The sequence below is a fragment of the Polypterus senegalus genome, chromosome 18 (genome assembly GCF_016835505.1).
Source record: "Polypterus senegalus isolate Bchr_013 chromosome 18, ASM1683550v1, whole genome shotgun sequence".
In the NCBI taxonomy this organism is placed as follows: Eukaryota; Metazoa; Chordata; class Cladistia; order Polypteriformes; family Polypteridae; genus Polypterus; species Polypterus senegalus.
The window spans coordinates 74,762,493-74,890,167 of NC_053171.1; the positions used below are offsets into that span (position 1 = coordinate 74,762,493).

At 38.4% G+C, this 127,675-nt stretch overlaps 2 protein-coding genes across 4 annotated transcripts; both read left to right on the forward strand.

Annotated features, from left to right (window-relative positions):
- Positions 1-16,809: 16,809 nt before the first annotated feature.
- On the forward strand, positions 16,810-38,218 carry kcnj14 (potassium inwardly rectifying channel subfamily J member 14). 2 transcript variants are annotated; one of them, XM_039741903.1, is made up of 4 exons: positions 16,810-16,882; positions 27,130-28,939; positions 35,366-35,683; positions 35,817-38,218. In XM_039741903.1, exons 2-4 carry the CDS (start codon positions 28,133-28,135, stop codon positions 36,072-36,074), a joined length of 1,383 nt encoding a protein of 460 aa, XP_039597837.1. In that variant the 5' UTR covers positions 16,810-16,882; positions 27,130-28,132; the 3' UTR covers positions 36,075-38,218. The 2 variants fall into 2 exon arrangements, with proteins under 2 accessions (XP_039597837.1, XP_039597836.1); XM_039741902.1 differs by having other exon boundaries at positions 16,824-16,862.
- A 24,879-nt stretch (positions 38,219-63,097) lies between these two features.
- cyth2 (cytohesin 2) lies at positions 63,098-114,641 on the forward strand. 2 transcript variants are annotated; one of them, XM_039741885.1, is made up of 13 exons: positions 63,098-63,254; positions 80,589-80,739; positions 82,961-83,027; positions 87,420-87,538; positions 93,581-93,661; positions 93,850-93,962; positions 95,990-96,138; positions 96,297-96,408; positions 97,120-97,196; positions 107,234-107,305; positions 107,979-108,133; positions 113,968-114,110; positions 114,144-114,641. In XM_039741885.1, the coding sequence occupies exons 1-12, from the start codon at positions 63,236-63,238 to the stop codon at positions 114,053-114,055; spliced, it is 1,203 nt and encodes a 400-aa protein (XP_039597819.1). In that variant the 5' UTR covers positions 63,098-63,235; the 3' UTR covers positions 114,056-114,110; positions 114,144-114,641. The 2 variants fall into 2 exon arrangements, with proteins under 2 accessions (XP_039597819.1, XP_039597818.1); XM_039741884.1 differs by having other exon boundaries at positions 63,101-63,254; positions 96,297-96,409; positions 97,118-97,196; positions 113,968-114,086; positions 114,120-114,640.
- The last annotated feature ends 13,034 nt before the right edge of the window (positions 114,642-127,675 follow it).

Genomic DNA, 127,675 nt, shown 5'->3' on the forward strand with positions numbered 1-127,675 from the left:
TGACATGTGCCTGACTCGACTGGTTCAATACAAGATGGGCTGTCACATTCTGGACCATCTGCAGCGGCTTGATAGGATATGCGGGTACTCCTGCCAGAAGAAAGTTGTAGTAGTTCAAACGCAACAAGATCCAAAGTCTGGACCAGAAGTTGTGCTGCGCACTCTGTCAGGTAAGGTCTGATCTTGCAGATTTTGCACAGTGTGAAAATGCGTGAACGAGAAACAGTACAAATGTAGTCAGAAAAAGATCATCAATCACCACCCTAAGGTGGTGTACTGACTTGGCAAGTGTAAGCGACAGTGAGACAACCTGTACAGAGACTGGAAGTTGAACAAACTGGCTGGCCGGGATCACAAGAAGGTCAGTTTTTGCCAGGTTGAGCTGTAGATGGTGGTCCTTCATCCAGGTTGAGATACTGTATCAGTAGGACAAGCAGAGACTCTAGTTGATACTGTATTGTCCTCTGGAGGGAATGACAGTTACAGCTGTGTACCATCCACATGCCACTGATAAGAGAAACCATGGGATTGGAGCCCAGAAAGGTGGTGTGTGTTCATGTCTGGTGTACCTTTGATAACTGTAGGATCTGCCTGAGATGTAGGACTCAGACCATCTGAGAGTAGTCCCAGTGATGCCAGAGTCAGAGAGGGTGGCAAGTGGTATGTCATCTTTGACTGTGTCAAAAGCAGTGGAGAGTTCTAGCAGGATCACGACCAATGACATGTTAATAGTTCTAGCAAGTCTTAACTGATTGACCAGCTTTAGGCTACCATCCTTAAGAAAGGTGAGCCATCTCCCCAGTCAGAGGTCATGTGCACTCTGGAGCAAGATTTCTGCAACAACCTCTCTGTATTTTGCTGCATTCATTCTTCTCTCAATTCTTACCAGTCTTCCTACCCTTGCCACTGAGAAGAATCCCTAGAGCTGATGGTGCCACCACCAGGCTTCACTTGAAAGATGGTATTAGGCACGTGATAAGCAGTAGCTAATCATCAAAAGACAGAGTGCTTGGAGGTCTGACGAAGAGTTCAGTTTTTGTCTCATCAGACCAGAGAATCTTTATCCTCATGTTCTCAGAGTCCCCTAAAATGTCACATGCCTTTTACTCAAGTCTTTCATCTAGCTGCTCTAACATAAATACCTGGTGGATGGAGTGTTGATGAGACGGTCATCCATCTCACGCTATATTGAGGAAAACCCACAGAGACACGGAGTGAATGTACACACTCCACATGGACAGTGACTGTGCAAGACACAAATCAATTTCAGCAGACTGCCCAGAGAGCCGCCCATATAAAAGCATATAAGCATATATAAGCATATAAAAGCATGCAGAACACGCAAACACCCCAGAGAGCATGACTGGGCATAGGGTTTGATCCCACAATACCAGATACATGGAACAGCAATGCGTACCACTACAAAATAGTGCCACCCCTGACCACCAATCTGGCTTTTAATTGTCACACTTCCAGACTTATCAAGCCTACAAACATCACAAAATGGAGGTAATGATTCATGTGCAAAGTCCTATAAACCAGTTTAGACCCTGTCACATGAATAGATCAAAGACATCGAAAAAGGTTTGGGGCAGCTACCTGTATATTGTGCCTTGCTACAAAAGGGTAATTAATATTGAGATGTTTACAGGTCTTAGTCCAAAACAGAACTGACTTAAAGGCTGTAAATATGGCAGCTTTAAGGGCCGTTACAGGAAGTGATGTCATCGGGGCCGGAACCGGAAGTGACGTCGTCCATGGAGCCAGAACCAAAAGTGACATCATCCATGGGGCCGGAACCGTGCAGGATTTCCTGCGGATGGTCTGTAGAGGATTGATAGAGAAAGTCAGTGCAGCTCGCCACCCCCTGGTCTGCCATGGAACTACCATTATTCAGGCCCTATAGCTGCCTCCCAATCGCATGTGTGTGACAACCCTTATTTCTCTGTTATAGTTCCAGTAGAGACTATATTTTTTCCTGAGTGTATATGTGTCTTTTCTATTACTTCCTTTGAAGATTGTTTATGCATGTATGACGTGATATGTGCAATTAAGATATTCATATCCTAGCTGATAGCATTTTATACAGCCTTTGTAATTGAATATTCCTTTGTAAAAGAAAAAGATCTTAGTGTTCTGCTATCATTTATTGCATGCTGACTAGCACTTTGCCCAGGGATGGTTTGTGTCTTAAATTCTGATGCTGCCAGGGTAGATACTCACAACCTAAAACATGGACTGATTAGGTTTAGAAAATGCATGGATTTCTAGAAAGAACTGGGTGGCTTAACTGTAACATTCTTCTGTCTAAGTTCCTTTAATCAACAGTAGATGGCAGCAGCCATCAATGTCTGTTTAGTTGGTAGGCAGAAAGCTCAAGCTGAGAGTTCATGGTCACTGGGAATCTCCTGTCTACTCTTTACTCATTTACACTTTGCATTCAGTGTAGCCATAAAATCTAGACCATTTATTATTTAAATTCCACAGAGGTTTTAAATAATATATTAGCTGCATCATACTATATGTCAGAAAAGCTGGATGTTATAACTGGACCAAACTGCCAGATCCATCGATTAGTGGAATATTTCCTGAAGGCGAAAAGGGAGGAGGGCTACTGAAAAGAAAAAAATGAATGGGAAGTGAAACTCAACAAAATGACAAACAATAGCGAAGAAGTACATGGACACAGTTGACCCGTGAAGCTATGCAGAAGAAGAAGAAGAAATTAAAGGTGACTGAAAAAGAAAGGTAAGACTAGTCCACCTCCAAAGGAATCAGGACGGGGATGGGATGAGCAGAAGGGGTGATGCCTTTCTCTCATACTCATTTGATTTTACTATGTCCAGTTGTAAGGGACCACTGAAGAGTACATGAGGTGTGTTTACCAAGGCATTCATGTCTTATGAATTGCAAGAGTATTGAAAAGAAGAAATTAAAGGAGTGAAGGGAGATAACGTGTTCATTTACATAGCAGCATGTTGACTGGGCACAGACTGGTCAGGTTTGGGTGAATCATCACCTGCCGTTTATTCTGTCCAGAGAACACGTGTGTGTACAGGTCTGCGATGGGCAAGGTAGAGTAAGTGATCCGATTAGATTTATGAGAAAGAGACAGGGAGAGAGAGAGACTAGAGAGATTATCTTTACATAGTACCAACAGCCTGGATCAATTGTTGTAATCCCTTCATAATTTTAAACATTTCAGTCATGTCAGTTCTTATTCTCTGTTCACTTAAATTGACATGGCTTAAACTCCCTTGAGTTGTACCCTACACACGGTGTCATATAACCACAGTTTGATTAAAATAGAAGAAAACTGTAAATTAAAACAACATCCCAAGTGACTACATAAGAAATAAGATTAGGAGACATTGGACGGAAAAAATCAGTTAATAAACATTTAGAATGAGGAGTGAGGAGGGAGTGCATGAGATAGTGAGAGAGAGAGAAAGAGAACGAGCGAGAGAGAGAGAGAGAGAGGGGAAGGGAGAGAAGCAGACAGACACACACACACACACACACGCACAATCCTACACACGCACACACACACAGGTCACTGGGACTGACTGATCGCCTCAAAGAGAAAGGTAAGCCGTCCACTTTTATCGGGACGCTGATATTATCACTTAAAGTGACAAACTTCCCAATCATATCCCTAATTATTCTGTGAACTTGCTTACTGATAGAGGCCTTATTTATTTTTCTATCTTTGGTAAAAGGCTTTATTGTAGTATGAATACATGGATTAAAGAAATGCAAAGGTGCCTAAAGGAAATACTGGGGAGTTGCTCTTTCAGCTCACTGCAGCTTTGACTTTTTTGGGATTTTTCAATCCAGTTGTGGTTGTTGTCTGTCAGACAGGAAGGCTTTTTTAATTACTGGATTCTTTGAAGGCAGCAAGGAGGAGCAGTGTTGCCCCCTTACAGTCTTTGCACTTCACTTGGTTATGATTTTTGGGAGCTTTTATGCCTTTTTCTGCGCTTCTTCAGTGTTCTCATCAGTGTACAAACTTGAATTGGAGTGTCGCCGATGTGAGGTTCTGTGTGCGAGTGCTCAGAAGTGGACTAGTGTCCCGTCCCCACTTGTACTTGTTGATGATCGGACAGACTATGGATTCCTACATTTTTAAACTAGAAAAGTGGAAGAGAAATTGTTGAATGGTGATTTGGTTATTTCTGGCTGTTTCTCTGCTATTTTTTTTACCACCGTTGGCTTTTATTAATATTAATGTTAGCTTGTTACCTTGTATATTATATAAGTCATATTCTAAATATATAAATTGCACTTTATAAATGGCTGAACCAAAAGGGGCTTTGGGTATTAATTTGAGGCAGATATTGGCATATACTCTATAACCTCACTTAAATGATTTTTCATGTGATATTAACTAGATTTAAAAAAACTCAGCATCTTCAGATTTGTTTGTGTTTTATAATACTAAAAAAGGACACTGAATTAGAAAAGCTACTGCTCAACTATTAATAATATTCACCTCCAATTGGCACTGCAGCAGGAAGCCTTATGAAATTATACAGCTGAAAGACTGTTAACATCAATAAAGTTAAGAAGAAGGAAATGCAGGCGCTTAGGAGCATTGCCAGGTTTATGCCATCCCTGCATAAAAAGATCAGGATGGCATAAAATATATGAAAATCCTTGGGAGCCATTGTACCATCCAAGTTGGTAAAAAATGAAGGTAGCGACAGAAGGGTGAATAAGCTTCCATCCATCACTTAACCTGCTTAAACCAGTTCAGAGCGGAAGAAGGTTGAAGTTTATCACCGCAACGTTGAACACAAGGCCAGACGGGGTGCCAGTAATCTATAATGTAACATCATGCTAGTTCAGACAAGTCAATTCATCTTTTTGTACGGTACATGTTGTACACTTTGAGCTCTCATGTCTGTACACGGTACAATAATGAGACAAAACCACAAAGTAAGGTAGGAGAATAACATTAAACACCACTACACATGTAATACGCCAGACATCACCACGAAATCTCTAGATTGGCAGTGTAGTGTCGTTCATCAAGCATCAAAAACAAAATGAATGCAATCAAATACATAAGAAGCGAAAAGTGTTAACCCTTCAAAACAGATGACTGGCTGGAAAACTAGAGCACTCTCACTGCCGAGTCATCTTATGACGCATTAAATAGCTTACATTGAATTAACAATTAACTAATAGGATGTTAACTGATGTGCCATTTTATGGTAAGACATATGCCATAATGAAAAAAGAATTTGCCACCTGATTGTTAAATTGAATGAGAAGGGTCGCAACATATGGGAGAGAGATTTGCAAGGCTAGGGGCGTTTATTTCTGCTATGAAACGTAAACCCAGGCTTCACAAAGATTGCAGGCGTACTTTTCCTACTAAACAATTGCTATTTATTTCTTTCATCTTTAAAAAAAGCTCTGTTTTGGAATGGAAAGGCCTAGAAACCCTAAGCCTCACTTGCACTGCAGTCAAAAACACTGCTTTTGGTGACAATGTCCTTCAAATGAGGCTCCACAAAACACTGAAAAATGAAATAAACATAACAAAATCAGGCTATTCTGCCCAACAAAGCCTATTTATGTAATTAGTCCAATTCTGAAGGTCCCTAAAATAAATCTTACTCTTCACCCCCACTAAATTCCAAGTGTCTGTTGTTCTCTGTGTGAAAAAAAACTGTCTAACATTTGTGTGAAATCTGCCATTAACAAGTGTCCAATTGTGTGCCAACTGTGTTAGTAACAGCTCGGATCCATTGTTGTAATTCCCTTCATAATTTTAAATATTTCAATCATGTCAATTCTTATTCTCTGTTCACTTAAATTGACATGGCGTAACCTCCCTTGAGTTGTACTCTACACATCGTGCCATATAACCTAACCTCTACTAGCTTTCCTACAGGGTTCTGTTCACTGTCTAGATGTTGTGTAGATAGTGACAAGCCCAGTATGACTCCTAGGGAGGGTAACCAGATGTCACGTTCTCATGCATCGTATCCCAGAATTTAATAAAATGCACCATTTTTCACCGGCCTGTCATGTAATAACTGCGCACGAAACTCCAAGGGGATACTTCATCCACAGCTCTTTGATTTTAATATACATTTTTGTAATGTGTGGGAAACATCCCCCATGGAAATAATCTATGTCTACTATACTCATTGGGTTAATGAGTTCTGGCCAGATTTGGGACTATGAAAATCTACTCAGCCTACTCCTGGGTCATTCTCATAAGAGATACTTTCAAGTTTGAAACCTGCCATTGCGTGTTCAAAAGTAATATTTTTACTTCCTAACTCTAATGCCTTACATTTACAGTGCATCAGGAAAGTATTCACAGCGCATCACTTTTTCCACATTTTGTTATGTTACGGCCTTATTCCAAAATGGATTAAATTCATTTTTTTCCTCAGAATTCTACACACAACACTCCATAATGACAACGTGAAAAAAGTTTACTTGAGGTTTTTGCAAATTTATTAAAAATAAAAAAACTGAGAAAGCACATGTACATAAGTATTCACAGCCTTTGCCATGAAGCTCAAAATTGAGCTCAGGTGCATCCTGTTTCCCCGATCATCCTTGAGATGTTTCTGCAGCTTCATTGGAGTCCACCTGTGGTAAATTCAGTTGATTGGACATGATTTGGAAAGGCACACACCTGTCTATATAAGGTCCAACAGTTGACAGTTCATGTCAGAGTACAAACCAAGCATGAAGTCAAAGGAATTGTCATAAGACCTCCGAGACAGGATTGTCTCGAGGCACAAATCTGGGGAAGGTTACAGAAAAATTTCTGCTGCTTTGAAGGTCCCAATGAGCACAGTGGCCTCCATCATCCGTAAGTGGAAGAAGTTTGAAACCACCAGGACTCTATCTAGAGCTGGCCGGCCATCTAAACTGAGCGATCAGGGGAGAAGGGCCTAGTCAGGGAGGTGACCAAGAACCCAATGGTCACTCTGTCTGAGCTCCAGAGGTCCTCTATGAAGAGAGGAAAACCTTCCAGAAGGACAACCATCTCTGCAGCAATCCACCAATCAGGCCTGTATGGTAGAGTGGCCAGATGTAAGCCACTCCTTAGTAAAAGGCACATGGCAGCCCGCCTGGAGTTTGCCAAAAGGCACCTGAAGGACTCTCAGACCATGAGAAAGAAAATTCTCTGGACTGATGAGACAAAGATTGAACTCTTTGGTGTGAATGCCAGGCGTCACGTTTGGAGGAAACCAGGCACCACTCATCACCAGGCCAATACCATCCCTACAGTGAAGCATGGTGGTGGAAGCATCATGCTGTGGGGATGTTTTTCAGTGGCAGGAACTGGGAGACTAGTCAGGATAAAGGGAAAGATGACTGCAGCAATGTACAGAGACATCCTGGATGAAAACCTGCTCCAGAGCGCTCTTGACCTCAGACTGGGGCAACGGTTCATCTTTCAGCAGGACAACGACCCTAAGCACACAGCCAAGATATCAAAGGGGTGGCTTCAGGACAACTCTGTGAATGTCCTTGAGTGGCCCAGCCAGAGCCCAGACTTGAATCTGATTGAACATCTCTGGAGAGATCTTAAAATGGCTGTGCACCGACGCTTCTCATCCAACCTGATGGAGCTTGAGAGATACTGCAAAAAGGAATGGGCAAAACTGGCCAAGGATAGGTGTGCCAAGCTTGTTGCATCATATTCAAAAAGACTTGAAGCTGTAATTGCTGCCAAAGGTGCATCGACAAAGTATTGAGCAAAGGCTGTGAATACTTACGTACATGTGATTTCTCAGTTTTTTTAATTTTAATAAATTTGCAAAACCTCAAGTAAACTTTTTCACATTGTCATTATGGGGTGTTGTGTGTAGAATTCTGAGAAAAAAAATGAATTTAATTCATTTTGGAATAAGGCTGTAACATAACAAAATGTGGAAAAAGTGATGCGCTGTGAATAATTTCTGGATGCACTGTATTTGTATTAAATTTAGTCTGCTCAAGCCTGTCATGTTTAGTATCATCTGCAAACATAGGCAATATGCTAAGTATATCCTTAGCAGGATTATTTAAATATATTAAAAAGAGCAACAATCCTCACGTAGGTAAAATAAGCCTATCAAACTGATTACCAAGATTACCAGCTACTCTAACCAGAACCACAAAACAAAGACAACACTCCGGGGGCAATGCAAGCAGAGGGGGTGTTTAGTGAGGGATGGGGTTCCACTGTAACTCAACATTTGGATGCAATCATGAAATGCAAATGGAGCGAGAGAACCAATCAATGGTGAAGTCTTAAAAAGGTTTTGGCTGCTTTGTGATACATTAAGTTTGGCTGCTCCTTAGCATTTCATAGGAAAATGGCAATTGTAATGTAAATTGTAATTCCCTTTGAGTCTGGGAAAAGTGTAATCTTTGTATACTTGTCTTGGCTTGACTGTCAAGAAAGGAGCCTTAAAAGCTTTTACCTTCCTACCATATCCTTGGTACAGTGTATGGGCACTTGTAGGTGACGGGATCCCCTACTCCCTCATAATCTTCTTGTTAAAAGTCCTGAATTTCTTTCATTGTATGAGAGGTGCTGTACAGTATGCAACAAAACATTCTGAAACCAAATTCTGGGTCATGGGGGTCCAGAGAATATCCACGCTGTCAGGGGTGGGCTTTGTCCTTGCCTTCAACTCTTCCTTTTGTCCGCACTTGTCCCTGGCGCCTCCTCTTTGTATTTTTTGCTATGCAATGTCAATCATGCTTCAATCACGTGATGGGAGGGTGCTATAAATAAAAGTGTGTGTGTGGGGGGGTACCTGGTGGACTTTGTACTGGTGTTGTACTCGTAGTGACTTTGTGAAAGTCTTTAGTTTAGTTTCTTTGGATATTTTTGTATGTTTAAGTAATTTGGTTTGGTTTATGTTTTTGATACCTTTACCAGTGTACCCACCACACAACTTCAGCATGATTGTATAGGAACAGGCCCTGACAAGAGGAGCAGGAGGTGGACTCCTGACAATGGCAAAAGTGGATGCAGTGCCAAAAACAACCCTGGACATGGTGTCCACTCACACTCACAATTGAAATGGTCAATTAACCCAGTGGTTCTCAACCTGTGGGGCGGGCCCCCCTAGGGGGGTGCTAAGTAACAAAAAGGGGGCGCGAAGTTGTGAAAAAAAGAAAACAAGAATCAAAAATATGAAAAAAAACATCTGTTGAAACCAAAACAAATTAACTTAAACTAGATTCTGATACTAGAACAATAAACATAGAGTTAGATAAATGATGATAAAAGTTAAGTAGGTATAATAAAATATGCATCTACATTTCAAAAAATGTTAGGGGGGGCGCGATTAAAACTGTTATGAAAACTCGGGTCGCAAATACTTAAAGGTTGAGAAACATTGAATTGACCCTGGGGATATGAGGTAAAAACTGGGGTATCCGGTGAAAAACCCATGCAGACATGGGAAGAATATTTAAACTTGAACCGTGGACACTACAGTAGATCCTTGATGTCTATTATTGGAGGTATTTGGTGAAAACAGAATATTCACAAGTTATTTGGTCTCAAATGTCTTGGTTAACTCAAAGGCACTTCTTACATGATACCTACACTTGACAGCAGTACGTGAAAAAGACATGTGACTATCAGAACTCCAGTATACTGCGGGACTGACAAAAGGACGTTTTAATGTGGACAGTTAAGAACAAAATAAGATGTCCGAGGATCACCGTTCTTCAAGGAGCGATGTTTGTACTTGTTAGTCTTAAACAAAGAAACAGCACATTCGGTGCGTCATCAAGCCAGACTGACCTTCCTCCTTGCTCGTTTGCATGAACTCATCAAGTTCAGTAAAAGTTAAAGAACATGCACATTTTACATGAATCACGGCACACGAGAGTGGCCGGCACAGTTTCAGCCTGCAGCTTCAATGGTGTCTACCTAAGCCCATCTGGCCACCCCTGTTGTCCACTCGTGTCTTGTCAGACAATTCCCATTCTAACCTCACATCACCTCAAGAGGTCTGACTTGTGAACACATTTAGAGACAGAAGCATAAAAACACCTCTGTGTTCACCCTCCCCCATTTACACAGAGTTTTAGAGGAGGGAGTGAAAGGTGCCAATAGATTGTGAGTTATAATTAACAAGCTCTTGAACTGAGGTTAGATTAGGATGGAAGTGTTGAGGGGTGACGGCTCATACACACCTCATTTAAACAAGCAAATATGAATGGTAAAAAAAAAACAGAGTTACAAACCCAGGGCCTGGGAGACAGGCCAGCCTCAGTGCTAGGATCAATAATGGAATTGATTGGTTACTGTTGCGTGCGGAGAGCATATCTGTTTATATGTGATGACTCTATAGCCATCATATGATAGCTGAGGGAGGTTTGGGCTGAAGGAGGGGGATTATGGCCACTTGCTTTCGAGCATCACAGGTCTGGATAAAGCCTGCTTAAATTTCTAAATGATCAATTGACCTGGGAAGCATGTTGGTACAATGGTAGTGCTGTAGCTCCAGAGAATTAAAGCATATCCCAGCCTGTTAGCTTGGACTCTGCAAGAGTTCCCTGTGTTCCTGATGGATTTCTCCAGGTCCAAAAATGTACTTTATCCCAAAGTGATGGAGTATACCCTGGGATGAACCTGCATCCTGTCTGGGTTTGATTGCAGTTCTACTTGGTACAGCTAGAAAGATTCCTTACCCACCACAGCCCTGAATTAGAATAAGCCAATTCAGAAAATGAATCAAAACTGATAAATATCTGTTATATATGGTGGTATAATGCTGAACATTACAAATTTGCTATTAGTAGTATCCTTACTCTGAAACAAACTGTTAAACCGAGGACAGTATTTCTAAAAAAAAACATCCTTATTAAGAGGCAAGGATATATGATGGTTCAAAGTGGTAGCCCATCATTCAGTACAGGCTTAACCTTGCCAGGAGCCCATCAGCAAAGTCCGTGCTGGCACAGACCAAAGACTGCTGTTGTGTCCTGGAGTCAAATGACAGCTGTGCATCAGAGTCATAATCCTTGCACATGGACTAGAACAACGAGGACACTTTTTAATTTCAGAGTCAGCCCCCCCTTCAGCCCGTCCCATTTTCTGCCTGTCTGCAGTCGTTACATAAGCCCTTTCCACCCACCCGCTCTTCTTGCATGTTTTGCTTTTCCTTCCATTTCTATTTCTACTCATTGAATTGTTCCCTTTAACCTGGGCCTACCGATTTCACATGACGGGCTTGGGATATTAAGATGTTATATAGAATGGATTAAGGATTTGTGGAGGTAAATATGATCTCAATGTCATCTGTAATCTCTAGATAAACCGGCCTCCTATCCCTAATGCATCCAGAACATGCGCTGGATTTCCTGTATCTTACTTTAACTCTGCTGCTTGGTGAGCAAGTCATGTTAGCTTAAGAAACATTCTGCTGCCTCCCATCTCTAACTGCTCCATTTTCTACTTTTCTGGCAATGACTGAGCTAAGCCTTGATGCCATCAGAGAGCTGCATTTCCACACCTTAACTTACTTAAGTCTTAATGAATTAGAACTGAATGGCTTTGAAATACAAACACAAATAACCAAGAAATTCAGTTTGTGAATTATTGATCACATAAGAACAAGTTTTTTATCTCAATAAAAATTTAATTATAACTCTACGGAAACCTTCAGTAGCCGTTGTCTAAAATGAGAGAATGGGAAAACTTTGATTTAATATAATTTGGATGATGGAATGGTGAAGGGCGATTGTAAAAGGCTTCTGTTATTTTTCTGTCTGTGTGTTTTTTGCTTTGCGCCCTACACCCACCATAACCTATCGTCTATCACGGAGGAGTGAAAAATTTGTAAAAAATTAAAATCTCTGGTTTTTCAATGAACCTCATCATTTTAGGGTCCCCTAATACCGAAAACATTGAAAACTCGATGATGGGTGTGTGTCTGTCTGTGTGTCACAGTTTCTTGAGGACTATCTAGAGCTAAAATGGCTGAACTGAAAAAATACCAAACTCGAAATGCAAACCTGTTATGAGATGACGATGTGCTGATTAGTTTTTGAGCCAAATCGTGCAGGAGAAAGGGGCACTCTAGAGGAACCCTCATATACCGTATTTCTGTAATTAATTGGGAATTCTTCTTGTCCATTGCTGCCGTAATGACCTATTTTATGATCAGGGAGATCAGCATAATTGCTGAATTGTTATAGAATAGTTCGGGTAACTTGGTTCCTGGGGTGCAAAGCCTACTGACTCCCACATCCAAATTTTTCTTTTCATTTTTTAGATTATTATATGACATCCTTCTTTCTACTCTTGAAGCTTCAGGATGTAGGAAGAGTTAGTCCTGGATGGCAGGAGATGCTGCAAACATTACGTACGTTGCATTTAAATCCTTTCATTCTTCTCCATGCCTAAATTATTTATCGGATTCCATCCTCTCTGAGAATACTCCATCAATTAGGGTTTTGCTGTTGTAAGAAACTTACTAAACATGAACTGCTTTTGAGTGCTTTCATTCTCGGAATGATAACAAGTCTCCAAGATTAAGAGACGCCTTCTGTTGAAAGAACTTTGATGAGCTGAATCTGCACTGTCAAGGTGCAGCTATGTAAAGGAGGAAGCCGAGCATGCAGATCTCTATCAATAAGATATTCATTCAGAGAAATACAATGGTCAAAGCATTGATATTTTACACTACTGATCCAAATAATTAAGTTCAGTAGAGTTTCATATCTTTATATATAATATGCTACCATGGCTGTCCGTTTGTCTGTCCAGGATTTTAAATCACCTGTAGCTCGCAAACCGTTTGACCTATTGGCCTAAAATGTGGTACACACATACTACATGATGGCTGCTATCTGCTTTCGGGGTGATGATTGACCTCCAAGGTTATTCCTCTTTTTATTTGTATTTTATTTTATTGTAGAATCAACTCTCAGCAGCAGCCAGCAGGGTGGCCGTGCAGTGCATACATAAGGGTGCCGTTCTCATCCCTACCACCTTCGCCGTTACTTCCACTACCTCTTCATATCTTAAATCATTCTTGAGGCAGATTGAAGACTTAAGTGCCAGCTGAAGTGAAAAATGAAGGAAAATGTACTAAGTAATCGCAACACAAATACTGACTTAATCAGTTTTAACGTGAAAAGATGCCGACAAAAGAAGAGAAGATACGGGCCGCTAGGGTGGAGAAAAGAAGAGCTGCTCAGGAAGCAGCAAGCGCATCAACCTCTGAGCAAACGAATGTTAAATGTTCAGAGAAAGAGGATGAAAACTAGGAATGCTCAAGTGAAGTGTATTCACTGCACGTTATTGTGCAGTGCACTGTTACTGGTTTCAGATTATTAGCTTAGCAAGAGCTAGCTTTATCAAAATTAAGACATTGAATGTTTTTGTCAGGTACACACCTGTAGTTCATGTAGACAGAAAATGCAGCGCTTGTAGCACATGTTCACATCACTGACCCTCCTGGAAGAAAACTCGAGCTGGGGGGCTGGACCATGGTGCATCACTTCACACAACACAGCCGGCAGCACAAATGCAGATCCCAGAAATTCAACTGTGAGGCAGACATGCTTAAAAGTAAAATGTTTTATTTAAACAAGTCAGTAATCCAAAAAGCAAAATCCAAAATACAGCCCAGAGGTGAAACACAGAAATGTGATGTGTCCTGTGTTTTTTCTTTGCTGAAGATTCAGTTTTGATTAATTTCTGTACAGATACATTTCACATTTACAGTAGGTCTGTATTTTTAACGTTATTCTGGCAATGCCATTTTGCATTCTGTTTTTTTGTACGAACGTCAAGAGATTAGGGACTCTCAAGGCACTCGGAGTTCACTCCAGAATCCGTAAGATCTAAAGTCCTACTTTGGGGTTACAGCTTGGTATTGGCTGGTGTGACAGATAGGGGGTGCTGTCGTCCCCTTGAACCCTCAGACTAGACGTCAGACACCAGATAAAAGTCCAAATATAATTTTTATTAAGACAAATCAGTGCACAAAGCACCCTCCACTCCACTGTTCTCATAAATAAACACAATAATCAATAAACAATCACAATCCTCCACTCCCAGACGTGTTGCCACCCTGCCACCCTGCCACCCAGCTCAGCTCATCGTCTGGGATCTCCAACAGTCTTTCATAGTCGGTGACCCGAAAGTGCTTCCGAACCCTCAGTCCATGTGACTTCCTAACACTTCCGGGTCGGATCAAAAGTCTTCTTTTCATCCCGGAAGTACGTCATTTCTCCTGTTGCTGTGACTAAGATGTACTTCCGGGTTATAGGGCACGTAAGAGTCTCTGGGCCTCCCTGCAGCGTCCTCTGTTGGCCCCCAAGGTATCCAGCAGGGCTATAAAGGAAAACTCCAATGTCCATGATTCTCTGCTGGCATTCGGGGCACCTCCATGCTGCAGAGAGGGCGCCACCTGGTGGCCTGGGGGTATTGGCCGGGATGACTGGCCCGCCATAGTCCACACTGGTCATTCATGCACTTTAAAAACCTTATCAGAATATTTTTCTGGTGTCCATCTATATATGTGAGAGCATAAAGAATGCTGTTCTTGCTTGTGAAGTTTGCAGCAGGGCCCAGAATGTTACTGGGAATTCTTCTGGTTTGTTACAACCTACTCCTACACCTTCTATCAGAATCAGAATCAGAATCAGAAAAACTTTACTAATCCCGAAGGAAATTACTTATGTTACAACTTAACAACAGACAAGGGACATGCTACACTAAGAGCAAGTATAAAGTAATCATGTAAATATGAATAAAGTATAACAAATGTAAGCATAAAACTAGAGTGCAGAGGGTTGCACCTTAAGTTAATATTGCACATTCTGAGAACAAATAAGGTTATTCTCATGTGAAGAGAAGACAATTTATTGCACAAGAACAAATAGTATGTTGCACTTTTCAAGTACTTGAAAAATGTACCTGGATATCCAATAAAGAAAGAAGGTGATAGCTTAAAGTGTGGGTGAGTGACCGGAAAAGGAGTTATAGAGTCTGAGGTTCACCAACAAAAGCGCGATAGACATATGCACCCAACAAAACTGCTAACTGGTTTTCGACAAATGCACACCGACAAAATCGTGAGAGAGGCCAAGAGAGTGGGACGCGTACGTGTGCATTATGTACACATTATGTGCTAGGTTATAATTGTTATAACTGCTGATGGCATGCCGCGAACAAATAACTTAGTCGAGGGTTGGCATAACGCGTCGTATACAAAGTGGAACCAGCAGTCAGGCAGCCAGCAAGTCTAAATACGCTCAACTATCAAGACGTCTTGCTGCAATTCTTCCTACATATGCAGGGCGTGATCTTAAGGAATATCTGCGTGCCGTGCTGATGGCATGCCGCGTCTCATAATATTGACTTCTAAAATAAACATTATTATACTGTATATGCTTTAAACTAGTAATTCATATTTATTGAAGCTTTAGTGATTTTGTCGGCGTGATTTTGTCTGCGCGATTTTGTCAGCGTGATTTTGACGCCACGTTTTAATCGCCGCTATTTTGTCGCCGCTAATATGTCTATCGCGCAAATGTCGGGTCACAGAGTCGGATGGCTGTGGGGAGGAAGAATTTTCTGTGACGTTCAGTGGAGCACTTGATGCTAGTCAGTCTGCTGCTGAAAACGCTCCTCTTTTCAATCCACAACACTATGAAGTGGGTGATTAGCATTTTCAATAATAGACCAAAGCCTAGACAACATTCTCTGATCTGCCACAGTTTCCAAGCTGTCCAGTTTCTCTCCTACCACAGAGGAAGCCTTCTAAATTAGTTTGATTAGTCTCCTGACTAATGTCTGCCACTTTCATGCTGCTACCCCAGCATGCCACAGCGAAGAAAAAGGCACTGGCAACCACACTGTCATAGGACATCCGCAACATAGTGCTGCTGACTCTAAAATATCTTCTAAACTAGAGGAAATAGCTGTTTTCATTACTGATGTATAATCTTTGCATGGTTGTACTACAATTTTAGTCATAGTTGACTATCTTTCTAAAGCAACTCACTTTTTCTTCTGCACAAGAATTGGTCAAAATGTTTATGAAGTATTGTTTCAGATGACATGGAATTTCCATATCCCTTATATCTGATTATGATCTACAATTTGTGTCTCAGCTTTGGAGATATTTTTGTAATAAGGTTAGAGAGAGAGAGAGAGGAGCTGGGAGCTTGAACTGATCCAATGCGTTTCCGCAACCACCACATGACGATTAGTTTGGGGTTCTACTAATCCTTCTTCACTCTACCACCGCCTAAGTCATGTTTAAACAGAAAGGGCGAACCAAAATTTAGGAAAGTATTTAGGGCAGTGGTTCTCAACCTGTGGGGCGGGCCCCCCTAGGGGGGCGTGAAGTAACAAAAAGGAGGGCGTGAAGATGTGAAAAAAAGAAAACAAGAATCAAAAATATGAAAACAACATCGGTTGAAACCAAAACAAATTAACTTAAACTACATTCTGATACTAGAACAATAAATTTAGAGTTAGATAAATGTCGATAAAAGTTAAGTAGGTATAATAAAATTTGCTTCTACATTTCAAAAAAATGTTAGGGGGGGCGCGATTAAAACTGTTATGAAAGCTCAGGTCGCAAATACTTAAAGGTTGAGAAACGCTGATTTAGGGTGTTATAGTATTTGGAAGAATCAAACTGTTTGACCTATTGACCTGAAATTAGATTTTTATTCCTCTTTTTATTATTTTATTTTATTGTAGAATCAACTCTCAGCAGCAGCCAGCAGGGCCAACGAAAGAAGAGAAGAAGAGGGCGGCTAGGGTGGAGAATGGAAGAGCTGCTCAGGAAGCAGCAAGGGCATCTACCTCTGAGCAAATGAATGCCAAACATACAGAGAAAGAGAAAACTGTAAGTTTAGCGTATCCACAGTAAGTTATCGTGCAGTACGCCGTTACTGGTTTCTGATATTTTAAAATGTCTTATTGAAAAACATTGGCGAATATGAGAACTTAACTTTCTTAAAACAGAGGACATTCTGTGCAACCTCAATCAGGAGTAGTTCACTGTCTCAAATGCACCTTGAGGCAGGTCACTTCAACTTGTGTATTTTCCTCTTTCACTCCTCTGACAGCCACTCCTGATGGCCAAACAGATCTCTGGTACAAGTTAGTCAAATGTCAGGAGAGGTGTCTGCACACGCATTCGGCTTCTTCCTCAGTCCACTCTTCCTGCTACTTAAGGTAGGTTAGCTATAAGAGTAACAACAAACAAAAAAGCACATATCTAGAAATTAATATAAAAGGAAGGGCATTATGTAAGTGTCGCACTGTCAGCATTGAATGAAATAATATGTTACACTAACACAAATTCACAGCTGCATTATCTGCAGACTATAATATGTGACAGATTAAGGGTATGCTCGCACCCTTGCACCCTCAGACACCACGTCAGACACCAGGTAAAAGTCCAATAATGATATTTATTATAACAATAATGTGCACAAAGCACCCTCCACTCCCAAATACTCCAATAACAATAAATAATAACAAATCCTCCAATCTCCCAGACGCTTAGCCACCCTGCCTCCCAACTCAGCTCGTCTGTCTGGGATCTCCCAGAGTCCTTTATACTCCTTGACCCGGAAGTGTTTGTCCCTCAGTCCATGTGACTTTCTATCACTTCCGGGTCAGGTAAAAAAAACTTCTCTTTTCTTCATCCCGGAAGCACGTCATTTCTTCTGTCCATGTGAGTGGGACGTACTTCCAGAGTGTAGGGAAAATAGTCCCTGGACCTCCTGGCGGCCCCCATGGTATCCAGCAGGGCTGTGCATTTAAAGACCACTGTCCATAATTCCCTGCTGGCATTTGGGGCACCTCTACACTGCAAGGAGGGCTCCATCTGGCGGCCTGGAGGTATTGGCCGGGGTACATGGCCGGCCATATCTTACAAACAATTCAATATTTTCTGACACTGTACTTTCTCTGTATGTCTCCAGACCTGCTCCCTGCCCTGGTCTGAGCAGCCAACAATCTTAGCTTGAACTTCAACAAAGATTTGATCATTCTATTGAGCAAAGCTTATAAAAAGTTGTGGCTAAGCGATTTGAAGTACTGTACAACTCGTCTCAGACCTCCTACAACCAGCAATTAACAATAGGACATCAATCAATGGCATTTGTACATCTACTGAGCCACAAGAATCCTATTTGGCTTACATTATTAGCTACAGTACATGATATTGTAAACTACTGCTAAAAAGCACATATGTAATGTAGTCTACAAATGCACGATCATTGATGCAAAAATAATTAATAAATGAAAATGTGATAATTCACTCTTGGATGAAGTAAATACAAGCATCTTGAAAGCTCCAACTTTCACATAAGTTAACGTAGTCCATGAGCGCACCTGAATGTTTTACCATACATACATTTTCCAGTTTACTTGGTTTTGTTTTGGCTTCGTATTGCTAATAACTGACCTCAGCCCATTATTTGACAACATTTCAGCCTTCAATTTCATTCTTTCTGAGCTCCTTGCCGTTTTCAGTCTCTTTCCACCTTGTAGACATTTTCTCTTCTTAGGCACTTGACTACAGTATCCCCCTTCATTTACAAACACCTTGCTTGGAAAGTGAATCTTAACAAGAAGTGGCAAAAGATGCACTCAAACAGTTCCGACAATATCATGGCAAAAAACAAAATCTATATACAGGCAACAAAGTAAAAAATATATATATATTTAAACATCGGCCTATTTGCTAGATAAAACTCAATGTCCAAAATCAGACCATGAGCCAAGAATACCAAATCACTAGACCAAGAGGAGGAATAGGAAGTAGCTGCAGCAAATAGAAAAATACAAATGCTTGAGCTAAGCCACTAAGCCAGACTGCCTTTTTACTGCCCCCTGATCATGTGAATGCTGCCCAATAAACGTTGGCAAACAACACATCCAGAAAGGTGGGGTCTGCAGAAAAAAAGCAGGTAAATAGAGAGGCCCAAGATGGAGTTTCAGTTGCTTAATCACAGTGTGGATACTCGGTTAGCTGCTTTATTGTTGTACTCTGAGTTAGACCCTGTCCACTGTAGTACAGGGTGGTCCAGATCTAATTATGCAGATCCAGATCGTCTGGATGACTTTGATTTATGTGGGGACGATTCCAGTTCTGCGCGAAGACGATTCTTCATGTCGTCAGTTCGCACACTTCTCGATGGTCTGGGATTTTTCGGGTAATTTTCTATGTAATAAACTTAATAAGTTATAGTGTAATGAAAATTGCATAATTAGATCTGGACCACCCTACACATTTTCATTTAATAGTGTTTATATTTTTACCATTTTTTGTCCACATTACCTGGCGTTTTCGACTAATGAAAACAAATACTTCTGAAAATTCTGTCCCGAGATGAAGACTTTTGAAATCATCTGCAAGGCATTTTAATGTGGATATGTGAAGAACACAAAAAATTCTGAAAACACAGACTCCATTACACTCTGGTTAGTTTGTGCTTACTTTCCTGATTGGATCCTGCTCATTACAACATCTCATTCCATGACTGGTCATATTTCAGGAAAGGAAAGCATATTCCAGAATGGTGGGTACAGAAGAGTTGCTTTCTATGGAGCTTGTGTTGCTTACCTGTATGCATCTAAATCATGCTTTGTGTGATTTTTAGAAATCGTGATCAAGCGACTACTCACACTGCATGATTGATTTGGCAGTTTTATATGTTCGGTCCGATTGACAGGCCACAACATGGGTGCTCAGACTATACATGTGTGATGTATACTCAATGCAGTCGCTGCACGATTCATTTTGGGAAATTTGATGCCAACATCAGAGAATCGTCTCATGAGACTGCTCACACTACAAGATAGCCAACTGAAACTTCTGACAGAACAGAAATTCATCTGGTCATGTGACAGCCCAATCGTGACAGGCAATCGGGCATTCCAACCACTCTTATACTGCACATGAAACAACAGCCGACCAAGCTGAAATTAACCCTGACCCAGAGAATCAGTAGGTGACTACAAATTGGGCTTAAAATTGTGGCACGATCACACTGTGTAGGCCTAGTCTAAGACAGCTCTGCTATGTCATAATTACGTTATAAATGGTTTAGGTTGTTTCAGTATGGATGAAAATGTATAGTATGAATAGAGATTGTTTTCATTTAAAAATGCTATTTTTACATGAAAACATAATAATATGGATGTAGAGTTAGTTATGATTTTTTATTTGCCTTATGCTACAAGAAGAAAGTAATTCTTACATGTTTATTTTTTTCCTCTGTAAAGCAAGCAAACACATGACATGTACAGTGGTGTGAAAAACTATTTGCCCCCTTCCTGATTTCTTATTCTTTTGCATGTTTGTCACACAAAATGTTTATGATCATCAAACAAATTTAACCATTAGTCAAATATAACACAAGTAAACACAAAATGCAGTTTTTAAATGATGCTTTTTATTATTTAGGGAGAAAAAAAAAAACCCAAACCTACATCGATCTTGGGTGCTGCAACAGGTCAATGACCCAAAACACACCAGCAAATCCACCTCTGAATGGCTGAAGAAAAACAAAATGAAGACTTTGGAGTGGCCTAGTCAAAGTCCTGACCTGAATCCAATTGAGATGCTATGGCATGACCTTAAAAAGGCGGTTCATGCTAGAAAACCTTCAAATAAAGCTGAATTACAACAATTCTGCAAAGATGAGTGGGCCAAAATTCCTCCAGAGCGCTGTAAAAGACTCATTGCAAGTTATCGCAACGCTTGATTGCAGTTATTGCTGCTAAGGGTGGCCCAACCAGTTATTAGGTTCAGGGGGCAATTACTTTTCACACAGGGCCATGTAGGTTTGGATTTTTTTTTCTCCCTAAATAATAAAAACCATCATTTAAAAAGTGCATTTTGTGTTTACCTGTGTTATATTTGACTAATGGTTAAATGTGTTTGATGATCAGAAACATTTTGTGTGACAAACATGCAAAAGAATAAGAAATCAGGAAGGGGGCAAATAGTTTCTCACACCACTGTAATAGCTTATATTATATATAATATACAATGATTGTTTAAAATATAAATCATATAAGATGTAATTGTTCTAAGGCTATACTTGATGAAGAGCACTATATAAAAATAAACTGAACTGAATATCCTGTATAACACTCGCTCCACCACAATAATTAACTATAGGATAAAATGTATGTTACAGAGCACACTACCTATTTAGAAATATAATATGGTTAAATAACCTACAATGGACTGTCCAGGGTGTCTAGTGCTGCCAGGATAGACTTGGACCCTGCATTGCATTAAATGAGTTTGAGAATGTTGTTATGTTAAAAATAATGATAAAAATATTAAATACTTATGGACAAATATACATAAACATGCACAATAGCGCATGTTATAGAGTGACCAAAAGACAGATATGTACTGTATGTGTATTTCAACCAGCATGGAATAAGTCTATGAAAATAGTTCAGAATAAGAAAGAATCAGGACCTTAGCGTGTTGTGAAACACAAAAGATATTATAAAATAAACCTCTCTGTGCCCAGCATGCACTCCGTTTTTAATAAGCTCTTTTAGAAGCTCTCGGTCATGTTGTTTCATAAAAAGCCCTCATATGGAATTTGTCTCATGGCCTGGTGGTACCAACGAATGACTCTGATAGATTCCAGCCCCAGGTTTGGGTGCACTTTTGATATCATGTAAAAAATTAAATTCCATTCTATTTCTGACTGAGCCAGAACACTTCTGAGAGCTGAAACAAGATTCCTGATGTCTTAAACTTGTAAAGCTCACCTACTGTAACGACGTCTCCACTTCTGGTCAAAAACTTACATCACTCAGAAGACCTTCTGAACATTCACGCAGCTAACAGTACAAATCGTATACTGCTTTTACTCTTATCACATTCATTTTCTGGCATCTTTTGCCAGTGACTCAAAGATACATTCATTTTATAAGTGACGTCTCCTGAATGAACCCTTTATGATTTTTTAAATACTTTGCTATAATTTAGCTTTTGTTATGCAGTGTTTACAACTGCTGCTTCACAGTTCCAGGGTCCTGGGTTCAAAATCCTGCATGTTTTCTGTGTGGTGTCTGCAGCGTTTTCCTGTGCCTGTAAGGAGTTTAACCCTATCAAAGATGTACTGGTTAGGTTAACTAGGGATTCCAAAAATGTGTGGTTGTGTGGCTGGGTGGATGAGTGGGCCCGATGAGTTTATGGGTGCCTTGTCCAGAGCTGATTCCTAACTTGTGTACGGTGTTGATACGATAGATGTTTATCCAGCAACACTGAAGCAGATTTGAGAATGTGGTGTTGTGTTACAATTTATCCTAGGCTTTGGCCATCCTCAACCACAAACTGGATTAACTGGTTTTGAAGGTTGATGAATATATTAATACCATCTGCTTTCCATCCATCCAGTATCCAACCCACTATATCCTAACTACAGGGTCATGGGGGTCTGCTGGAGCCAATCCCAGCCAATACAGGGCGCAAGGCAGGAAACAAACCCCAGGCAGGGTGCCCGCCTACCACAGGGCACACACACACACACACGGCACAATTTAGGATCGCCAATGCCCCTAACCTGCATGTCTTTGGACTGTGGGAGGAAACCCACGCAGACACTGGGAGAACATGCAAACTCCATGCAGGGAGGACCCGGGAAGCCAACCTGGGTCTCCTAACTGCGAGGCAGCAGCGCTACCCACTGTGCCACCGTGATGCACACCGTCTGCTTTAAAATCAGAAATTATATTTTAGATATATACACAGTACACGATTGTTCTACAGTGGCCTTGGAACACAGACTAAAGAAGCTTCATCCACTTCTTAAAATATTCCCTGTTCTGGGGATGGTTTATTGCTGCAGATAACTACAACAGCTAGAAACCTTTGCCTTGTCAACATTTTAGATTTTCTATCAGGTTGTGAATGTAGTAGTACGGCAATGTGTTGCAGTTCTCCCAAACTGATATCTTCTCCACAAAGATATCAGGGTTCACTTCTGTCTTATGGCAACCAGTTTGATGTGGCAAAAAGAAAAAGAGCATCAGCTGCATCTGTTGAGGTGAGGTCAACTGCAGAATCTGATACGTGATTGGAATGATAGCTCCAGCCTCTATGAAGTTATCAGGGTCTGCATCTTTCTTATTACAAACTGATTGAGAAGGAGACATGGCTGAGGAGCATGCAGCAAATTGCAGAAGGCAATTACATGATAGCAAGAGACAGAAAAACAGCTCTGGAATCATCTGCACGTCAAGCACATGTGGCGCAGTGATCTGCTTTTACTTGGGCACTACTGCTGCTCAAACTTTCATCTTGGGAAAATGGAGATCCATGTGTTTTCCTGTTTAACATTTAAAAATGTATTAATAATTGCTTAAGAAATCTGCTTTGTCTCCATGTATACACCAAATGTCTGAACCTGCGATTCCTCTGGTACTGAGCAGGATTGCTATTATGACAACTATCGTCACATTTAGGAGGGATTCTGACTTAGAGGTGTTCAGTCATAATCCCACAGATGGTAGCTTCACACCATTGGCTCCTCAGCGAAGCACATAAGCTAGGGATCTGTGCCAGCAATTGGAAAGTTGCCGGTTTGAATCCTGTGAACACCAGAAGTGACTCTACTCCATTGGGCCCTTGATCAAGGCCCTTAACCCGCAATTGCTTTGTCCTGGGTATGACGTTAACCTGCATCCAGATCTGCAAGCAGGTCCTCTAACTTACAGGGACAACTTGAGGGTTGGTGGCAGGGTTGGCACCCCAGCCACCATAAAAAAAACCTCACATTGCCCCAGTGTGGTCCTGAGTTGTCACTGAGGGGCACTCGGGTCCCAATCCAGGAGGTTTGTCGTGTGGTGCTCCAAACCTCTCTCTCTCTCTTCGTGTATAGTACTGAAGTAAAACAAATTAACTTGAGGTTTTGTCTGGAAATAAACATTTAAAAACATTCAAGGTAAATGGTGTTCAAACATATAAGAGTGATAACTGAAGATTCCATGTAAGAAGACACCCTATTAGAAAACAGGCATACACAGCTTACAAAAAGTATGCCCATCAATAATGCCTTTTTTGTATATATAGGGGTACTATATAGAATCTTAAGGCAATCGTTTTGCTTATGATTTGCCAATAAGAAACACATCAAAGTGAAAATAAAATGTAACATATTGACAGTGATAAACCTAGAGGACTGCACACCTAAACAGGCTCTGGCGCAGCAATTGTTCATGTATAATTTAGCACAGCATTCTCTAACCTGCTTAATCCAACTGAAGGTGGCAGGGACTGTATCCTATGACAGAGTGGCATCATGGCACTTTGGAGAGGGTACCACTTCATCATAAGGTCCACACGTACATTAGGAATCGACAGTCAGCCTTACCTGCATGTCACTGGGACGTGAAGGGGAAACTGGTGTATCTTCAGAAAAAACTCTTGCAAGCACAGGGAGAAGAGGCAAACTCCACATAGAAACTGACAACACATGGGATGTGAACACCCAATTACCTTTTTAAGTCTTGGAATGAATTAAGTTAACACTATGAGACTCTTCAATTCCACCCGGGGGAGTAAATGCTAACATTACTCAAAGTTATTGTCTGCTTTTACCTCCATTTTTATTACTATTTAATTTAATATTGTTTTTTGTATCAGTATACTGCTGCTGGATTATGTGAATTTCCCCTTGGGATTAATAAAGTATCTATCTATCTATCCAGTCTGTTATATATTGTACCTTATCTATCTATCTATCTATCTATCTATCTATCTATCTATCTATCTATCTATCTATCTATCTATCTATCTATCTATCTATCTATCTATCTACCTATTTAAATGGAGTTCACCTGTAGAGCCTCCCATGTATCTCCCATCTCTTACTGGAAAATGCCACTAGTAAAGACGCTAACAAAGACTAAACCTAATGGAAAAAGACACTTCATCATTTACTTTCCACTCTTCCTGGTCAGGACCACAGTAACAATTTAAAAGAAAATCTGGAATAAGGTTAATTGAAAGCATCAACTACATGGCAAACCTGTGATGAATTGTAGATGGTCATTAGTCATGGAAGACAATCAGAGGTATTTAGGAACTCGGAAGGAATTATTCATCTATGGTTAAAATTCCATTTTTACATTTCCATTATAAGTTAATAAACCCACAGGATCAAAGGCTGAACAAGACAGATATGTCAATTCACACTTTCCATGATCTGCACTCATTTTGATGTTTTTCTGGTTGATTGCACTAATTCAGAGATCTGTCCATGCAGCACCAAATTTTTATATCCATGTGGTCTCCATCCTCCTTGATTGAGCATGTGCTACAAATGACAAGACACAAAACGAAAGGTGAAATCTCAAACATGAAAACTACACAGCAACTGTAATCTAAAAGAACAGCAATGCATTTTGTGTATGCGTGTGCAAAACTCACGCCCGCTGAAGGACATGGGATCCCTTTCTACCTATGCAAGTATTCCACATTCCTGCCTGATGCAAACCCAAAAAATAAAAAGAACTGGGAAATATACTCAGCAACATATTTCAACAATAATGTTTTAAAAATCCAAATAACTTTACAGATCTTCATTGTAAAGGGTTTAAACAATGTTTTCCATGCATGTTCAATTAACCATAATCAATTAATTAACATGCACCTGTGGAATGGTCATTAAGACCTTAACAGCTTACAGAAAGTAGGCATTTAAGGTCACAGTTCTAAAAACGCAGGACACTAAAGAGACTTGTCTACCGACTGTGAAAAACACCCAAAGAAAGATGCCCAGGGTCCCTGCTCATCTGCGTGAACGTGCATTAGGCATGAGGACTGCTGATGTGGCTAGGGCAATAAATTGCCATGTCCGCACTGTGAGACGCCTAAGACAGCGCTACAGGGAGACAGGAAGGACAGCTGATCATCCTCGCAGTGGAAGACCACGTGTAACAACACCTGCACAGGATCGGTACATCCGAATATCACACCTGCGTGACAGGTACAAGATGGCCACAACAACTGCCCGAGTCACACCAGGAACACACAATCCCTCCATCAGTGCTCAGACTGTCCGCAATAGGCTGAGAGAGGCTGGACTGAGGGCTTGTAGGCCTGTTGTAAGGCAGGTCCTTACCAGACATCACCAGCAACAACGCCGCCTATGGGCACAAACCCACCTTCGCTGGACCAGACAGGAGTGGCAAAAAGTGCTCTTCACTGATGAGTCACGGTTTTGTCTCACCAGGGGTGATGGACGGATTTGTGTTTATCGTCGAAGGAATTGAGCACGTCTGGGACCTGTTGGATCGCAGGGTGAGGGCTAGGGCCATTCCCCCCAGAAATGTCCAGGATCTTGCAGGTGCCTTGGTGGAAGAGTGGGGTAACATCTCACAGCAAGAACTGACAAATCTGGTCCAGTCCATGAGGAGGAGATGCACTGCAGTACTTCAAGCAGCTGGTGGCCACACCAGATACTGACTGGTACTTTTGATTTTGAGCCTCCCTTCATTCAGGGACACATTGTGAAACATTTTTAGTTTATGTCTTATGGTGTTGACTCTTTTAGTGTTCATACAAATATTTACACATTAAGTTTACTGAAAGTAAAAATAGTTGAAAGTCAGAAGATGTTTCTTTTTTTGCTGAGTATATATCTGATATCAGAAAAATAGTTAGGGTGGGGTGGCATGGTGGCGCAGTGGTGGCACTGCTGCCTTGCAGTTAGGAGAGCTCGGTTCGCTTCCTGGGTCCTCCCTGCGTGGAGTTTGCATGTTCTCCCCGTGTCTGCGTGGGTTTCCTCTCACAGTCCAAAGACATGCAGCTTAGGTGCATTGGCGATCCTGACTTGTCCCTAGTGTGTGCTTGGTGTGTGGGTGTGTGTGCCCTGCGGTGGGCTGGCGCCCTGCCCGGGGTTTGTTTCCTGCCTTGTTGGCTGGGATTGGCTCCAGCAGACCCCCATGACTGTGTGTTAGGATATAGCGGGTTGGATAATGGATGGATGGATAGTTAGGGTGTGAAAATTAACCATTCCCTTACCCCTCAGACAAATTGTATAAGTCCAGTAGTTTTGTCCTTGTTATCGTTACTTTTTCTTGCTGACTCTGACTGTCTTTCTTTTTTTATTTTCTCCTAGGATGAGGTGGCCGTTGGATTATAAAACTCCCTAAAAACAGGAGTGGTGGAGCAGAGCACACTTATCTGAAGCTCACAAAAGCAATGTGAAAGTAAAAAAATGTCACCATCTGATAAGAAGGGTGAAGATGGAGTAATAATGTGATACACTATATGGGAAAAAAGCTCTGCTTTCACTTCAGAATTTGTATCAGTTGAAAATATGTGCGATGCATGCATGATGCATGTTATAAGTAAGAACTAAAAAACACACCCACACACAAATACATATATTAGATATATATAAAGAGACAGAAAAAGAAAGAGAGAAAAATAGTACATAGAATCATAGAACAATCAGCATCTGAACAAAAGGAAATCATTCGCCGAAAACAGCAAAAAGAAAAAACAAAAGGTCTGTCATGTCTCAATTTTGAATGAAATAAAACTTGAACTACAATGCACTTTTACTTCTCGCTGGTTTGTTTTTGAGTTTGGAACAAGATGAAAATTTCATGTATTGCAAGATACTTTGTGAGAATAAAACAAAATATCTTCAGTGTTTTGTTCGTATGGTAAAAAGACATTAGTAATCAAAGGTGTCTCAAAGGTGCCATTGAAACACTTTCTGTGGAAAGAAGACTGAAGAAGAAGCTGATCTGATCTGCCATCTTTCTTTTCTAAACTATCCAGCATCCTCTCTCATGTGCCGCCTTTCACAGATTCAATGTAATGGGAAAGACAGAGCCAGGATACTTTGAGAAAAACCATAGTCCATGTTTCAGTTAGTGGTCCCACTTTTTGAATTTTTTGTGGTCTCTGGAGGTTGGCAGCATACAAATAAACAAAATGGAAAAGAGTCAGGAAGTGGAGACTGGTAACTGAAAAAAGAAATTTTCATGTGACAAGAATAAAGACACAACAGAGGCTATAAAGAAGCCAAGTATAACAAAAATAAAGGTCTTGTGCATAACAGTAAGTGACCCATCCTGACATAATATCACATTTTCGGAAGTCTCCCAGCCATGGGTGCTGCCAGAGTCAAAAGACGTTTCAGTGCAGTAGTGGACACTCCGCTTGATGAAGAGGAGGTAATGAAGCTGGCACAGAGTGCAGCAGAAGCTGGGGGAGGGACTAGCACACCAAGCAGCCCGCCTCCTCGCAATGGGAAAGCCATTTCACAAGAAAATGGGGGGCTACACAGCACAAGCAGTAGCCAGAGCAGTTCAGGCGGGGAACAGAAGCGCCATCGCCGGAGGAACCGCTTCGTGGGCAAGGATGGGCGCTGCAACGTCACCTTTGTCAACATGAGTGAACGGAGCCAGCGTTACCTGACCGATCTGTTCACAACCTGTGTGGACATTCGTTGGCGGTGGATGTTTGTGGTCTTCTCATTGTCCTTCTTGCTCTCCTGGCTTTTATTTGGATTTACATTCTGGCTTATAGCATCTACACATGGTGATCTTGCTCCCCCTGCCATTGGAGCACCTGAACCATGCTTTCTCCAGGTCAACAGCTTTATGGCGGCCTTTCTTTTCTCTCTGGAGACTCAGACGTCTATAGGTTATGGATTTCGAAGTGTGACAGAAGCCTGCCCCTTGGCAGTGCTTGCTGTTGTTCTACAGTGCATTGTTGGTTGCATCATTGATGCCTTCATCATTGGAGCAGTTATGGCAAAAATTGCCAAGCCAAAGAAACGGAATGAGACACTGGTATTCTCAGAGAATGCAGTAGTGGCACTTCGGGATGGAAAACTGTGCATGATGTGGCGTGTTGGCAACCTACGCAAGAGCCACTTGGTGGAGGCCCATGTCCGAGCCCAGCTGCTCAAGGTAACATGTCTCCCTCTCTTTCTCTTTCTCCTTGTTTCAGTCTGTCTGTCCATTATCAGTAGATGTGCCTCAGAGGAGACCTACTCAGCTCAGTTAGAAACCTCCCTACCAAGAGAGTTTCCATTGACAGTTGTGATAAAACACAGTTTCCCTTTTAAAGTAATGGAAAATTGATCCAAAGTATCCTACCATCTATTTAAGTAATAATAGCTATACTTTTATTCTTTGGCTTGTACCGTGACCTAGAAAGACACAACATTAGGTAAGCTTCTAAGGCAGAATTAATCCACCCAGAGATTGTGGGCGCCTACGTGTGTCTGAGCGAAATGGAAGATTTCTTATGGACATCTGCTCAAATCACACTCAACAAAGATCATCTTTAATCAGTCACTCCTCTGTGCTTTGAAAGGCTTTACACTTATTGGGGATTAATTTGTGTTCAGCTTTATAAGGAGATGCAGATAAAAAACACCAAACTGAAAAATGAAAATAAACAGGGAGCAGAGATTCATCAGAAAAGAATCAGCTCTAAATTCACAGGAAAGTGACAATGACATGTGAAAATGATGGCTTTAAATCAATACACAGCAATGGGATTTCATCCATGTGAAAGAAAAATACAGTAATTCAAATCATGTTCTGCTGCACAGACTGCTAGTACTGTAATAAGACAATTATAAATAGTTTATATGCTAAAATATTTGGCTCTAGAAAAGAACACTTTAGAGCGCAGACTTGAAGGACAACCTATAGAGCATCTATTGATTACTTACTAATATAAAATACAAAGTGTTTGCAAATTTTTTGTTTCACAGCAGTAGGTGACTATAGGGTACACAATGGACAGCCTGTCCTGTATGTTGTTGGTTCTTTGTAAGCTTTATTAGGATCAAACAAAGCCTTTGTTAATGTCTTATCTCTATGTATAATCTTCACTTGGATCTTGATCTTTGTTTGTCCGTGAATGAATTAGAAGAAGAAGCACTAGATGGCAGTAGAGAGACAGCTAAAACAATAGGCATTGCATTAAGAATCTCCTCCAGGCTTATACTACTGAAGACTGTAGTACGCCAGTCACACCTCAAAACACAGACATTTAAACTAAACAAATTGTTGTGCTTTAAATTAACTAAAGAGATCTTCATTTAGATCTTGATCTTTGTTTGTCCGCAAATTCCACGCCTGCGTAGACCACCTTCCAGTTTAGTACATTATTGTTACTCACAGATGTCAACAATGTGCCAGAATAACGAAAGGGGTGGTGGACAGTGTTACGCTGGTTAGCTCCTGAGGCCTGGTTATAGAATGAGATTGCCGAAGATAAAAGGTACGTGCCCACATAACATATAAATGAAAGCACGTTCCGGAAATTATTATTGTTACGTTGTAGCTGGCGAGTGCTGTGCATCTCACAGTTGTACCATGGCTTGCTCACATGTCAGTGAAGTGATCCCTATTTATGCTTTAAAGAGCCTGGATACCTATGTGTCCCCCTTTTATAACCATTGTTCCGTGTATATTGCCAATACTGTATATACAAAGCAACCTGCGAGATTGGAGAAAGGTTGAGAAGAGATCGTGAGAAGAAACGACAGCGTCGTGAAAATGAGATGGACTGTGAACGGACAGAAGCAGAAATGCTCCTACACCACCACATAATTACGATTCAAACAGTGATTCTGAGTAGGCCGTTCCTATCGAACCAATATCCAAGGGTTTTCTTTTGCAATTTTGTTTCCCTCATAAAAAATCATAATGCTGTGCGACGAAGGGCCCAGTTCACGACTGGCAGCCGCGTTTAAACAGAGAGCCCTTCACAGACAACTTTAACACACGCAACATAGTTGGGCGCACATGGCTAGTTATGTATAATTATTATTATGTATTATGTACTTTGTATAATGTATTCCCTACTCAACAACAAAACATATCCTTATTTGAATAAACATTTCAAATATCTTAAAAATAGCCTTCCAAAATTTGGGGAGTCCTTTAAAAGTTGGGAAATGCTGCTGAGTTATAAATTACAGCTACAATACTACATGTTGTTCTAATGTTGATTTTCACAAAAAATAAAATCAAGATGAATTACCATTTTCTTCAACAGATTACTTATATAATGCCCAAACCCTGAGGTTGTTGGTTCAAATCCAATTACTGACACTGTGAGACCCTGAGCAAGTCACTTGACCTGCCTGCGCTCCAATTGGAAAACCAAAAGAAATGTAACCAACTGTATCATAAATGTTGTAAGTCGCCTTGGATAAAGGTATCAGCCAGAAGAGTAAGTGTAATTAAATGTAAATGTTAACTTGCTGCATGCCTGAGTATTCAAGACTGGGTTCTAGCTTCCGTTAATATGTTTAAATAAGAATACAATTTCCATCCCACTGGCATATGCCTGTAGAACCTTGAAGGTGCTGTCGCATTTTTGGGATCAAATTCCAGTCTGCTTAGGAATCACTGAAAAATAAACACTAAAGAGCATCCTATTTCAAAGATCAAGTGAGCAAATGTAGTACAATCTGTACAAAATCACATCAAAGCACTGTTGGCTCAATAATCAAGCAAAAGAAAGTCATTCTAACACTGGGACGCCATGCTGACAGTCTTGTAAGAGTCAACCGTCACCATTACAGAGCTTAGTGGCTGAGTGTGAAGTAAAGAGTCATCAGTAAATGAGAATAAGAGGTTTGGCTCGAAGGATAACACAAAAGTGACCATCCATTCATCTTCATGTCCACTAAATCAAGTTCAGTGTCACATATGCCTTAGCCTGTCTCAGCAGCATTAGGCACAAGGTAAGAATCAGTCCTGAATGGACTACTAGTATAAAAGGATATGCAACTCATAAAGAATGATCTTAAGTTCATCATAAAATGCAAGAGTGGACCAGTTACGACACAAATCCTGGTGATAAATAAATAAAACTTTGTATTATAAAAGAAAATCTTCAGACAATACTATTGCCAAGAGAATTTTTCAATTCCCACAAGACAAGACTTTTGCCAAGAGATTTTGTCAAGTCCCACGCCCACAGTCCTTCCACCTCTCATTCATGTGAATGCTTTTGACAGACACAGTTCCTGCGCTATCAGCTCTTATAAATTTTTACTTTTTCCTCACTTTACGTTTCCAATAAAAGAAGACTTATTATGTCCAAATCTTATTGAAGAATTTCATCCTGAAGGGTTATCAACAGAAGAAATGAGTACATAGGCAATCCTATCACAGAGAAACAATGAAGTCAAACGAATTAACGAGAAAATTGTTGCTCGGTTACACGGCAAATTGGTTAAATACTTATCAATAGGCTTTGCTGAAACAGTTGGTGGTGATTGTGCGGAAGATGAAAACATCAACTTACAATATCCCATAGAATATCTACAACCGTTAACACCATCCGGTCTTCCACTTTACCCTAATTACTGTTGAAAGAAGGATGTATCGTAATGTTATTGCGTAATTTATGTCTGAGTGATGGGCTATGCAATAGGACAAGATCAGTTGTATTCAAAATTGGTCAAACAATTCCGACATGTAAAATTTTAACTGGCAACAAGACAATGTAGTATATCTTCACACCAAAGGAGATTTTGATATGTCATTCGTATTAAAACATTTGCAGTTTCCCATTAGAATAGCTTTTGCTATGATAATTAACAAATCACAAGGTCAAACATTCGAAAAAGTCAGTTTATTTATTAGAGAGAAAGAAAAGGTATTCACTCACGGGCAGTTATATGTTGCGTTGTCACGATGTAAGTCCAAACACGAAATCAAAATGCGATATTGATGGAAAGTTCATTCAAAAATAGTATTTGCTGAAAATTTACAGTAAAGGTGTACATTTAAAAAGTATATGTGTGTTAATTTCAAAGCCAAACGTATAACGCAACGAATACCTCTAACGCAACATGAAACATCATTTTCTTTGAATTTATTACATTTTACTATTTTTACTATGTTTAATTTCTCGCTGTAATGTAAAATAGTTAGTTCTGTTATGCATATGTAACAATTCCCGTGAAAATAACAAGTAGTTAAAATTGTACATCTGCTTCCCCACACGTGACTAGCGCGTAGTACTAAGGGTTGGTGAGCGAAGTGAGCAGGGGGCAGAGCCCTCTAGTAAATAAATAAATAAATGTTCTGGAGTAGGCCAGTCAAATATCTAACCTGAATCACAATACATTTACGTGTATTGTCCAATAAACTCAAATGGGCAGAAGCAGATCTGAAAAGACAAATGGACAAATGTCACTCCAACCTAGTGAGTGAAGCTGGTAGACACCAACACTACAAGACCTAAAGCCATGAATCAACCAAATATAAATTAACGAGGGGGATTGAAAACTTTTTTTCTGACTTTAAGATCTCTCTTGACAATTAACTAATTTATTATTTAATATTTATTAGTATGCAAGTTTGAAATAAGAACACAGATCGGAAGCAGATTAGCTTGTACATTGTAGACAAGCAATATCTCAACACATTAAAAGGGCGTGAATAAAGCACTGGATAGAAGATTTTTTAAAAAATGAATGAATTAATTCTAGAGAGAACCTCACTCAATTTATATTTTATTCCATGTCTTTTAATTACTGTTTTTGACCCAGTGAACAAAATACACTGGCAGCTACAACAACAACATTTATTGTATAGCACATTTTCATACAAATGATGTAGCTCAAAGTGATTTTCAAGATGAAAGAAAAATATGTAAAAAATATATAAAAATTAGGCAATAATAATTAACAAAGAATAAAATAAGGCTGTGGTGAGGTGGCGCCGTTGCTTGGGTGTTTGTTTCCTGCCTTGCTCCCTGTGTTGGCTGGGATTGGCTCCAGCAGACCCCCGTGATCCTGTAGTTAGGATATAGCGGGTTGGAAAATGGATGGATGGATGGATAAAATAAGGTCTGATGGCCTGGGAGGACAGAAAAACCAAAAACAAAAAATCTCTGGAGGCTAGAGAAAAAAAAAAATCTGCAGGGGTTCCGAGGCCATGAGACCACCCAGCCCCCACTGGGCATTCTCAATCATTCGACATTCTACACCAATTGAATTACTGTATAACTGAAGTAATTGAAACAATTAGCTATATGTATTATCGTAGTATTTACCTCTACTTACCCTTTACCTGTTTTCTCAAGGGTAAATGTTCTCGTCAAGTTCATTATTGGGTTGGTCTACTGTTGCGCTTTAAGATGAACACACACACATAGATAAACACACGCACACAGACCCTAACCACAACAGTGCCCTATGAATGACACACACATGCTGATTAACCCTTAGCACTTTAAACCACACAAGTGCTATAGGAATAATAGCCTGTCATTCAGCACTTTAAGAGACTTACTTATTTTCGGCATGAACAACATACGATGTTTTAGTGATATCTCAGACCTAAATATTACTTTTGGTCTACAAGAATACATTTAAAAATACAAAGACTCAGCACTCTTGACTATAGGCCATTTATCAGTCAAGAAGACCTTCTTTATCGTACTGTCCGTAACTATTGAGTGGCGCCCTCACTCTCAGCCTTATAAACCCCGCAGCACAGAAATAATGGCAAAAATCTGGCTGTCACCAGGTGCTCAAAGAAATCTAACTTATTACTTCAATCACTCTAGACATTAAGACAAAGCATAAGCATAGAAAGTTAAAAGCAGCATGGTATTTATTACAAGAATAATAATAATACCACTGGAACAAAGAATAATAGAAAAATAGGTACTGATAGGAAAGTATGAATATATATAGTCTTTAGAAAAAGCTCTTCTTCTCCTTCTTCTCTATGCTTCTTCTGTTGCTTTCAAAATAAGGCATATTTATTATAAAGTTTCATGCCGTGGTTTCACAACATATGAATGTTTCATGCACCTGATTGGCTGGCTGTCAATATGATGGATGAATTTTGCTCCCCAGATAATAAAGTTCTTTGATATTGCCTCAGTTTTTCTTTTCCCAGGCCGTAAACCCAATTGATGTCCCAGATGTAAAGTAATCAATAGCCTGAGGTATCAGCTAAGGCTTCCTTTCCCAGGCTGTAAACCAAATTAGCACTAAGCTATGAACAACTGTTATAAAAGTGAGGTATAAGGAAAAGGATATGTCTTTTTTATTGCAATGCCTCCTACATCAGAATTCATCTTGTTAGGATTGAGCAAAATATAATACAGAATAAGATGTAGATTTTATACACCATAACACTATATAATTATGCATAGTATGTAATGACACTAACAACTGCATTCCACTAATTACACAATAAATATATTTCTATAAGCTATTTTATTTAGTGTGGAATAATTACTACTTACTGTAAGTCTGCCATCTTAATTAGACATATACTTAAATGTTACAATGTGTTCAACCTTTAAAAAGAACCATGACATCTTTCTCTTCTCAATCTCAGCCACGAGTGACCCCAGAAGGAGAATATTTACCTCTGGACCATGTGGATATCAATGTGGGTTTTGATAACGGTACAGACCGTATATTCCTGGTGTCTCCTGTGACCATTGTCCACGAAATCAATGAGGACAGCCCCTTATACGAGATGAGCCGGCGGGAGTTGGAGCAAGAGTCCAATTTTGAAATCGTCGTCATTCTTGAGGGGATGGTGGAAGCCACAGCTATGACCACGCAGTGCAGGAGCTCGTATCTCAGTCATGAGATCCTCTGGGGACACCGATTTGAGCCTGTTTTGTTTGAAAAGAAAAACTATTATCAGGTGATCACATTTTTTTATTTATGTTTTACATATACTTGCTATATCAGAAAAGGCTGTTTTAAAAGAGGTTTTCATGTATTCTAGCATAACAGTCAGTTGAAGTCACTAATCACAGAGGCTGCTCTTTTTCTAGGTGGATTATTCCTACTTTCATCGCACATATGAGATTCCCAGCACACCTAGCTGCAGCGCCAAGGACCTGGCTGAACAGAAGTACATCCTGACAGCACGTACCTCTTTTTGCTATGAAAATGAGGTTGCCTTGATGAGTCACAGTGATCTTGACCTGCCAAGTGTGGCCCAAAATGCTGTAATGGGGAAACACCACAGTGAAGCTTCAACAGCTGAGGCTTCACCAGAACTCGATCCCCGAGCCATCAAGAGCCGTTGAACAGAGGCAACCTGATTCTGAACCTGTGCGCTGCCAGTGTCTCGCTGGGTTGTCTCTATTGGCAATTCAGAGAAGCTGTTGCTTTCATTGATCACATTTTCTAACCAGCTGTTTGCAGTGGTCTCAGACAGTGGTCTCATTCACTTCTAAAGTAATAGCAGTGATCCTGTTTGTTTCTTTTTACTGAACATAGAACTCCTGACTTTCTGTTGCTATTGCATATGCTGTAAAAATGTGTAAACTGAACAATTTTAGAATCTGCAATAACTTGTTAGCCACAACACGTCCCATTTTACTAAAACATAGTTCATAAACTTGCTTATCAAGAAATGCGCTTGCCAAATTTTAAGGCAAACACTTTGAAACTATAGCATAAAAATATTATCATCATCATCAAATTCTGCCAGGTCAAAGATCATATATAGTATTTAAAAAGTAGAAGCTTCGATGTTTCCAATTAATAAGTCACTGTATTCTGGTCTTGCATGTGTAAGACACTATAAAATAGTTACTTATACTTGTGTGAAGGATGCTTGTTGGCTCTAGAAAAGCTGAGGCCTTAGGCAAGCAATGCATTGAGCACCTCCTTAATTAATTCCAGTGAAATCTCCAGAGCAGCGTAAGAAGTCAGCCATTCTACAGTCGCCGCAGTGAGACTGCCAGACAGAAATCCTACCAGACCTTCAGACTGCATTGTCACTAGATTCAAAGCATGCAGATCATTTTTGGTTTTTAGTCTTTTGAGAAATTGGGAATTCTGTGGTCTTCTTTGGAGAGATCAGAGCTAAAAAGGGCCATTAATTAAATGGGGCATTTTATATTTATGCAACGTTTAGTTTTTACATTTTCAGTGATGGGTTTAGTTGACATCATCTAAACAAATACTACATCTCATTAACAACTGTCACATCTTTTCTAATGGGCAAGCAAATGGGATGTCAAAAGTCTATCTACGGCAAGAGTACCTTTTGCTAGTGGCTGCTAAGACATGAGCGATATAAATGGTATACTTTTGGAACTATAGATTAAATGTTCTCCTAGGGTTACAAAAACATGGTATTTTTACAATTTGGGACCGTTAACCTCCAGCCCCATGGAGGAACTTGTTTTACTTTGAGGCCTCTTTATTTTAACTTGCAGACAGAACATTGGCACAAGTGTGGGACTTCAGCTACATTGATGGCCTTGGTCATTAAAGAGGATTGTGAGATTGATGGGATTGTCGCAGTTCTGCAGATGTCGTGAGACTATGGTGGTACAGTGGTAGGTATGTTCATGGATTTAAACACCCCTATCCTCCCCTATTGCCCCAAATTCTGAGTGATGATTGAAAGCACCTGAAGCCAAAATGAGGCTCTTACACAAGGTTGCTGGGTCCTCTGTCCATGACAAAGTAATGAGACTAGCAATATGAGAGGACCTTGGAGTAGATACCTCTGGATCAAGTTGAGCTGGTTTGTGCAGATACCCAAGACATACTCTGCAAAAACCACTGGTAGAAGACCTACAAAAACACAAAGGACACAATTGAGGGATCATATCTCTCAAATGGTCTGAGTCTGACTTGAAATTCCCAAAGAGGACCTGAGAATAGATTGTAGATTGGTCTGTCTTGCCACCATGACTCTCACTAGGAAAAATGTGAATGAATGCTGGTGGAGCTCCATCGCACATATGAGATTCCCAGCACACCTAGCTGCAACGCCAAGGACCTGGCTGAACAGAAGTATATCCTCACGGCATGCGCCCCATTTTGCTATGAAAATGAGGTTGTCTGGGAATTTCACCAGCTAAGGTGTAATTTAGGTGGTTGTTAAGCAAACTCTGCCTGGACTATTTTAAAACCCTAAACCAGCACTGATTGTCCAATTATTTTAAAATGTCATATTTTCTAGAATTAAGTGTTTCTGCTGAATTTGAACAGATGCCAAATGTGCAGGTCATGGGATCCATTACATATAAAATGTAGGCAATCTAAATAATGATTTTGTAGAATTGCTAATGAACATAATCCAAAAATGCATTCACTTCTGTTTAATATATACACTATAAATCATTTAGCCCCTCAATTAATCTACATATACTGTATATTTAGTTCATTTTCAGTCGAGGTCACTGATGATAACACATCACTTAAAAGACATCTCAGGAAGTAAGCAATGATGAACGCACCATTTTTCTTTATGTCTTATATCTCCACAGATCTAGCAGAATACACATACAGACTGTTTTTTATCAGAACTCAGTGTGTCCTCAAATTACCATCAAAAATAAAGGAAACTGCTACATAGAGAAAGTTACTAATTTACCTTTTACTCTGGTTAAGTATGTAAAAGAAAAAAGTTTTGCTGGTGTCATTACATTTTGGAAAATATAAGAAGTGATTACACAATAAAATATAAAGTGTGACATTTAATAGAGAACACTGTAAAGGGTGTCTAAATAAACGTAATGATTTATCAGATAGCTCATTTGGGTGCTATCTTTATTTACAATCAGTGAAACTCAGTTGCACAAAGCATTTCAGGAAGGGTAAGTGGAAGAAGAAGAAGAAGAAGAAGCACATCTTAAATTCAAAAGTACCCACTGAATAATCAGGCCTACCAAACAATAATTTGAATCCCCAATTTGACTTTCACTGGGGCATGGGCTTAAATTTTTAAAAATTAAGTCGTGGTGGATCTATACTCTGAATGGCTCATTCTTTCTTATCCCATTCAAGCTCAGTTGGATTGATGATTGAAAGAGGTCTGCGCTAATACTGTAATTCACTGTCATGTCCTTGAATCACTCTAGGACTTTCCTAGCGATGTGGCATGGCACATTATCCTGATGAAATAGTCCATTGTAGAAGGGTACCCAGTTATCATGATGTGATGCACTTGATTGCCAGTGATATTCAGATGGCCTGTGGTGCTCATCCTTTGGTCGGCTCATGTCAAGGTTTTGGGTGTGTGCTATCAACCATATTTGTCAACACTACACCAACCACTTACCAGCCTGCTCTGTTCACACCAATCAGGATGTCTCCAGCTCAGCAGGGTGTTTGGATCATACTGAAGTCTTCCCTTAGCCAAGTGCGACCACACCCTCTTATTTTTCTCTAACAGGAGTAGACCTCTACTGAGACATAGGTTGCCATACCCTATTAGTGACAAAACACAAGTTGTGAATTCTGATATGCCTCTTTCAGTGTCATTGATGTAACTCATCTGTTTCCTCTGTAACTCATCTCTTAGCCTGCGCAAGTCTGGTCAGTTCCTTTAATAAACCATTCTTTAAAAAATCCACATTGCTTGGATGCTTTTTGGATAGTGTACCATTCTCAGTATATCAATGACACTGCTGCACAGGGCTGCTGTTCCTAAAATATCCATGCTAGCACCTCCATAAAATGTTGTAAAAAGCTTAGAACTTATTCTCCATCAAAAGTGCATACATTCCCAAAATCCACCTGTTTTACACATTACAGTCTTTATTTATGCTTTCACAAACTGAGGGTCTGGAGGTCAGGAGCATGCACTGATACAGCACAATACAATACAATACAATACAATACAATACAATACAATACAATACAATACAATTTATTTTTGTATAGCCCAAAATCACACAAGAAGTGCTGCAATGGGCTTTAACAGGCCCTGCTTCTTGACAGCCCCCCAACCTTGACACTCTAAAAAGACAATAAAAACTCCCAAAAAAACCCTTGTAGGGAAAAAATGGAAGAAACCTTGGGAAAGGCAGTTCAAAGAGAGACCCCTTTCCAGGTAGGTTGGGTCGTGCAATGGGTGTCAAAAAGAAGGGGGTCAATACAATACAATACAATACACAGAACAGAACACATCCTCAGTACAGCATAAAAATGTTAGAATTACGGAGCAGAATTTAACATCAGATGATATCACATAATATGATTTGGATTTGTTTAGAGTCCTGGAGACCTCATCCATCAAGCTACCTCTCCCAACTGGCCATTCAACAGCTGAAACAGCGCTGGGCCAGCCAATCCAATGAATGGGCGCCTCTACCCCATGATTTCTGCGATCCTCCATCAGGGATTACTTTACCTTAAGCAGGCAAAACAACTTGACAGGTGGGCCGTGGCACCAAATGCCACATTTGAGTACCGAGAAGAGAAACAGAATAGGTAAGGGTTAGTATCCAATTATAACTATCATGATATTTATGTTTTAGTGCTAATGACTAACAATAGAGATGCAGTCTGTACAGTTAATCAGCAGCTCTAGTCAGGATATGCTAAACTGAAGTAGTGAGTCTTCAGCCGGGATTTAAAAGCTGAGACCGAAGGGGCATCTCTTATAGTAGCAGGCAGACCAGTCCACAGTTTAGGGGCCCTGTAACTAAAAGCTCGACCTCCCACTGTTATTTTATTAATCCTTGGAATCATAAGCAGACCGCCATCTTAAGATCTTAATGTGCGCTCTGGTTTGTAAGTCATGATAAGTTCAGACAAGTAAGCCAGACCTTTAATTTAAGGCTTTATATGTTAAAAGGAGGATTTTGAAATATGCCCTAAACTTAACCGGGAGCCAGTGTAAGGATTTAAGAACTGGTGTTTTTCGTTCGTATTTTCTTGTTCTTGTAATAATTCTTGCAGCAGCATTTTGGATTAACTGGAGGCTATATAAAGAACAGTTTGAACATCCAGTGAACACTGGAAATAAATGCATGAATTAATTTCTCAGAATCCTGTTTATTTAGAAAGCACCTTCATTTCCTAACATTTTTAAAATGGAAAAAACATCCATCCATCGATTATCCAACTCAATACATCCTAACTACAGGGTCACAGGGGTCTGCTGGAGCCAATCCCAGCCAACACAGGGTGCAAGGCAGGAAACAAACCCCGGGCAGGGCACCAGCCCACCACAGTGGAAGAAATATGATTTGGACAACTTTGTAATATGCGCTTTAGATGACTTGCTAGAGTCAAAGATAACTCCTAGATTGCAGGCTGATTCAGTAAAATTAATGGAGAGTCCAACTGAGTTAAATGATGACAAAATATTGTTGCGATCAGCGTCATTCCCTCCAACAATTAACATCTCTGTTTTATCAGTGTTTAAAGACAAGTAGTTCTCATCCATCCACTCCTTTAATTCACTAACACAACTAATTAAAGACAACATTGGAGAAACTTCATTTGATCTAAATGAAAGGTGTAACTGGGTGTCATTTGCATACGAGTGAAAATTAAAATTATGTCTCCTAATGATAGATCCCAGTGGAAGAATGTAAAGTGAAAACAGTAAAGGTCCCAGTACTGAGCCCTGCGGGACACCATATCTCACTTCTGTGTTTAATGAGGGAGTCCTGTCAGCACATTCCTGTACATATTGGAATTGATTTGATAAATAAGAACTAAACCAAGAGAGCACAGTGCCTGTAAGGCCAACATAATTTTCTAGCCTATGCAGTAAAATAGAATGGTCAATGGTGTCAAATGCTGCACTTAAGTCTAACAACATAATTACAGTGGAGTTTCCTTCATCAGAGGATATCAGAATGTCGTTTACAACCTGCTTAAGTGCCATTTCTGTACTATGACCAGTGCGGAAACCAGACTGGAGTTTCTCAAATAAATTGTAATGAGTAAGGTGTGATTGAAGCTGATTGGCGACTACTTTTTCAAGTATTTTAGAGAGAAAGGTAAATTTGAAATAGGCCTATAATTATTTAGTATGTGTGGGTCTAGGTCTGACTTTTTAAGTAATGGTTTAATGACTGACACTTTTAGTGCATCAGGTACTGTGCCATGCAATAATGAACTATTGATAATGTTTAGAATAGGTGCTGCAAAACATCCACTGAACTTTTTCCTTGTTTTGTTGGCACTGGATCTAGGGAACAAGTAGTGGGCTTCATTTTAGAAATTAAAGTTAAGACTTCCTGCTCAGTTACAGGATTAAAATTACTAAAGTGCTGAATGCAATGTGAGGCAGGGTCTGCTAAGCTAGTATTTGGTTTGTACTGTGATGCTGAGATCTGGGATCTTATATTTTTAATTTTCTCATTGAAGAAGTTCATAAAGTCTGTACTGCTAATATCTGTTGGTATTTTGCATTGTAGATCTGAATTCCCATTTGTTAATTTAGCCACTGTTCTAAACAGTACCCGAGGATTTTTATTATTGCTATCTATTATTGTAGAATAGTATTCTGAGCGAGCTTTAAAGAGAGCTTTTTTATATTTTTTAACACTCTCTGTCCATGCAATTTGAAAGACATGTAGCTTTGTTGTTCTCCATCTGCACTCCAGTTTTCGACACTCTAATTTAAGAGCTCGGGTGTTTTCATTAAACCAGGGAGAGTTTCTATGTGCTTTGATCACTTTTGTTTTAAGGGGAGCCACTGTGTCCAGAGCATCTCTCAAGGTCACATTATAATGTGATGTTAGCTGATCTAAATTGTTTTTCACGTTTACATTTGATGTTAACTGATCTAAATGGTTTTCCACAATTACACTTGACTTACTCAAAGTATCTATAAATTTTGAAGCAGAATTACAATCTAGATGTTGCACTGTCTTTGTTTTAATCTGTGAGTGCGTTGGCAAGTGCAGGACTAAATCAAATGTAATTAAGTAGTGATCGGAAATACTGTAACTTCATTTAATGGAGTAAAATTTAAATTTTGAATTTCAACTTTGTAAGTTGTACTAGGGTGTTGTACCGTGTTAGCCATTATGAATGTAGAGAAAAGCCAAGCAAAATGACACCTTTTATTGGCTAACTAAAAAGATTACAATATGCAAGCTTTCGAGGCAACTCAGGCCCCTTCTTCAGGCTTGATTACATCTTGCCTGAAGAAGGGGCCTGAGTTGCCTCGAAAGCTTGCATATTGTAATCTTTTTAGTTAGCCAATAAAAGGTGTCATTTTGCTTAGCTTTTCTCTAACTTTGTAAGGTAAATTTAAATCTAAGGTGTAGTTATGAATATGACAATCTGACAAAATCCTACTGAATTTAACAAATAACTAAAACATTTGCTAAAAGTAGCAGTTTCCACATCAATGTGTACATTAAAATCCCACATCAGTACTGCGTGATCATAATTTATAGCCAAATCAGATAAAAGGTTGCTAAATTCAGTCATGTACAATGAATATGGCCCTGGTGGTCTGTAGACTAGCACTATAATTGTGTTGGAATCTGTTTTAATATTTAAAATGAATGTCTCAAAGGATGTAAAGTCGCCTAAATTTTTAGACGTGATACAGAGCATTGCCACACCCACCACATAACAAACCAACTCAGGATCCCAGACTAGGACCTAAGTGCGGCCATGCAACGGGCCGTCAATAATATTGGATGTGCAGATGAACCTACTCAGATGGCAGCACAATTCAAATTTTGACTTTTTCAGTTGATACATCAACTACAGGAAATAAATCAGCTGTAATAGCAAAGAAAGTAAAGTAATACAGCAGATTGCAAATGGAAATAGAAGAATGTATTTTTCTCAATTTTAGCATTATCTTCCCATGTGTATGAAAAAACAAATTTCCTTCTGTAGAAGCCAGTTCTGTAGAAATTGTTCTTAGTTAACGATTAAGCTTCAACCAGTAAAGTCCTCAATACCTAATGTACCCGGCCACTGTGCCAATTCCTCTGAGAACCAATTAGAGCATTTTGAATAAAGAAAGAGAAGAATTTGCCAAATCCTGAATGTTTCCCTTGCTAATGCTCTTTTGAGCTTGTTGGGCTCAGGCTGCCTTTAGAATTGGAGGGGCTGGAAATAGCCTGCGGTTCCAGCTCAAAGCTCATGAGCCTCCTCTGGGCTGATAACACTGCAGCTGCATTGCTCTTCCTAGAAGCGCTTTGCATTGGCCCTCCTGGGAGTCTAGAATGCCTGGCACAGGGTTTGGTTGACCATTAAATGAAGTCATTTGTGACTTAACATAATCGTTCAAAGTGAGTATCTGCTATATTAAAGTCTTTACAGTATGCCTTGGTTCAATACTAATTTAAAATTAATGGCATCTTTCTAACTGGTTTAAAAAGTTTGGAGTGTTAGATTTTTAAATACTAGTTTAGTAGTATATATCAGTTCAAAGGACGATGAATACAGAAGGAGTAGCTGAAAGTCAACGCCTTAGAAGTAGAGGAGGGCCTAGAGAGAGAATCACATGCAATGGCAGTGAATCAAAACAGAATTTCCCCAGACCTTAATAGCTGAAGCTTAATTGATTATGAATTATCCTTCTTCTTGAATCATCCTTACGGTAGAGCTTAATAAAGAAAATCAACTTTTGAGGAAAAAGACCTAAAACCACATGCAACTTAATATTTTATAAACCACGTGAACATATATAGAGATCCACCAATGAATTACAATGCTAAACAATTATTATTATTATTATTATTATTATTAATACTATACAACATAACACTCTCATACGTATATACTTAATCAATTTCAGGATTGTGGGAGTCCAAACACTGTCTCAGCAGTACTGGCAATGAGGCAGGAACAACTCTTGACATAGTGCCAGTCCATCACAACGAATATACAGTCACCGGCCACCGTATTAGGTACACCTCTTCAACTGAATGTTAACATAAATATCTAATCAGCCAATTACATGGCAGCAACTGAATGCATTTCGGCATGTAGACATTGTCAAGACAACCTGCTGAAGTTCAAACTAATCATCAGAATGGGGAAGAAAGGTGATTGAAGTGATTTTGAATGGGGCAGGGTTGTTGGTGCCAGACGGGCTGGTCTGAGTATTTCAGAAACTGCTGATCTACTGGGACTTTCATGAGCAACCATCTCTAGGGTTAATACAGAATCGTCTGAAAAAGGGAAAATATCCAGTGAACATCATTTGGGTGCTCCGGTTTCCTCCCACAATTCAAAGACATGCAGGTTAGGTGCATTGGCGATCCTAAATTGTCCATAGTGTGTGTGCATGTGCCTTGCGGTTGGCTGGCGCCCTGCCTGGGGATTTGTTCCTGCCTTGCGCGCTGGGATTGGCACAAGTAGACCCCCATTACCCTGTGTTAGGATATAGCGGGTTGGATAATGAATGACTGACTGACTGTTAACCTTAATGTACTATTAATGAACGATTAACTATTAGAAATCTGGATCCTCAATTGATTTTAGAAAAAAACAGAAAAAGACTTAAAAACACATGCATTTTAATGCTTCATAAAAAGAGTGAGCAAGTATAAAGAACTATCAAGGGAAAAACAGTGCTGCTTTTAAAGAATTCCTAGTGAAATAATACAAAAAGTTTTGCTGCCCTTGAGGTTCAGTAATTCCCAGTTGTACCTGACTTGAATTCCAGTCCAACCACTGCCTTTCTAGATTTTTCATGTCTTTGCTGTGTTTACAGTTCTGTGTTTACTCAGCTGGGTCTTCCTCTATTCCAAAAAAGCATACGTTGGATCTTTTGTCAAATTTAAATGGACTCAGTGTGAATGGAGGGGTTTGGTTCCTGCCTTTCATCTGTTGTTGCTAGGATGAGCTCTAGCTCCCTGCAGCATGAAACTTGCATTAATCAGATTTAGAAAATCTATACATAGATGCTTTGGTGTTATTTTATGGTAGTGTGACAACTGTTTACGTTTTTAAACGCACTTTGTAACATATTATTGTTGATGGTTGACACTGTGGCATTGATGTTCAGCTTTTCTTCCTTAAGCGCCAAAATTTGGAAAAACATTGAGTAACTTTACAATTTGATGTACTGTATATATGGCATGGTCACAGTACAGTATATAATACTTATATACTGAGTGAGACATTTTTAAAGTGTTGAATTTTCTTTATATATAATACGCTACGGAGGCTGTTTGCTTGTCTGTCCAGGATTTTAAATCACTTGTAGTTCACAAACAGTTTGACCTATTGACCTGAAATTTGGTACACATATACTATGTGACGTCTAATGTCCACTTTTAGGGATATGATTGACTTCCAAGGTAATTCCTCTTTTTATTTTTATTGTATTTTATTGTAGAATCAACTCTCAGCAGCGGCCAGCAGGGCGGCCGTGTGGCGCATGTGTACAGGTGCCGTTCTCATCCCTACCACCTTAATCGTCACTTCCTCTACCTCTTGATATCTTAAATCATTCTTGAGGCAGATTGAAGACTTAAGTGCCAGCCTAAGAGAAAAATGAAAGAAAACGTACTAAGTAATTGCAACACAAACACTGACTTAGTTTTAACATGAAAAGATGCAGACGAAAGAAGAGAAGAAGCGGGTCGCTAGGGTGGAGAAAAGAAGAGCTGCTGACGAAACAGCAAGCGCATCAACCTCTGAGCAAATGAATGCTAAAAGTACAGAGAAAGAGGAGGAAAACTAGTAAAGCTCAAGTCAAGTGTATTCATAAAGTGTGTCATTACTGGTTAGAAATAACCCTGCATTTCACTCATATTTCTATCCATCCATTTTCTAACCCGCTGAATCCGAATACAGGGTCACGGGGGTCTGCTGGAGCCAATCCCAGCCAACAAGGCAGGAACCAATCCTGGGCAGGGTGCCAACCCACCACAGGACACACACAAACACACCAAGCACACACTAGGGCCAATTTAGCAGGTCTTTGGATTGTGGGAGGAAACCCACGCAGACACGGGGAGAACATGCAAACTCCACGCAGGGAGGACCCGGGAAGCGAACCCGGGTCTCCTAACTGCGAGGCAGCAGCGCTACCACTGCGCCACCGTGCCGCCCTCATACTTCTAGGATTTTTAAATTATACAAGATTGACACACATTATGTACATTCAAGCAAAAATTTGGAAATAAAAAGGAAGTTAAGCACTCTTAAATATGAAGTGGCACGGAATGGGTATGCCAACATGGTATAAATCCCCAGTGTTAAGTAACAAATTTAAAAAGCTACCCAAGCTTACAAATACATAATACACCAAAAATAACCATAGTATGAAAAGTATACCACTTACCAAATCTCTCCATCCATCCGTCTATCCATAATTAGATCTTTTCAGAGTCACCGAGATGATAGTCAATGTGCAAAAGATACTGTGGTAATCCAGTGTAGCTGGAAAACTTAAATCCTTCTTTGGAACAATGAAATGAACTATGAATAAATTAACTAAGAAGAATGCTGTGTTAGGATAGGCTTATCTTATGCAGACAAATCACACCATACATAAATACACACCTTTTGCTTCTGACCAGCCAATTTTCACGACACACAGGCACTTTATAGATATAGATATAATATATTTATATATCTATAAATATAAAATATAGATATAGATGCTTTATGCGTAATGCTTAAATGGCCAATTCAATTCACCAACAGGATTAATGTAAGGGTGTGCTGTGAACCAGTTGTCCACCCTGCAACAAACCTGTGTTGCAGCTCCAGTTAGTTTGGAGCACAGAAGGCAGAAGTAGGTCATCTTAAGTGGAATGTGGGGTTCCCCTACAACATGAATGAAGTCGGTATTAGAAATCTCTGTCACATTCTGCTACCCATTGTCATACTCTTCACTATCATGAAGATCATGTCATGCACTAAAGACTACGCAGTGTTTTAATCTTTTGTTTTGTCTGAATGCCCACATTCTTGTGAGACTTGTCAAAGGATGTGCTTCCCTCTCCTGCCAGAGAGTTTCCAGCTACTCAGTCAAGCAGCTCTGCCGAGCCTCTTTAAAATGCACAGACCCGTTCAGCCTGTTAAGAAGTGCTCTCACAAATTGTCCCTATTTTACAAGGCCATACTACTTGAGAAAGTGTCACATTTACTATAACAAAAGTATTTTTTTCAGAAAGGGAGGTTTTATATTTGACAATGACATATAAAAAATAGAAAAAATGTTTTTTTATCATAAAGTCAAGTTTTGCCATGCATTTGTGTCATATTTGTGCTCTGTAGTGTCACATATGTGCAAATATTGGGAGACTTGACATTGAAAACAGATTGTTTGGATGAGTAGGATGTAATGTAACAGTATGATTTATAATGCCTCAAATGGCTTTAAAATGTGTCCTCCAGTGTGCCCGGTCAAATATGATTTTCAGGCTTCAGGAATTAATTAGGGTGGTCCCAGACTCAGGGACACCTCACATTTCATACCTTGGATGTAGTCTATCCCAAAATGAGCATATCATTTATCCGCCTGTTATTAAACCCATCTAATCCTGTTTTTGGGTTTTGTGTCCCACTATTCCAGTTGTATTTGGCAGAAGGTTCAAATGAGAAAATAAAGATCCAGGCTAGAAAAGAATTAAACCAAAGCACAATAATTAAATGCAAAAAGTGACTGCTTTAACTGAATTCTGTATAAATGGTTCAAGACACTCTAACATACTGCAAGTGACACTCATTGCATTGTGTTGCCTATTTAAAATTTCTATTTGGTCTTAAAAGCCAAAGAAAGGTACCAAGTAACTGACCGCCACCAACTCCTAAAGTCACACAGATGCTGCACTTGCTTCACCCTAATGGCACAGTCAGTTCTGATGAACATACAGTATATTGTGCTCTTTCCACTAAATAAGCTTAGACTGCAGCATACATTTGTATATAATGTGGTGCTTTAATTTTACTATAGTCCTTTTGAAATTATTGTATTGGGCTACGAACCTAGAAGTGGAGATGCACTTCTGTGTCATGTCAGATCAGGTCAGGTTGGAGAGCTTGTACTGATACAGTGCGTTGCTGCACCCACCACACGATGAAACAGCTTTGGATCCTGGCTGCAACCCCCCAGGCAGACATACGGTCCTCCCACCCCCTGGAAGTGACCATCTATCTGTCACAGCCAAATGTTACGTAGGCGTCTCCTTGGTCTGGCCCAGCTACATGGTTTCCTCAACAATGAAGATCTTGCAAGCTGGATCACCCTCGGGGAATCACGCCACATGGCTGTAGTGCCGTAACTGATGCTCCCTCACAATGCAGGTAATGTGCTTCATTCAGGACTCCATGAGCAACCGCTCATTCAAAACAAAGTCAAACCAGCGGTACTCAAGGATTTTCCAGAGAGACCCAGTACCAAAGGAGTCCAGTCTTAGTCTGAGGTCACTGGATAGGTCCATGTCTCGCAACCAAATAGCAAAAGAGGAAGCACCAGGACTTTGAAGACTTGGATCTTCATCCTTTTGCATGGATATCGGCAGCACCACACACCCTTTTCCAGTGACCTCATGACCCCCCATTGCTCTCCCAATCCGTCTACTGACTTCATAGGAAGAGTCACCAGAGACATGAATGTCGCTGCTGAGGTAAGTAAATGGAATCAATGGAGGCTCTGATTGGGACTCTCGAGAGACTGAGCAAGGAGTCTGAGTGTCTGGGCTTGCGAGTCTCCTGGATAAAAAACCAAGATCCAGGTCTTTAATGACCTCTTGGGCACAGCAATCTTTAGTGTGTCTGTCTGCGGAAAGAGTGTCAACCTTGTTAAGAGGTTTACTGACCTTTACTTCTGTGTCCATAGGAGAATATTCACTTTTTGTTCATTTATTCTCAATTTATGGCTGCAAAAGGCTGGAACCAACCTAGGATAAAGTGACAGTCTGTCACAGGGCCCACTCATACACAGACACACATTGACGCTTACAGAGGGCATGAGGTTTTAACCCAGAGTACTGAAGCCATGGGGCAGACGTGCTAATCACTTTTCATAAGACTAAATTGAAGTGATAAATTGATATACTGAAAGCTAAAGGGAGGCCAGTTACATTTTCTAATTTGGCTGATACCTTTATCCAAGGCAACTTACAACATTTACAATACAATTGGCTTCATTTCTTTTGGTTTTCCAATTGGAGTGTAGGCAGGTCAAGTGACTCGCTCAGGATCACACACTGTCAGCAGCAGGATTTGAACCCACAATCTCAGGGTTTGCAGCCCAAACCCTTAAACACTACACCACACTGCGTCTGAAAGGAACTTCACCTCTCTCCACGGAAGCCTCGTCCTGCTCCCACTCCCGACTCTAGCTCCCCGACTGTAGAAAGGTGGGCCCTTTGAGAATAAATACAGACATACACGTTAGGTGCATTGGCAATTCTAAATTGTCCCTAGTGTGTGCTTGGTGTGTGGGTGTGAGTGTGCCTTGCAGTGGGCTGGCGCCCTGCTCGGGGTTTGTTCTTGCCTTGCACCCTGTGTTGGCTGGGACTTGCTCACCCGGATCTGCTCCAGGTGCTCCCTCTGACGATACTTCCTGGTGTGGTAGAAGTGTCAGGAGAGCACTCGGAAGCACTCCAGGCGTCCCTGGAGGGATCATCCTCCATCTTTCCAGGTGTGGCGGAAGTAGATAATTTCCCGGCCCCCTGAGACTTGGGGCACCCCCTGGCGGTGGCCATGGGCCCCAATATACTTGAGCCTCCTTGCTCATCTCACGTGGTCCTCCTCCGATCCAGGGCGGTTGCCCCCTCATGGCCTGGAGGACGTACATGCCACCTCCCGGTCCTTCAAGGCGTCCCAGCTGGGTCTGGCCCCCAGCTGGTTTGCGACAGAATACATAAAATAAAGCAAGAATTAATTTCATCTGTAATATTTCTGTATAAACTGGCAAATACCAGACACCGAAACTTCCTTTGTATTTACTCTACCATTCTTCTCAAGTTAATTTCCTCCAGCTTGCACTGTGACAGAATACGATAATCTTTTCTGAAATCTGGATTTACTGAAACAAGAAGATTAAAGAAGAATTAGAAACGTGTATTGTGTATTTTCATATTGACTCAGAAGACTGCATGAGAGTGGGCATATAGAGAAAGTTAAAACCACCTTTTCCCCAGGGAGATTTTCAAAATCCTGGGATTGATCTGGAGTTTTTTTTTTCCAACACCCTAAATGTTACACTGCTAAGTAAAAAGTAGAGCTGGGTAGGTTGATGATGTTCTTAAGGATCATTTTATTAAAATCTTTTTTTTTGCACAAAAATGTTCAAGATTGGTTATAAACATGTTTTTAGTGTCTTCACTTATACTAATTAAAATGTTAAAAGTTTATCATTAGAAGAGGGCAGAGTGTACTCAGTGGTATGTTAGGACCACTAAGTGTGGTGTGGCATGACATAAGGATAGAATATGTCAACAGATTTAACAAGTTAATTAGGGAAGGCTGGCTTGTTCTGGGCACCAGCCTGAAAGGTGTAGCACACAAAAGTAAGTTGGCTGCCGATCTGTGGAGTCAGAGTTGGTCAAAATATACCAACTAAAATTAAATTGTAATATGTGTTAAAATTTTTAGTTTCACCTATACTCATTCAAATAAACTGTTTATCTTCTAGTCTTTTGATAAAAACATATCCTCTTCTTTTAATTGTGTACGTATTGTCATTTAATGCCATTCCGTGTTTAAATAAATAAATAAAAAGCCACAACAGCATTGCTACAGTCTTTAAACCCAAACTTTAACAGATTAAGCTGCTAAAAAGTAGCCTGACAATTCATTTTGGCAGCAATAAAAATGTTGTATATCTTGTATGCTCTGTGCTTTCAGTCAACATAGTAAATACACTACCTCACCTAGAAACATTTTTATCTTTGATAGTAATTCAAATCTTTTTACTTATCTGTGTACATAGTATAGAGAAAGTATAGATTGACCTGGAGATTTTAATGAATCTTGACGTTTTAGACCTTCGTTGAATCTTGAAAATGCCATTTTTGAATTATGTCTGTCTGTATGTAAGAACATTAACTCAAAAACGTTTTGACTTCGGTCAATGAGATTTTGTACACCTACTTTATATCAAAAATAAGGAATCCTATCAACTTTTGGGCCACTTCCAGCAACTGGAAGTGCTACTTTAACTGAATGCTGTGAAATAACTCAGCCTCGGACACACTGAAAGGTTTGGGGCAGCCACCCATATATTATACCTGGCTGCAATGGTTTTAAATAAGCACTGAAGTGCACGTGTCGAGTTCTCAAGTTGAACTGATTCATTGAGTTAAAATGGTATCTTTATAGAGCAGGTCCCAGAAATGATGTCATCTTGGATGCTGGGACTGGAAGAAATGTTTCATGGTGGCACCATAACTGGAAGTGATGTCTTTCGGGGTGCCAGAAGTGGCGTCTTTCGGAGTGCTGTAACTGGAAGTGATGTCTTTGCAGAGGCAGGTTTCCCCGTTTCTGGTCTGCAGAGGAAACAGAGGAAAGTTTAGTGCACACCACCACCCCTTGGCCTGGTGTGGAATTACCTTCTTTCGGTCCACTCAGCTTCCTCCTATTCACGCGTGTGTGACAATACTTTCGCGAATTTTCAAGCAAACTAAGGTTATAATTACAGATAGATGATTCAAATTTTGTACAGATATTTATAATGATAAAAAGCAAATAGATATGAAATTTGAGAAAAAGTACTCATTTGGAAGTAAAATTTTATTTAAACATCCATCCAAATTTTTTGTATCATGGAAATATAAATGTGTACACGATATTAAAAACTGAATTCAATATAATTCTTTCAATAGCTATTATTAATTTTATTTTAATTTATACATCATCAGTTTAACGATAACATGTAAACATTGAACATGCCATGTAAATATAAAGATGTAATGGGAACAATAAGCTGCTAAGTCCCTGTCATGTTCCTGGTAATAAGTTTAATTTTATGATATTTGGGTGCTCCGGTTTCCACCCACAGTCCAAAGACATACACGTTAGGTGCATTGGCAATTCTAAATTGTCCCTAGTGTGTGCTTGGTGTGTGGGTGTGAGTGTGCCCTGCAGTGGACTGGTGCCCTGCCCGGGGTTTGTTACCGCCTTGCACCCTGTGTTGGCTGGGATTGGCTCCAGCAGACCCCTATGACCCTGTAGTTAGGATATAGTGGGTTGGAAAATGACTGACTGACTGTTTGACAGAGGGTACTGAACGGTCTCATGGTCTGGAATCCCTGCAGATTTTATTTTTTTTTCTCCAGCCGTCTGGAGTTTTTTTTGTTTTTTCTGTCTACCCTGGCCATCGGACCTTACTCTTATTCTATGTAAATTAGTGTTGACTTATTTTATTTTCTTACTGTGTCTTTTATTTTTCTATTCTTCACTATGTAAAGCACTTTGAGCTACATTTTTTGCATGAAAATGTGCTATATAAATAAATGTTGCTGGTTTTTATTTTCCCCATCATTATAGTAGTTAAATTTGGCTAAATGCAGTTTTACCTATAGTAATTTATTGCAACAAATATTATATAATACTAACACTTTTCTATGTTTTTAGGTGACTAAAACTTTTGCACGTAATATAAGTAATGCATATGTAATCATGAAAAAAATCCACCACTGTTTTCGACCTCCATAAGTGCGAAAATATCATTTTAATATAAAGTTTGATTATAAATAGAGATAAAAGATTGTGTATTTATATTATAAATTAGTTATGATGAGAAACAAAGAGATATGATATTTCAGAAATATTGCACAACTGGAAGTTGTTTTGATGACCCTTTCCTTATTCTCAGTATATGATAAAGTTGAGGGGAGCACACTCCCAATTTTTTACCTAGATACCATTAAACTGACTTATATTATATACAATAATAATAAATAAAAAATCAGCCATTTCAAGCTGTAATAGCCATTACACACTCTAGTAATGTCTTGGCAGTATTATTTAAAAAAAATGAATGGTATCTTGATAAAAAAGTATCAAATTCTATCTAAAACATGAAAATTTCTGGGTGTTTCCAAACATTTGAACAGTACTGTATTACAAATACAGGACTTGGAGACGGTGGTACCATAAATTGAGTCGAAGGTTTGTGTACTGAGTGACTCCACAGCACTGGTTGGCTGAGCTTCTGCCTATCATGAAAAATGCCTCAAACCCTCTCCGTCATCCTGGACAACCAGAGGGGCACAGTCAGCAGCAGAAGAAGAAGAGTCTTCTTTATTGGCCACCATTAGATAATATTACATATCATTGCGTTAGACTGCAATTTGATATTATACAGTATTAAGGACACATTAATTTAGTGACTAAACTGAGTAATTAATTGATTTATGTATAAATCAACTAATGTATTATTCATGCATATTCATTTTGAATGTATACTCTGTCATTTTTTTGTGCGTTAGATGCATTTTCTCTAATAATGCATGTATCTGTCTATATATCATATATGGCTTCTCCTATTTATCAACTTACATTTTGATCTATCTGTTATAGGTTATAGGTCATTATTGTCACAGCACATGCTATCTAATATAGCATCATCCTAATATATAGTGGTTTTCTTATCTATCAAACATAGTATCCTTCACATCTATCTATCTATCTATCTATCTATCTATCTATCTATCTATCTATCTATCTATCTATCTATCTATCACAGCATATTTTTCTATTTATAACAAAGTGATTTTCCTATTTGTCTATTATAGAATGAATCAATTCTGAGAAAATTATTTTGCCTAAAGTTGTTTTTCATCCAACAGCTCTTCCATGAATCCGTTCGTCCATCCAGCATCAAAGCTGATTTTTGTGTACAGACTATGTTAGCAGGCTGTTAGTATGGAAGGTCTTTCACATGCGATGCCCCATCATTTCAGTTCACAATGGTTGATTTCTTTGGCCTTTCTGCCACCTTGTGGTATGCAGTGGCATTGTACTATACATGAACAAATTCTAATTATAACAGTCTGCCAACTGTTTTTGTGCAGTAGCTCAAAAAGAAAGAAGGGCATTTCAAGGGACAAGATTTGTGACATTTTAATCCAGGATACAAATTGGCACCCACTTTTATTTCTTTGTTTTCAATGTAACTGCAAATTCGGCTGTTCCTTCAAGTCTATTATAATATTCACAAACACGACAAAAAAGTTCGACCTTCACAGCTAGAGTTCACATCACAGTATATCAAATTAAAGATGATTTGTTTTTCCTCCATCAGGTAACTATTGTGGCAAAATATTCACAAAGTCATTGAAACTGATCACCATTATATTTTGTGCATGCTTCATCAATAAGAAATTGTTATAGCATTATGATCTAGAACCCTGAAGTACAATGTCAATTGATTGCATTTATACTAGATGTATTAACACATCTCAATAACAAAAACAAATGAAAATAATAACACCTTTTTGTTTTGTAGGTGTATTTTCTAGGTGTTGTCAACTTTAGGTTTTTAGAGCAAAAAGTATTATTTTATTTCTGGCTTCGTCCACCTTGTACTGGAAGAAACGGGTCAATATAAAACAAAACACAATCAAATAGAAAAATAATGACACGTTCTCTCTTTCAAAGAGAATCCTTAATATACAAAGTAATACTGACCGGAAATACTTCCTTCAGAAATTGATCCCTCCCTGATTGATTTTCTACTGTAAACCTGCTGATACAGTCTTGTATATTTAGCCAGAGTTCCGCTTCACTCCGCATTCTTTTGAAAATTTACACAACAAATACTGTATGCAATGGCTTTGTTGCATCACACCATTATTACATGTTCTGCTTACTCCATGAGACTGTTATACTTTGCCTTGCTTTTAAGTAAGTGTTTTTTTTTAACTACAAAAAGGAAGATAAGCGGCCTACCTACTGCATGATATCTCCCTATGCCAGCAACAACACATGCGAAACAGAGTTCCAATCAGTAGGCCTGATGACTCACATAAACCACAGCATTTCTAGAGTCACCTGTAAAGAATGGTATTTATGCTTTTGAACACTGAAACACTAGGGGAATATGCACTTATAGTAAAGAAATATAAAAATAACTCATCTTAGAATATTAGGTATAGTTGTGCATAATAACTCGTGACTAAGCACGTTCTGAAATGCTTCAGTGAATGGATGGTTTCTTGGACATTTCAAACCCCTCATTGTCAAGCAGACTGACTCAAGTTTATCATAAAGGCTTGCTTTTTGCAACCCCACATTGGAGGAACAGCAATCACTACTATCGGACATCACATTCGTTGAAGTGAGCATGTTTATGGCGGTCAAGCAACAATTCTATCAAAAAGAAATCTTCTCAGTGCTAATGTAAACTGGATTCAAATTAACTGTGCAGACTTGCCAGTAAAAGCTATATACAACAGAGTGCAAGGAAGTGTTTTAATTACGTAAAACTTGTTATGAAATATATAAGTATCGTCTTAAATTGCCAGTCAGTGGCTGTACAATCAGGATATTTCGGTTTAGTTCAGTTGGCTGTCAAGGTTCAGTTTTTACCTTTCCAGTTTTAGTCAGGGCCGTCTTAACAGCATCACAGGACCCTGGGCAAAGTAGCGCGCTGAGACCCATGTTTTGATAGCAGAACAGAAACATACATAGGCGTCAGAAACACCATGGGCCCCTGTGATCCTGGGATTCCCAGCCATTGCCCATTATTACCATACGTTAAGGCGGCCCTGCTTTTAGGGCTCTTTTTCAAGGTCTGGTGGAGGTCCACACTCGGTGCTTTGACTCCCTGGGTGTTATTTTACCAACAGTCCAAAGGGTGTTTAATGGCGTCTGAGAAAAAGTTTAATTCAAACGGTGACTTCTAGATGATACCATACTGCCATCAAGATGCTGGCCTTTTTGCTTTGTTTTTGTTCTTTTTCTGTTTTTTTTTTTGCTGTATTTTTTAATCACAAAATTAATGTTATTAGAAATAATATAGTACATCTCCCCAATACTGATCCTCTTAAATCCCGGCACTCCATTTTAAACACATTCTGCATCGATTATTGTAACTCGCTGTTGGCAGGTGCCCTTTCTAATCTTATATCACAGCTCCAACTTATTTAAAACTCGGCTGCAAGAGTCATTACACGAACCAGCAGCAGCGAGAACATCACACCCATCCTGCTTCGCCTTCACTGGCTCCCTGTATCTTACAGAATTGAATATAAAATCCTACTAATAACCTACAAAGCCTTAAACGACCTTGCGCCAAACTACATCAGTGACCTTCTCCATCACTATGTGCCTGTCTACCCACTAAGGTCCTCTGATTCTGGCAATCTTCTTGTACCCCACACTAATCTACACTCCATGGGTGACAGGGCCTTCAGCTGTATAGCGCCCAAACTCTGGAATGACCTACCAAAATTAATTAGATCTGCTGACTCCATGAATTCTTTTAAAAAACAACTCAAAACTCAACTGTTCAGGAAGGCTTTTATCTCTACCTGACTTTATTATCCTTCTCTCAGTTTACTTCTACTGTATGTCAAGATGCTCATGTAACCTGTATGTGTGTGCTATACCATCAATTATGCTGTCTGTTAGGCTTTTTCTCTGCATTTACTATCTTAATCTTCTTTATTTATTTATCTGGTTTAGTACAATGCTATATACTGTATACTCTGCCGTTCTTTCTTAAACTCTGTGAAGTGTCTTCAGCATGGGAAAGGCGCTATATAAATAAAATGTATTATTATTATTATTATTATTAATAAATTAAATTCTTTCACCAGGATAGATTTACCTGATTTATATAAAATAATTTCTCAACTGAGACCTTCCACCTGCATCCTTGACCCAATACCAACAAGTTTTTTCAAAGAAGTATCCGGCATGCTAATTGATAATATTCTTGACATTGTAAACTCGTCATTAGATACGGGGATCTTCCCAGACTGTCTTAAGACTGCTGTTGTTAAACCCCTGCTCAAGAAAAATAATCTTGACTCCTCTGCTTTTGAAAATTTTAGACCTATTTCTAACCTGCCTTTCTTAAGTAAAATCCTAGAAAAGGCAGTCATTAGGCAGCTAAATGATTATTTGAATAAACCTGCTATTCTTGATACTTTTCAGTCAGGCTTCAGAACAAATCACAGTACAGAAACTGCACTTGTTAAAGTAGTAAATGACTTGCGGGTAAATGCAGACAGAGGCCATTTATCTGTTCTCATCCTCTTAGATCTGAGTGCCCCATTTGACACCATTGATCACAATATTCTTAGAAATCGCCTCCGTCAGTGGGTGGGCCTCTCTGGCAGTGTCTTAAATTTGTTTGAGTCCTACCTGGCAGGTAGAAAATTCTTTGTTAGTTGTGGTAATTATACTTCAAAGACACATGATATTCTACATGGTGTTCCACGAGGCTCTATCTTGGGTCCGCTGCTTTTTTCGATTAACATGCTTCCGTTAGGTCAGATTATCTCAAAGCATAATGTGAGCTACTACAGTTATGCTGATGACACACAACTGTACCTCCGCCTGATGATCCCAACTCTCTTGTTTCACTGACAGAATGTCTTACTTGTGTTTTTGAAAGGATGAGTAGTAATTTTCTCAAACTAAATAAGGAGAAAACAGAAATCTTAGTGATTGGCAAAAATGGATATAATGAGGGTATTAGAAATAAACTTGATGGTCAAGTTGGAGGTAAAGAATTTAGGGGTCACTATTGACTCTGACCTGAATTTTAAATCACATATTAATCAGATTACCGCGACAGCATTTTTTCAGTTAAGATATATAACAAAAGTTAGACCTCTTGCTGAAAAATTAGTTCACACTTTTGTTTTTAGTTGACTAGATTACTGTAATGCTCTCCTCTCAGGACTACCCAAAAAAGACATCAAATGATTGCAATGAGTGCAGAATACAGCTACTAGAATCTTAACTAGAAAAAGAAAATCCGAGCACATCACACCAGTCTTAGCGTCAGTACATTGGTTACCCATGCTATTTAGAATTGATTTTAAAATACTGTTTATGCTTTACAAAGCCTTAAACAATCTCACTTCATCTTATTTCGGAATGTCTTTCACCTTACACTCCAAATCGTAACCTTAGATCTTCAAATGAGTGTCTGCTTATAATTCCAAGAGCTAAACTTAAAAGAAGTGGTGAGGTGGCCTTCTGCTGTTATGCAACTAAAATCTGGAATAGTTTACCAATAGAAATTGGCCAGGCTAATTACAGTGCAGCACTTTAAGAAACTGCTAAAAACACATTATTTTTACATGGCTTTCTCATAGCTTCGTTTTAGTTTAATCCTGATACTCTGTATATGCATTTAATTAACATGATTATTCCTGGTGGCTCCAAAATCCGTACTAACCCCTACTCTCTCTTCTGTTCTTTTTCCGGTTTTCTGGGGAGGCGACCTGCGCCACCACCACCTGATCAATGCACCGTGGTATCCCTACATTAATGGATTAAAGGCCAGAAATCCATATGACCGTCACCATCAAGTTCTTCCATGTGAATCCTGAATACCATGAGGACTGAATGAGGTCATTGATGTTAGGTAGAATGCCTAGAGGGGGCTGGGTGGTCTGGTGGTCTTGTGGCCTCGGAACCCCTACATATTTTTTTTTCCTCCAGCTGTCTGGAGTTTTTTTTTCTGTCCTCCCTGACCATCAGACCTTACTTTTATTCTATCTTAATAAGTGTTCCCTAATTGTAATTATTATTTATTTGTCTTTTTTCTTTTTCTTCTTCTTCATCCTGTAAAGCGCTTTGAGCTACATCATTTATATGAAAATATGCTATAGAACTACATGTTGTTGTTATATGTTATATGACAAAATGAAGACAGCACTGCACATGGGTAAGTGTGCATGCAACAACTCTTTATTGACACAGTATTCCTGTTTTGTAAAAAAAAGCGCACAAAAGACAGAATGAACTGTCTCAAGGCTCTGCAGATGTCACAATCATCCCCTTCTCTAACACAAATTTCCTCCCTCACAAGAAATAATCTTAAAATTAAAAACAGGAACAAGAGAACTAGAACAGTTTGTTCTTTTTTGTTTTTTTATTGTTTTTACTAAAAGGGATTATTCTTAATTATGAAAAGTTAAAAGTCAGTGACATAGTCCCTTACATAGTCAGGACATGATCGAGTTCTAACAGGTCGAGGAAAAATGCAAGTGGTGGCTCTGGCAGAGCTGAAGGGGGCAAAGTAGACTTCCTCTAAGCAGTTCAGGTCTAAATTGCTTTCAATTTCAGCATTGACTGGTGGGGACACTTTTCAGAGGAGACTTGCATGCCACTGCAGCTTGTGGTCAGAAACTGTGTGGTCACATAGTCAATGATTTTGGAACACTCATCCTATGCTTCTTATCAAAGTGTGACTTCATCTTTTGCTGGTGTTTGGAGCATATCGGTGAGGCACTGAGGAAATGTGAGCTGCCTGGGGGCTGTAAATGATTAATGGCCTAACATAAGACATGCGGGAGAGCTGCCTGTACTGGAGTGATGTGCTAGTCTGTAATGGAAAAGAATATAGAAAAGGGCAGTTTGAGCCCCAATGTCATTTTGTAATGTCTGGTTCAACCTTCCTATTCCCTCATTTCCCTGGAGATGATACAGAGCTGTCCGAATGACGAATACCCCAGGTGGCTATGAAAGAAGACACCACTGTTGACACGAACCGGGGCTCATTGTCAGTGGTGATAGCAGAGGGCAGACCCCAGCATGCAAACAAGAAAGTCCAATAACTCTGTCACTGTACCTGTTGTGACAGATCCTGTAGACAACCACATGGAGTAAAGATCATAGATCACAATCAGAAAGTGTTGGGGGTGTTGAACTCCATTGAACTTCCCACTAATATCCACCTTGCTTCCAAAGCCAATATGGCCACATCATAGGCTGTATAGAGGGTGTAAAATGATGTGAAACTAGATTGTAATTAAGTTAAAATCTCAAATGTGAACAGTAAAAAGTGCAGTAAGTTAAAGTGAGTGTGCAATGCGTTTCAGGTTTAAATGTTTGTTGGCATGTCATTGTTCAGGATCCTGATGGCCTGAGGGGAAAAGCCCCATTAGAGTCTCTCGGTCTTTGCCATTAGGCTGCGCAAGCCGCTTGCCTGACTTGAGCAGCCTGAACAGTCTGGTGCTGGGGTGGGTACATTTATCGAAATTCAGTATGAGGTGATGAGAAGCTAATATTTTGAATACTCTGTGAAGGCATTCATAATGGGCTGCTGGGTCTGGGCCAGGCAAAACTTGTCTGAAGAAGGGGCCCGAGTTGCTTCGAAAGCTTGCATGTTGTAATGTGTTCAGTTAGCCAATAAAAGGTGTCATTTTGCTTGACTTCTCATTGCATCCATAATGGTTAACACACCCTACCACTACAGCTTATGCTGTTGCAATTATTTGTTAATGCTTACAGAAAATGTTGCAGAGCCTTGTGCAATGACCCAATAGCTCTAAAACTGACTATAAATAAATCCAGCCATCATTTTCTGTTTCTTAGTCTGTGTAGGAAAGTTGTATTCAAACGCAAAAGAAGAGGATACAAGGCAAGAAACAACCCTGACCCTCATGGGCACACGGACACTCTCTAGACCACAATAAGCCAGTTCAGATTTTCCATACAGTGTATCAAAGAACTGTGGAAAAAAACATGAAGAAAACGTGGGTTCCAAAGTGGTGACAAAAGGTTAAAAATGAACAGGGGTTCAAAATCTGTGTAGGGACAACGCAACCCGCTGGTGAAATACCACACATACTGTAATCATCCTATATACTGTAAACAGGTTACCGTTTCAACAGAAACTTTTGGTGAAAGTAAAAGTGGGCAGATTTCTGGTAAACAGGTTACCTAAAAGACGGTGCTGTAAACATTTTATGAGGAGGTACAAGTGGTTTTCATGTTCAGTTCTGGAGTACCTGTGGTTATCAATTTTCTTTCCAGCCAGTTTAACATATCAGTATGTCACTATTACTACTACTATTAGTGCTACTTTATCCAGCTGTTTGATTCACAGACTTTTTTCTTCATTCATTAAAATATTCTAGTATAATAATTACAAATAAAAGATTAAAAAAAATGTTTATGTTTTGCCATAGTGTTAAATGCTTAACTTTCTTTTGCCATATTCTTCTTAATTCACCTGTCTCAGTGAAGTTTGCTTTCCTACGTTTATCCAAATACTGACACTTGGTTAGGCGCAGTGAAGACACAAGTGCCAATATCCTATTAAAAACAGTTTCTAATCCCTCAGACAATTTACTTCTACATCATGTGCATATGTCAGTAATAGCATACCAAATCAAAACAGAAAGGACGGTTTAATTTATAAATACTTTTAAAAGAGTCATGTTGCCACAAAAGTAACAGACTTGGAAAATGCTATTGTTGTTTTATGTCATCTTACAAAGTGATACAAACTTCAGCAAACAAGAAAATACCATTCTGTCCATCAAGCTTGATTGGTTAGCTAATGGCTAAGAACTCATCCATATACAGTTTTCAAAGCTGTTAACTTTTTTTGGTGTCACCTTTTTGTGTTAAGATTTGCTTTCTATCTAATCTGTTCAATGCATTTTCCTTTAATTTCCACTGGTTTACACCAGAATGTAATTCAGTATTTAACTGTAAACCTTCCGCTGGATCAGCTTTGCCAATGTCTTTTAAAAATTCTGAAGACCTGTTCCGTAAATGGCAAGGCTCTTACTTTTGCATTTCATGTTTCCCTAACCAGAATTTCATGGGTAGGATGAAACTCTCTTAAAATGTTGTTTATGTGAGAAATACACATTTACGAGTAATGTTGACCTTATCCTATGATTTATGTTGATGGGAACTGTAGTGGCAAATCTTACTACATTTTGCATGTGGACTGCAAACGTTTGTAAAACATAACTCATTTTTTCTCAGTAAATTTAACATTGTGATTGCACTACTATTATTTCGCGGTAGTTACTTAACAGAGATAGCCGTTAATATGATGCCCCCGTTACCTAGAGTTTTATTTATTCTACGTCTTCTTACGTGTATGGATAGTATTTATGACCCGCATCTAAAAGCTGTCAATTTCTAATCCCGCCGTATTCCGCTCTTAATACAAAACCTCATCAGCCGACTAGTACTGCCAAGATGGCGGAATATACACATTCCAAGAAGAATTCCTAAACTTCCTGTTCCAGATGCCTTTAACTCTCCATCTCAACCGCGAATGATCATTTGGCCACGTACTGCCGAAACTTTTGCATCAGAGCTGGGTAACAGTGTCTGGCCTTAGCCGGATGCAAATTGACAGTTCCTTCGACCGATGAGCTCATCCCAAAAGAATTCCCTTTACCAAGATGTCTTCCTTTGAGCTTCAACGGGCAGCGCAGGCACTTCACACACGCGCGCATGCGTCTTCCCTTTACAAAAATGGCGGCACCTCCCATTTCCAAAGGGATGGGCGGATTCCCGCAGCTCTTTGTTTTGTCCGTGTTCGCCGTCAAACGGCGAATAAAGTTGTGTGGCTGTTGAATCCGCAGTGACTCCCGAATAGGAAACAGCAATGGAGGATTTAGATTATAGTAAGTACTGTTTTACTATCATTATTACTCTACTCCCAATTAAGTGACAGTATCCTTAAGGAAACAAAAGAGGTATTTGGCTGTTCAGTTTGGTGAAACATTTGTGTAGAATGCGACGCTGAGAGAGAGATCACCGGTGATGAGAAATGGTTCCAGCGATGCTTTCTATTATCTTAATCATCAATGCAAATTTTGCCTCGTCTTTATTACTAAAAATAAAATATTTAGTTCTCTGGCGTTAATCATTTGTTAGTGAGCGTGAGGCTCATTAGAGGAGAGCATTCGGGTTTTCGGCACCATTGGTATGCCTTTTCGTTCTGGGGTATTGATTATTGGTAGGCTACTGTGTCTTTTTTTTTGTTAAAGCTATTGCAGTAAAATCCTATATTGATTATTAAATTGTCAAAAGTGCACAGTTTCATAAAGTGTTTGCTGTGTATTATTTTAATTTGGATAATTACGCGACGAACATTCCACTTTTACATTTACGCAGGTCGTGATATGTGTAGAGCGCATCATTGTAAATAAGTGATGAGAATGGGCATTATTCCGGCACGGTACTCGAGGAATATAAAGAATCAACAACACATATCATATATATGTTATTATCTGCGACAGTTTTCTCCAAAACTTCTAATGTTAATTAAAACAAGTAATCAATTTGTCATGCCGACTTGAATACAATTTGGATACATGGTGTGTGTTCACCGGTAACTCAGCCACGTATCGGTTAGACATGATGGATTAGATAATCCGTCAGGTCATAGCATTTATTAATAGAGATAAAAAAGTAAAAGTGTAATAAACTCAAAGTGAGTCGTTTATGCATGTTCGTCAATAATAGTTTTCATAAGATTTTAAGGAAATTATACAACGTGGTGTTGGTTAAATGGTATCGATGTGTGTTTTCAACTGCAGTGTAAAATCGAATCATAGGGAGGTAATGTGGTGCAGTGGTTAGTTTCAGAGTTCTGGATTTGTGTGTCAGCCCTGCCTGCTAACATAACCCCCCAACCCCATTGAAAGGTGTGTGGCAGCTCTATACTTGGCACGTGTATACAGTTGGGGTGAAATTGTGTCTTGCTACTGTTGTGTTGACTTGTAAATGTTAATTTATTGTGAAGGTACTTGTTATGAAAGGTGCTGTATAACATTGTTTAAATGAAGTTATTAAAATAATGTTCCTATCCTCCTTGATGCACTTGAAGTACAATAAACAACATTTATAAACTATACAGAGAAAAGCCAAGCAAAGTGACACCTTTTATTGGCTAACTTAAAAGATTACAAGTTGCGTTGCAGCTGAGTTGCCTCGAAAGCTTGCATATTGTAATCCTTTTAGTTAGCCAATAAAAGGTGTCATTTTCCTTGGCTTTTCTCTACATTCATAATGGCTAACATGGTACAACACCCTAGTACTATAAACTATACAGTGAAGCTTCAATGAGTAGAGCTTACTCACCAACTAATGTGCAGTATTTGTGTGAATCTGCGTATACCAGCAATTTCACTTTCCTTCTGAATTTGGATAAATGATTTTTTTTTTTTTTTGGAGTTTTATGTTACTGAATAATATATTCCAGACATCTTTTACTGTTAAATTCATGCAGTATATATTTTAGCTTTTTAACAAGTTAAATTGTCTTGGTTGGAAACTGGTACCTTTACTACTTGAATAAATAACTTCAGTAGGTTAGAAGCCTCTGTTTATTGTATAGGATGTACATTTAAAAAATATGTGGCTGAAAAAGTGTTGGATAAGACTGGCACTGTATAAAAAAGATTTAAATAGACATTTTATAATTTTTTTATAATTAAATCACCTCATAATTCTAAAATTATTTGCAACACAATTGTATATTAATGAAAGTTTGTGCAAATATAAAACAAATGCACAGTTTGTTTTATGCTACATCAATATTAATGTTTTGCACGGTTTGATGCCCACCAGTGTTTACTAATCAATGTGTCCCTGCCTGTGTGCTGGTAATTTTGTAACTGTGTTAAGCTGAAGCTTGGGGGAGAAGTATAATGCATTTTTTTTTTTTTGCCTGTCAGAGTTGTATACATTTCTAGAAATTATTCAGACTGACAGTTTGAAACAACTAGCTTGGAGAATAAAATTTTTCAGTCATATCAAGTTGCATAACTGCGGTGGGCTGGCGCCCTGCCCGGGGTTTGTTTCCTGCCTTGCGCCCTGTGTTGGCTGGGATTGGCTCCAGCAGACCCCCCCCATGACCCTGTAGTTGGGATATAGCGGATTGGATAATGGATGGGTGGATGGATCAAGTTTAAATTGTTATTATGTAAGTGATAAGGTTAGTGTTAGCAAAATTTTGAGAATTTAAGAAATTAACATGTTATCACATTTGATCAAACCATTATAATGTAAATGTTTTTAGTTGAATAAGCAACTTACAACTAAATCTATAATCGACCAAGGACAATGTGTTTTTTGAATGCTGGTTTTCTATAGTGTAAGACCTCCTAGACACATTTTCAGAGAAGTCCTTCTGCATTTTGCTTAGGCTGGAGAGATTACATTAGTAAGTTTTTAAATCCCAATAGTTGGAAAAGACATAATTAAAGTTGCATTATGTGGTCTAGTACTGGATAAAATTTTCTGTGTTAATAAGCATGGCGTGTCTAAAATGTGTGTTGTATTGTACTTATCGTGGGCATTCTGACTAAATGCAGCTAAATGCAGCTTTAAGGCTGTTAGCATACAAATCTTTTGTATTTGTATTGTTTCAGATAATTGTGTTTCTGTTTTCAAATCCATGATAAAAACCCTTTTTTTTTAACAAGAACATTGCTGTCCACTACTGCATCTCTCTGAGACAGAAACAAATTCTGTATACAAGAAGAATTATCTGCATTGACCAGATATAGCAGGTCACCACGACAAATGTTTATATTCAGTGCATTCGGGAATCCTGTGTAGCAGTTTCCAAAGCCACAATCTTCATTTGGATGTTAATGTATAGTGTAATGCTGCACACTCAAAAGAGCCCCAATGAACTCTTGATCCCACATACCAGAAATGTATTGAATTAATGAAGCCAATATGATTGTTGTTCCAAATATTCATGAATCAGCAAGGTTTGAAAATGTTAGTAATTCCCACAAGTTCTAAATTTGTAATGCTCTTTCTTACTTGTTGCAATAATAGTCAGTCAATAGCTATTTTTAAATTGCTATTTTATAGTTTTGGCAAATTTGTTACTTCGGAATAGATGTATTTTTTTTAATGGTTAATGGTTGTATGCATAGGTTGTCACCTTCCTGTTGCAGTTGCTCTTGACTGGAACCCATAGCTGTGGAATACGGCAATTGGCTGTTTGGTGGAGTTTGACAAGTGTGCGTCAGAAGTCGAGGACATGGGGTTGGAAACTTCCCTATATACTTTGGACCATCCAATGGGATTAGTTTTATACCTGGAGGTGGTATAAAATCAGTGCTTGAAATGGGGTAGTGTCATACCTGGTACTCTGCATAGGAATTTCTTTTAGTTCAGACCACCTTAACAGCTCCCACCAACGACTCAGACAGGACTTAAATTAGGACACAAATTAAGGGGTAGTGAAGTCACATTCAGGTTTTTATTTGACATACCGACAACTGCCAATTAGTGTCTGTGTTGAAAAATTTAAAAGAAATGTGCAATCATCAACTCTTTAAAATGTTTATTGTGGGCTGATTGCTTTTAAACCTGAATCTGAAAAGTAAAAATCGGTGACACACATAAACAGATTGCAAACAATGTTTAAAGATAACTTGAACATTATGAAAATTTTCTGTAGAAAGTTGTTCTGTAACACTGACAAGAAGGACAATCCAATAGAAAAATCAGGATCTTGTAGGACTACTTATTCTATGATGCCACAATTCTGTTTTACATTCTCTTCAGATCTTCCAAAATGCTTGATTTTGGCAACAGTTAATGGTAATTTCAAAGCAAACATGTTTACTGACAAACTACTAATAACTATTATCATTCTTAAACCTGCTTACTCCAGTATAGAAAAATGGAGAACATTCAAACTCCACATAGATAATCAAGTGCTGGATTTGAATCTGTTATGCTGGAGCAGTAAAACGGCAGTGATAATGAGTTTGCACTACTGTGCTGCCTACACTACAAATGTGTTAACTGTATTTTAACTAAATATCTCAAATTTCTTAACCGCTTTCAAGCCTTATTTTGATTGCTCAACTCTCTTAAAGCCGCAAAAAATTTGTCGTTTAACAGGAAAAACAGTAGGGTATGGATTAACAAATAAAAATACTTATTTTTCTCAGCATATTTTGTACTCTCTAGATTTTTTTAATCATTGTACTGATGCAATGTTTCCTGAATAAGTCTATGTTTTTAAGCCAGAGCATGAATGTAAATCTGTACATGCAGAAGCAAAGAATTATTTAAAGTTAAAATTGCAGAAATAACAAGTTATTTGAATGGCTGGTTGAAAACTTTATTTACTCGGCTTTATTACCTATTTTATAACTACTGTAAATATCAGAATAAGTTGTCACATTAAAATATGACGTCCAGAATATTAAAATCAATTGATTTTTTTTTTTTAAACAGTAGGACTTTTAACCCAACCCACACACTTTTCACTTTGTATTACATTTAAGGGGGGAACCCATCCCCTCATTTCAAAAGTGAATTTTAAGCCCTGCTCAGGAGATCTACAGCGAGATTCCAACTCATTTCTGCTAACGGCCTTTAACAGCCATCCTAAACATTCAATGGCTGTACTAAGGGTTCTTTTGGTTTACTGTCTCAGTAACTACAGGCTTTCACTAAGATGACAGTAAGATACATTTGTCTGAGAGTAAAAATGTTTCAAGTCGGGATAGGTCAAACTGATATTGCATATGGACCGTATCATAGACTGTGCATGTGTTTTAGCTTTGTTTAGCTGTCAGGAACTTGGTTATCACTAATGCAAAGTTTAACGGAGATATTATGAAATAAACGTGTGTGTGTATATATATATGTATATGTATATGTATAATTATAATGTATTATATATATAAAATATAGTAATAAAAGGCAAAGCCCTCACTCACTTATCACTAATTCTCCAACTTCCCGTGTAGGTAGAAGGCTGAAATTTGGCAGGCTTATTCCTTACAGCTTACTTGTCAAAAGTTAAGCAGGTTTCATTTCGAAATTGTACACGTAACGGTCGACAACGTCCGCCATGTTGAACTTTCTTATTTATGGCCCCATCTTCACGAAATTTGTTAGGTGGCTTCCCTACGCTAACCAAAACTGATGTACGTATTTCTTTCAGTGGTATGATGCCACTGTCGGCCGTCATATTGAACTTTTCAAGGGCCTTTGTTACTTATGGGCCCATCTTCAAGAAATTTGGTACGCGGGTTCCCAACACTAACTGAATCCTACTTACGTACATATATACGTCCATAGCCTGCAGCTCGGTCACCGTGTGAGGCGGCGTTGGGTCCCCCATCCCAACACCTCCCACGTTGTTGGCTGCCTGCCTATATAAGGCTGTCCGTTGCTCCAGTCTCTACATTCCCTTCCTTGCTTCGCCACGGGATTCACGTATCCCTGCTGATAACTACAGCATTTTTATTTATCCACGGCTTCTCCGCTGTTTTATTGTTCATTTTTTACGATTATAGTTATTGTGTAGGCATTTTAGACTTACTTTACATTGTTCAGGTACCCATTTTCTTTATCATTCCAACCGTACCCCCATTAACATGTCTATCGAGGTGATCATCGATCAAAGAACTGTCACTTACTGAGTGGTTTCCATGCCTAGAGATGGCACCTGCCTTTTCCATTCTCTGTGTTACATATTGCACGGCCATATCAGGCTCACTCTTGATATCCAGAGGAACATTGTGTCTTATGTATTGAATGACTGGGACAGGTTCAAGGTGTGGACTGATGACGGTACAGGAGATAATTATACTACACAGGAGCACTATAAGAATGAAATGCTTAAGCCCTTCATCTATGGTTCTGCGAGTTGATGGCTTCCGCTGAATTGTTCGGTTGTCGCTTTCAAGTGTACCGAAATGGCAAAATATTTTACACCTTTCGACAACCGCCAATGCCTCTTAAACATCTTGGGTTCACAGGTGACGATTTAAGTAATGGGCACTTTGATGTTTATGGATGTTTAAACTCTCAAAAGCTGGATTTGAAGTTATCGATGAAACCGGTTGTATGCTTACAACGCTTGACAGTTGCAGAATGTCACTTCAACACAAGTCTTACAAATACTGTCGTAATTGAAACAAACCATGAAACTCAAACCGATTATGACAGCAACAATCCAAGCTGTGAGATTTGAAACAAGATTACTGTTCACATGGCCAACTGTACGTTGCATGATCAAGAGTAAGCTCAGTGCACAGCTTGGTCATATTACAACCGGAGGGCCGAACTCACAATGTGGTATACAAAGATATCCTTAAATAATAATTATTTGCATATTTTCCCTCAGTTTAAGAAGGTTTAATTTTCTTCTTAAAAATTTTAAGGAAGTACTTTGCCGCTGCGAAGAACGGGTATTTTGCTAGTATAATATAATATTAAAGCGTATGTTAGCTTGTGTGTATGTGTGTGTGTATTTTTTTTTTTTAAGTTCTGTTCTTCCTTAGTCAGTGCTGGGAATGGAAGCCTATGAACCCCTCATTGGAATGCAAAGAGTATTGCAGCCTACTTCCTAACATTTTTCCAGATATTACACTTGCACATGCACAAAAAAAATTAGGGAATAAGTTTGGTATTTTTTTTTAATTCAGGTTATTTCTTCACAATCATGGTACATATTAATTTGCCACATAAAACTCTGTGCTAAATTGAAGAATTTTTTTTATACATTTTAAAGGTATTTTCTTTGTTCTTGCATCTTACAATGGAGCTGTATAAAACCCCACATCCATACGTAATAGAAAAATTCTTAAAATTTACCAAAATGTGCACTTTGACGTGGCAATGGTTTAGATTTAAGAAAATATTCCTTCCGTTTTTGAGGCATATTTATAATAACTATAAAAATTATTTTATCACAGGTTCTTGGTCCTATATTCTTGAGATAAGTGTATGTTGTTTGTTTGTTTGTTTGTGTGCTTCCAGTAGTTGTGGAGTTATGACAATGCAATGCCCCAATCTCCATCCCATTACATTCTGTGTTATTTTTACAAACATACAAAGTGAGATGCAAGGTAGTGTAGTGAAAATAGCACCAGTGAGTTTCATTGTACTGTATTTTGTATACATAACAATAAATGTGAACTGAACTGGATTACACCGCATTATACTTTCAATAAAAGCCTTAGATTTTTTTTAAAGAGCCAAGCTGTGTTGTGTCTTGCACATGCATGATCCAAAAAACTCTAAAAAAGGCAGTGAGTGAGTGTAGAGCAGATTGAAACACTATCAACAAATTGCCTTTTTTTCTTACATTTAGGGTTTATGTTGCTGATGACATGTAATAAATACACTGAACCAAATTTTTTTGAGGGAGTAAATTCATTGATCCTCATTTCAGGCAACCTGTAAATTCATGCAGACTCTATGTAGGACCTGATGCCGTGGGGGAAGGAATGTCAGCCCACTATGTGTATGTCAAAACATCTGTACTTACTAAGTTTCATCCTGTTTAAACTAAAACTTTAAAATAATCAATTATCTGTCCCTTGCAGTATAAGTGTGTGTGTGTGTGCTTGCCCTGCGATGGACTGACACCTTGTCCAGGGATTATTTCAGTCTTGGGTCTGATGCTTGCTTGGACAGACACCAGTTAGACTGCAACCTAGCCCTGGATAAGTGGGTTAGGGCTTGAAGTGGCGCAGTATGCCCTGATACCTTGTATTGACTTTGTCCTCATCAAGCACTGGATGTATGCCTGTAATGTCTGTTAGGCTTTTGTCACTCATTCCCTTCTGTATGAGTTCTCTCTCACTGAAGGTCTTGTATGTTTTATCAATTCAAATGGAGCAGGCAGTATTTTACCTATAGTAAAGAATATATGTGATCATTATTGTCTAGATGTTTATAGAGTACAGAGAGAGAAAGATGAACAGGGAAGGTGGTGAAGATATGAGGCACATAGCCAGTCTCCTTTTAAAATTCTGAATCTCACAATAATGGTTTGCTTTTTGTTTTTTACCTTCTTAAAATAACATGTATATGCTGTTTTGCAATATATGTACAACTAGGTGTGCAGTCTTTGGGACAGCAACAACCTGAAGACTTCCTAGCTGTTTTACTATGTTTGTGAACTTGGAGAGATGTCAGCTAAACTGTTAAGAATTACCCAGGGCAGAATCCGTGGACCCACCTTGTGCTTGCTACCCCACTGGCTTTCGTAAAAAGACACTGGTGATACCATATCATGGCTGTATCACTGGCATATGAGTCCTATTAATCTTTGTCTTGAGAAAATACCTCCAGATAGACTATGTTTTTATTGAAAGCTTCAAGCCTTGCCCTTCATTGCTGAGGTGTTTCACTTGAATGTTGTTGAGCTTCATTGTTTGCTTCCTTTCAGTGTTGTCTTTCATCCGTGTCATTAGCATGACGTAGTTGTTGCATGGCAGCGTTTGCTGTACACGTGTCTTTCTTAGTGAGTTGCATGCATATGCTATCTAGTGGCTGTGGTTGAGCGTAAGCAGAGCAGACTGCTCCATACATATACACACACGTCTTTTGTTTATGCATGTCTAATGTCAAGGTGGAGATCAATACCTAATCACATTTTTGGCTTGAAAAAATCAACATATTTCGTAAATTTTAAGGCTTTTTCTATCACATATGGACACAATTCCACATAGCCGTTTTTGTAATGGGGGGGGGGATTAAATTTAAAAACAAGGGGTGGATTTCAGACGTTGGGGGAGTGGTTGTAGAAGAAATCAAGCATTAATTAAAGAAACAAACTTATCCTCTACTAGGACAGGTTTGATAAACCTCTTTGAGCCAGTAACCATGCAAGAAGAAATCTCTTCAATGCATCTTTATCTTTTCAGCAAATGCCAAAAAGGGAGCATTTGTCACAGTCGTCTGTTACAAAATGATCAAAAGTCAGGGCAGAGGTCCGTTTTATAAACAACTGAATTTGCATAACAGTACTGTATTAATGCTTGCATATCCTACTTTGTTTAATTAAAAGACATGAAGTGCTTTAGCATAGAGCACAACCAGCCTAAAATAAGTCTTTCTCAATTATACTGTTATTCTTCAATACGTCTTAAATTTAGCTCTTATTCTGTTAAGAAAAGTACCAAGTAGCAAATCTTGTTAGGTGCATGAAGGAACATTACACTTCCCAGTTTCTTAAACTATCCACGTGGAATATTCTTGTTTACTTAACCATTTCAGTAGTACTTTCATGGCATTTCTAAAACAAATGATTATATATTTCATTGTGCAATGCAAACCAAAATACTTAACTACTGTTACCTCCAGGTTATTCTCTCACAGAGTAGGTGTCAAGAACTCCGTTTAGAAAGCACTTTGATATTTATAATTTAGGCACTTTTTAAATGTCATAACTTATTCTTTCTAGTGTTTACAGTAGTTTATACAATTTTAAGTAGTTATTATCCAGTTTTTCTGATACTTTATTTCTGCTATTTTAACTTTAAATACTTGTTTCGTTTTGCATGTAGAGATTTCCTCACATATTTAGCCAAAAATCAAGGCTTACCATGTAAAAATTCCATCTGTAGAGTAAAACAGAATAATCTACAGAATGTAAAGTAAATTCTGCTAAGTAAAACAGTCTCATCCAAAAGTATTGGAACAGATTTTAGCAAAAGAATATACTTCAACCTATTTGTAGCCTTCAATTTAAAAACATTCAAGTTTCTTCTAACGTGCAGTTTAAGCAATGGGCATTGCTTTCTATTATTGACTCTTGCCGCACAAGTTGCACAGCTCCACTAAACAGATGAATTCCTCAGCTCCACACTGTAGTCAAGAGCAACTACACCATGTAACTAACATCATTTGTATTTGAGCTTAGCAAAACTCACACAATTAAATTATGAATGAATACATTTTTAATAAATTCGGCAAATCATAACATAGGGATTTTAAAAAAGATGTTATAGATTCCTGTAACAACTTAGAAAGTTTGGCTTACCAAATAAATATGTGTGGGAAATATGTGCCTAAAAACTATTACTTAGTTTATGTGTGATACCTTCAATCTCAAGCTAAATTTCAAGGCAGAGCCTTATTGTAAAATACGAGAACAAACTGACCTTATTAATTGAGAACAAAGTATTGGAACAGCAAGTTCAATTCATTTGTTTTTTGCTGTGCACTGTAGACATTTGGTGTGTGAGATCAAACAATGAATATGAGAGATCAGAGTTTTAGCTTTTTTTTTTTTTTTAAGCTTAAATTAATCCCATATGGGAAATTTATTCCCTGGTATTTACATCTAGATATGTATGTTAAACATAGAACATACCACGTTTTACATCACATCACCCATTTTTTTAAGTGCGCAAAAATATAGCAACAGAATGTTTTCGACTAAATTTAAGTCAAAAATACAAAAACTGTGTCAAGCCTACGACCCATAGACTCCACCAGATTTATTGTTTTTTCATTGGTTACGCCTTTCTGGGCTTTTACTACAGTTTCTTCCTTCAACCTTCTGTTCAGGAGGTGAAATGCAAGTTGAATTGGGTTAAGCACTAGTGATCGACTTGACTAGTCCAAAACCTTCCATTTTCTTCCCCGGATGAAGTCCTTTGTTGAGGTGTCAGTGTGGTTTGGATCATTTCTGCATAATAAAGTTCCTACAAATCAATTTGGATGCATTTCTCCATAGATGGGCAGACATTATGTTTGTGTAGACTACCGAGTTCATTCTGCTACTACCATCATGAGTTACATCATCAATAAAAATGACCAAGTCTGTTTCAGAAGATGCCATGACGCAGCCATGCTTCACAAATAATCTTGAATGTTTAGGATCATGAGCAGATCCTTTCTTTCTCCATACTTTTGAATTCTATCACTTTGGAAGAGGTTAATCTTTGTCTCATCAGTCCTTAAAACTTTGTTCCGAAACAATGGTTGTGGCTCATCTCTGTACTTTTTTGAAAATTCCAATCTGGGTTTTTGATTTTTACTTTTGATAAGTGGTTTGCGTCTTGGAGAACAACAATATAGAGGTCATAATACAAGTCTTCTTCAAACAGTGTACTGTGATATTTCCACTCCTGCTTTTTAGAGCTTGTTCATAATGTTGGTAACTGTTGCTTTGGGGTTTTGCTTTACTGCTCTCACCAGTTGTCTGTCATCAGTTCTTTTTGTTTTCTTTGGATAACCGGTTTGACGCCTCTGCACCAGTGGTTTCCTTCTTTTTCAGGACATTCCAAATTATGGTACTGGCTATGCCCAATGTTTTTCAAATACCTCTTATAGACTTTACTCCTTTACTCAGTTTGAGAATGGCATGCTTTTTTGCCTTAGACATAAGAACAGTAGAACAACATGAAGTCTTAAGTGCCAATGCAGTCTTAACAGGTGAAAGCCAAAGCTTAAACTGAGAGTCGATATCCAGGGATACTTTTGAATAAACAATCAATCATGTATAATACACCAGGGCAATAAGAAACACCTGTCAGCTCGTGATGCTACAATACTTTTGGTCACTAAAAAAAAAATGGATGGTTTAATACAAATTGTGCTGTTTTCTATGTTTAACGTATCTAGATGTAAATTCCAGGAAATAAAAGCTGAAACTTGGATCTCTCTTCTTATACTAATCTTTTGATCTCGCACACAAATGTCTTCAGTGCGTAGCAAAAACAAATTAATTTGCCTTGCTGTTTCAATACTTTTGGAGGGGGCTGTATATATTTTTTGAATTTTTTTTCTTCAATACTGTATTGATTTTCCTGTCCGAGTATGATTTTTGTGTAGCTTTAAGACAGTTGAGCAGTTATACGGCAGTAAGTGTGAATATGGTTAATTTAAGATATTAGTATAGAGTTAACATTTTCACAGCATAGGTGGCACCGTAGTGCACAATAATTTGCATTGCCACAAGCTAGCATCCAGTATGCTAGGTTAATTTCCAGTACCTAATATTCAGCATGGAGTCTGCAGGTTCTCCATGTGCCTCTGTGCTGTTTTCTGGGTAGTTATCATCCTATATTCTCAAAGCTGTGCAGGTTTAGTTAAATGGTCCCAGTGCAAGCATGAGTGTGTGCTTGAGTGCACCCTATGATAAACTGGTACCCTGTCCACGTCCTGTTCCTACTTTGTGCCTAGTGCTGCCAGGATAGGCTCTTGTTCCCTGCTCCTTTGAATTGGATTAAGCGGGTTTGAAAATGACTAGGACTAGTTTTGCTGGTGAACATAATACATTTTTTTTGAGATTGCTATGAATGGTTGAAATACCATAAGACAAAACAAAGGTGCATTGTATTACAATAGGGAACGGCATCCAACAAAGTATGTGCCTTTCTGTTTAGAGTTGGGTGGCTGCCTTAGCAGTGGGTATATCTACTGCCAATTTTCTTGAAAGTTCTCCTTGAGCAGGGCTCTGGGAACAGATTTTTTGGTAAGGGATGCTGCCGTATTCAAAGACTAGAGTACATGCATGAGAAATGAGTTTCCAGGCCTTGCCCCACTGCAGCAACGGTCACTTTTAAATTTATTTAATATAATTAATTAAAAATAGAAACGCAGCAGGCATAGATTTTGCCAGTTTGCAAAATCTTTTGTGAAATCTCTAATAAACTCTGGCAATTTCTTGATTTTTTGTTTAGATTTTAGCAAAAAAATATACTTCAACCTATTTGTAGCCTTCAATTTAAAAACATTCAAGTTTCTTCTAAAGTGCAGTTTAAGCAATGGGCATTGCTTTCTATTATTGACTCTTGCCGCACAAGTTGCACAGCTCCACTAAACAGATGAATTCCTCAGCTCCACACTGTAGTCAAGAGCAACTACACCATGTAACTAACATCATTTGTATTTGAGCTTAGCAAAACTCACACAATTAAATTATGAATGAATACATTTTTAATAAATTCGGCAAATCATAACATAGGGATTTTAAAAAAGATGTTATAGATTCCTGTAACAACTTAGAAAGTTTGGCTTACCAAATAAATGTGTGGGAAATATGTGCCTAAAAATGATAACTTGTAGCTATTACTTAGTTTATGTGTGAAACCTTCAATCTCAAGCTAAATTTCAAGGCAGAGCCTTATTGTAAAATACGAGAACAAACTGCTTTTAAAAGTTATATATAAAAAAAAAACTTCACTAAAGCATAGTTTCATGTGATCAATTAATGTATTATCAAGATTCTTTAGAAGTAACTAGACTTGAAAAATACCAAACTGTAATTAAGATTGTAAATTATGGGTGTGAATGTACTTTAGCGTATTTTGTCAGCCCAAGTGTGTCATGAATGGTTAGTTACTGCCTTGAGCCTAATGCTGTCAGGATACACTAAAGTTGCCCCAGTTCTCTTTTTTGGAATAAATACTTTTTGTAAAATGAATGAGTAAATTAAATTGCATTATATGTTTTTCTGGCATAGCTGGAAAATGTTTCACTTGCAGTGCTGAAAGTGATAAGAATAATGGCATCGCTTGTCTGCATAAAGAAGTTACTTATGTCAGGGTATTTGAACTTTTTTCACTTTTTTGTTTGTGTGTGAAATAAATGACTTGGGCAGACATTAAGACTTCAAGTGATACCAGTGACCAGTGGTATATTTAGTGAAATTTGTTGGAATACTTTGAGATTTAATATAACCAGTTTCTGTAATTCCTGATGTATACCAAGAGAGATTTTAGCTTGAGTGTGTCCAGAATATAATGAGAAGTCCTTGTTCTAGGAACCCAAGTGTGAAAGAATTAACAGTAGTACTGATGATGTTATCTGTAGAGGGTGTAATTGATAGTGTTGCTGCCTCAGACCTTCAGAAGCCTTACACTAGTTCCGCCTGAATCAGTAAGCGCATGAATCAGGATACTTTCATTTACAATGACACTCAATTGATTTTGTAACAAAACTTATAAAATAAAGTTTACCTACAAATCTCTTTGTCAGTTGTCCAACATTTACAGCTGTGGAATTTATTTACACTAGCCAACCCGCGGCGTAGCATGCGCCGCATAATTTATTTATTGATGGGTGAACACTTCTTGAAAGACACAGCTGTCCAAATGGGGTGGGTTTGAGGATACGACTGTGAGTGAATGAAAAGATGGAACTCTGGAGAGAGTAACATACAATTGTCTGTGACTGAAAACTGGTTTTGGCAGATAAAGTCGTATCTTTTTGAACGTTTGGCCCTGTGCCTTATTAATTGTCATTGCAAAGGCCAATCTAACAGGAAATTGTCTGACAAATTTGAATCTGATGGGGTCAGGGAAATCCGGGGAATAAGGACAGTTTGTGAGGTAGCAGCTGCGATAGTTTTATACTCCAGTACATTCCATGACTAAGAACAACGAACGGATAGAACATCGCCGAAGTTATCCCAATGTTGGCAAGCAAAGGTTAACAAATGGTTAAGAAATTCGAGAGCAACAGTTTCGTCAATGACATTTTTCCAGAAAAAACCAACTGATAGAAACAAACGGTTACCTGATGCAGGAATTTGTATATCATTGAAAGAAGTGTTGTTTCCATGAAATACATTTGAAGCGGTGGCCATGGTAGGCAAATGAACAGTCAACGTGGCTCACAGCTGCATGTGGACTGTAGCACAGACCAAAGCGAGTGTGGATGTGTTTGGTGAGGTGTTGCGTGCGGGCACGCTTCGAGAGCGAGGGTGGATGCTGGAGGAGTGTTAGACTTGGCGGGCGGGGCTCTGTCGTGTGTATCCCATGACGCGGGAAGAGGGTTAGAGTTGGTGGGCGGGGCTCTGTCATGTGTATCTCATGGTCTCTGTCTTGCGTGCCATGGTCGGCTGCTTAGTGAATTACATACAGCTTGTAAGAACAGTCTTTGTTGCTTTTTGTTTTCCAGTTATCTAGCCTAATAGATTGTATGCTGGCTATTACTTGTCTGTGAACCCACCCAGAGTTAGTTCTAGAGCAGTAACAGCCTTAACTCCATCAAGAACTGCAGTCTCAATCACTTCCATTCTCCTCAAATGTGTGCCATATCCCTTTACTGCTTCTGCTAATTTTTTTGTAAGGGGCACCCCATTGTCTTCAGCACTAAACAAGTGCTGCAAATGTAGTTCAAAAATTGAAGGATAAAAATATTTGTATAAAAAGGATAAAAATATTGCAGGGAGCTATCGATCCCTTTGTAGATGGGGAAAGAATTGTGTGTGTTTTGTTTATGCCATGAACATGTCAATAGCTAAAATACCTTTTTTTGTTTTCTCCCGTGATCACGATACAGTGACTTTAGTGGCGTGATACAGTGACATTCAAACAAATTGGTGCTCCTCACATCAAATGCCGAGAGGCATAAGTAATGCTTAACAGTACTTCCAGATATGCTAAGAAACACTGCATGTTCTTCGAGTTGAAATTGAAAGATTACTGCTCAGTAAACTTAACATAAGGAGAATGCGCAGCAGACAGACTGGGTATGGTTATTGAACCCATGATGCTTAGTGCTTAGTACTCTGTTTTGTGCTAACGATGTATATTAATTTCATGTCTTTTACGTACAGATGTAACAGGTAACATAAATGACCAGTCATTGACACCTGTATATAATTAGAATGGCCTGAAACTCCGCTATCAAATAGTAATGAACCTTTAATTGAATGTGGCTTGAAGTAGGTGAGATCTTTGATAAAAGCAGATTAACTCAGTTTTGATGCACTGCTCACTTCGGGATATATGTGTGCAAATTATATATTTTAATAATGAAATATACATTATTATTCTTTATTTGAAAAAAGACACTCATGGGTATGTACAAATGCCATTATTGGTTTTGATTGATTTATGGGTTTATTGCAATGTACACAAACAACTTTGACATATTGCCGTTCTGCTGGCAAGATCTCTCGCATCTTTGGTGGCTGCTGGGTAGTGGCAGAATAATACGTAAGAGACTGATTTCATATTAAATGAAACAAATAAAATCTTAAGTATTCAGTGGCAGTTTGTAAATCATATTTGGTTATTTACTTGTGCCATGTTTAATATTTGTTAGATGTGTTTGGTGCATCATTTTTAGTACAAGTTGATAAGTATAAACGTATAAGGATAAGTGACATGAACTCGAGCTATGCTACTGCCTTGGAGACCAAAACTGCATACAGTACTCCAGATGAGGTCTTACCAGTAGCATAACCTCCTTTGACTTGTACACCACACATTGTGCTATATGACCTAACAATTTATTAGTCGTCTTAATGGATTCCAAACAGTGTTTATAAGTTGATAATGAAAAGTCAACTATGACTCCTAAATTCTTTTCATATGGTGTACTTTCAATTTTCAGACCTCCCTTTATCTATTAAAACCTAAAATTTTTAAAGAAGGGGCCTGAGTTGCCTCGAAAGCTTGCATATTGTAATCTTTCTTAGTTATCCAATAAAAAGTGTCATTTTTCTTAACTTCTCACTGATTCTTACATGCAATACTTTTCATTTACTTACATCATATTTCATCTGCCCAAGCCTATATGCTCTCCAAGACTCTCTGTAATGCTTCAGTGGATTCTAGATTATATGCCTATCCACCTACCTTAGTATCTGCAAATTTAATCAATTTATATTCCTACCCAAATCGCATACTGTATATATGGCAGCTGCCCTACCGTGACCCCTGAGAGAAATCCACTCTTAACATCACTAATTTCAGTTAAGGTTCCTTGCACCACAACCCTTCGCTTCCTGTGGTTTAGCCAATTCTGCACCCATTTACCCATTACACCCTGAATGCACACTTTTTTTAGTTCGATGCCCAGCCCCAAATTGGGTACCTTATCAAAAGCTTTCTGAAAGTTGAGATAATATTGTATGCACCACTTTGATCATATAAAGTACAACTAAGGAAATAATGAGATCAAGTTTAAAAATGATAGTGATGCGCTGAGTCTAAAATTGGTTAGAATAAAAACCTACATCATCCTTCAGAAGTAAACTTGGGAAACGCTGTCCTGAAGGTAATGATTATGTATATTTCCTTCTGCCTCAATGTAGCAATACATGTAATATGTTATAATGAGGTAATTTTCCTTTTGGCTGGTGAGTGTGTGTATGTATGTATGTATATGTATGAGCTCTTAAGCATTTTTCTGTTGTGAATAGATTTTTTAAACAATATATAGGGCATAGGTTTAATGAATCCCTTTTTTTTTTTTTTTGTGCATTTCAGTTCCTGGTGATCTTAGTCCAGAGGAGAAACTGGAATTGGAGGAGATTCGTAGGAGAAAGGGAGTCCTACTTCTGGAGATCCAGAGACTCCGAGATGAGTTGAGAGAGGCTATGATGGAAGTTGAAGGCCTGGAAAATAACACAGAGGGCAGGTGAGCAAGATTTCATCTACAGCAGTAAATGAGGATTGTGACCAGACATTTGGGCGATAGACATATGAGCGCAGACAAAATAGCGCCGATTAAAACGCGGCATCAAAATCGCGCCGACAAAATCGCAAAGTTTCATTAAATATGAATTACTAGTTTAAAGCATATATACAGTAATAATGTTTATTTTAAAAGTCAATATTATGAGACGCGGCATGCCATCAGCACGGCACGCAGATAGTCCTTAAGATCACGCCCTGCATATGTAGGAAGAATTGCAGCAAGACGTCTTGATAGTTGAGCGTATTTAGACTTGCTTGGCTCCCTGACTGCTGGTAATTCCGCTTTGTATATGACGCATTATGCCAACCCTCGACTGAGTTATTTGTTCGCGGCATTCCATCAGCAGTTAAAAGTTATAACCTAGCACATAATATGTACGCGTCCCACTCTCTTGGTCTCTCTTTCGATTTTGTCGGCGCGGGTTTGTTGGCGCTCATTTGTCCGTCGCGGTTTTGTCGGCGCTCATATGTCTACAGTGATCCCTTGCTATATCGTGCTTCGACTTTCGCGGCTTCACTCCATTGCGGATTTTAAATGTAAGCATATCTAAATATATATCACGGATTTTTCGCTGGTTCGCGGATTTCTGCGTACAATGGGTCTTTCAATTTGTTACATGCTTCCTCAGTTAGTTTGCCCAGTTGATTTCATACAAGGGACGCTATTGGCAGATGGCTGAGAAGCTACCCAATCAAAGCATGTATTACTTATTAAATAAAACTCCTCAATGATATACAATATGCTTCCTGCGCGCTGCTTCGCACACTTAAAAGCTCTAACAGCCCGTATTGATTTTTCATTGTTTGCTTTTTTCTGTCTCTCACTCTCTCTCTGAGAAATACAGGCAGATACTTATCCATCATGCAATACCATCAGGGAGGCGTATGATTGGCCCCATTATCTGCTCCTGATGGAGGGGGTGTGAGTAGAGGGGCTATTTGCACAGTGGCTGTTTGCTTAGAAGATACGGACACGCCTGTAAAAAAAAATGCTGAAAGGCTACCTTCACATTGATCCCTTCATTGCGCTGCTTGTGCTGCATGTACCCGCTTAATCACTTTGTAATGCATCCCCTGTTAAAGTGATATGAAATTTGATTAACTAAAATCATACAACAACATTTATTTATAAAGCACATTTTCATACAAATGATGTAGCTCAAAGTGCTTTACAGGATGAAGAAAGATAAAAAAGGTAAAATTAGGTAATATTAATTAGCATAGAATAAAAGTAAGGTCCGATGGCCAGGGAGGACAGAAAAAAACAAACTCCAGATGGCTGGAGAAAAAAAAAATCTGCATGCCACGAGACCGACCAGCCCCTCTAGGCATTCTGCCTAATATAAATGATCTCAATCAGTCCTCATGATATTCAAAAATAACATGGAAGAACTTGATGATGATGGTCATGTGGATTTCTGGCCTTTAATCCATCAATGTAGGGACATCACAGTGCTTTGATCAGGTGGTGGTGGCACAGATTGCTACCACAGAAAAAGAAAAGCAGAGAAAGTAAGGGTTGGTATAGATTTCGGAGCCATCATGAATGATAATGGTAATTAAATGCATATACAGAGTATCGGGATTAAGCTAAAATGAAGCTATGAGATGTGTTTTTTGGGTAGTCCTGAGAGGCGTGCATTACAGTAATCTAGCTGACTGAAAATGAAAGTGTGAACTGATTTTTCTGCATTTTTCAATGTTATAAGAGGTCTAACTTCTGCTATATTAAGTGAAAAAATATTGTCCTGGTAATCTGATTGGTATGTGATTTAAAATTCAGGTCAGAGTCAATAGTTACCCCTAAATTCTTTACCTCTGTCTTGATTTTTAATCCTAATGGATCAAGTTTATTTCTAATACCCTCGTTATATCCATTTTTGGCAATCTCTAAAATCTCTGTGTTCTCCTTATTTAGTTTAAGAAAATTAAAACACAAGTAAGACACTGGGTCAATGAACCAAGAGAGTTGGGGTCATCAGGCCCTATTGATAAATACAGTTGTGTGTCATCAGCATAGCACCATACACCTTGATGACCGTTTCAATATTTCCTTTTGCTTTTAAAAGCTGACGTGTTTGTAAAAATTGGTATAGGTAGGCTTTTTGATGTTTTTAGTCTTTAAAATAAAAAACCTAATAGTCATTTTCTTTTTCTTTTAGTAAAACTTTACAAAAAAGTCGCCATGTAGCAATGGGCCGCAAGAAGTTCAACATGGACCCCAAAAAGGTATAACCCTTTATATTTTTAACATAAAACTGTAAAGTGTAATACTTGAAATACTGTAGATTTCTTCATGCCATATGTCTTTTAAATATCAAATTTCGATTACCATTTTTAACTTTAATTCAGACAAGCTATGTTGCTTACTAGTAATAAAAAAAATACTTTATCACTTGTCTTACATTCACCCTTAGTGTTTCCTCTGTGTCCTCGTGTTTTATCCTGTCTTGACCAACGCCTCCTCTCTCAATCGCATTCCTTCTTCTCTGACTCCTGTCATTTTGCGGCGTATTACTTGCCATCTGTCTGCTTTTTGTATTTTACCAATAGTAGACAGGGCCCCATTACTCGCTGTGAAAACATCATTCATATTCTTGAAAATACTTCCATTGTTTGAAAGTAAATCTGATCGTACATGTGCCTTTTTTATGTTTGCAAACCTCCTTTGCCATCTATCTTGATCATGTTTGACTGAGCAACCACAACAAAACTAACCAATTGGACAAAAGCCAAACCGACCGATCAAATTTGTCGGAGGGATCAAACACATACATTACCATTTTATTACTGTATATGGATTATTCTCATAATGTGAATTTCTTAGTATGCTATGGTAATAAAAGTACAACACAGTATTATAATATAATTTTATCCATTTGAATAATAAATTTTGATTTCTTAAAATTTGTAAAGGATTATAGTTCTGGCTTTTAATTGTCCTAATCCAGCCATACCATGAATTAGACCACAACATAAGCTAACATGATAACATCAGGATGGCTACAAAAGTCTCACAGTGCATCATTTATTTTGACACATCCACTAAAAGGTACATCGTTTGTGAACATAGAATACTTGAAAAAATCCTACTGTGTGTGTGTATATATGTATGCATTTCAGGGTTTGGGGGACATATAGAAACAGTCTTTGCCTCCTTCAGTAGTTTTATTTATTCTTGTAGTTTTAATTAGGCCCAGAGCACAAGCAACTGGGAATCTTACTATACTCTTCACATGTGACAGTATTAACCCTATGCCTCACAATCAGAAATGTACATATTAAGTAGGTGTAACCTGTTTACATCATTGTTTGTCTCTTGATAACTTAACTGGAAGGCACTATTGTGATTTAAGAGACAGTTATGTTGTCAGATAATCTTTGCTGCAGCTTTGAATTAAATGCAGAATAGTACACTGTGTTGTCAGTTAGGCCTTAGTAAAAATATTATTTTCTGATTAATAGATGTTTTTCATTTAAACAATTTTATATTGATTCTTACAGTATCAAGGTTGATCTTGTGAATCTCTGTCTTAATTCAATTACCATATGTAGATTTTTGCTTCTGAGCTGTGCAGCTCAGAAGTATTGTTGTAACACAATGAATTTGAGGAAACATTTATCCTGATGTCACCTATAAACAATCTTTTTTCGACATCCAAATGAATAGAGCCTAGACTGCATTTAGCACTAAGCTTCCATGTATTTTACCTCGTGCCCAAAAAATAACAGAATTTGTAGCAGTTTTTATCTGTAAAGATAAGGTAGGCTATACCGTTGTTGGAAAGCAAGGTCTTTCAACAAATGATATGGATTTTCGAATTGCGGTATGCAGTACCAACCAGAAAGCAAATGAGTGAAGTTATTGTACCTCGGCTTTATGAAGTTATTAAGTGAAGAATTGCCTAATCTCTCGGGTCAGTAGAGAGAGTAGTCCTAACTTGCAACAGCAGGACATCTAGGGCAGCACATTCCTACATGACAATCCCATCACTACGTTAAATGCAACTGGGCACCTGCGGTGAATGTGTTCCAAGTAAGAGTGCTGCCCACCAGTCATACCTGGAGCAACTTTGCTGCCCACCAGTCATACCTGGAGCAACCTTGCTGCCCATATGCAGAGCTGCTGAGATGGATGGCTGTTGTTCCAAAAACCTTTCTAACATTTCCAATGTGCCGTTTTATCGCGTGACTGCATCAATGTCAAGTTTCTGTATTGGCAAGTCCAATAAATGTTGCTTTCTATTTAAGCACATGGCCAGCTGTACTGTTACAATGGAAAAAGTTTTCAGCATGTGTCACCCAGATAAGCAAGCTGGCAGAAGCTGAAAGTTCTATAGCAGCCTGCAATACCAAAATAAAATGTATATTTCCATAAGCTGTACCATGTCATTGTCAGTCTCAATGGCTGGTTCTTTGTCTATTATGTTCCATTAATCCGATGACATGGTCAACAAGCATCACCTCTAAATCCTTGTTTTAAAAATACTTCCTTTTTGTCTGAGGAGGAAATGTGAGGACAAATTTTCTAAATGAGTTAACGTGACTGCTACATGTGAGCAACTTTAGATATGTGTAACTTATACAATTATACAAAGATATAAGTCTTCCCGCTGTAACTTTCATTTTGACTAATTCAAGATTATTTTAAATGTCCAATAGAGGAGTAAATGTGGCAAACAATTTAGTTGAAAAGTGTCTACAAGGAGATTCATTAATTCACAAGACGATATAGATGTTTTATAAAGTAGATGCCATTGTATTAAAACAAGTAGTCCCCCTTACTATTTGTGGACTCTGATTTGGCAATACATATGTTAGTTGAATTGTGGTGAATTTTGAATGAGTGCAGTGTTGTGAAAAAGGCCTTTTTTTTTTTTTTTAAAGAGCAATGATATTTTGTTTCACATCTTGCAAATATTTATGTTAACTGTTCATTAGTAATCAAGTATTACTGCTTAAATGTCATTCCATGCTTATGCATATTTTATGAAGTCACTATGTAGACACCCTTCAAATAAAGTGCTACTAAAATTTGTTGCACTATATTATTGTTCTCAGTGCATGATTAACTAATCTCTAAAAAAGTTAGCACTTCAAATATATCAGTGCATGCTAATTCTATCAAGATAAAATTGATATTGAATTGAATCAGGACATTGCGAAAAAAATTATTTGAATCAGGGCTTCAGTGCAGATTCTTAGCGCTGTTGTTGATCAACGTAATACGCATTACGTTGCATATTTTTACAGTATCTTTAAGCTGTGAAAATTAATTTTATATCATATGAATGCATAATAAGTTACTCAAATTACCAGTTAACATATTCTTATTTTACACCCAGCATCAGAATTTTTCACAAGTCATTGCCTTCATACAGCAAGCCACGTAGTTTGCTAAAGAAAATATTTCTGCGCTAGTTAGACCAACTTTACACACTATAGGAAACAAATATCCATTCAAAAGCAAAGAATAAGTACTCCTCTTGTTTTAAATTTTGTTGAAAATGTGTATTATGTATTCAGATTTCAAAACAGAAGGTACGCAAATAAAACAGTTTATGCAATACAAACTAGTAAAAAAAATTCAAACATAATTAATAAAGTCTCACGGGTTTTCTTCCAGACACTGGCCCATCAAACATTTTCAGTGCTTAAAGTCTATGTTCTAATAAACGAACAAAAGTGTTTCCCAGGAGACCAATTAAATATAATTCTACCTAATGATGGCTATAGCCAAACCTGTTGTAAGGTATCTGAGAAAAAGTATTTAGAATATGAATTCTCCCCCAAAAATGATTTGAATAGTTTTGATTTAATGGCACACTCCATGATCAACATTCCAGCTACTGGAGAAGGCAATGGATTCCTCCAAATGTCTGACATCAAACCAGAATAACTCGCTCTCCATCTGCTCATGCCTGACTGCAACATCTGCAAACCCCAGACTTCTTCCATAATCCATCTATTTAAAAGTGTAGGTTTCTTTAACCCTTGCTGTGATTGTGTATTTGTTTACTAGCCTGTTTCTTACCCTAACCCTCATAATACTATTAAGTCCAGAGAGGCAGCACAGGCATTATTACATCATATTACATTATGAGAGAATAGCACAGATTCAGATGGATGTGGCACTTGTTAAAACCAGTAAAGCCTTTACTTGAGTTCAGAATTGCCTTACAATTTTTCTGTATTTATTCCTACTAAAACAACTTCTTTTTTGTTCTATAGTTCTAATTTTCATTCTTGGACTGTTTTGCCTGAGTAACAAAATAAATTTTTCCATTGAAATTAATTTGTCCTACTAAATTGAGAGGTGTTTGTTGCTAGTCTACTGGTACAGAAATATAAAAAAATACAGTAAAGTACATGCTATAACATCAATGGATCAAACTTAATGATCTAACAGAAAGAATACCAATAAAATCAACAAATATGAAACATTTTCAAATTAAAAATATATATATTTTTTCATTTTTATTTTGCTATTTACAAGAGTGCAGTAGCAATTCAGAACGATAAAGTTATTTTTTTAATATATTGGCATTAAACAATTAAACTTGAACCCTTGAATTTAACTTTTTGTATTTTTACTTTATTCTTTGGTTAAACTGTCTGTAGGGTATACAGTTCCTTGTAGAAAATGAACTACTACAAAACACGGCTGATGACATTGCACAGTTCTTATATAAGGGAGAAGGCCTCAATAAGACTGCAATTGGAGATTATCTGGGTGAAAGGTGAGCAGTACATCAGTATACCATAAATATATTCCACGTGCATAATATTTATACATGTAAAGTTAAGTAATCTGTTGAACTTTCATTTATTCTTGACTAGGGCTTACCAAATTCAACAATGATGAGACTCCTGAAATTGTATATTTTTGTTTGAAAATAACATAGCACAGGTTGAGTATAACCTGTGAATATACTCAAATTTCTGTACATGCATGCGTTCAACAGTATGAACATTATTTTACTCTAAGATCAGTTCTTAAACATTGCATCAAATTTTATGCTTTTTACTTTTGAAATAATTGTACATGCAAGTATTGCACATTTTGCAATAAATTAGTTATCCTGGCCCAGAATCAATTCCTTAGCAGCATACTTGAAACACATTCGTGTTGGACAGAAAATATATAAAAATTAAAACTACAGTATGTTGTTTTGAGATTGTATTATTAAGATCCCTGTATTTTGTGCAACTTTGTAAATGAAATTTTCAGCTACAACTAATTAACTAACCGTATAGTATATTTAAAGTACACTTTCTTCAAAAAATGTCATACAGGGTGAGCAAAAATGAAGTACCACATTTCTCAAGGTCATTGTGCGATGTAGAGGCAGCCGAGTGGATTGGGGTGGGGGAGTCCTTTGATAGGCAATTCCTTGTAGTTTTCATTCAGAAACATGGCTTTCTCTGGTGCACACCGTACTTTCGCTGTCGAAGCGTTCTTCAAAAACGATGAAATCATCATCGCTACCCCAATGCCTTCCGATCGCACTTCAGCATTCCTCCTAACAGTGACGTCCCAAATTGGAAAACAGTTCTTCAGTGCGTGGCTAAATTTAGACAGATGGGTACAACATTGAACATAAAACCTTCAGGCCATTCTTGGACTGTACGAACACCTGAAAACATCCCAGCTGTAAGGGCATCAGTTTTGTAGTCTCCTAGACCTGTGTTATTCAACTGGCATTTCCTGCTGGTCCGTGAAAAATTTTGCCTGAATCATGTCACAGCTACATGATTCAGGTACTACATTGTTACTGGGCAAGCGGGACACTGCATGCGACTACGAGTATAGGTGAAATGTGCGGCAGCTGAATGCCAGTATTGCATCAGGTCACATGTCAACACGTTGCAATAAATTTTGTTTTATCGCGCTCATGCGTATTGTTTTTTAATATTGTGTTGTGGTATTTTGGAAAAGGGTGTGTGGTGCTCCCGATATCTATGCAAAAGGACGAATGTCCAAGTCTAGAATCCTGGTGCTTCTTGTCTTGCTGTATGGGTACGAGACATGGATGCTGTCCAGTGACCTGAGATGAAGACTGGACTCTCAGGAAAATCCTTGGGTACCGTTGCTTTGACTTTTTGTTGAATGCGCGGTTGCTCATGGAGTCCCGAATGAGGCACATTACCTGCATTGTGAGGGAGCGTCAGTTACAACACTATGGCCGTGTGGTGCATCTCCCTGAAGGTGATCCAGCACGTAGGATCTTCATTGTTGGGGACCTGAGTGGCTGGACCAGGCCAAGGGGTTGCCCACCTAACACCTGGCTGCAGCAGATAGAGGGTCATTTCCGGAGGGTAGGACTGCACTGTGTGTCTGCCTGGGGGGTTGCCAACCACAATCCTGAGCTGTTTCGTCATGTGGTGGGTGCAGCAACGCACAGTACCAGTGCATGCTCCCAAACTTGACTTGACTTGTATTTCGGAAAACAAGTTACTTATTTCGTAAAATTTGAAACCCTACAAAATGGAGACAAAAAAAATCAAAAAGTAAAACCTTTTAACCTTCTTTAGTAGAGGCAAGGAAAATATTCAGGAGAAAAGTAGTGATGATACCGAGTATACTGAAGTTTACCAAGTACTGATGCTTCTAGTTTAGAAAAAACAAAGAAAACGAAATATGCTGATACTTTGGAATGTGCAATACAAACTGAAAAGGAAATTTTGTTAGGCATTATGATAAGGAGTATTTAAAGCTTGATTTTATTGTAGCCCCTGGCAGTGAACTATCACCGCGGCCTTTGTATGTAGTATGTTCCGAAATTCTATCAAATGACACCATGAAACCTTCCAAACTCCCGCATCATTTACATTTGAAGCATAGAGATTTTACTGATAAGCCACTGGGCATTTCTCTTCAGGGGTCTTGCATAAATATTTTTACATTGAGAAATAAAATGGATGTGTTCAAAATGAAACTGGCTCTTTATGATAGTTGTGTACAAACGGAAGATACAGAAATGTTCCACTTTTGGGAGAACTTTTGATTGCTGCTGATGTCAACCAGAAAGCCATATTCAACATAAGTTAACATTTAAGAGCATTAGCTGAAAACATTAATAATTATTCCGCTGAAAATGAGGATCCTCGTAAAGGTAACCTCTGGATTAATAATCCCTTCTTGGAAGATATAAAATCATGCACACTTGATCTTAATGAAAAAGAAAAGCTGATCGAGTTGTCTTCTTATGTTACTCTGGTGTCCAGACATATAAAATGCAGTCATTGTTTCAATTTTGGATATCACTCAAAGAAGAATATCCATCTCTGAGTTATAAACCTATCAAATTGTTGGTCGTTTTTTCAACAGAGAAATCAAATGGATGTTAATGAAGCGACACTGCAGCCACGTATATCAAATTTTCTGTCAAAGAAGCAGCAGCAGATGTCACACTAACTAAAAATTGTAATTTTATAACATGAGATTTAATAAATAAAATACCATCTACATTGGTTTTTATTTCTGTCTTCGCTTCAGCTGTTCTGCAAAATATTTCTCCTCCTTTCGCTGGTCTGCAGGTGTAAAAAGGTTGAAGAACGCTATCCTAGACGTTCAGCGTGCAAACATGCTTCTGCCTTGGGCATTTCCAACATGTGTTTGAGGAGGATTTTACATGAGGACCTTAATTTCCATCCATACAAAATGATGGTAGTGCAGGAACTAACAGAGAGAGACTAGGAAGGCCGTAGAGAGTTGTGTGCAAACATTCTGCAAGCCGTTAATCGAGAGGCCATCGTCATGTGCAGCGATGAGGCACATTTCCATTTGAATGGTTGCATAAATAAGCAAAACTTTAGCTACTGGGCTGGGCTATCTCAAGTCAAAGGTATACATACACCTACCTCAAAACCTTGAAGCCTTCAAGGATGTTATTAGCCACAAAATCACCACTGTTCCCCTTGAAATGGCCAAATGAATCATGTGAGCGTTCAAAAATTGTCTCGAAGAATATATTGCTAATGATGGCCACCACCTTGAAGACCTCATTTCTAAAACACTGTGGGGGGAAAAAAATCTATTTCGTACACCCTTTTTTGTGTTGTAATGAAATTTTGTTTTGTCTTGTAGTATTTTTGTAGAATAAAGGTTTGAAATATGGTACTTCTTTTTGGCTCATCCTGTATTTTCTTGAAAAAAGAAATGACAACAAGGGTTACATCCATTGCACTAGTTAGTACTACCAACTTTGTTTAAGTCTGTTTCAAAGAGAAGAAACCTGTCTGGCATTATAATAAAATTTGTGCCATATTAATTTAAGCTGAAGGATGTAAAGTCATATGTCCTGCAACAGTGCATTGACTCCAGACTTGGCTTATCTGTGCTATTTAATGCAATTTGCTAGATCAGAGGTGGGCAAAACTAATGTTTGTCAAGCACTTTACTGTGTCCTGTCAGCCAGGTTAAAGGTTCATTAAATAATTTGGCCAGCCATAAACTTCATATGAAATCGTCCATACAGTACTTCCATGTATAACTCCAAATCAGAAAAAGTTGGGACAGTATACAAAATGCAGTGATTCTTAAATATTCTTTAATTTCATTACAGGCATTATGAACCCAAGTTATTCCTGTTTTGTCTGGTCAACTTCATTTCTTTTGTTAATATACATCCATTCCTACATTTCAGGCCTGCAACACATTCCAAAAAAGTTGGTATGGGAGCAAATTAGGGCCAGTAATGAGGCAAAATTCTTAATTAATTTAATAAAGGGTGCTGATCCCTTAGACGGCACTGCATCAAGAACTGTCATTCGTCAATAGCTGATGTAACCATATGGGAAAGGGATTACTTTGGGGAACCTTTGTCAAGCACCATAATACAGAGTTACATTTACAAATGCCACTTAAATCTTTTACTGTGCCAAAAAAAAGGAATGTTAACCATGCCCAGAAGCGCCATCGACTTCTCTGGGCTCAGAGCCATCACACAATGGAAATGTGTATTGTGGTCAGGCGAATCAGCATTCCAGGTCTTTTTTTGGAAGAAATACACGCCGTGTTCTCTGGACCAAAGACAAAAAGAACCATCTATGCTGTTACCAACAAGAAGTTGAAAAGCCAGGGTCTGCCATGGTATAGAACTGAGTCAGTGCCCTTGGCAAAGGTAATTCATACTTCTATGATGTCCGCATTAATGTAGAAAAGTACACTGATATTTTAGAGCAACATATGCTGCCTTCAAGACGACATCTTTTCCAGGGATGTCCATTCATTTTTCAACAAGACAATGCAAAACCACATTCTACACACGTTACAAAGGCATGACTGTGGAAGAAAACGGTACTGGACTGGCCTACCTGCAGTTCTTACCTGTCACCAGTAGAGAATGTGTGGAAAATTTTGAAACAAAAATGCGACATCAACCCAATACTGTTGCCCACCTTAAGACGTGTGCAGGAAGAATGGGGCAAAATAACACTTGAAATGCTTCATAACTTGGTATCCTTAGTAATGTTGCTATTCTTTCTTACAACACTTTTACATACATTTTGGCACTAAGTGGTGAGTGGTTTATCATCCCAACTTTTTTTTGGAATGTGTTGTAGGCCTGAAATGCTGGAATGGATGTATATTATGAAAATAAGTTCACCAGACAAACCATTGAAATGTCTTGGTTTTATACTGTAAGAATCACTGCAGGTTTTTTTTTTTTTTTCATTTTCCATAGCATCCCAAGTTTTTCTGATTTAGGCTTGTAAATTTAACTTTAATGATACCACAGAAAATCTCTCGGCAGAAGATTTTACAATATCCATCCATTATCGAACCCGCTATATCCTGACTACAGAGTCACGGGGGTCTGCTGGAGCCAATCCCAGCCAACACGGGGCGCAAGGCAGGGAACAAACCCTGGGCAAGGCGCCAGCCCACCGCAGGGTGCACACACACACACACACACACACTAGGGACAATTTAGAATCGCCAGTGCACCTAACCTGCATGTTTTTGGACTGTGGGAGGAAACTGGAGTACCTGGGTACTCCATGCGCCACTGTGCCGCCATGATTTTACAGTATAATACAATCAATTGTACTGTGTAGTAATACACAATCAAGTACATTCATTTATAAGCATTGTGTACAGAAATAAATATAGAGTAAAATGAACAGAAAATTGAATGAAGTGAACAGCTTTAATTTTAAACTAAACACATTGGGTCAAATGAAGTAAATAAGCTTTTAAGATAGATTGCTACAGGAGTGGCTTAATGCCACTCAGATCTAAATACCCCCGTGACTCTGTATGTGTATTCATTTCGGTCTCTTCATCATCCAGAATGTGTTGTGGTAGCTGTCGCCGATCTTCAAGTTCATTTATAAATTTCTTTTACTGTGCGATTGTGTGTGCATACATGAATATATAAATAAATTGTATACATCAATAACTATCATGCAAAAATTAGCAAATCAGCAGGCCTTATTCCATGAGTAAACGACACAGACAGGAAATATCCATGTTAAACTGTTCTCATTGGACATAGCACACATAGTGATGCCATGCTAATATCAACTTTTGTCATCTTTTTGAACATCATAGAATCAGAGTCTGAACTTAACTCAATAGCAAATTTTTAACCCCATCATCAAACTTCCATTTAAAACAGGATGCCAGTTCATGTGTACTAAACTTTATCTCAATAACAATACAAAGTGCTACAGTATAACTGTAATTGTACATCTCCCTGCTTACCCAGTGACTGGTAGCTGTCTTCAATTCATTATGGTTGCCATATTTATATTGTACTTTGCTTTCCACACAGGGATGAACTGAACATTAAGGTCCTACATGCATTTGTCAATCTACATGAGTTCACAGACCTCAATCTTGTTCAGGCACTCAGGTAAGCTAAAGATTAGTTTCTTTGTTTTTGTTCCTTTTACTTTTGATTATGTTATGTTTGAATGACTTTGCTAACGAGAATGAAAGGGGTCTTGTTGTCACACTTCCCATTTGCCCCCATATCCAGTTTTGCTCAACTTATGTTCCAGCTTGTTAATAACTAAGCCTTTTCAACTTTATCATATTTAGGCAATTCCTGTGGAGTTTCCGATTGCCTGGTGAGGCTCAGAAAATTGACCGCATGATGGAGGCCTTTGCACAGCGATACTGCCACTGTAATCCAGGGGTGTTCCAAAGTACAGGTACTTTTGTATAATTCCAATACTTTATATTAAATCTGATGCTTTTAATTAGTCATAGGTTTTAAAATAAGCCATTAACAGTGAGCAGTAGATATGTAAGTTGATGTAAACTAAGACTGGGTAGTTTTTAAAATGTGTATTACCAAACCAATAATAATCAGTGACATATTAGATTGACATTGAAGTAAGAATGGTTTTCATCTCAAGTCACTTGCATTACTTTGTCTTGATTTTGGAGGTGTCACTGAAGAAATTTTCTTTTTATATGAAAATACTACACTCTGGAAAGAGTTAACTGTTTGTGTTCATGTTGACTGGTAATTTTGCAGGACATTGATGGAGGTTGCTTTAGAAGGAACATTAACTTTCACAGAAATCTATTGGTCTTGGTACAAGGTGCAGAAACGAGGGGAGCGATTTTTCTCAGGGTTGATAATGAGCATTGAAAGACTTCAATTGGAAAAGACAGGAGTAGAGTGTCACAGCAGGAGCACTGTGAGACTGCGAAGTAGAATTTAACCACACCTAAGCATAGAGATTTGTGTTCGGTCTCTGGGTGACCAGTGGTCCTTTTACATCCCACTTTTTGCACTTTGTGTATTTATACAATGATATACAAGTACTTTTATGTTTATTTAAAAACTAGGCAGTTTAAAGACAATTTTTAAAATTGGACTTAATTTTTTAATAATGTTAATTTTAAAAACATTGACTTAGATTAAAAGGGTTCTGATTAATGTGATTAAGGAAAAATAACATTGTATACCTTCAAAAATGAATCACATTTATTACTACATTAAGGTTGACAGCTCTGAATATTATGCAGATACAGGAAAAAAAGATTTACAAATACAAATAAAAAAAAGGAAAAAGTGTGCATATTATCTTCCATATCTTCTTGGTTAGGTCCTGGCTTTTTTGTTTTGAGTGAATTTATGATGTAACTACATGTCATGCTTTATAAGTACAGGATGAGCATCCCTAATTTGAAATCCTCAGGACCGGAAGTATTTTGGAATACTTGCATATACATAATGAGATATTTTGGGGATGGGACCCAAGTCTAAACACCAAATTTATGTTTCATACAGTATATACCTTGTACACATAGCCAGAAGGTAATTTTATAGATAATTTTGTGCATGCAACAGTTTAGGCTCTGTAGCATCAGCAGAATAAATGTATCGGCTATTAAACAACAGTAGGTGTTCAGTTTCCACCTATGATGCTGTGCTTTCATTAAATAGTTTAAGGTGCAGTGCAGTGTGTGACCGTGCCACCCACTTACCCTCCTGTGTGCCAGCGGTTCCTGAAACTCCACCTTTTGCTGTTCATTTCTTGGTGCTTCATAGTCCTCTGTACTTTGGGTGCTGAGGGCGCCTCAACCCTGCTCTTTGTCGGTGTGTTGGTACTTCATGGGAGCACTAAAGAAATTGGTCATAAACAGGATTTACCTGCTTGTGGTAATAACATGTAACGGTCGACTGGAATATGTGCGTGTCCCTGTAAGTTTGTACCTTAAGAGCTGCAGTGCAATATAATGTATATAGGGTTTTTTTGTTACAGTGAGCATGTGTATTGTCATACAATAATCATTTTCACTTGACCCTGCTTTCACTGGTGTGTCTCTGTACTTAAAGTGGTGTAGTAGGAAAGTAGTGTTGGTCACTCGCTCCCTGGATTATTTATTTTCATTTTCCTTTGCTGCCTCTCAAGGAGGGTAGCGCGTATTATAATCGTGCCGTGTCTTAGAGCGGTACAAACATCTGCTCATCACTACAAAAAAATAAAAGGGAGCATTGCTCAGAGCCCCACATGGGCAAGGGAATTCAGGTGTGGAATTTTCCACTTGTGGAAACCTCTTAGTACTCAAAGTTTCAGACTTGGGAGCATTTTGGATTTTGGAATTTTGAATTAAGGATGCTCATCCTGCACTTGTTTTTTGTCTGAAACTGTGTCTTTTTAGATTCTGCCACCCTGCATCAGAAAATAAAGTATTAGTCAGCTTCTCTTTTTTATTTTTTCAGATACCTGTTATGTTCTATCGTTTGCCATCATCATGCTAAATACAAGTCTTCATAATCCCAATGTGAGGGACAAGCCCGGTGTTGAGCGCTTCATCTCCATGAACAGGGGAATCAATGAAGGGGGTGACCTGCCAGAAGAACTTTTGAGGGTAAGAGAAAAATGGCTTTCATTGTTCTAGAATCTGTAATTAGTTGTGGCTTATAGATTGTCTTGCTTTAAGAGTGACTTTAAACATGTGCATTACTGTCAAATTTATGGATCAAATACTGCTGAATATTTACCATATTGTGACTTAATATCCTTCAGAATCTGTACGACAGTATCAAGAGTGAACCGTTTAAAATCCCAGAAGATGATGGAAATGACCTAACTCACACATTCTTCAACCCTGATCGTGAGGGCTGGTTGCTCAAGCTAGGTGAGGATGAGTTTGAGGCACTGTTTACAATGTGTAAAGAAAGAAATCAAGGAAGAGTCTTTGAAAAGTGCCTGTAATTAATAATATGCAGCATTCACTTCAAAGGTCTTTTCTGGAATTAATGATTTTTAAAAACCACAGTACTGGGAAGGCAGGTTGGCCCCTTTCTTTGTTTTGATTGCAATTTTTCAGTCTGCATCAGGCATTAGTTGGATAAACATTTAACCTTTCACCAGAAACGGTTCAGAGTAAATTCAAGTGTTCTGAGATTTTGTTTCCTTCAAATCCACACTAACTTTAATCAGTTATACAGGCACAAATTGCAGTATGCATACTCTGGGTCTGTGGTTCATATTCAGGTTGAGGGAAAAGGTGGGGCAGATTTTGCATGTTCTTGACTAGATTAACTAATTTCTGTTTCTCTCTTTCTCATTCTTCTTTCTAACTTCTGCTCCAACCATCCTCCTGCTTTATTCAACTGCCTGCTTCTTCTTCTTGACAGGAGGTATGTACTGATCTCACTTCAGTAATGCAGTTATAGGCCATAGACTGGGATGGGATCACAGACTTTCCCCCTATCTCCTTAATTAAATTAAAAAGCAAAAAAAAGTGATTAAATGCTTTGAGTCTAGGATGTTATATTATGTGTCACGTCTAACTCATCCATTAGGAGGGTGCTAAAATACACTTTTTTCCCCATATCATTGACAGGGGGTCGAGTGAAGACATGGAAACGCCGTTGGTTTATCTTGACTGATAACTGCTTGTACTACTTTGAATATACCACAGTGAGTCTGATGTGTCTTCACATTTATGTGCTCTGCTTTTAACTAATTATATTTTGGATTTTATTTCTACCAGTTCAGTTAGACACATGTTCTCTTTATGAGTGTGTGTGTGTGTGTGTGTGTGAGTGGACCCATTTGTGAACTGGCACCCTGTTCAAGGCTGTTTCCTTCAATCTTCAAAGCTGCTGGGATAAACTCTGGCAACCCACCCCCCAAACTCCTCATGATCTTAAATTGCTTTTAGCAGGTTTGAGAATTATACTTTTATATTTTATTTGTCCACTTACATTTCCATTTTTGGATCTTATCCTGAATGGTATGCCTATCCACACTAATGTAAGCCATCTGACACTTTTCAATTCTTACATTATGTTGAGGGAACAGACGGATTGCATTTTTTTTCTTGGTTACTGATACTAGATGTCATTACAAAATTATACCAGCAAAGATTCTTTTTATTAACCTCTGGTCAGGAAACATAAATCTTATTTAACTTGAAGTCATTGTAAAGCAGACCACTAAATGTGTGGTTTTAATTTCTACTAATTTGGTAATGTGCTTTTTTTGTGTTTCTCAAAAAATATGCTGTAACATCAAGTAGAGGTTTTAATTGTACTGAAAATTTTTTTTTTTGTTTTTTTTTTTCCTTCAAATTGTAAACATAACCATTCTAAATAATCTGTGGTTTATATAATAGAGGCTTACAAAAGAAAATGTGTACTAGGGACACATTTTTGCTGTGTCGTGACAAATGTAGGACCAGGTTAACTGGCCATTGCGGAAAAACCAATTACTTAGAACTGCCGCATTTAAAATGTGCCTTTTGAAATGAAAAATCTGATCGATTGTAAACCTCCTTGGCTCTAACCCTGAGCATGACTCGGGCTTTGAATTCTGTGCAATTATGGTTAAACCCAAGTCAGGCTTAGGGGTAGTGTCAAATGAGAATACACGTCTGGTGACAACCCTTTAAAACATTTGTTGGGAATAGCAGCAAAATTCTGCACTGCAAAAGCAACACCCACACAGCTCCTTCCTAAAGCGAAAGAAAACTGAACAAAAGTCTTGATAATGAGAGAAAATAAAAAAGTAATGTTGCTATCATCAATTCAGGAGCTTAATACCACAAGGTAACTGAAGCTTAATAATTAATTTTTACATGGCAATGAGCGCTGCGACAAAGTAGATTAGTCAGACACACAAACACTGAGATTACTACACCATACTTCTGTCTGCTACAATATATTTCTGTAATTTGAACTATTGCATTTATTATATGGCATAATAGAGCAAATCTAGTTTAGATAAGCATTGTGGTCTATGTGTTAAAATGCTATTATTATATTCTGGCATGGTATGTTTGCACTTCCAATTAAACAGAAATCTTCACTTACTTTAGTTATTTCTTAAGGTGTACAGTCAAAAGGTGGGTGCTGCAGTGTCTTGTCCATACTTTACTGGTATAGTTAGGCAGATTTATTGAATTGGGTATTTTGAGTACTGAACTCTGCATTTCCTGTGGCCCTTCATTATCAGCTTTCTTAACAGCATCCCTTTTGATGGGGTGTGACACATTGTTCACTTCAAATATATATTTTGCTGTTCATATTTTCATGAATATACTGTACCTGCCAATTCTTTCATACATTTATCGTTGTAACTGAATAACAGAGAGCTCACACAGTACATGTGACAACGTATCATTCACATTTACCAATTGTCCATTTATGTCATCAAATGCCAATGTATAATCTGATGCTCCGGAAAAGTTTTTCCCTCGCAACAGGTTATGTTTATTTTTAAAATGTGCAATGTGCTCTCTGCACAACCAACACAAATTTATGTCTAATAGGGTTTTTTTTAGGAGACGTTTCGACTGTATCGGTTTATTGTAATCAGAAGCTTGCTCTCTGTCTGATCAGGTTAACAAAAGCACCACTGCTCTTTGCATTTCAAAATCGCCACCATTACTTTTAGTGTCACTTTCATGAGGAGTTGGATTGGTTTAGAAATGTGACACTCAATGAGCTGTCTAATTGTTCCAACTCAGTTTTAAGGAAAATTCACTCATGGTTGACTCCATGAGTCTAGACTTGGGGTGAAGTGTAATGGTAACGCTCTGGATAGTATTTTGCTGCCATCTAATGAATGACTATAACATCATGCTACCAAAAAAAAAAAAAATATTATCACTTTATGGTAACTCTAAGGTTTCTCATCAATATTAATGGGTGGGGTGGGGCTTCCAATGGAAAATGCAAATGCAAAGCAAAAGCCATTAAGACAGTTCTAGAGTGAACTGAAACTGAACCATTGTTTGAATTGAGCAGTAGTTATGATGATTTGAGTTGATCCTCAGATATTGACATGGAGGGTGACATGCATGATACGGCACTGATCAGAATTGGTTGTATGAAGTGTGACAAACTGGCAAAATAATTATGATCAAGTGCAAGGAGACAAGAACGATGTTGCCACCCTAAGCACTGTTCACAATGCAGCAACTGCCAAGGTTGGTGTGAGGAGAAATGTTAAAATCACCAAGCCACGTGCTATGGTAGCCTGCAGAAACATGCTGATCCGGCACTGACATTCTACCCTCCCATATGCAAGCTACAGAAAAAAAAATAAAAGTGCACAAAGAAAACTGTTTGTACAGTCTCGATTGCAACACTGGGCTGTACATTAGTGACAGTTTTCAAACATTTCACACAAAGGATGTGTAGTAAATCTGCATAAGTACAGCAGTGAACACTAGACCTACCTTTTCTATTGTGTTTATTTTGACATTTTAGTACACATAATGGCATTTTTTTTCTTATTGAAAAAATTTTATGTTTTGTGGGTTTGTTCCCCCAAACCACTTGAGTTTTCATAACACAATTATGTGTTTGATTCAGTGTTATTTTTTTTCTGTTTAGTTGCATGCGCAACTTTGTGACAATCATTTATACAAGAATGTAAGCAGATATACATAATTAATCAGTTTACTGAAATAGACTGATTTACTTAAAAACCATTTTCCTTTTCAGTCTTGCTGTGTACGGTCTAATTTTTAACAAACTCGGCTTAGTTGTCATAATATTTTACAGTTATTCGTGATATGTAGTTTCTTGCCTAGGAAATATTTCTTTTTGGAGTATGTGAAATTTTTAGCTAGGCCTTTGGACTATGGTGTTCTCAACATATCATGGAACATAATATGCACATGTGCAGCCTTGAATTTTCAGCTCCAACAACAACAGTTTTGTTTTTTGTATAGCCCAATATCACATAAGGAGTTATGCAGTGGACTTTAGCAGACCTTGTTTTTTGACTCTTTAGGAAGATACAGTACAGTAGTACAACAGTAATCGGACAGGCACAGAGCAAAATTCAAGAGTAGATTATATCACATAGGAGGATTCAAATTTATTCAGAGTCCTGGAGGCCTCGGCCAACAAGCTGCCTCCCTCCTGCTGGCCATTCCACAACGGAGTCAGTGCTGGACTGACCATTTTGATGAAAGGACCTTTGTATCCAATTACTCCAGTGCTCCTTTATCCGAGAAGATTTTTCCATAGGCAGACAAACAACTTGGTATTAGAGCAGTGGCACTAAGTGCCACTTGTGAGTACCTAGAAGAGAAACAGAGTAGGCGAGTGCTAGTAACAAATTATAAATATATTACTTCTGTTTTAGTAGAAATGACTAACAACAGAGATGTAGTATGCACAGTTAATCAGCAGCTCTAGTCTGGATATGCTAAACTGAAGTACAGTAGTGAGTCTTCAGCCGGGATTTAAAAGCTGAGACTGAAGGGGGCACCTCTTAAGGTTTAAGATTCCTTTATTGTCATTGTGTAACACTTACAGTGAGATTCCGCTACACTACCTAAAATAATGTTTAAAACTATACTGTTAAAAACCACACATCTAATATTCTAACATATACGACTCACACATTACACAATTGTCAGCATATGACAAAAAAGTATTTTTAATAATTAGACAAGTTAAGATAATAATAACGATGCATATGATATTTCACAATTCAGTCTATAAGTTGTGTGATTTCCATACAGAATTTAATATAGTAATCACTTTGGGTTAGAAACTGATCATCAGTCTTGTGGTCTATGCTCTAATGGACCTATATCTCTTCCCTGAGGAAGAAGTTCAGACAGTTCATGTGCTGGGTGATACAAGTCCTTTATGATGCTGGATGTCTTCTGTAGACATCAAGAGGTTTAGATGTCTTTCAAGGTAGGCAAAGGTGTGTTGGTAATTTTCTCTGCTGTTATGATTCTCTGTAGAGCCTCTTTGTCAGCTGCTAAGCTGTTGCCATATTACACGAGTATCCCATGAGTTAGGACACTCTCAATGAATCAAAGATAGAAATGCATCACAAGCATTTGTGACAGATCAACTTTCCTGAAGTTGAAGTTTCTCAGAAAGTAAAGTCACTATTGTGCTTGTTTTAACTAGTGAGTTTGTGTTTGCTGTTCTTGTGTGATCTTCTAAGATGTAGGTACTGAAGATCCTCCACTTTGTCACTGTTTACATTCAAGTGCTGATGATCATTCTGCTGCTTCTTGAAAACAATGATCAGTTCTTTAGTTTTTTTGGTGTTAAGTATCAAGTTATTTGGTCTGTCAGTCATATTTCCTCCCTGTAGGCAGACTCGTCTCCATCACTGATCAGCCCCACTATTGTTGTATCATCAGCAAATGTAATAATGGCATTGGTGTTGTGGGAAAGTATGCAGTCATGTATACAGAGAGCAAAGGAAAGGGCTCAACACACAGCCTTGTGGTGCTCCTATGAGAAGTGACATTGTTAAAAAGTCCTGTATCCACAGGCAGATGTTATGTTGGAGGCCTAGGTTGGACATCTTGGAAAACAGTCTGCTGGGTATGATGGTAAAGCAGAACTGTAATCCACAAACAGCAGCGGTGCATATGTTCCTCACTGTTATAGGTGAAGCAGTACAGTGTGGAGGACAGTGGAAACTGCATCATCTGTTGACCTGTTGGGTCTATATGCGTATTGGTAAGGGTCTACAGTGGGTGGGAGAGCAGCCTTGATGTACTCAAGTCTTTCCAGACACTTCATGACATTTCACAGCTTGGGGGCCCTGTAACTAAAAACTCGACCTCCCACTCTTATTTTATTAATTCTTGCAATCATAAGCAGACCAGCATCTTGAGATCTTAATGTGCACTCTGTTTTGTAAGTAATGATAAGTTCAGATAAGTAGGCAGGATCTTGGCCATTTAAGGATTTATATGTTAAAAGGAGGATTTTAAAATCTACCCTAAACTTAACAGAGAACCAGTGTAAGAATTTAGCAAATGGTATTATGTGTTTGTATTTTCTTGTTCTTGCAAAAATTCTTACAGCAGTACATCTAATTAAGGATAACATTGGAGAAATGTCATTTGGCCTAAAAGAAAGGCATGACTGGGTGTCATCTGTGTACGGGTTTTCAATGATAAATCCCAGTGGAAGCATGTAAAGTGAAAACAGTAAACGTCCATGTTCTGAGCCCTGTGGGACACCGTATCTCACTTCTGTGTATAATGATGGAGTACTGTCAGCACATTTCTGTACATAATGGAATCGATTTGATAAATAAGAACTAAATTAGACAAGAACATTGTTTGTACACCCAATGTCATTTTCAGCCTGTGTAGTAAAATAGAATGGTCAATGGTGTCAAACAGTGTGATGAAGTCTAACAATATAATTACAGTGGAATTTCCTTCATCAGAGGATATCAGAATGTTGTTTACAGCATGCTAGGTCTGACTTCTCAAGTAATGGTTGGTTGACTGATAGTTTTAGAGCATCAGATACTGTGCCATGCAATAGTGAGCTTTTGATAATACTATAAGAATAGGTGCTACAAGAACATCCATTGTGCTTTTTACAGTTTTGTTGGCACCGGATCTAGGGAACAAGTAGTAGGTTTCGTTTTAGAAAGTTAAGACTGTTCCTGTTCTGTTACAGGATTACAATTTCTTAAGTGTTAAATGCAAGATGATACAGCCCCACTAAAATGTTCATGCCAAAAATTGCCACTATTTGTACAGTATGTGTATGTATAAAACATATATGCAACTTGTTTACATAACATATTTCATTTAATGTTGTTTTCTCCACCCCCAAACTCCAGTTTAGAAATAAAAATGTATTTGTTTTTAAATCATTTCCCTCTGTTTAGCCAGCATACCTGACAAACTTAATAATATCTCATGACCATCACAAGTATATTTTACAATCAGAGCATAAGAATGGGAAATGAATGCTAAAACATTATTCTGTGCTAGGAAACTGTTTAATTGAGTCATATTAAATGTTTTGCTTTTAGTGTAACCCAACATACATTTCATACAAAATACAATCTAAAGTGACTCATTATGGTAATTTAATAAATTGTTCATCATTCCAAAGTCCTTCATTATTTTATTAGATGATGCTGTTGGGCAAAATCCATGAGCAGGACACGGGCTCAAATGTAGCAGCTCAGTTCATGAGCTTGTGTAACCAGGGAGTTTAAAACCAGTGTTCTGCTTTTTCAAGAAGATATATTAAGTGTGCTGGGTAGGTGTCAATTTGATATGAGCAATAGGGCAACCATTTTTATTATAGTTCATCTTTTCACGGTCTTCCTTTCCTAGAAACCCTAACCAACCCTGTAAAGAGCAATTTGTTTACTGACCATGTGTAATTGCTGGGCAAAGCTTAGAGACTACTTTCTCCTTATTTATTTACATGTTTGTTTGCAAATAAAATACTCCTATGAATTTTTTGTTAATATCTCTGATGCCCTTTCTTCTTTTGCTTTCTCCGTAACTAGAATTGTCTGGCAAGTTAACAATTATATAAAAAATGTTGTGCTTGATCTTCAGCTCTGTGCTATTTTAAAGTGCGTCTCTGGGCTTTTATATTTCTAAAGGGGTTTGTCTTACAATTCACATAGCATCTACTTTCCTAGTAAAAGCTAAAAATACTCTTTTATGTGTATGAATGCAAGCTACAATCTGTGTGTAAATATAGAAATACAGCACAATAACAGAGATCTAATGATTATTAGACTCACTACACACTACCATAGCATTCAGTAAAATTATAACGCTCTGTACGATGAAGCATCAAAAAAAAGCAACAAGAGAAAAAAAGGAGTATATTCATGGAAATATACATATAGACAACTGACCAAATGAAGTATTCAAGTAAATGAGGTGTATGAGTGATAATCGAAGCACATAATTAACTGCATTTTAGGTGTAAAGTGCTACACAGAACACAACTAGCGGTCTATCAGGTTGTTCTAAAATGCCATCTGTTCAAATAAATCAACCTTTATCTTGTCCTTGGCAAATAGATTAGTTATGTGTATGGCACATGTCAAAATACATCTGCAGGTTCAAATCTTGCTTTAAAACTGTAACTATGAACTGTTCTAGTGGTTGTGTTGTGGTATACAGTGCATTTTCTTGGTACAGTTTAGGTTCTTTTAATTGCTTATAAGACAAGATAAATGACTTTAAATATAAAACAGTTCTTTGTTAAGGAAAGTACTTTGGTTTAGCAGCAATTGGAATGGTCTGGTTTCATGTGTACTATAGGATAGTACTGGGAGGTATACCGGTTCATACCGAAAAAGGTGTGTTTTTTTTTTTTGTGGTTATGATAGAGATTTTTCTTATACCGCAACACCGGTTTAAACAGAGTAAACAACGTTTGGAACGTGGCGCAGCGGGAAACTGCTACACCACTAAACTGCTAAACATGCATACAACGGAGTACATGTGTTAGTGGAGGTATTGAGTGGTGAAAATGGACAGAGAACATTCCGAAATTGAACCTGTAGCAGACAATAAAGTTGAACATGATGATACAGAAGAACTTTTGCCGAACAAAGGAGCTGTGTCTGTTGCCTGGAGATACTTTGGTTTTAAAAGGTCAAATGTGGACTAAACAACTAGTTACTGCAAATGCTATTGAGCTAAAGTTGTCTCCGGAGGCGGCAACACGAGCAATTTGCTGCACCACCTTAACCACAAACATGCTTTGGAGTACCATGAATGTATGGAACTAACACTGGCACCCTCCACGTCCTCAGGTAAAACTGAAAAAGCTAGAGGACACTTGAGTTAGACATCACTTGTAGACACATTTGTTAGTACTAGATATGACAAAAAAAGCAAGCGGTGGATCGAGATAACCAATGCCATTACAATCCATATACCTAACGTGTCAGTGGACAGAGATTAACATCAACAGAAAGTGTAGTTGGTTTACAAAAAATATTTACTATTTATTCCTTTTCTAAGACATGTTCAGTGCAGTACAACTTTTGACAAGCACCTCTGGATAGTTTACTAAATGTAAATGCCTCTTTGGATGGTTGAAAATATATTGTCAAAATTTTAGTTTAAGTTGTTTGCAAAATTTGTTCAATAAAAAGGTTCTATATTTTGACTGCAACTGTCATGCAATGTGATTCCTTCTTTTCATTAGTGCCACCCCCTTGAAAAATATCACTTTATGGAGACATGCAAACCTGTATTAATACTTGTGTGCACATTAAAATGTGTTTTGCTTTTTTATTTTACAATGTATAATTCTCATTAAAGTGCAATAAGTTATTCTTAGCCAGTCTACTGCAGTAATTGCAGTGGAAACTGTGGTTAACATCCACTTATGTATGGGAAAAAGAATACTGTGAAACTGGTATAATTTTGAAAAATACTGTGATATAGAATTTTGGTCATACCACACAGCACTACTGTAGGATATGACCTATCATATAACAATTTTAATCCAGTTTCAAGAACTGTCACTTTAGCATACCTTTGAAAAGCAGCTAACGTGGATGTTTGTGCAGTAAAAATGTATACTCTCTACTGTTTCAGTTGAGTTGTTGGCCATTAAACATTTCTTATCCTCAATTTCCTCTTTTGTGTCCTGCTGTGTAAGTTGCTGAAATGGACTTTTTTATTTATTTTATTGCAGTATGTATGAATGAATGCTTATGTGTCTAGATATTGCATGATTTACTATTTTCATATTACTAATGGAACAGTGGTGGCACTAGTGCCTCACAACAGGGAGACCAGGGTTGGTGTTTCCTGTATGGAGTTTACATGTTCTCTAACGTGCAGGTTAGGTTGGTCAGCGTTGTTAAATGTGCCCTCGTGTGTGCATGCAAGAGTATGTGTGCACCCTGCAATGGTCTGGCACCAGGGATTGTTCCTAACTTGCGCTTGATGTTTGTTGAGAGAGGCTTCAGTTTCATCACAATGCTGCTCTGGATAAGTGGGTTAAGAAAATGGATGAATGGATGGATTTTGCTGTTTTATAGTTTCCGTGTATGTGCTCTGCAAATATAATTGGGGAAAAAAAATAGTATTTACAGTTGTCTTAAATAGAATGACCGATATAGTAACTGGAATTTAATAATTGCAATTATAGATAATTTAATAATCCTTCATTGTTTAATTTGCTGTCTGACAGGCCTTTGCAAGTAAAAGCTTTAAACATTTTTCCAGTGTTGATCAAACGAGTAAAGTAAAATACTGATAGTTTTTTATTATAATGATCTATTTGATGTAAATACTTTTCCTTGAACTGAGTAATTAATTTTTATAAGCCATCATCTCTTTATTTACAAACTAATTCTGAAAGAATTTAAAATCTAAGTTTAAGAGTGCATTTTGCTCAATTTAAGCCAATGGTGAAAGTAATTGTATGTACATACAACTAATAGCATTTTTCTCATAATTCATGCATTTTTGAATATTATTAAATAAGGAGAACATAAATCTAAAAGATCGTGCTCTGACATGATGTAACATGATAAACACTTATACCATCAAAGCTATAAGTATTTACATGGCTTGCTTCAATAATAAACCACAGAGTTTAAGGTCATATTGTAACAGGATGCACTGAGCTGTCACAGTCGGATTATGTTTGTGGTTGTTATTATTAAGCATATGTGGATGTATTGATGGACCCTTTTATTTTTTATTTTATTTTGAATTACAGGACAAAGAGCCGAGAGGAATTATTCCATTGGAAAATCTAAGCATACGGGAAGTAGAAGATCCTAGAAAGCCAGTAAGAATTAATAATCTTTTGTCTTACTTAAACCTCAGTTTTATGTGGATGGCATGGTGACACACTAAGTAGTATATGCTGCATGTTTAAGAAATGCATAGCAGCTAGCTTTAACAGGAAATAAACGTTCATTCTTGTAGGCTGCCACAAAATTCACCAGATTTATAAATGGAAAAATCGGTGTTCTCTGTTAAATAGTACAAAATGACTTTTATTTATTAGTAGTCATTAAGTGGCATCAAGTAAAACTCTACTAATAATGTACATAATGAAGAACCTTATTTATATTGATATACAGCTACATGAGTCAAGTTATGTCCCATCCAGAGACTTTTCCCCCCATCTTTCTTCTGGCTTGCCTTCAATTAATACTTATTCCTTTTTCGGTGGTGAGACCGCAACAAGAATAATTTACACAGATATATTTTAATGTTCAAATATTTTTCTGTTCATTCCTATATGTCCACCTGTCTTTTTAATCCGAAATGGAGAAAAAGTTGTAAGAGTAGATGATTGTCTAGGCACAAAAACCAAATTGTGGTCATGTTAAATATTCTTATAATTGGATTATGATGATTAATAGAACAAGAAGTGGTTGCACTTTCCCATCTCATTTGCTGCAAAGGTCCTTTCCTTATCAAAAGTTATTTTACATGCTGTGTTTTTATTTTAGAACTGCTTTGAGTTGTACATCCCCAATAACCGAGGTCAGTTGATTAAAGCCTGCAAGACAGAGGCAGATGGGCGAGTAGTGGAGGGCAATCACATGGTGTATCGAATTTCTGCTCCCACCCCAGAGGAAAAGGATGAATGGATCAAGAGTATAAAGTAAGTTTTTATTTCTAGTTTTTTTTTTTTTTCTTCTCATATGATGACATCTCATGGCATACTGTGTTTTTTGTCTTTCAAGGCTGGGTTATGTAGTCGGTTAAATTATTTACTCACATAATACCCATGTTCAAAATGAAGTAAATTTAATACAATTATTTGTCTATATCTGATTTTTTTTTTTTTTTGTCCTCTGAAACTTTTGACAATGAATATTTAGCTTCCTCAACAGTTTTTCTGTGCTTGTTCATCTCAAAAGTCTCATCTGTCTTTTCCCAACATTCCACCAGTCTCCCATCCCAGTTAACATCTGTGACACTGGAAGATGAACTTTGCTGTGCTAATTTGTTTCTCTTTTTTAGATTGGTCATTACTATCTATATTCTATTAATAATTCCACACACACCACCCCTTACAGTAATATGCTGTGCTACCTCACTTTCTGTGACTTGGTGTGGGCTATTTTAGTAGCACAAACACAAGTGGTTTGACAGACTAGGTTATATTTTCCCTAACAGCATTCTGACGGTGTTTCTGGGGGAATTCCCATGTGCTTCAGTACAGCTGAGAGAGATAATCCATCCAGCCTGTCCTGGATGTGCTGTGAGGAGGTCTTCTAGTGAGCCATGCTTGGTACACCGCCTTTACAAAGTAGCAACGTAGAAAGTGGGAAGCTGTATTTATAAATAAAAGAATGAGATCACAACCAAGAACTCCTCAGTATAAGGATGGATGAAGATGTAGGTTGACCAGTAATTTGAAAGCTTTGTCTGAGAACATAATTCTACAATGTTTCTGAAACTTTCATAGCTGCCTCAGAATCATTGGTTTGTCATGCAGTTATATCTACCCTCACCTGTGAACAAAATTTCCTGAAACTGATTGAATTGGTTCCATAATTAAGGTTTTGGCTAAAGTGTTACAGCCAGATGCCCTTCCTGACACTAACCCTCTCTGTTTGTACTGGCTTGGGACCAGCACTAAGTTGGTGTGGTTTGCACCCTGGTGCCTCAATTAAAGTAAAGGTAAGGTTTTCAAGACAGTGGTAAGACTAAAAATCATGTTTTGAGCAGAGACATGGGCAGTTAAGGATGCACAAGAGAAGAAGTTAGATGTGTCAGAAAAGAGACGGATGAGAATGTTGAGATGGATGTGAGAAGTTTAAAAAAAAAATAAATAAATAAGAATAAGAAATTCTAAATGTGGGCAAGCTTTAGGGCAACACATTTGGCAAACTGCATTTATGTTCATCTTGAATCATTAATGGGACAATAGTGTGTACATACAAAATTGAAGAACAAAAAGTGTTGGAAAACAAACCCCGAAATACAAGTAGAGCCCAACAATATATGCACATACAACATTGGATATTTGTGGTATGAGTTGCCTGTGGTGTTGCTGTGCATTATTTATAAAGACAGTTATCACACAGTAATTGCAATCGCCCAATTCACTAAAGTGCCAAGTAAAAAATACTGTTTATTTAATATTAAAAAAGCAAAACTATAATATACAGTGCATCTGGAAAGTATTCACAGCGCATCACGTTTTCCACATTTTGTTATGTTACAGCCTTATTCCAAAATGGCTTAAATTAATTTGTTTCCTCAGAATTCTACCCACAACACCCCATAATGGCAATGTGAAAAAAAGTTTACTTGAGGTTTTTGCAAATTTATTAAAAATAAAAAAACTAAGAAATCACATGTACATAAGTATTCACAGCCTTTGCTCAATACTTTGTCAATGCACCTTTGGCAGCAATTACAGCTTCAAGTCTTTTTGAATATGATGCCACAAGCTTGGCACACCTGTCCTTGGCCAGTTTTGTCCATTCCTCTTTGCAGCACCTCTTAAGCTCCATCAGGTTGGATGGAAAGCGTAGGTGCTCAGCCATTTTAAGATCTCTCCAGAGATGTTCAATCAGATTCAAGTCTGGGCTTTGGCTGGGCCACTCAAGGACATTCACAGAGTTGTCCTGAAGCCACCCCTTTGATATCTTGGATGTGTGCTTAGGGTCGTTGTCCTGCTGAAAGATGAACCGTCGCCCCAGTCTGAGGTCAAGAGCGCTCTGGAGCAGGTTTTCATCCAGTATGTCTCTGTACATTGCTGCAGTCATCTTTCCCTTTATCCTGACTAGTCTCCCAGTTCCTGCCATTGAGAAACATCCCCACAGCATGATGCTGCCACCACCTTGCTTCACTGTAGGGATGGTATTGGCCTGGTGATGAGCGGTGCCTGGTTTCCTCCAAACGTGACGCCTGGCATTCACATCAAAGAGTTCAATCTTTGTCTCATCAAACCAGAGAATTTTGTTTCTCATGGTCTGAGAGTCCTTCAGGTGCCTTTTGGCAAACTCCAGGCGGACTGCCATGTGCCTTTTACTAAGGAGTGGCTTCCGTCTGGCCACTGTACCATACAGGCCTGATTGGTGGATTTCTGCAGAGATGGTTGTCTTTCTGGAAGGTTCTCCTCTCTCCACAGAGGACCTCTGGAGTTCTGGCAGAGTGACCATCGGGTTCTTGGTCACCTCCCTGACTAAGGCCCTTCTCCCCCGATCACTCAGTTTAGATGGCCGGCCAGCTCTAGGAAGAGTCCTGGTGGTTTCAAACTTCTTCCACTTACGGATGATGGAGGCCACTGTGCTCATTGGGACCTTCAAAGCAGCAGAAATTTTTCTGTAACCTTCCCCAGATTTGTGCCTCAAGACAATCCTGTCTCGGAGGTCTTATGACAATTCCTTTGACTTCATGCTTGGTTTGTGCTTTGACATGAACTGTCAACTGTGGGACCTTATATAGACAGGTGTGTGCCTTTCCAAATCATGTCCAATCAACTGAATTTACCACAGGTGGACTCCAATTAAGTTGCAGAAACATCTCAAGGATGATCAGGGGAAACAGGATGCACCTGAGCTCAATTTTGAGCTTCATGGCAAAGGCTGTGAATACTTATGTACATGTGCTTTCTCAATTTTTTTATTTTTAATAAATTTGCAAAAATCTCAAGTAAACTTTTTTCACATTGTCATTATGGGGTGTTGTGTGTAGAATTCTGAGGAAAAAAATGAATTTAATCCATTTTGGAATAAGGCTGTAACATAACAAAATATGGAAAAAGTGATGCGCTGTGAATACTTTCCAGATGCACTGTACATTTCAGGACTGATGTGTCTTGCTTACATTGTAGTCTTCATTACACAGAGATTACCTGTTGCAGTTGCTGGTACTCCATTATTTGTTTGACTGTAAAGTTGAAGCTAGCAGTGTGTTAATGATTTTACAAGTGTAGTGGTAAAAGATGTAACAGTTACAGTTTGGCATTTCACTTACAGACAACAGCCATTTTGTAGTTTATGCCTCTAATTAGAACATGCTAGATGTGTTATTTTGGCCGTTTTTGGACCCAGAAACTGAAATTTAGGAATGCCAGTGCCTTGCAACACATGTGAGCAGGGTAATAGGTTTCGGCGTCGTTAATACAATTAGAAAGGTTTCTGTAATAATCAGCACTAACACATGACTAGTTAAGGATGGAAAAATTGAATTTACCATTGGTGCAATGAAATAATCAATGCTAAAAATAGGGTTTTGCAGCCTAATGTGAAAAATAAATTAAAACTCTCATTTCAAGTGTTAATAGCTATAATACACACTAGTATAATTTATTTATTAAAGAAATTACAAACATTGAGTAAGATTAAACAAAAGATAAAATTACAAAATTAATTAAGAGGTTATATTTTTATAAAAAGACTAGAAGACAGAATGATTTATTTGAATTAGTATACAGTAATCTCTCCTCGATCGCGGGGGTTGTGTTCCAGACCCCCCCCTGCGATAGGTGAAAATCCGCGAAGTAGAAACCATAAGTTTGTATGGTTATTTTTATATATTTTAAGCCCTTATAAACTCTCCGACACTGTTTATAAATATTCCCCTCACAGTTATACAGCATAAACCCTTTGTATTCTCTTACATATTAGGTAAGATTCATTGAAATTATGTATGTAAACACACTGTTTTATATACAGTAAAACCTAAATATTATTTTAAAGATATCGAGTGTCTCCAATATCACATATGTTACAGCCATTACGATAGACAGGCCACCAGCAATAAATACGTACAATGCAAGAAAAATTGTATACAGTAAATGTGTGTAGAGTGACACTAAACGCATGTACTAAGTACTGTAAGTAGAAGATTAATTATGGTTACTCACCAACAATGACACAATGACTTGTCCGATAACTATGAGTCTAGTTTTACTGCACAACAAAGGAGAGCATTACAGCTCTTCTAAAGGAGCCTCTTCTGGCGACTGTGTAGCACTGCCGTTGTTCTTCTAACCGGCAGTCTTCAATCCAAATCCCTGAAGCAGATTCCATCCAGACTACTGCCTTATTACATCCACTTACAACTCGTTTTGCACCCTGGTTAAAAGGACACTGCGGCCGTAGATCTTATATTCCTTTCCTACTTTTTAAATAAGAGACGTAGCCTCATTGATGCCGTAATGGCGTCCTACAGCAGTGTAGATTTTCCCTTCCTTCAACATATCCAAAACGTTTACCTTTTTGGCAATCATTAACATCTTCTGTTGGCGCCTGGGCACGGCCCCTGAAGCAGTAGCAGGAGTAGATCGTTTTGGAGCCATAATGAAAGGCTTGACAATGCACAAAGATAAACACAAAAGAGCACAAAAGTTAACTCTTTAGACAGCGAAACACGTTGATGCTGAATGAGCGAAACAAGACTTCATGGTTAACGCCGCAGAATCGAATTCAACGCTCCGTCGCTGAGCCATTCAGCACACAGGAACTTAAAACTGCGTGCTGTGATTGGTTAGCTTCTCAGCCATCCGCCAATAGCGTCCCTTGTATGAAATCAACTAAGCAAAACAACTGAGGAAGCATGTACAGGAAGTAAAAAGACCCATTGTCCGCAGAACCCGAAAAGCAGCGAAAAATCCCCTATATATATTTAGATATGCTTACATATAAAATCCGCGATAGAGTGAAGCCGCGAAAATTCGAAGCGCGATATAGCGAGGGATTACTGTATATGAAATTAAAAATTGTAACAAATTATGTTACAATTTACATTTGGTCGGAGTTGGTAAAAATGACTCTACAGCCCTGATCAGCCCATTGCTTTATCAATATTTTTACATTTTTCTCTGCTCTTCCACACACCGAAAGCTTTACCTCCTCCCTAAATGTAGGCAATTTTTGACTTTTATTAAAAAAAAATCTAGTATGCATAGTCCAGCTTCAGAGACCACATGATCGTTTGTGGCCCCCATTCTCTCATTTCTCACCAACTGACTTTTAAATAAACAATAGGTGTTTTAAATAATGAAAAATGCTGCCTTATCAACAGATAAACCATTATGGATGCATTACAATAATTATTTTAGATGTATGTTTCACTGGCATAATTTATCTACAGGAGTAAGAACTATGATAAATTATATAAAGTAGTTCTGTTTTTGCATCCATAACATTACTTTAACCTCCAAAACAGAGTATTTTGATGCAGATTTATCCCATGTTCATTTGTTGTTAAGTTATTTGAAGTAATAGTGGTTTGAATATTCATTGAAATGTGCCAGTATTGGCTGATCTTGTGAAGTGTTACTAAGCTTTATAGCATTTAGTGGTTTGAGTTTTATTCTGAAAGAGTCTCACTTTGAGATGTAATAGCAGCAACACTGGTCTTTGTTTAATGGACTTATCTGTTCATGTATATATCTTTGCTTGTCCATCTGTCTTTTTCATCATTTTTTTCAATGCAGAAACAAATATGCCACTTTTGTACTTTTGCCAACAGATCTGCTGTTAGTGTCGACCCATTCTATGAAATGCTGGCAGCAAGGAAGAAACGTATCTCTTTGAAAAAGAAAGAGGAGCAGGCATGAGGATAACTGATGAATGGAGTAGCACCGTTTGCTTTTCCAACGGCTTGTATGCCCCCTTCCCTCTCTTTTCCAACGGCTTGTATGCCCCAAATTCTTGGCCCTTCTGGTTACTTGGATATTGGACATGGAAGCCTGAAGTCCTGTTGGGATTACTTATCGCTTCCCTTTGGGGTTTGACACTCCAGAACAGAACGCCATTGGGACTGTGGTTTTATGGTTTACTGCAGATGGCAACCAGGAGGATTTCTTTTTTTAGGTAACCTGCACAACATGGCCACAGAAATGAGCTTAGTGGACTTGGCAATGAGTAACATTGCCTCATGTTGGGAACAGAAGCCTAAGGAAGTGCTTATTTTCTTGAACGTGGCAGAGTCACTGTGTGCACTAGAATGCTGCAGGTGAATGATTTCAGTGACCTATGGAAAAAGTGTTAGGATTAAGTGATGAACTCTAATTAAAACACAAAGCAGCTCTTTTATAAGACTCATCTTCTCCAAGGAAGGTGGTAGGAAGTGCTAGATGATGTTGTAGAGGCAGTTTTGCATGTTTTTTTAAATATATTTCTTTATCTTTTTTTACATATGTGTATATATAAATATATATATATAGTGTGTTTTGAATGAAGTATGTTTTTTCTTTTTTTTTCAAAAGTGAATTTAAATGAAGATTGTACAGTTTTATTCTTTTTCATTTATGTTTTAATTTAAATTGCACTGTTAAACTTTTGTATTGAGCCTAGTGCCTCCAGTTTTTGTTAGACTGCTATTTGTTTCTTTTTTTTTAATGTCTGCTGTCATGGTCCGTCAGCATCCCCCATTCAGTATGTATATTAAGTATACTATTGTGTTTTTGTTTTTTGTTTTTTTTTTTCTTTTCTTTGCTGGTAGATTGTCCTGATGGATTTCCTCACTTTGTGTCCTCATTGTGGACCTCACTGATTTAATTTAAAGAGATTCTTTGTTTTTTCGTTTCTTAAACCTGACCAACTGTGCACATTTTTCTAAGAAATAAGATTAGATTTTTAGTATTGCTTTCCCTGCAAGTATTCCCCGGACTCCATTTTATGTGTGTGCAGGCAGATGTGAGAGAGAAACATGAATGTGTGTATACCTGCTGCAAGAATGGAACTGTGTTGGGGGGTGGGGGGCATGTGATGGGTTGGGATTCTGAATCTAAGTCTAAACACTGTCATGGAGACATGCATTGTGCCAAATGAATAATAAATGGCATCTTATGGCCTGTACAGTCTTTTTGTTAACTAAATCAAGCAAGCAGTTTTAATTTAAGTAACTGGACAAACAAGTGGCTGTTATATACTGCATGAATCACATTTTCTCCTAATGTAGCTGATGTTTTAACTACTCCTTATAACAATTGATGATGTGGTCTAAGAACATAAGGAAAAGGTTTGATGATAAAAGGGACATAACAGTTGCAAAACATCTTAGCCCAGTTCAGACTAATTTAATATCTTGTTTTCTTGAATTTCAGCAAAACTGCTTTCACATGGAAGCAAGCTTACTTTAATTGTAGCTGCTGTACAGACATAATTTGACATATATCAATTGTGGAGTTGGCAGTCAGTAGGTTTGGAAAGTGATAAATAGAAGGATGAGGAGGGTGAGAACCTCAAAGAACAAACTAAACTAATACCATTGGTAACCTGTAAAAAGATTCACAGAAATAAAGACAAGTATGAACTCAACAGAAAATCTGAATGCACATAATGTCTATAGCAGTTCAATGATGTTGACTATGAATTCAATAACTACATTAAAACAACTACTGTTTTAGGCATTGGCTCCACAACAAGGCTAACATGTCTTAACAGAGTCTGGGGAATTTCATTATTTGACATAGAATAGCATTAATTAATTTCTGGAGAGGGACACAGGTAGGACCGGAAGTGCAAGGCTTTTCGGAACGGAAGGTAGACTTTTGAATTCTCAGATTTAGGCTATACACTATACTACCACTTGTATTGTTGGGCTGTTAGCACAAGGGGATGCTAGATCCCCTTGTATATGAATGTAACCCTAGAGTTAGTTACTCTCTAGGTGAATATGTTACAGAAGGTCAGTGGTGGCCACCACATAATGGATTAGCAGTTCTCTATTGCACTTCTTGGTACTTGAGAAACTTTGCTATGTTATATGTGGCTCTCTGCTACCCATTATCATGAACAGGTGACCTGTTGTTTGCTTGGCACTTTACATAGGAGCTGGATTTAATAACAGCAGGGACACCATGGGCCTCTAGAAAGAGGGTTGTTATTTCTGAGTCCTTAAATAAAGTTACTTCTGGCCAGGGGTTAGGCTCCTTTTGGTCTTCAGGCCATTAAACTTGGATTTTTAAAGGAGAGCAGGACAAGGTTAACTGGCAAGAGGAATTGTTTTACCAACATGACATCCTTCCACTGATCCTGTCGATCTTCCTGGACTGTGACATCCCACTGTTGGCTGTGGGAGGTGGTTGGTTAAACTACAGCTTATGCAGCACCACTTTTGGGAGCTGAACAACAAACTAAATGGTGAGTGCAGGGTTACCTACAACTGTATTGGGAGTCCATTGATTCCAAAAATAGCAGTGGAAAGTGGAGGACTCATGATGCAGTCAAGCAAATTAAGGGAATGGGTGTGACGCATAAAGTTATTGTAGTAGTGGTATCAGGCTGGGTAGGGCTTGGCATTTTCAGAACAATAAAGATCTATGGCAAGGACCATCATAAACTGTTCCAAGGTAAGGTCCAGGGAAGGTGTATCAGAGGAGTGCATCACAATGTAAGGTTGGGGTAACAGGATGATATCGGAGCAGGCCATCACTTGCAACATTCTGTGGACTTAATGCTGGTAGGTGAACCTTATTTTATCCAATTTACAATTACAGTTGCAACTGTCAGTTTCCCCACCCCCCCAAGTTCAGTCCTCTTCTGTTGGAGTATAATGAGAATGATGTTGTGTTTCTTGTGCCTCTGAAGTGCATCATTGGAGTCTGGGGAAAGAGATGCCAACATGGGCATCCTAGATGTGCTGGAAATGTGAGCAGGTATCCTTTACAGCAAGTGCCTCAGCCCAGGAAGAGAAGCAGTCACTTCATCTGAGCAAAAAGAGTCAGGAGGACTTTTCGGAATAACACAAGACAGGCAATTAAAACTTGACCCAGGGAATCGGCCCATATTCCTAAATACCAATGGCATGGTCAACCTCAGGCCACACATCATGCTTGCATTGAAGATATCGGAGTGAGTGATCATGCTGAAGCCGATTGTTCCCTGGGCTAAAATTAATAGACAAGGATATTGCAAGGAAAGGGACCAAATATAAGGACTTGGTCAGTGAATGTCATGGGTGTGCCCATTAAGATGAGCTGCAGTCTACTTTCTCCTTTTAGTATCAGAAGGGGTATTTGGGAGGAGGGTCATTAAGACAACTAGTGTCCTGTGTCAAAATGTGTTTTCTCTTACCACTCCACTTTACTAACTGTCATTGTAACTGAACGACAGGGTTCAGTTTCTTCTTTGTAGCTGATACTGTACATTTTAGACTATGTGATAGAATTACCACAGGAAATGAATTAATGGAACTTTGTACTAAAGAATGTCATGGTAGAGCAGTGCTGAATTAAAAATCAAGACTGTAGGGGCATTTCTTACAGTAGCAGACAGGTCACTCCACAGATTTGGGGCCCTGTAACTAAAATGTCAACCTCCCACTATTATTTTATTGATCCTTGGAATCCTAAGAACTCCAGAATCTTGAAATCTCAATGTGCGCTCAAGTTTCCAAGTAATGATATGTTTAGATAAGTAAGCAGGCCCTCGGCCATTTATTGCATTATAATTTAAAAGGAGAATTTTGAAATAAGCCTTAAGCTTAACCGTGAGCCACTGTAAGAACTTGAGAACTGGAGTTATGTGTTTGTATTTTCTGGTTTGTGTAATGATTCTTGCATCAGCATTTGAACTAACTGAAAGCTGCATGAAGAATAATTTGAGCAGCCAGTGAATAATGCATTGCAGTAGTCACTCCTACTATAAATCATTTCTTAGTATCTTGCATATTTAGAAAAAAATTTAATCTTCCAACATTTTAAAGATGGAAAAACATGTTTTCTATAGTTTTGTAGTGTATATTTTAAGTGACATGCTAGTGTCAAAATTAGCATCTAATTTGCATGTTAATTCCATAAAAGTAATTATAACTGAGTAAAGAATGACAGAATGTTGTTGCTGTCAGCATGATCCCCCCAGTAACTAATATTTCTGTTTTTTCTGTATTCAAAGACAAACCGTAAAAGTCCCAGTACTGACATCTGTGGGACACTATATTTAAGTTCTGAGTAAAACGATGGACGATGGACTACTGTTAGCACATTTTTTGTATGTACTGGTAACAGTTTGATAAGAACAAAACCAGGCAAGTACAATGTCTGTGTGCCCAAAGTAATTTTCTAGCCTTTGTAATAAAATAGAATGACCAATGGTATCAAATGCTATGCTTATTATCTAACAACAGAATTACAGTGGAAATTCCTTCATCAGAGGATATCAGAATGTCATTTACAGCACGGATTAGTGTTGTTTCTGTACTATGACCAGTGCGGAAGGCAGATTGAAGTTTCTCAGATACATTGTGATGTGTAAGGTGAGACTGACTAACTACTTTTTCAAGTATTTTGGAGAGAAATAGTAAATTTGAAATGGGTCTATGATTATTAAGCGTATGTGAGTCTAGGTCTGACTTTTTAAGTAATGGTTTGATAGCTGAAACTTTTAGTTCATTAAGAGTTGTGTCTTGAAGCAATGAGCTTCTGGTAAGGCTAAGAGTGGGTGCTGGCAGAAGATCTGTTGATCATTTTACTAGTATAGTTGGGACTGGGTCTAAAGAACAAGTAATAGACTTAATTTTAGAAATTAAAGCTGTCACTTCCAGTTCTGTTAACAAATTAAACTTGCTAAAATGGTGTGCATGAGATGAGACAGGTTTTGTTTACCTAGTTTGCAAGGTGACGCTGAAATCTGGGATCTTTTATGGCCAATTTTCTCATTAAGGAAGTTCATAAAATCTGTACTGCTAATGTCTTTAGGAATTTTGCATTATAGGTCATTTTTAACATTTAGTAAATTAGGTGCTGTTCTAAACAGTTTATGAGGATCATTACTGTTGTTTTCTGTTAATCTAGAAAAGTAGTTCAAGTGATTTATAAAAAGAGCTTTTTTTTTTGTACTCTTTAACACTCTCTGTCCAGGCAATTCAGAAGACCTGCAGCTTTGTTGTCTTTCATCTCTGCTCCACTTTTTGACATTCTAATTTAAGATCTTGAGTCTTCTCACTGAACCAGGGTGAGTTTCTATGCACTTTAATCACTTTTGTTTTGATGGGAGCTACTATGTTCAAAGCAGTTTACATAGTCCCATTATACTTTGTTATTAGTTGATCCAAATTGTTTTCAACAATTATGATTGAGTTGCTCAAAATATCTACAACTTTTAATGCAGTGTGAACGCTGGCCCGGACACAGACAGATGGACATCTTTGTTTTCACCCAACACACCGTTTATTTACACTAATATGTACAAAAGTCTACCGTGCAGTCACACCCCAGTGCCTCCAGCACCGATCCCCCAAAGTCCAGGCCAAACAGTCCTTTTCTGGCCGCTTCCTGTCCTCTCGCCAGCTTTGTCTTCCTTCCTCCCGACTCTCGCGCCGACTGCTGGGAGGTGGCCCCTTTTATGGGAACCCGGATGGGCTCCAGCTGCTTCCCGGCACTCCTCCGCAGACACGCCCTTGTGCGGCGGAAGTGCCGGCTGCGCACCCGGAAGCCATCCGGGTGTCCCCTGTTGTCTTCCCCCCAGCACTTCCTGGTGTGGCGGAAGTGCTGGGCTCCAGGGCTGTTCAGGCAGCGGGGCGGGGCTTCCATGCCCCCTACCCGAGGCCACCAACATAACCAGGGCGGACACCCCCTCGTGGTCTGGTGGAGGAACAGGCCCTCCTCCGGTCCTCCTGGGCATCCCGGCCAGGCTCCTGCCTCGGCTGAATGTGGCAGATGATGGTCTGGAAGTGGGCGCCACCTGGCGGTGGCCACGGGCCCCTACAGGGCTGGGCTTCCATGCCCCCTACCCGAGGCCACCTGTGTAACCAGGACGGATGCCCCCTCGCGGTCTGGAGGAGGTACAAGCCCTCCTCTGGTCCTCCTTGGCGTCCCGGCCGGGTGCCACAGCAGTTATAATCTAGATGTTGTACTATCCTTGTTTTAATCTGCAAGATACAGGAAAGGGAGAACCAAGTCAAATGTAATTAAGTAGTGATCAGAAATAACTCTTTTTAAAGGTGTAATATTAACATTTTGAATCTCGACTCTGTAAGTAGTAATTAGATCTAATGTGTGGTTATGACTGTGTGTGGAGCCATTGACAATCTGGCAAAAAAGTGCTGAGTTTAAGAAATAAGTAAAACATTTGCTGAAAGTGTCAGTTTCCATATCAATGTGTAAATTAAAATCCCCCATCAACACTACATAAATATAATGAATGGCTAAATTGGATAAAAGGCTACCACATTTAGGTCAGAGCATTGACTATGGCCCTCGTGGTCTGTAAACTAGTATCATAATTGTGCTGAAATCTGTTTTAATATCTAATGCGAGTGCCTCAAAGGATGTAAATTTGCCTACATTTTTAAAGATAGTTTGCAGTTTGTCACATATAATTATCCCAAGGCCACCTCCTCGATCAGTATCTCTTGATTTAAAGCAATGAACAGTTTCCATGCATTTCCTGTTGTACAGTTCTAGTGGAGGTTCAGTGTCTTGTTAAGTAGTTGTCATGTGAGCTCCATTCAGCATCATATACTGACTCCCTTAGTCTGCTGTATGCATTACCTGACCATATCTGTCTTAAATTGCAATTGACAACATCAGATAAGGTGATATAGCTTTAAATGTTTTAACATTTAGACATGCTAATATATGACTGTTCAATACAAAGTGTTTCCAAGATCTAACAGTCAAACACAGAAAATATCTAACGGGTGAATGCTTTCACAACTTTATGTTCTTCATGTTACGATTCTGACTTGTTGGTAGTTATTTTGCTGTAAGGCAATAATGGTGATGTATTGATTATCATATGCAAGTTAGAATCTCAGTTGGCTCAGTACACATGACAATATTGACCTTATGAACCCTCAATCCAAACATGCATGTTACAAATAAAAATCAGTTTCTTGTATCTTCCATACAGTCACTGCTGTTTTTTCTTTTGACAGCCAGGAGGAGGTGTTGAGCCATAACTGGCTCTCTCTTCACTTCTGACTTCCTTATTGACCTAAATGGCCCTCCATGGCAACGCAGCATAGAAATAAAATTGAAGCAGTAAAGACAGCTGGGTTAGGGTGCCCACTTGGCCAGTCTGAAGACTGGCTACAGCACATTTCTACAGTTAGGTCCATAAATATTTGGACAGATACAACTTTTTTTATAATTTTGGTTCTGTACATTACAACAATGAATTTTAAATGAAACAACTCCGGTGCAGTTGAAGTGCAGACTTTCAGCTTTAATTCAGTGGGTTGAACAAAAAGATTGCATAAAAATGTGAGGGAACTAAAGTATTATTTTAAAAACATGCATGAAACATTAGAACAATCTCGATAAGAACAGGCCATTCAGCCCTACAAAGCTCCCCAGTCCTATCCACTTAATTCCTCTAATATAACAAAGTCTGTTTTGAAAGACGCTATCATCCTCTTGTCTACCATACTACTTGGTAACTTATTGTATGTGTGTCTGTGATTCTCTGTTTAAAGAAAAACTTCCTCATGTTTGTTCGAAATTTACCCTTAACAAGTTCCCAGCTTTGTCCCTGTCATTTTAAAGAAACAATCTCAATCCAACGGACTAATTCCACTTATAATTTTAAACACTTCAATCATGTCTCCTCATAATATTTTTTTGCTTAAACTAAAAAAACTCAACTTTTTTAATCTTCCTTATAATTCATCCACACTATCCCATGAATCAGCCTATTCGCTCTTCTTTGGACTTTTTCCAGCACTGCTTTTTATAGCCTAGAAACCAAAACTGTACACAGTACTCCAGATGAGGCCTCACCAGTGTGTTATAAAGCCTGAGCAGAACCTCCTTGGACTTGTACTCCACACATCAGGGCGCTATATAACCTGACATTCTGTTAGCCTTCTTAATGGCTTCTGAACAGTGTGTGGCAGTTGGGAGTGTTGAGTCTGCTATAACTCCTAAATCCTTCTTCTAAGGTGTACTTTTCACCTTTTTTCAGACCTCCCATTGTACATTCAGAAGTAATATTTTTACTTCCTACAAGTTTTAATAAAGTATCTCCTATCTATCTATCTATCTATCTATCTATCTATCTATCTATCACTATGCATATACTTATATTAAGTGTCCTGTGCCACAAATCTGCCCAAGCCTGTATGCTGTCCAAGTACCACTGTAACAATTGAACAGATTCTAGATTATCTTCCATTCCACCTAGTTTGGTATCATGTGCAAACCTTAACGAACTTGTTACTTATATTCCTATCCAAATCATTTATATACTGTATATTAAAAATAGCAGCGGCCTTAGCACCGACCACTATAGAGCACCACTCTTAACATCAGCCAATTCTGATGAGGTTCCTCGCACCATCACCCTCTGTGGCCTGTGTCTGATCCAGTTTTGCACCCATCTACAAACAACCCCCTGAACTCCCACTTGTTTTAGTTAGATGCCCAACCTCTCATGTGGCACCTTATAACATACTTTCTGAAAGTCCAGATAAATATCATGTGCTCCAATTTGATCATATCCTTTTGTTACTACCTCATAGAATTCTACAGTACATGTTGGTAAAGCATGACCTCCCTTTTCTGTGCCCATGCTGTCTGTTCTGTAAAACTCCTGTACTTGCTATGTGTTGTTCAATCTTATCCTTCATTTCTTGCATTCATTTACCTGTATACACATTAAGCTTACTGGCCTATATTTGCTTGATTCTGCCCAGTCACCCTTTTTATTTAACAGGATAATATTTACCATTTTCCAGTCCTTCAGAATTTCTCCACTGTGCAGTGACGTCCTAAAAATATATGTCAAAGGTTTATATCTGTACTCTTTAACCTCCTTAAGAACTTGAGGGTAAATATTATCTGGTCCTGGTAATTTGTTTGATTTCAGCCTATTTAATCTGAACAGAACTTCTCCCTCTACAATTTCTTAATCACTCAGTACCTCCTTAGTAGTCCTCTTTACTGCTGGGAGGTTATCCTCTTTCTCACATGTGAAGACCTCAAGAAATGGGAGTTTAGAGCATCTACTATTTCATTGTCCATTTGTCCATATTTTTATTTCCCCTTTACTATTTCTGATGCACTTCACCACCTCCTTAACTGTTCTTCTACCACTAAAATGCTAAAAGAATCTCTTTGGGTCATCCTTTGCCTTATCAGCTATACCAGGGGTCCTCAATCACGGTCCTGGAGAGCCGCAGTGGCTGCAGGTTTTTGCTCCAACCCAGTTGCTTAATAAAAAGCACTTATTGCTAAAGTAACACTTCTGCTTCACTTTAGTGATTTTGAGCCCTTATTGCTTAATTTTGTCTTAAACAGCTATTTTAATTGCTCCTTATTATCAATAACATGCAAATGACAAGAGAGAGCAGCATTTCTCCATTTAGCTTATTTACATTTACACCGGTGTGTATTTATCTGCGCTATTGGGTTTAATTAAATACTTGGAAGAAAAATGAAGAGAAAAAAGTGAAGGACTGAGAATTACTCGTCCATTTTAGCCTTCAAATCATTTGCATGATAGAAAGGGAAAGAAAATCTAGGATATGAGAATGACCTGACATAGCAGAGTTAATTTCATTTCATAGTTTGTTAGTGCTTTATTGGCAAGAATTGCTTTTTAATTAAGTAACCAGGTCAGAACAAAAACCTGCAGCCACTGCGGCTCTCCAGGACTGGGACTGAGGACCCCTGAGCTATACTGTATTTCTCTCTAACTGCTTTTTAACTTCTTTAATATTCTTCTTAATGGTTATATTAATGCTCTGATATGCCATAAGATTAGTTTTAGAGTTATTAGTCTTGTACACTTTTTACAGCTATTTTGTTCTTTGCAGCTCCTTTTCAATCTCCTTACTTTAAAAACAAATCCTACTAATTCTAATTTCAGGGATATACCTATCCTGCATTATGTGTAAAGCATTTTTAAACCTGTTCCAGTGCTTCTTAACTGTCTCCACACTTATAAGCTTATCGCAGTCCATTCTTCTTAGACTTCAATGCATCTGTTCAAATTTTGCCATACTTAACAAAGTTAACAGTTTTAATCTTAGCATTCACACTCTTCCAAAACACTGAGACCTGTATTATATTATGGCCACTTGACTTTAGTGTTTCAATCACCTCTTCAACCTTAATTCTGATACTAAATCTAGATGGGCTTCACCCCACGTTGATGTTTTAACATACTGTATTAAGAAACAGTCGCTGATTACTTCTGATAACTGTTGCTCTTGTGCTCCGCTATTTTCAAGGTTGTCTCAGTTAATATTGTTTTTAATAATATAATATAGTTTCCCCCTGTAAACTTACCTTTTTAATATTACTAAAAAGATGTGCATTGAAATTACTATCTTCATTGGGTGTTATATAACTCACTCCTAAAATAATGCCTCTTTCCCTCATGCTTTCCAGGTGAAGCCACATGTCCTCACTAAGATGGGATTCATTGTCTAACTAAAGAGGCTTTGCATTTGAATTTTGTTTGACATAAACTGCAACCTCACCTTCTTTTTCTGTCTGTCCTTCCTATAAAATGTGTATTCCTCTATGTTATACTCAACTCCGTCTTTGTTGTTTTAGCCAGGTTTTTATTTTTGATATAATATCATCATTATGTTTCCAACTGCAACTCACTTGTTTTATTTTTGATACTTCTAGCATTAAGGGAAACTATTTTAATGTGTTAATCATTTTACTTTTGCATTTAAACATTGGGTTAGAATTTACATTACTATGCATTTTTATTTAGACACTATAGTTTATTCTTTCATGTACAGTTCTAAACCTGGCCTGTTCTAAACTCCCTGCCCCTCCATTCCCTAATTTAAACAATCCTCGATTATCCTACTCGTACGTCTCCAAAACACATTGGTGCCCCACCGGTTCAGATGTGACCTGTCACAGCAGAACAGGTCCCATGTGTTACAAAAGGAGTCCCATTGCTTCATAACCCTATACTCTTCTACCCTACACCAAGATTTGAGCCACATGTTAAGCCTTCCTATCTCCTCAGTCGTAACTGGACTGGAGCATGGCACAGGCAGAACTTAAAATAAAAAACAACCTTGTCAGTTCTGCTCCTCACCTTGGCACCTAACTCTTTAAATGTGGATCACATTTGGATTTGAACTTATAGACTACTCTTATATGTATGTCATTTGTTCCAACATGGACAATGACCACTGGATGCAGCCCCGCTCTATCGAAGAACCTGTCCATCCTCCCACGGAGGTCTCCCCACCTGTACACCCAGAGGGCAACACACCATGCCACACTCTTTCTGTGGAGCAAACCTGCGCTTCAGTCCCCCTAATGATTGAGTCCCCAACTATCCCTACCTCTGTCTTTCTGGGAACTGGCATTGAGGTGGTCCACAGCTCTGCAAGGACCTGAAAACAATTTGACACTTCCAATTCCGGGGTTGATGCCCCCCAGTGTATGCCCTATAGCTTACACCTTGTGACCATGACCCACCTATCTCTACCTGTCTGGAATGGAATCTCCTCCCTTAGGGGGTGCGCACTATCTCTCTAAAGAACATCTGGATGTTGTGTGAGTCATGTTAGTGAGTTCTTATTTTAGCTGTCCTTATGTTGTGTGTCTGTATTAATATTTTCAAGAACAACCAATTGTTTATAAAATGCCCATGAGCCTCATGTGGAAGTTGCTGAAGTGGCGCCCTTTCTGTTCTCATTGTATTTTATATTTTTGTTAGATATTTTTGCATGGCTACATTGGAAGCACACAGTTTTGCATTCTTAAAAGTTTCTTTTTTTTAAGAAACAATTGTCTGATAGTCAAAATTGAATTGTTCTCTTTACTGAAAAAATATTGCTACAGTTGAGCCATGCATCAGTTTTCCAGCTTTCTTAATCCAATTTACCAGCGGCCTTACCCAGAACCACTTGTTTTAAGCCAGGACCGAGTCCTGTGGGAGGAGGGCAGGGGGTTTACACATATAATGGGAGATTGAGATAAGGGCACTTGTAAATGGAAACTCCACACAACTCCAAATCCAAGAATTCCCCAGCAGTTGATTTGATATATACTTCGTTAATCCCTGAGGGGACATTTTCAGTAGTCAAACATTGAATAAGGCCTAGCTAAAAATCACCGCTGCTAACCACTACCAGTGAACCAGCATTGGGGGAAAAAAAGGAAGAAACCGACTTGGATGGAAACGCAGACAAACTGAGTCAATTTAGAATCTCCTCTGACCCAACAGCTCTAGATTGGGATATGAGAGGACACTAGGAAGGCACATAGATCAAGCTGAGGATGACAAGTAGAGCTTACTATTCATGCTTCTCATCAGCTGATTCTCTAGACGTCCGTTTAGAGCCAAAATAACTAGCACTCCCAACTGATCCTCTCTCTTGTTCTTGTTAGTAAAACTGCTAGGGAATCTTTGGATTGTTTTTTGTCCCGAAGACCGCACGTGGCTAGTGTATAATAAAAGGAAAAAACAAGCCATGTAGCAGAATAACAATGAATGAAAAACTTCAAGTACATATGTCTTTCAGCATGTCGCATGGCTTACTTTTAATGATGACACAGTTAGTCGTGGTAGGTCGCCTCTCCTTTCTGCATTTCCATAGCTACCTAAGCTTCAGACTCCTAATGAGTCCTGTTGCAGGATATGGTAGTCAATGGGAAACCCCTCAACATAAAAAGAATCACCTCCTTGTAAACTGCTGGGCTGTTGTCAAGCTGCTGTGCACTTTGTAATTACAGTCATTGTGCCACCATCATTCTTTTGATATATCTGTAAATTTATCCGAAGTTTAGAAATGTGAACCCCTCCTCAAGCCTGCACCTCATGATTTTTTTCCCCTGGGTTTGCTGACCAGTGTTCTACGTGGCATCCATCTCTTATCCTGTCTACTGGTTTTGTTGGTCTGGACTGTGTAACTTGCCAAAAATTAACCATGTGTGCATTGCTAACATGTCACCATTGAAGACTGACTTATCAGTATCAGAATGGCACTCTGGCCTTATGGCTAAAGCACTGGACTTTAAACCTCAAAGTTGTAGACTAAATTCTTATCTCTGCTTGTCCACTTGTTTCCCTCGATCAAGGCCAACAGTTTTCCACTATTATCTGGAATTCAAAAGAAGGCCTTCTGTTTACGTACATCGGTCCATCAGGCATCAGGAAAGGAGGTTTGTGCACGTACCCACATGGAAAATAAATAGTTACTCTAAGTACAGCTATACTAATTGTTTTTTGATGCATTTTTTAAGTTATGCTTTATTTTTTTTCATCCAACACTGTTTTTTGGTTGCTTCTTCCAGCTTCTTCAATATTCA

What these genes read in the sequence shown, in the direction of transcription:
- kcnj14 (XM_039741903.1), top strand. Translation starts at nt 28,133, where the DNA reads ATGGGTGCTGCCAGAGTCAAAAGACGTTTCAGTGCAGTAGTGGACACT. An exon ending in TCCGAGCCCAGCTGCTCAAG is followed by an intron (nt 28,940 to 35,365) that starts GTAACATGTCTC and finishes TCTCAATCTCAG; the next exon opens with CCACGAGTGACCCCAGAAGG. An exon ending in AAAAGAAAAACTATTATCAG is followed by an intron (nt 35,684 to 35,816) that starts GTGATCACATTT and finishes CTCTTTTTCTAG; the next exon opens with GTGGATTATTCCTACTTTCA.
- cyth2 (XM_039741884.1), top strand. An exon ending in GGAGATTATCTGGGTGAAAG is followed by an intron (nt 87,539 to 93,580) that starts GTGAGCAGTACA and finishes CTTTCCACACAG; the next exon opens with GGATGAACTGAACATTAAGG. An exon ending in TGCCAGAAGAACTTTTGAGG is followed by an intron (nt 96,139 to 96,296) that starts GTAAGAGAAAAA and finishes AATATCCTTCAG; the next exon opens with AATCTGTACGACAGTATCAA.